This window comes from Sorex fumeus, unplaced genomic scaffold (genome assembly GCF_029834395.1).
Source record: "Sorex fumeus unplaced genomic scaffold, SorFum_2.1 ptg000042l, whole genome shotgun sequence".
NCBI lineage: Eukaryota > Metazoa > Chordata > Mammalia > Eulipotyphla > Soricidae > Sorex > Sorex fumeus.
In genome coordinates this window covers 4,134,027-4,252,899 of record NW_026606099.1, presented here as the reverse complement: position 1 = coordinate 4,252,899, position 118,873 = coordinate 4,134,027, and the positions used below count along the sequence as shown (strand labels likewise).

At 46.5% G+C, this 118,873-nt stretch overlaps 3 protein-coding genes and 1 non-coding gene across 5 annotated transcripts; 3 read left to right on the top strand and 1 right to left on the bottom strand.

The window, feature by feature from the left end:
• Positions 1-10,541: 10,541 nt before the first annotated feature.
• Positions 10,542-40,027, top strand: CCNT1 (cyclin T1). The gene is made up of 9 exons (XM_056120126.1): positions 10,542-10,759; positions 12,483-12,564; positions 20,639-20,767; positions 25,908-25,968; positions 29,039-29,101; positions 30,267-30,312; positions 31,355-31,518; positions 31,668-31,738; positions 38,036-40,027. Exons 1-9 carry the CDS (start codon positions 10,599-10,601, stop codon positions 39,428-39,430), a joined length of 2,172 nt encoding a protein of 723 aa, XP_055976101.1. The 5' UTR covers positions 10,542-10,598; the 3' UTR covers positions 39,431-40,027.
• Positions 40,028-49,177: 9,150 nt separating this feature from the next.
• KANSL2 (KAT8 regulatory NSL complex subunit 2) lies at positions 49,178-74,215 on the top strand. 2 transcript variants are annotated; one of them, XM_056120129.1, is made up of 10 exons: positions 49,178-49,232; positions 49,693-49,951; positions 50,984-51,162; positions 51,551-51,665; positions 60,377-60,544; positions 60,847-61,009; positions 62,014-62,110; positions 66,365-66,618; positions 72,450-72,569; positions 73,500-74,215. In XM_056120129.1, exons 2-10 carry the CDS (start codon positions 49,701-49,703, stop codon positions 73,620-73,622), a joined length of 1,470 nt encoding a protein of 489 aa, XP_055976104.1. In that variant the 5' UTR covers positions 49,178-49,232; positions 49,693-49,700; the 3' UTR covers positions 73,623-74,215. The 2 variants fall into 2 exon arrangements, with proteins under 2 accessions (XP_055976104.1, XP_055976103.1); XM_056120128.1 differs by lacking the exon at positions 49,178-49,232 and adding an exon at positions 49,310-49,447.
• On the top strand, positions 73,179-73,314 carry LOC130029388 (small nucleolar RNA SNORA2/SNORA34 family). Its single transcript, XR_008793339.1, has one exon. It is a non-coding gene; the product is annotated as a small nucleolar RNA SNORA2/SNORA34 family (small nucleolar RNA).
• A 15,452-nt stretch (positions 74,216-89,667) lies between the features above and the next one.
• On the bottom strand, positions 89,668-114,896 carry DDX11 (DEAD/H-box helicase 11). Its single transcript, XM_056119985.1, is given in 26 exon segments — positions 89,668-89,736; positions 89,738-89,949; positions 90,085-90,163; positions 90,329-90,413; positions 90,664-90,764; positions 90,839-90,907; positions 91,186-91,335; positions 91,982-92,085; positions 92,580-92,652; positions 96,901-97,013; positions 97,554-97,682; positions 97,762-97,873; positions 98,059-98,097; positions 98,516-98,583; positions 98,706-98,750; positions 99,939-100,018; positions 100,307-100,353; positions 101,117-101,269; positions 103,572-103,780; positions 104,103-104,190; positions 104,416-104,523; positions 104,749-104,794; positions 107,638-107,804; positions 107,986-108,072; positions 108,628-108,870; positions 114,753-114,896. Coding segments are annotated over 26 exon segments (2,820 nt in total).
• Positions 114,897-118,873: the final 3,977 nt, after the last annotated feature.

Below are 118,873 nucleotides of genomic sequence, written 5' to 3'. Positions count from 1 at the left end.
AAGGCCAAGAGGAAACAGAGTCTTTTCTTCCTTCTACAGTGATTAAGAGCCTGTTAAATTTAACTTGTTTTGGGGCCACTCCTATTGGAACTCAAGGCATTAAGTGATGCATACAAGATATCTTCCCAACCCAGTTAATTTTTTGGGGGGTGGGGTCGATGTCCACGGGAGTTGGGCCACACTCAGCTGTGTTTAGGGACTATTATTGGTTTTGTGCTCAGGAGTCACTTTGGGCAGTGCTCAGGGACTCTATGCTATGCCAGGGATTGAATCTGGTCAGCTACATGCAAGGCACTTTTACTCCAGTCTGTTAAGTATTTTGTCTCCCTTTAGGTTTGGCGTGACAGTATGGCAGGAAGGGTGCTTGCCTTGCACGTGGCAGTTCCAGGTTTGATCCCCAGCACTGCCAAGGAGTGCAGAACCACAATTCCTAAGTGCAGAACCACATGTGCCTCTCTCCCCCGCCCCACCCAACCCCCCCCCCCAAAAAAGCAAGAAAAATATTTTATTTTACTTGAGAACAGCCCTGGTTAAGAACCGATTGCTGTGTATATTTCAAATGACTACCTTCCCATCTCCCCTGCATTAAGCAGAGAGGATTTTTCTCCAATAAGATTTGTTGGGCTCGGGGCTGGAGCAATAGCACAGCTGGTAGGGCGTTTGCCTTGCACACGGCTGACCCAGGTTTGATTCCTAGCATCCCATGTGGTCACCCAAGCACTGCCAGGAGTGAGTGATTCCTGAGTGCATGAACCAGGAGTAACTTCTGTGCATCACCGGGTGTTACCCCCCCCCAAAATCTGATGGGCTTACAAGGCAAAAATTCATTGAGATCTGGGTGTGTGGGTGGGCCTTAGGGAAGGGAAAGGGGGCGCTTTAAGACTAGGTTTTGAGGTTTATTTTTCAATCTCTCCATCTAATTCCATTTTAGTCAAGTGTCCTTTCACTGGCTATTCTAGTTCTGTTTTGAGAAGCCATTATTCTCTGTTCTGCTTGTCTTTCCCATTTTATGACGATGTTCTGATGGATCTGAAGAGTTTTCAGTTTTTCAACTTTTTGCTATTGTGAGGACAGTAGAACTCCCGAGGTCTTTACAAATTGGACCAGGGTGCTTGGGAAGACAGCTCTAATGGCAGGTATGCATGGAAGCTGGGTTTCATCTCCAACAATGCATGGTTGTGCCTTCAGTGTTGCCAGTTGACCCTCAAGCATGGAGCTGGAATAGCTTCTGGGCACTTGCAGGTGTGGCCCCAAAACCAAACCAAACACAAGTCAGAGTGAACGTTAAATCCCTATTTTTACATATTTAGAGGAAATACTATGTGATGGTGTGTTTATTTCTTCTTATTTATACAATTAGTGTTATACCAGTCACCTGAAACTAGCACAGTAGAATTCACACTATAGAAATTGGCAAATATTAAAAAAAACTTGATTTTTTTGTTTGTTTTTTATCACCTAGACTTAAGTGATAGAGAATATGTAGATGAAGTTTAAAAGTTTATCTTTTTTCTTGGTATTGGGGGATAGGACCTTAAACATGTACTACAAATGTTCCATCACTGAACTGTATCCTTATCTCCCCAAAATGTATAATCTTGTAGCTTCTTTCAACAGCATAAAAAAATTGAAATATTCTTCCAGTATAAAAATTACCCAACTTGGGGTGGATAGTACAGAGGTTCACTTGGGAAGACTGATTTGATTCTGGACAACACTTACAGCCTTTCTGAGCACTACCTGAAGCAATCGTTGAGCACAGAGCTAGGATTACCTTCTGAGCATAGCCAGGTGTGGCCCCCAAACAGATATCAAGACAAAATAAAAAATAAAAAAATAAAAGACAATCTGCAAGTGCTGAGAAAACGGTTCCAAGGACCTTAAAGTTGCTGCCCCCTCCCCCAACAAAAGTATCCAACTTAGCAAAGATGTTGCTCAAGCTATTAATAACACATCTCCATATTTCTATTTACTTTTCATGAACATAAAGCAACCAATATTTAAACATTTATATTCGTGGCTGGAGAGATAGCACAGCGTGCAGGACGTTTGCCTTGCACACGGCCAACCCGGCGTCGATTCCCGCATCCCATATGGTCCCCCGAGTACTGCCAAGAGTGATTCCTGAGTGCAAAGCCAGGAGTAACCCCTGAGCATCGCCAGGTGTGACCCAAAAAGCAAAATAAATAAAATAAAAAAACATTTATATTCATTTGTCAAACAAAAGGTTTTATTTTGTTTTGGCAGGGCCTCTTAAATGCAAAACATTCACTCAGCCACTGAGCTACATTCCCAGCTCATGTTCCTTTTTTATTCAGTGGAGGAAGGAAGAATTTGGGACACACCTGAAGAGCTGGTGTCCTCTCAGTGGTGGCAATGCTTGGGGACCATGTGCTGCCAGGGACAGAACCGGAGTCAGCTGCATGCAAGAAAAGTACCTTATTCCCTGTACACTCTGAGGGCAACTCTCTGGCCCTCAAGAGTTTGAGAAAACTCAAGAAATGACTCTGGGATGTAAAAATATACACGCGCACGGATGATGTGTGTGTTCGCGGGCTCTCTGGGCAGCTCTCTCTTGTCGCCTGCGTTCGGTGCTCTTGAGCTGCTGTGTATGGACTGGATCGGGATGGCTGTTGGCAATGAGTAGGCGAAGGAAGGAACAAGGACCAGGCTGGTCGGTATCAATTGCAGTTGATCCCAGTCTCCTCTCCATTCTCCTGATTCCCCTTCTGCTTCTCTCTCTGGAGCCCCCTCGCCTGCTTCTTGCTCTGAGGACTCCCTGACTCTTTTTCTGTCTCTCTTTCACTCTTACAGTCTTAGTTTATATAGCAGTCACATAGGGTGGGTGACACAAAGGTGGGTTGAACATTAACAAATCAACGAAGAGAGGTAAGACCACTCTTCCAGGAGATTAACTCAAGGACAAAATCTCATCTAAAGAGATTACTCTGGATTACTAGGAGATGCGTTTAAGAGCGGGATCCCATCCAGGGTGTGTTGCTTTCTTCTTTCCTCACTTTGTAATCCACTGAAATAGTTGTAGTAAATCTACTTCTAATATTTCTAGCAATGTCATTCTGTATGAACACAGTAAGAGATGTATCAAGCTTAAAGTTTGGTTCTTCCTGAGGACATCTCACTATATATTCCAGATCACAGTTCTCAGGCCAGGTTAGTCTTCCTAACCTCAGGAGGGTCCTAATCTCGTCATTACTTTTGGATCATGACAGCATTGGTCCATGACCCTGCTCGCAATTTATAGTTGAGTATTGTGGCGCTTTGGCCTGGCCCATTTCGATGCCAGGGTAGCTCACAGCTTGCACTGGGTCCCTTCAGTCCCTCGTCGGGACCCTGCTTTTGGGGTGCTAGGAACTAAGGGCAACTGAGTCAAGAAAGCAGATGCCCAGGAGCAAATATACTCGGAGTCAGTCAACTCCCAAGTTACAAGCACATAATATTGTCTTTCTGTGTCCATACAGAAAGGACGTTGCTTTAAGGTAAACTAAGTTCCCTGCGGCAAGGCTGAAAGGACAAACCCAATGTTATCCTACACTGGGAGACTCATGTGGCTACAGGAACTTACAATGTACTTTACATATGTGCATATATATATATGTATATATAAAAATTGTATGCTACAAATCCTTTATAGAGCAGTAATACCTAACACACATACATATATGTGTATATATATACAGTTATTTATTAACTTACCAGTACACACATATACCCAGTCAATTACAAGCCGTCAGCAGTGAAGTTAAGGAAAATAATGAATAGCACACTATTTTAATTTGGAGACTATTAATATTGGGAGGGAACTGTTTTAACAATATTCACGCGAGGCAATATTTGATATGACTGAATTATACCTATATGTACAATGTAAAATAAGATCACGATCAAGATCACGATCATCCTGTTGTTTGTCGACTGCCTTGAGCAGTCACCAGTAACATCTCCTTCTTCCTAGCCCTGAGATTTTAAAAGAGCCATTTCAATGCTCTTTCAGGGTTAGGAGAATGAGTCCCATCATTGTTACTGGTATCTGGCATATTGAGTATGACACAGGAAGTTTGCCAGACTCTGCCGTGCGGGCAGGATACTTTCGGTAGCCTACCAGGTTCTCCAAAGAAAAAATGAAATAATAAGATGTCACGTGGCCACATTTGCAGAGCTGGGATCAAATAAGATCAACCATAAAATATAACAATAATATACCCCAAACAAAACTAGTCTAGTGAATATGAAAACTAGTCTGACAGGTGTATTTTACAGAAATAGAGACCTAAGAAAATTTTTAGGGTTAAGGTATATTAAGATGTTAAAGCTATCTGAAGGCTAACGTTATTTTGACAACAAGCATGGATTGAATACTGATGTCCCAGGTGTTCTGGGAGGATGCAGAGATGTCATTTAAGATCACACAGCCAGTTGAAAGAATCAATACACTGGCTCGGCTCTTCACTCGCTACCTGTCTGAATGCAAGGTTCCATCTCAATGGAAAACCAGCAGGACCGTACTACTGTTCAAGAAGGGAGACATCCATGACATTGGCAACTATCGCCCGATCTGCCTATTGTCTGTCATCTACAAGTTGTTCACTCGAGTCATCCTGAATAGGATTGGCAGAACACTAGATGAAGGACAACCATGTGAGCAAGCAGGGTTCCGCAAAGGATTCAGCACCATCGACCATATCCACACGATAACCAAACTCATTGAGGTTTCTCGGGAGTTCAAGATGCCGCTCTGCTTAACGTTCATTGATTTAAAGAAGGCCTTTGATTCTGTTGAGACGGAAGCGGTCATTGAAGCCCTAGCCAATCAGGGCATACAAGCCCAATACATCAGGATCCTCCGTGAGCTGTATTGCGGATTCACTACCAGGATCTCACCATTCTACAAAGAAGTGATCGTTGATGTCAAGAGAGGGGTGCGGCAGGGTGATACCATTTCACCAAAACTCTTCAGTGCCACCCTCGAGAACATCATGCGACGACTGGAATGGGAAGGAATGGGAGTGAAGATAGATGGTCGGCAACTACACCACCTCCGCTTTGCTGATGACATTGTTTTAATAACACCAAACATCAGCCAAGCGGCACAAATGCTGGCCGACTTTGACCGTGAGTGTGGAAAGGTAGGACTACAGCTGAATCTTACGAAGACAATGTTTATGAGAAATAGCCTTGTTCCTGACTCCCCATTCGCTCTCAATGGAACGACCATCTCCGAATGCAACAGCTATGTGTACCTAGGTCGAGAGGTCAACATGACAAATGACCTGGCACCCGAGCTGCGCAGGAGGAAGAGAGCGGCTTGGAACGCCTTCAAGAACGTCGAAGAAATAGCTAAGAGGACGAAGAACCTCCGGCTCCGGGCACATCTCTTTGATTCCACTGTTCTTCCTGCATTAACATATGCCTCAGAGACCTGGGCCCTACGCAAACAAGATGAGAACGCCATTCAGGTCTCCCAAAGAAGAATAGAAAGAGCTATGCTTGGAATATCACGTTTCACTCAAATGAGAGAACGAATCCGGAGTTCTGACATCCGTCGACGATCAAGGATCAGGGACGCTGTCTCGTTTGCCAAGGTGTCGAAGGTCGGATGGGCTGGTCACGTAATGAGATTTAAAGACGACCGTTGGACTAGAGCTGTTACTGATTGGATTCCACGGGATGTCAAGAGACCGCGTGGCCGCCCACCTACCAGATGGTCAGACTTCTTTGTCAAGGTCATGAACGATCGGTTTGAGGCCCTCCATGTTCCTGGAGCGAAGAGATGCCATTGGGCTACACTAGCACGCGACAGGGACAAATGGAGACGTTACTGGCGCCCGCTCGAGCAAATCGACGACTAACGGGAAGTTAAGTGATTAAGTGATACCAAGTGAACCTGCTAGTTCCAGAATAAGAAATACTGTATGAGTTTACTTACATGAGGTACCTCAAACTCACAGAAACAGAAAATTAGAATTGTTGGAGGGGGGCCAGTGAGACAGTATAGCAGATTAAGTCACTTGTCTTGTAATCTGATAGTATAGCAGGTTAAGACACCTGGCTGACCAGGATTTGATCCCTGGCACCTACCTCATATAGTTTCCCGAGCCCACCAGAAATGACTCCTGAGCGCAGCACTGTCCTCCCATTGTTCATGGATTTACTCGAGTGGGCCCAGTAACGTCTCTATTGTGAGAATTGTTGTACTGTGTTTGGCATATCGAATACGTCACGGGTAGCTTGCCAGGCTTTGCTGTGGGGGGCAAGATACTCTCGGTAGCTTGACAGGATCTCCAAGAGGGGCGGAGGAATCGAACCTGGGTCGGTCAGGTTGGCCGCGAGCAAGGCAAACACTCTACCCGTTGTGCTATCGCTCCAGCCCTGAGCACAGAGCCGGGAATAAACCCTGAGCACTGCCAGGTGTGCTCCCCACCAAAAAACAAACAAACAAAAAACAACAAAAAAAGAATTATCAGGGTTGGGAAGGTAAAAATAGGGTAACTGGACAATTGCTTAATGGGTATATATTTTCAGTTGTGCAAAATTAAAAATTCTACAGTACTATTGCATAACATTGTGAATATAATTGACACTAGCAAGTTATACACTGAAAAATCGTTAAAGGGGTCAGAGCGATATTAAAGCATGGGACTTGCATGTAGCCAATCTGGGTTCGATCCCCGACATCCCATCCTGAGCACTGCAGGAGTAGTAACTCCTGAGTGCAGAGCCAGGAGTAACTCATGAGCATCACCAGGTATAGGTCAAAAAGCGCCCCCCTCCCCCCGCCAAAAAAAAAAGGTTGACAGATTAGCTCAAAGAGTTGAGCACATTGGGGGCTAGAGCAATAGCACAGCGGGTAGGGCGTTTGCCTTGCACAAAGCTGACCTGGGTTCGATTTCCAGCATCCCACATGGTCCCTAGAGCACCGCCAGGAGTAATTCCTGAGTGCAGAGCCAGGAGTAACCCCTGAGCATCGCCGGGCATGACCCAAAAAGAAAAAAAAAAAAAAAGTAGAGCATGTTTTGCAAATAGGAGGCCCAGGTTAGATTCCAGGGCAAGGAGCTATCTCTAAGCCCAGAGCCTAAGTAGTTCCCAAGCAATGTCAGATATGGCCCCCAAACCCAACGTCCCTTCGCAAAGTCAAGAGGTTAAAGTAAAGTAAAAGTAAAGTAAAGGCCCTCCCGTTGATCATCGATTTGCTCGAGCGGGCCCAGTAACGTCTCCATTGGAGACTTTGTTGTTACTGTGTCTGGCATATCGAATACTCTCGGTAAAAGCTGGAAGTGGGGCCGGAGTGATAGCACAGCGGGTAGGGCATTTGCCTTGCACGCGGCCGACCCGGGTTTGATCCCCGGCCTCCCATATGGTCCCCCAAGCACCGCCGGGAGTAATTCCTGAGTGCAGAGCCAGGAGTAACCCCTAAGCATTGCTGGGCGTGACCCCCCCCTCCAAAAAAGGGAAAATAAATAAGTAAATTGGCTTCTTTAAAAAAAAAAAAGTTAAAAAAAAATAAAAAAGCTGAAAGTAAGTGGGGATGAGTTGAGGGTGTGGTGGGCTGGGTATGTGGCTCAGTGGTAGAGCACTCATCTAGTCTGTGTGAGGCCCTGGGATTGATTCCCAGCACTGAAAAAAGAAGTCTAAACTGCATCTAGGACTGATTAAAAAAAAACATTTAGCAATTACATTACTGTTGCCTACTTTCAAATAATTTCATGTTCAGTTAAAAATAAAATTCTTTTCTTAGATTTTATCAGGTTCTCTTCTTCTTTATGGCAGGGCAGCAAGTTAATGGTTAGCAGCTGCACTTCCTGAAGCCCCAAAATACCAGAAACTTTTCTTGCACTCAGCCAAGATGTTAAATTCAAAATGGAGTAATCAGGGGCCATTATAGTACAGTGGGCAGGACTCAGTCCTTGACAACTGTATGATCCCAAGCACTGCCAGGAGTGATTCCTGAGTGCTGGCTGAGCCAGGAGGGAGTAACCCCTGAGAACTGTTTGGGTGTGGCCCCAAAACCAAGCCACCCTCTCCCTACCCCACCCCACAGAAAAACCAGAGTAACCAATCCAAGAGATTAAATGGAGGGGTCAGAGAGGTAGTAAAGTGGGTAGAGAGATTGCCTCATACACATGCTGACCCAGGTTCAATCTCTGGGACTTCCCCTATGGTCCCCCGAACCTCCCCCTGAGGAGTGATCCCCGAGCATAAGACCAGGAATAAGCGCTGTGCATCTGAGTTGGGCCCTAAATCCAACCTCCCTCCCCCAAAAAGATTAAATGGAAAGTCAGAACAGTCAGCAACAGGAAAGTCTGGGAGAAATACTTTTGACTGAAAAAGTGCTGTTATATTAAAGACAAAGTGTGATGAAAGTTTTGTTTTGTTTTTGGACAACACCCTGTGGTATGCAGAGCTTACTCCTGGATCTGCACTCAGGAATTATTCCTGGTGGCACTCAGAGGCACGCACATAACTCTAGGACTAAATCTGGGTCAGCCTCATGCAACACTGTAGCTGTTGTTCTATTGCTCTGGCTCGTGGAAGCTTAAAAAAAGTTTTTTAAAATGTTAAAATGAGGTTAATTTATTTCTGAACCTCAATTTTCCTGGGTAAAATGGACCTAGTGCTAACTGTAGGCAGTATAAAGCAGAGAAGAGCTTGAAATGGAGGGAAACTCTGAAATATGAAATAGAACCAATACATAGAACAAACAACTCAAAATGTTACACAAGACAGATAATTTTACTTCAAAGAATTTTAATATCTTCATCCTGTGAAACAGTGCTCCAGAGAAGCAGTAGTACGTGTGAATAGTAGACAAATGGAATTATGATTACTTTTATATCTGCACATGGAAGTGATACAATGTAGGGCAATCTACACCCCACAAGTGTCTCATTTTGTTTGAAACTCACCTGGCCAGAGGTGTCTAGGCTCAAACTCAGAGCCAGCCCCTCAGTTTATCAAAGGCTGCTGCTAGCCTTTATTAAGGTCAGATTTGTACTAGGTTAAGAAAGGGGTACAAAGCAAGGATTTCTCTCTCTTTTTTTTTTTTTGCTTTGTTTTTCAATACAGTGTAATAAATACGAGGATAATCTTGACTAGTTAGGAAAATACGTGCCAGCTATGTTATGAAAGTTTAATGAAATCTCCACTTAATTCTTCTCACAACCACTTATGACTGACTTGCAGAAGAGGAACCCAAAGGTTCCAAATAGCTTGCTGGAGCCGTCTAGCCCTAGGGCTCGACAGGGAGGATGAGGTGCGAATTAGCAGGTGGTAGTTAAGGACACGTAAGGGCCAGTTTTATTTCGGAGGACCGTTGATGACAGAACAAGGCTAAAATTGTGGTACAGTGCCGATCAATGGAACGGGAACGTAGTATCTAAGTGGAACTGTTTCTGCAACATGGTAACCACTACACTGATACTAAGTGTAGTATGTGAGTGTGGGGACGTTCTGAAGCGGCTAGTTCACACTCCTGCCTACAAGAGGAAAGTCTGGCTTTAGGTTAAAATGGAAAACTCTTTTGCAGACCACAACACCCAAAAGGAGAGAGAGAACACAAGGGATCGCCCTGCCATAGAGCCAGGGTGGGATGGGAGGGATGGGGGTGGGAGGGATACTGGGATCCACGGTGGTGGAAAATGGGCACTGGTGGAGGGATGGGTATTTGATCATTATATAATCGAAACCCAAGCACAAAAAATTGTAAATCTACAACTGTACCTCATGGCGTTTCACTAATAATAATAAAAAAATTTATATGGAGAGGTCAATAAAAGGGGTTAGTCACAGCTTGGGAGAAAATTGAGAATAAATGACATTAAATATAGTTAGATGAATTAAAAAAAATGGAAAACTCTTCGAGTCCTTTTCCAGTGGGTTTTCGTTTTGCTTTGATCTGTGCCACACTTGGCGGTGCTCGGTCAGGGCTTACTCCCGCCTGCACTCCGGGCTCGCTGCTGGGGGTGCTCGGGGACCGAGTGGGGCGCGAGGACGAAGCCGGGTCGGCTGCGTGCGAGGAAAACGCCCAGCCCCGCTCGCCCGTTGCTCCGGCGCCCCTTTGTCCGTCGTGGAGCCTCGCCTCGCCTCGCCTAGGTGGCCTGCCAAGTCCTCCGTCGACCTCCCTGGACGAGCTCGCACCGCGGCCACCAGGGTTCTCCGACGCGACGGAAGCGCCGCGTCAGGCCGGCCGGCGCGGACGCGTTCCGCCATGAGCGCCCTCTCGCTTCCACGCCCAGCGCGCGAGGGCGGAACGCAGTCCTCGCGGGAAGATGCGTGGATTTGAACGGGGCCGGCCAGCCCCGCCCGCCTCCCCCTCCGGAGGGTCACGTGGCCGGCGCCGGCGCCTCGCCCGGAAGCTCGCTCTGGCCGCCGATTGGTGCAGAGCGCGACCCCGGCTGGCGCGAGGGCCGTTCCGGAAGTGCGTCTCTGCGCTGCCGCGGCGGAAGCGTGTCACCGCCTCGCCGGGCGCTCGGAGCGGAAGTGCGTCACGTCGCCCGGGCCCCCGCACAGCGGATGTGTGTCGCCGCTTCGGTGACGCTGGGAAGTGCTTGCACCCTTCGCCGCTGCCTTCTGCTTGAAGCAGTATGGAGGGAGAGAGGAAGAACAACAACAAGCGATGGTATTTCACTCGAGAGCAGCTGGAAAATAGCCCGTCCCGTCGATTCGCCCTGGACCCCGATAAAGAGCTCAATTATCGCCAGCAGGCGGCCAATCTGCTCCAGGACATGGGACAACGACTTTACGTGTATCCTTGCGGCCTAGGCCTTCGGCCTGGGGATCAGCCCCATCTTGCGCGGGTGTCGAGCCCTTGGGCTGCGCTCGGGACCGAGTGGGGAAGGCGGCGGGCGGTCGAGAGTGGGGGTGGGAGGCCCCGCGGGGGAGCGGGCCGGGATTCGGGGATCGCTGGAGGGGCGCGGGAGGCTTCGTTTCCCGCCCGCCCGCCCGCGCCCCCGGCCCGGCCGGGAACTCGGCTCCTTCCCGGCTTTGTTTCGGCCCGTGGTTCCTTCGTGGTTCCCGTTCGAGAGGTTTGTGGCCACGTCCCGCGTCGAGCTTGAGACCTCCGCGTCTCGGCGGTGCCCCGGAGGTCGGGTGGGAGCTTTTAGGGCCGGCGGCTGTCTCGTGGACGTGGCGTGTGTCGGGAGTGGGGGGCTTCCGTCTCCCCGAGTCCTAAGCAGACCCCGGCTCGGTTGGAAAATCTCTGTGTCCCCGCGACTGGCTCTGTGGTTTGTCGGACCCTTGAGTTTTTCGGGTTTGACACGTTCTCAGCCCTTGGCCAGGGTCGGGGGCTCAGAGAGGAATTTCTTCCGTTTCTGCGCTTTCGAGTTCTGCTGAGTTCGAGAGACGGTGTCAGTTTGGCTTGGTAGGGAGGTAGCGCTAGAGCTGTTTGTTTTTGAAAATAAACGTTCACCGGGAGGGACCGGTGAATGTGACCAGGGCCGGAGCATTTGCCGTGGACGTCTGAGACCCGAAGTTCCGTCCTTCCGCGACACAGAATAAATAAAAACGTTTACAAACTATTGAGAATTTGAAGTTACTTTGGGGGCTGATGTATATATTCCTTTCCTGGTGTTCCAGAGATGAGGTAGTTCAGTGATTTTTTTTTTCCCCCCTCCAAGTATTTTTTTTTTTGAAATAGACTTGTTTTGTAGCAGAGAAAATAATTTTAAAGTTTTTTCCCATTCTAGGTGTGGAAAATTATTCCTGGTTGAAACTGTGTTGCTGTCCCTAATGTTTGTGTTTTGATGTGCCTTCCTCAGGAGGGGTGTTCTTTTAGTAGCCAGGATTCTCTCTCGTTTCCTTGGTATATGGTGGGCGCTGAATTCAAGCCTTTTTGTTCGAAATTCTCTTTTGTGATATCCGGGCTCTTCCCTTTTTATGTAACGGCCCGTTATTGAAGCCGCTGATCTCTCGAACATGCTCCCCCCCCCCCCATTGTCTTCTGAGTCTTTAGAAGTTACACGTTTCAAAGTTTTCTTTGCAGTAAACAAAACCGTTTCATAGTATTCATTGCTGTTCAACGTGTGAGAAAACTTGGTTGCCAAGAGGAATGGAACAGAGAAGTTAATGCTGAAGTTAAATGTGAGACAAATCTGGGAATCCAAACAAGGAGGGCATTGTAAACGGTGTCGATTTCCCAGCCTGACCTAATGAATCACGAGTCCGATAGGCAAGTGATAGCAAGGTTTACATCTTGTATTGCTTTGTTTTCTGTTTATATTTCATGTTGGTACATAAGCAGGAAAGTGAAGCAAGTAGGTGCCGACTATGTCATGGACTGAGCTATCAGTAGGCTTAGTGGTTTGGTGGAAGAAAATAGACCTCTTTAATTCAAAGAGAGATAAAAAGTATGATTTTCATTGAGGATCTTCTACGCTACGGTTTTTTTTGGGGGGGGAATATAAAAATGGCATTTTGGGAAATAATGATATGTGTTTGCTTGTTTTGAGGCCTTAACTTGAGCATTTTAGCTCACAATTGACTATCAATACTGCTATAGTTTATATGCATCGCTTCTACATGATTCAGTCCTTTACACAGTTTAATTGGATTGTAAGTATAACTTTTATATGTTGTAATCTTTTGTAATTCTTTTGTAATTGACTTGAATTCATTTCTTTTTCTTGGGGCCGGGGGTTAAGGGTGATTGCAGTCACACCTGACAGTGCTCAGGGTTTTCTGCTGGCTCCCGGCTCAGGGGGATCAGATGTGGTGTTAGAGATTGAACCAGGATCAGCCTTGTTCAAGCAAACACTTTATCTGCTGTTGTATCTCTCTGGCCCCTCAGTCCCTCAGAGTTTCATTGTATTACACTACTTTTTGAAATCTTGCCCTCCAGTTTTTCCTGTGAAGTATCTAGCCAGTTTGGTAAGTTTAACACATGGTTCAAGTAGATGGTTTACCTAATAAATAGTGTTGAACTCTATTTAACGTTTTTGTATTCAGCACATTGAACGATATTTGACATTTCTGGGTGGGAGAGTCGTGTGAATGGAAAAACTGCTTCATTTGAGTGTAATTTTTGAACTGATAAATATGATTACAGAATAACAAGTACATATGAGTTATTTAAAGGTTTTTTCCCATAAATTTGGTAAAATTAAAATCACTGGCCTGCTGGAGTGAGAAGGTATATTATTGTCTGGTGGATTACTTTAAGGTAGAGAAAAGAAAATAATAGTACTAGAAAGGGTTTATTTTTTTCTGGACAGGATTGTAAATAGTGCTTTTTTCTTCGCAAAAGTAAGGTAGATAACTTTCTAAGGTCCCAATAAAGCTTGATATACACTCTAATTAAATTTGTGTGTCAAATATTATATTTTGGGGTTTTGTTTTGTTGTGTCACACCCAGCAGTGCTTAGGGCTTACCCCTGACTTTCTGCTCAGGGGTCACTCTTGGTGGCTTGGGGGGACCACATGGGATTAAAATCGGGTCAGCTGCGTGCAAGACAAGTGCACTCTGCTTGCTAGACTATTGCTTGGCCCAATATTTTATTTTTTATTATTTTTTGGCAAGCTCCCTGTGACGTATTCGATATGCCAAACACAGTAACAACAAAGTCTCCAATGGAGACGTTACTGGGCCCGCTCGAGCAAATCGATGATCAACGGGAGGGCCTTTACCTTTACCTTATTTTTTTTAATGTAGGAGTATTGCTATTTATTCAGCCATTAATTAGGCTCGTTGAATTGAGGGCCCAATGTTTTAAAAGTTATGCTTTTGAGGGTAAGTGTTCAGGCTTTTCTAGGGTGACAGCGTTTTTATTTGTTCTTGGGTCACACCCACATTACTTTGGGGTCACTCCTGCCTCAGGATCCAGGATCACTTCCTGGGTCCCAGCACCTTGAGTAGTGCTGGGATCAAGATGCTATGCACGGCAGCACCTCACTGTACTGTTTCTCCAGTTCCTGGGATACTTTTTATATTGGGGCTGCACCCAGTGGTGCTCAGGCCTTACTCCTGATTCTGTCCTCAGGGATCTCCTGGTGGTGCTTGGGAGGCCGTGTGTGGTTTGGGAGATTGCCTTGCCCCCTGTACTATTTCTCTAGCCCTAAGGATCATAGAGTTTGAGGTTATGTCATTTTAATGCTATGGAGAATTAGTCTGTGAAGCTAGAGAAAGCGCTTGTGAAGTCTTCACAGACTTTAATATTGAAAATAATTGTCCAAGAAACCCTTTAGATTTGTGGGTGAAATCTTCCCCATTTTGCTGGTAATTTTCAGTTTGGTTTATCTTTATGTAGCCCTATTTATGCTGTAATGAGTACATTCTTAAGAAGAGATAAGTACCTAATGAAGCTTTCAGACATTCTAGACTAGCAGGTCAAGAACCAGCTAGGGCTGGGGAGATGGTTAAGAGTGGAGTTTTGCGCTTTGCGTGAGGGAGCCCCTGGTTCTGTTTTTGGGTGTGCATTTTCCCCGAGAACAAGCAGGGAGTAACGCTTGAGCATCACTGGGTGTGATCAAATAAAAGACAGTGAAATTTGAAGAGGAAGTCTAGCAGTCATACCAATTGTGGAAGTTTTCTCTATTTTTTTATTTTTTTTTTTATTGTGAAGATTTGAATCCAGACTCATGCTGTCAATTTTTTTCATGTACATATGTATTCTCTTAACTTTTAAGATTTTTATGTTTTTCCTTATTTTCTATGTATTAAGTTTGTCAAGAACAGAGACGTTCTGTTTATCTTGCGAAGCACCTTCAATGTAATCTAGTGATGTGTTAACTAGCCCATGTAGAGATAATCTGAATGTCTTGACGTGTTTCCAAAGTTCAGTGGCTCTTAATTTGTGTTGATTTACTTTTAAGAATCGATTTTAGAAGGCTGGAGAGAGAGTACAGTGGATAGGGCCTTTGCCTTGCTCACAGGTGGCCCGGGTTCGATTCCCAGCATCCTATATGGTCCCCTGAGCACCGCCAGGAGTAATTTCTGAAAGAAGAACCAGGAGTAACCCCTGTGCATCACCAGGTGTGACCTAAAAAGCCCCCTAAAAAAAAAATTTGATTTTAGGCACATTTACTATTGCTCATTGGACATCTTTTCATGTTACTTTTTTTTTTAATGCTCATGTATTTTCTTGTATATTACTATAGCTTCTCTTATCAATACTCTTGATACTTGGTTTGTTTTTATTTTATTACAAATTTTATTACACAAGGTGCTGGGGAAATAGCCCAGAGAGCTGGAGTTAGGGGGGTACCCTAAATTGATATATTTGTTTGCTTGGTTTTGGGCCACACCCGGCTATGCTCAAGGGATACTTCTGGCTCTCTGCTCAGAGGTCACTCCTGGGGGGTTCAGGGAAACCATGCTGAATATCGGGGATTGTACCCGGCTCGGCTATATGCCAAGCAAGCACTCTACTCACTGCACTATCACTCTGGCCCCCCAAAATTGATTTTTGATTTCTTGGTTTTGTTGTTCTGTTTACTCTTATGAATTCTTCAATATATATGTCTATATGCATTTAGACATATATATAAAACTTCTGAGTATTTTGCCATTTTTATTTTGCCTCGGGTTTCACACATGGAAAGCTTGCGCTCTGCCGCACTGCCACTGCCACATCCTCAGGTTGGGTTTTTTCCTGGTGTGGAGCTTGGACGTACTTCTGCTCTTTGCTCGGGATCACTTTTGGCGGTGCTCAGGATGAACCTGGTTGGCTGTGTGCAAGGCAAGCGCCCTACCCACCATACTATCTCTCTGGCCCCTCCTAAGCTGGCTTGTAACAATTTTTGTAACTTCTTTTTTGTTGATTGTTGGTTGGTTGGTTTTGGAATTTCAGCATTGCTTGGGAACCACTTGGTGTTGGGGATGAGACCTGTGCCTCTCGCATGCAAAGCATGCCCTCCAGCCCTTTGAGCTATCGCTTCACTCATTTAAGTATTATGTATGTGTAAGAAAACTAAGTTCTAAGATCAAGTGATAAATGTATTTAGTATATTTCTCAACACCCTGGAAGGAAAAGAGCTTGCCAAGTATGTGTATTGGGGGAACGTTTTGGGTTTTTTGAGAAAACTGGGGGGGGGGGGGGTGGAGGACGCACATACAAGCTCTGTAGACCATGTATTCTGGGGGAATTGAACCCATGTCTCCCACATGCTATGCATGTTCTCAGCCCATTGAGTTATCGCTCTGGCTGGGTAAATTTTATTTTTTTAGTGGTCATGTTTAAATAATTCCCTCATGTGCTATGCTCTGGGCTAACACCTGGCTCTAGGTCACTCCTTTAGGGCTGAGGGACTGTATAGCGATGCTGGAGATCAAACCCCTGTTGGCCGTGTGCAAGGCAAGCACTCTATCCACTGTACTATCATTCCAGCCTGTTTTTACGTTTTAAATGCTTGCATTTACTGTCTTTTAAAAAAGAAAGCTAAGCGGGTAGGGCATTTGCCTTGCACGTGGCCAAGCCGGGTTTGATTCCCGGAATCCCATATGGTCCCCTGAGCACCGCCAGGAGTAATCCCTGAGCACCACCAGGTGTGATCAAAAAAGCCGTTTCGTTTGGGTGCTATATCCAGCACTGCCCAAGACTTACTCCAGGCTCTGTACTCAGGGATCACTCCTGGCAGGCTGGGAGGACCAGGGATGCTGTGGATTGAACCTGGGTCAGTCAGATGCAAGGCAAACACCCAACCCATGGTTTGTGTGCCATACTTTGAGATAGATTTTTTTTTTTGCCTCTTACAGTTACAGTCTTTCTCAATAAAGTAGTTGAAGTGTCTTTTTTTCTTAACCCCTTTGTCCAAACAGTGACAGATTCCTGATGATTTTATAGTGCTACTTTTTCTCTCTAGCAATGTATATTGTGATAAAAGAGGGCAGAAAATAAGATTTCTTTATAGCTTTTCAAAGCCAGTGTTATTATATTATTAGTATTTTGGAGTATGTCCCAGTGGATATTTTTATTTGCATGCAAATATATAAATAGAAAAGCCCTATTTTTCAAAGTTATGTCTGTGGATCCCCCCTCCTTTATTATTACTGCTAGTGTCTATTCTAAACTTTATTTCTAATGCTTGGCTTACTAACATTTTCTCTTTGTAAATAATTTTCTGAGTCTTGGACCCCACCCAATAGTGTTCTGGCTATGGCAGGATCGGTAGTGTTCAGGGATCGATCCTAGTGATGCTTGGCAGAACTATGCAAAGTGTTAAGAATTAAATCTGCTCCTCTCATGTAGAGTGTGTGCTCCGATCCTTTGAGCTATCTCTCTGGTCCATAAAATGAACTTTTTGGGGGTGGGGGTGAGGGGCACACCTGGCTGTGCTCACGGCTTACTTTGGGCTCTGTGCTTAGGGGTCACTCCTGATGATGCTCAAGGGCCATATGCCATGCCGGGATTAAGCTGAGGTCAGCTGTGTGCAGGCCAAGCACTTTAACCCCTATACTATGTCTCTGGACCCTAAAATGCACTTTTTAATGTATCCTACTCTTTCTTTAGTTTGTTTTCGGGTCACACCCGGTGGTGCTCAGGCCTTACTCCTGGCTCTGCATTCAGGGATCACTCCTGGTGGTACTCAGGGGACCATATGAGATGCTGGGGATCTAACCCCGTTCAGCTGCGTGCAAAGCAAACACCTTACCCACTGTACTATCTCTCCATGCCCTGGTGTCCTACTCTTTTCCTTTTGCCGCATCTCGGTTTATTTTTCTAAATATTGTTCTAATTTTTAAAAATTGGGTTGTGGAGGTATTGATCCATTTCCAGTAGTACACAGACGCTATTCTTGTCTCTGTGCTCAGGAGTAACTCCTGGCTATGCTTAGGAAACCATGTGTGCTGTTGTGGCTGGGAGCCAGAGTCATGGCTATTACAGTCACATGCAAGATAAGTGCCCTTCTGTACTACCTTTTCGGACCTAAATACTTATTAAACTCTGCTTTTTTTCTCTCTAAAATCTGTAGTTGCACTGATTTTTCTCAAATATGTATCTTACATCTTATTTGTAAAATTAGCTTCTTTAGTGTCCAGGATATGCTTATTCCACTCTATCTTTGTCTCTTTTTTTCCTCTGTCTCTTCTTGCCTTATCCTAAAATCTGGGGATGTGTGTATAGCAAGCTCCATATGTAATAATGGCAGCAATTAGAAAGGAAGAGAGTTGTTATTATGAAATAGATTGTGGAGAAAAACTTTCAGCCTGGTACGTTAAACGGATAATTGTAAGAATATAAGTTATATTAGAATGCTGCTTAGTTCCTGTAGATATTTTAATTCTGCTTCACATAAAGGTACTTTTGGGCCACACCCAGAAGTGCTCAGACTCTATTCCTGGCTCTGGCTCGAATTACTCCTAGCGGTACTTGGGAGACCGTATGGGATGCCAGGGATTGAACCCTGCCCACTGTACTGTCACTCTGGCCCCAGCAGTAATGTATTTTTTAAATTTTTATTTTATTTTTATAAAGTAGTTTACAATGGGCTGGAGCGATAGCACAGCGGGCAGGGCATTTGCCTTACACGCAGCCGACCCGGCTTCTATCCCTCCTGCATGGCAAAGCCTGGCAAGCTACCCGTAACATACTCAACATGCCAAAAACAGTAACAAGTCTCACAATGGAGATGTTACTGGTGCCTGCTTGAGCAAATGGATGAACAACGGGAGGACAGTACTGCAGTGCTACAGTTTATAATATTTGATGACATTTAATATTCGAACACCAATCCCACCACCATTACACCTTCCCACCACCATATTTTGGATGTTTCCATCCTGAACCCCAACCCCTGCCCCAAAGCAGAACCGAAATTATTTTGTATTGTTCTTTATGAGTAAACCGCTGAAAATGCTCCAAAACACTTTCCTTAGGGGAGAGTGTGTGAAGACTGTTGTATTTCACTCAGGGGCCAGTAAGCCCTTCTGTAAGAGATTACTAGTATGTTGTTAAAGGTTGAGCCTCATGTGCTTGGTGCATGCGTGCGTGCGTGTCTGTGTGTGTGTATGTACATTTATATATACACACATATACATCTTTAAAAATATATTTCCCTCTTTAAAAATATATTATTTTCCTCTAAGAATGGTTGCCTCCTATTTTAAACCCCATCAAATGTGGTGCGCTACTCTTGGAGTATGAGTGGTGTGAGGTATAAGGTGTCCAGGGATGGGTTTATTCATGGGTGAGGCTCGGCTCGAATATGTGGAGAGTGGCGTGAGCATGGCGGCGGTTGAGTTCAGTAATCCATTTTTTGAAATATCTGTATGGATTTGCCTTTTCTCCATGTTTTAGTTTAATCCTTAAAGAAAAGGGCCAGAGGGGGCTGGAGCAATAGCATAGTGGGTAGGGTGTTTGCCTACCCGGGTTCGATTCCCAGCCCCTGAGCACCGCCAGGAGTAATTCCTGAGTGCATGAGCCAGGAGTTACTCCTGTACATCGCCGGATGTGACCTAAAAAGCCAAAAAAAAAAAAAAAAGAAGAAGAAGAAGAAGAAGAAAGAAAAGAAAAGGGCCAGACAGATAGTTGAATGGACTGGAGTGCATGTTTTGCATGCAGGCAGCATGGTTAGATCCCTAACATCTCCTGGTCCTTCTAAGTACCACCAGGAGCAACCTGAGCTGGAGTTTATCTTTCTTGGTTTTTGGGCCACATCCCGCCCCAGTGCTCCTGGTCAGGGGTCACTCCTAGTGATGTTTAGTGGTACTGAAGGAAGGATGCTGTGTTAAGGATCGAATCTGGGCCTTTTGGATGCCAAGCATGTTTCTCTGGGGCAGTGCTGAGCGGGGTTCAGGGACCACTTGTGTAATTCTTGGCTGTCCAGGCTAGTGGTTCATTGTGAGAGTCTGCAGTGTCAGGGCTTACCTGAGTCATTCCAGAGGTACCCCAGAAATTCAGCTAAGGTCTGCTATGTGCAGTTATGTGCCAACCCCTGTACTATCTCTCTGGGACCTGCTTAGCCTTTTTGTGTTTGTTTTTTGGGCCACATTGGCTGTGCTCAGGGCTTATTCCTAGTGCTAAGCTTAGGGATCACTCCTGGTGGGGCTCTGGGGACCATCTGTGGTGCAGGGGATTGGACCTGGGTTGACCACATGAAAGCAACTATCCACTGTAGTTCCAGCTCTGATACCTGGCTATGTACAGGGCTTACTTCTGGTCTGTGCTCTGGAATCACTCCTGGAGGACTGGCAGGGGGAGTGCAGGGGAAGGGTGTTGGGGATCAAAGCATGGTTGGACATGTGCAAGGGAAACACCCTAACCACTGTACACTCTGGCCCCCTGCTTAGCTTTTAATGAGTACTGAAGGATTGATTTTTGGAAGTGGACTAGATTAATAGCTGGGAAACGTTATTTAAAATAGGATGAAAAATCATGAGAGGGGGCCGGAGTAATGGTACAGTGGGTGAGGCGTTTGCCTTGTGCACAGCTGATCCGGGTTCGATCCCTAGCGTCCTGTATGGTCCTCCGAGCACTGCCAGTAGTAATTCCTAAGCAGAGCCAGGAGTAACCCCCTGAGCACAGCTGAGTGTGACGTAAAAAGCACAAATAAATAAAAGACCTTTTTTTAAAAAAGAGAAAAATCATAAGAGGTAAGTTGAAGCAAGAGAGGGACTTGGTTTGAGACTTAATTCTTTTTTAGATTTTAAAATAGACCTGCGATTTATGCCATTTGTTTTTTCTCCATGCAGTCGGTGGCTCCAGCAGCTTTATTTCTAGCAGCTAAAGTAGAGGAGCAGCCAAAAAAACTGGAACATGTCATCAAGGTAGCTCACGCGTGTCTCCATCCTCAGGAGACACTTCCTGATATCAGGAGTGAGGTAGGTTTCTAATAATACTTATTGGTCTTTCTTGGCTTAAATCATTACTGATTTTATTAACTGTTTCTGAGGAAGAGTCATTAAAGAACCTTTTTGGTTTTGTTTCTTCTTTACAATTACATCATATAAATTTTGTGTCAAAAATTAATTGTATTGATTGTAATAAAAGGAAAATATAGAAAAATAGATGCAACTTACACTATATAAATAAACCATTGTTATATGTGACTTTTCTGTGTGTATACATGTGTATATTGGGTTTGTGACTTCCAGGTTTGTTTTTTTTTTTTTTAACTTTATCCCAAATATTTTTTTCTTTTTAATATTATCCTCTTAAATGATGAGGGTAGTATTTTATTGTAGGTGTGTAACTATTTTCTATTAGGATAATTTACAGCTTCTTACTCCAGTATTATGAAGCTTATTCTTTTTAGAAGTTTTAAAATTTTTTTTTGCTGCAGATTTAACCTAGTCTTCACACATGCAAGACAAGTGCTCTACCTCTGAACTATGTCCCTGGCCCTCTGAAAATAATTACTATCAATAAATTCTTGTTATAGATCCTCTGAAAAAGTTTTTCTTTTTCTCTTTCCACTGTTTAAGAAAGTACAAAAGTTATATTTCTTTATTTTTAAAAGAATACAAAAACTGAGTCTGAGCCAGTTAGCATAGAGTGCATGAGCCCAGAGTAACCCCTGAGCATCACTGGGTGTGACCCAAGAAGCAAAAAGAAGTAAATAAATAAATACAGAAGCTTAAAATTGCTTGAGGGAGCTGGGATATAGCTTGATTAGAGCACTAGCCTTGCATGTGTAAGACCCTGGGTTTTATTTCCTACATCGTAGTTCAAAAGGAAGACATTTCAAGTAGATGTTAAAGCTCTCTCTGTGTTAGATCTCATCTCCTCTTCCTCATCATATGGAAAGTATTGCTGACTGCAGTTCCAGAACATTATTCTAGACCATTGTGTTATGCTTATTATGCATGTACTCATGACTTTTTTATTATTACTATTATCAGTTTGAATTACATTAAGAAGCGAAACGGGGGCACTGGAGTGATAGTATAGCGGGTGGGGCATTTGCCTTGCACGTGGCCAACCCGTGTTCAATTCCCAGCATCCCATATGGTCCCCTGAGCGTGGCCAGGAGTAATTTCTGAGTGCAGAGCCAGGAGTAACCCCTGTGCATCGCCGAGTGTGACGCAAAAAAAAAAAAGGAAATGGGGGCTGACCCACATGCTTTTGTGTAGGAGCCTCGGGTTTGATTCCCAGCACATCACACACCACATTTCCCCCAGTACCACTGGGAGTAGCTCTTGAGCAACAAGCCACTAGGAAGCACCATCCCACAACACCTTCTTTTGTGACACAGACATAATCACACCTTCTACCATCTCCCTCAACTCCCCGCATAAAAGGGGGAACTCTCCTGACTTGAAACCTCAATGATGAGGGTGAGATTACTTGTGAGTGCTTCGTAAGTGTTGGGGAAAATATGTATTTCTGTTACAATGGAGGTGTGAATTTTCTTTCACCAAAAAGATAAGTGTATGTTCTGATAAAATTGGAGCAAGTGTGGTTGTGGTTTTTGTTTTTGTTCTTGTTTTTATTATTTCTTAATTTTAGACAACTGGGGGGAACGGAGTAATAGTACAATGGATAGGGCATTTTCCTTTCACATGGCTGACCTGGGTTCGATCCCTGGCATCCCATATGATCCCCTGAGCCAGGAGTGATTCCTGAGTGCAGAGCCAGGAGTGACCCCTAAGCTCCGCCTGGTATGACCCTGAAAAGTGAAGAGAAAAAAAAAAGTTTAGACAGGATTAAGTGTAACAGAATTTTAGGAATTGTTCCAGCTCCAAACCCACCAACCAGTGTCTGTATCCTCCACTGAAAGTTTTTTCCTTTGTGAGTATGGAGGGAATGTTTTTATTTTTGTTCTGCTATTTGTCAGAATTATGTAAGTCAGGTATTTTGCATAGCAGTGTTTAGACTTTGTTTTTCCTTGAGCTACACTAGTAGTTTGCATTGAAAAGTATTGTGAACATTTTGGTGTGAGATTAGGAAATGCCATTGATCTATAGAATTGACCAAATAGGCTGGAGAGCAGGTAATGCAAGTAAAACACTTGCCTTGCATGTGTCCAACCCAGTTGGTCCTTGGTATCCCGTATGGTCTCCTGAGCACCACTAGGAGTAGTTCCCGAGTGCAGAACCAGGAGTAACCCTTGAACACTGCCAGTGGGCTCCCCAAAAATAATTTTTTTAAAAAGTGAACCAAATAAAACAATTTAAAAAATAAATTTTTTTTTGGCTCTGTGTTTCTCAACTCTATGTCTTTTAAACTTCACAGTATTCCAAGGGGCCACAGGCAAAAATAACAAATGGGGAGCCAACTGGTAGGATAGATGAGCCACAGAAGGAAACCAAGTTGGAAAGGGACTAGAGTCAGTAGCAGGTTGAGAAAGGCTGGTAGAATATCACTTAAGAAGGTCACCTGTGTAATTAAAATTTAATCTTTCCTTGAACTTAATATATTTATCTTAAAATAGAAATTATTGGAAGGCCAGAGAGATAGTACAGTGGATAGGACATTTGCCTCATGTGTGACCTGCCTGGGTGTCATCCTTGGCACCCCATGAGTATGGTTCCCCCAAGCTTGCCAGGTGTGATCCCTGAACTCAGAGCAAGGAGTAAGCTCTTAGCATTGCTGGGTGTGGCCCAAAAAGCAACAAAAAAAATTACTGGGGGCTAGAGAGAGAGTACAGCAGGTGGAGCGCTGACCTTGTATGCAGCTAATCTGGGCTTGATCCCTGGCTCCCCACATGGTCCCCAGAGTACTGCCAGAAGTGATTCCTGAGTGCAAAGCCAGGATAATCTGTAACTAAGCATTGCTGAGTAGCTGAGCATTTCTGAGTGTGGCCCCCAAAACAAAAACAAAAAGATAAAATTTTTGTGGGTGGGGAGTAGGGTTGGGCCACACCTGGTGATGCTCAGGCCTTACTCCTACCTTTACATGCAGGAGTCACTCCTGGCGTTCAAGGGACCGTAGGATGCTGAGGATCAAACCCGTGTCAGCCATATGTACCCTACTTCCTGTGCTCTCTCTCCAACCCCTAGAACTGACTTTTAATAATAGGGCTCATTTAATTCTTAAAATGATTAAATATTGGGACTGGAGAGATAGTATAGCGGGTAACACCTGTAAGACACTTTCCTTGCAAGCTTCTGCCGACCGGGGTTTGATCCCCAGCACCCTATAAGATCCACCGAGCACCACCAGTAGTAATTCCTGAGCACAAAGCCAAGAGTAACCCCTGAATACCCAAGTGTGACTCCAAAAACAAAAAATAAATAATTTTTAAACGATTAAATATTAATTAGGACTTTCACATTAGTTCACATTTTTTAATTACTTTTAAATGCACTGTAGCACTGTCCTCCCATTGTTCTTTGATTTGCTCCAAGCGGGCAGCAGTAACATCTCCATTGTGAGATTTGTTACTGTTTTTGGCATATCGAATATGCCACGGGGAGCTTGCCAGGCTCTGCTGTGTGGGCTGGATACTCTCGGTAGCTTGCCAGGCTCTCCAATAGGAATGGAGGAATCAAACCTGGGTCGGCCGCGTGCATTGCCAATACCCTACCCGCTGTGCTATCGCTCCAGCCTATTTTTAAATAAAGACTTTAAAATCTAGTGTGCATTTGCGTTTATAGCACATTTCAGTTTGGACAAGGTGTATTCCAGTTGTTCGTAGCCATATTTGGATTGTGGCTATGGCAGTATTTCCTGGAGTAGGCAATACTAACACCTCTGACCCCTGAGAAATGCTTGGGATAGGGGGAGATCGTAGCTTTGTGAAGGTTGTTTTTTGGGGGGTGTAGCGGTGGTCACTGTTTGGTATAATAAGGTAGATTGTGGAGAAAGGCTGAGTGATTTTCTAACTTTCCCTCCCTCCTAATGGGGCAGTAGACCAAATTAATGTGGGACCCTCTGAGTTACAGTACTGACTAATCCAAATCTGAGAGACTTTCTGTTTTTGTTTCCTTTGAACTCTCCTATTGAAAAAAATTAGTTTAATATATTTAAATGCTTGAAATTACCTATTTGAATACTTAGTACAGACTTGCAGATGTCTTAATGTTGTTTTTGTAAAAATATATTTTTGGGCTGGAGCGATAATACAGCAGGTAGAGTGTTTGCCTTGCACATGGTTTACCTGGGTTCAATTCCCAGCATCCCATATGGTCCCCCGAGCACCTCCAGGAGTGATTCCTGAGTGCAAAGCCAGGAGTAACCTGTGCATTGCACTGGGTATGACCCAAAAAGAAAAAAAAGGTGTTTTGGACCTGGAGCTATAGTACAGCAGGTAGGACATTTGCCTTGCACGTGGCCAACCCAGGTTTGATTCCCAGCATCCCATATGGTCCCCTGAGTGCAAAGCCAGGAGTAAGTCCTGTGCATCTCTGGGTGTGACCCGAAAAAGCAAATAAATAAATAAAATATGTTTTTAGAAGTCCAGAAAGATAGTATTGGCTAGGGCACTTGCCTTGTATGCAGTGGGCCTCCTACCTGGTTTCAATCCCTGGCACCCCATTTGGTTCCCTAAGCCCAGCAGGAGAAATCCCTGAGCACAGAGCCAGGAGTAAAAAAAATCTTTTTAAAAAGCGTACTTTTTTAGGGGCTGGAGTGATAGTGCAATGGGTAGGGCACTTGCTTGTACATGGACAACCTGGGGTCCACCCCCGGCATCCCATATGATCTCTAAGCACCACCAGAAGTAATTCCTGAGTGCAGAGCCAGGAGTAACCACTGAGCATTGCCAAATGTGACCCCAAAAAATGTGACCCAAAAAAGCTGCCTCCTCAAAAAAAATTAAAAGGTATTTTAGTTTGTATGCATCATATGAACTGTAAAGTCTCAGTCTGATACTTTTCTATAGCCATTTATGAATAAACTTACCTTTTCATTTACCAGTTTGATTTTTATACTTTGAAGAGAATCTGTATTGAATAGAAATAAGGGCTGGCGCATTTGATATTATACCCTACTTTTTGCCTTTGGTTTCCTTGGGAAGGATTGTTTAGACTTTCTGTAGTACCTTTTGGAGGATGAACGGATTTGTTTTCTTTTCTACAGGCTTACCTGCAGCAAGTTCAAGATCTGGTGATACTAGAAAGCATAATTTTACAGACTTTAGGTATGTTAACATTTTTTAATGCGTGTAATGGAGTGATCTGGTTTTAACTTTTATTTTTCTCTTTTTTCCTTTGTTATTATTGTGATGACTGGGGTCACACACACTTTGTTGTGGTATGCCTGAGATCACACACTTTGTTGTGACACTGGACATCATAAACGGCAATGGCAGTGCCTCTGGGATTGCCTTCGTAGACCCATAATTACAAAGCACTCTACAACTGTGTTATCCCTGCGCCCTGATGTAATGTTAAACGTGTGTTAAATAGGAAAAGGAAAGAAAATCTCTTGGGAAAGTTTTAGCAGGAGGTTGTAGTAGTACTCAGAGCTTGATCTGAGTACTGTATTATAGAGAGAATTGAGTACTGTGTTAGAGAATTCAGGCATAGCTAACCATTGAAATAACAGCAAGGGTTTGGATTTTGTTTCTCCTTCTTCTGTTTCAGGGTTTTGAATTTGCTTTTTAGTTTGACAGTTTAAAACTTTTTGATAGGGGTGTAAACTATCTAAAAAGCTCGTAATGATTTTGGTTTTGTTTTCTTTTTCATTGTTGTCTTTGGCCAAGACCCAGTGGTGCTGGAGGGACCTGGGTCTCCTGGTAGTGCTCCTGATAGTGCTGGGGGACCATGTGATCTCAGGGACAGAACCCAGGGCTCGTGCATACAGAGCATAGCGTGTGCTTAGCCCTTTAAGCTATGACTCCAACCCACCATGTATTTTTATAGTTTTATTATAGTTAAATTACAGCATTTGTTTTAAAAATTGGTAATTAGGGTCTGGAGGGATATTACATACAGCTGGTACACATTTGCCTGGAGTGTGGTAGACCCGAGTTCAATCCCCAGCACACTATATATGGTTACCCCAACCCTGGCAGGAGTGTCCCTGAGCACAGAGCCAGGAGTAAGTCCTAAGCATTGCTGGGTGAGATGCCAAAATAGAAACTAACAAAAAACCTGGTAGTGTTTAAAGCAGCTGTGTGGAGGTGGAAAAATTTATGCTATGGCTATTGATGAGTAACCCTAGTGATCTCTTATTATTCTGATCAGAGAGACTGTCTTTAGAAGTTTAACAAATATGGAAAATAAGTTTTTCCCTGGACTGGAATGATAGTACGGTCCCAAGTTTGATCCCTGGCATCCTGAATAGTCCCCCAAACACTGCTAAGAGTAATTCCTGAATGCAGGTCCAGGAGTAACCCCTGAGCACCACTGGTGTGGCCCAAAAAAATAAAGAATAATAATAATACTTTTGTCCCTAATTATTTGGCTTTCATTTCTTCTCTAGGTTGGGGAGGATTTCACTAGTTTTGTTGGAAAGTTATTGGTACAGGTACATTTTATTGCATACATATATGCCCTAGTTCCTAAAATTATTTCTGAAGTTAATTCTGCTAATTAACCTTTACTTAAATTTGAGGTAGCCGTATTTAGTGGCCAGTGATACTCTTCTGGCAGAATATACTTTCACTATTTAATGTGAAAACCAATTAGATATAATTTTCAGGAATCTAGAGAATGCAAGTTTGTATATATACGCATATATCGAATGTTCATAGACACTGATACTCGGTGAAGAATATTTGGAGTTGGATAAGATGATCAGTAATGCAATTAAAGATAAACTGGGGTAAGAGGGAGGATACACTTTGAAACGTTCCTTTAAGATGAAGCTTTAGAAATTAATAATCATTTGGGCTAGAGAGAGAGCCCGAAGGCCTAGAGTGTTTGCTTTGAATTCTGGAGTTGTTTTGCTACAGTTTGAATGCCGAATTCAACCCTAGCACCACATGGTACTCAGGGAAGCACTGGTGGGGGCAGCCGGCATTGAGCCAAGTATAGCTCCTGAGTAGCGGCACCCTTGTGGGCCCCTCAGAAGAAAATAGTACTTATTGGAGGGATTGCTAGCTCAAGCTTCTATTACTCTTTTTTGTTTGTTTTTATTTTGGGGGCCACACCCATCAGACTTGGGTGGGATTTGCTCCCGGTAGTGGTAGGGAATTGAAACTGGGCATCTCACATATAAAGGATGAGCTCAGGGCCGGAGCATTAGTACAGCAGGGAGGGCGTTTGCCTTGCACGTGGCCGACCCAGGTTCAATCCCCAGCATCCCATGGTCCCCCGGCACCGCCATGAGTAATTCCTGAGTGAAAAGCCAGGAGTGACCTCTGAGCATCATTGTGTGTGACCCAAAAAGCAATCAATCAATCAGTCAGTAAATGAACGAATAAAGGATGAACTCATCCCGTTGAACCATTTCTTTGGCCCCTCTGTTCTTAAAAATACGTTGTGGGACAGACTGAGCTTTGCATGCAAGAGGCTCAGATTTAGTTCCCAGCATCACAGAGTACCCGAAGCACTGAACCAGGACCTCTGAGGACTTGCTGTGGCCCAAAATGATTTTTTTTTTCATTTTTTAAGTTAAAACAATGGGCTAGAGAGAAGAGTACCACAGGTAGGGAATTGGCCAGGAGAGATAGTACAGCACGGAGAGCTCTTGCCTTGCATGCAACTGACCTGGTTGAATCCTCAGTGCTGCACATGGTCTTTGGAGCACCACCAGGAGTGATCCCTGGAACACACCCAGGTTTGGAGTCCCAAGCCCCTGCCCCCCCCCCCCCCAAATTAAAACACTCTTTTAGAGGTTATTGATTTCTGAGGGTTCTTGAAACAGTATTGTATGTATTAGCAGTATCTTGTACCTCGACGTGTAAACAGCTTTGGACTTAATGTTAGAGGAGAGTATTTTTTTGTTTTGTTTTGGCGCCATACCTGGTGATGCTCGGGTTGATCCTGGCTCTGCACCCAGGAATTACACCTGGCACTGCTCGGGGGATCATAGGGGATGCTGGGGATTGAACCCAGCTTAGTTGTGTGCAAGGCAAGTACCCTATCTATTGTACTATAAATGCAGCCCCAAAATTCTGTATATTTTAACTCAGTCCCTGAACAGCAGTCTTAGGGAAAAAAATGAGGGAGACCTGAAAGTGACTTGGATAAAAAGAAATACAAAATGCCTTTAGAATATCTTTTTAACCATATGCTTTTTTTGTTTTTTTTTTTTTTTTTAAGGCTTTGAACTCACAATTGATCACCCACATACACATGTGGTAAAGTGTACTCAGCTAGTTCGAGGTAAGTAATTCCAGTTGGAGTCTGTGGTCTTAAAATCTTAAAACATTTCTTTGTTTGCATATTTGGACCATACCTTATAGAGTTCAGGGCTTACTCCTGGCTCAGTGCTGAGGGGATTGATTGTATGTGGTGTGGGGGAACAAACCTGGTTTAGCCAATGCAAAGCAAATGCCTTAACCCGCAGTAAGATCTCTCTGGCCCGGTTGGTGTAAGATTTAAGGCTATGATTTGTTGTGAACAAATAAAAATAGTACAACTTTGAAATAAAGTGAGCGATTCTGATTTGAGGCAAGTTGGTGTCTTTCTTTTAGGGAGCTGAAGCACGATAGCTTTTATCAAATTTTCTTTTGGTTTTGTTTTTGGGGCCATATCTGACAGTGCTCAGGACTGCCGACTCTGAACTCAGAAGTCACCCCTTGGCAGTTCTCGGGGGTACATAGGGGATGCCGGGGGTCACATGCAGGGCAAGCGCCCTGCCCATTTTGCTATTGCTCTAGCCCCTGGTTTTATTGACATTTATCTAGGAAGATGTGAGGGGAGAGAAAGATAAAGGGGAAATGTGGGTAAAAGATAACAGGCAGCATAAAAGCAGTGACAAGCAAATAAGATACCAACATGTTACATTTTCCCCTCATGGTTTGGGCTTTTTCTCAGGATGCTGGTTCTTATTCAAAAAAACTTGAGTGCGCAGTTTTGTTTTGTTTTTTTTTTTTTTTTAATTTTGGTCCTTAATAATTTATGGATTGAATGGTAACTAATCAGAAAACTTAGAAATGTTACCTGAGCAGATGGGTTAATAGGCATATGGTGTTGAATACTGAGTCAGAGCATAGAAAATCAGAATCTCAGGTTGTTTATAAAAAAAATGTTTGCGTCACCTTCTCCAAATTCATTGTGTCAGTCTCTGAGGAAGATGCTCGAGAATTTAATTTTAAAGTTATCCCTGGTAAGTACTTAATGTACAGAACTAGCTTTGGAAATCACATAAATACTGTTCTAATTAAAACTTGCTAGTCTTTTTCCTTTGGTAGAATGTGAACAGTAGATGGTGAGGGTCCATGGAGTTTTTAAATACTTAGAAATATTTGTTGTGAATTCACAGAATTAATGACTTTCCCCCTCTTCCCTTTCCCCATTCTCTCTCCTCTCTTTTTTTTTTTTATAGCAAGTAAGGACTTAGCACAGACTTCATACTTCATGGCAACCAACAGGTTTATATTTTAATACTTTTCTTGGTTTGGGATAAAATTTCACTTTGGTTGGGATTATTTTTTGAGGGGGTTCTTTGGGAGGTTGGCACTTCGTAAACTAGAACTGAAAGACACCCATGTGGATCTCTGATAGTAAATGTTACATTTCTTTGATGAATATTGATTTTTCTGGGGTTTTTTTTTGTTTGTTTTGCCTTAAATTTATGGTACCTTTTAATTTACTGGGATGTCATTATTGATAATTTACTTGAATTTGCATGTGATTATTTTAAAACATCCAAGAGTATAGTTCTCGTTGTTGACAGTAACTTAAAATCTAATTTGGAGGATTCTGCAGTTTATAATTTTAAAACTCCTTTTTCTTCCCCTGCTCTCAGATAAGTGAATATTTACATATGTAAAGAGTTGGGGTTTTTTCTTCCCTTTAAGAAAAATATCAATACACAAGTTGTATTACCAAATAGCTTGTTGATTTTCATTTTCAGTCTATTGATTGATTGTGGAAACCCAAGATACTCCTAATGATTCTCAAGGCTAAGTGGCTTGTTTTTATGGCCAGATGGCAGACATCTGTTTTAATGGATCATTCATTTAGCATATTCACATTTGACAGAATAATTAATCATTATTTTAATAAGCTTACAGGAGACTAGGTAAATTTTAGAGTATTTCCTTTAATATTTAGGGATTACAGATACTAAAATGTTATATTTTCCCCTTATGTTTTGGGCTTCTTCTCAGGACAATAGGTTCTTATCCTAAAAACATGAGTACTCAGTTTTTGTTTTTGTTTTTCAAATTTTGGTCCTTAGTAATTTATGGATTGAATGGTGACTAATCAGAAAACTTAGAAATGTTACCTGAGCAGATGAATTATTGCATGTATGGTGCTGAATACTGGGTCAGAGCATAGAAAACTTCTTGTTTTCCAGTGTTTTTTAAGTTTTTTGGTTTTTGTTTTTTTAAATAATAGAGAGTTTTAACTTTGGGTTCAGAATTGAGAGCTCATGACACTCTCTTGTTTCCTCCCCTCTGATGCCAGCCTGCATTTGACCACATTTAGCCTGCAGTACACACCTCCTGTAGTGGCCTGTGTCTGCATTCATCTGGCTTGCAAGTGGTCCAACTGGGAGATCCCAGTCTCAACTGACGGGAAGCACTGGTGGGAGTATGTTGACGCCACTGTCACCCTGGAACTTTTAGATGGTAAGTTTTAGAGGAAGGGACCCTTCAAAGCACTTGCCTGTCCAGCCAGAGGTTCCTGATGATTCAGATGAAAAGTTACTTGAGGTTGTTTTTTCTTTCATCAGTTCTGCCTGATTTGATTTTTTTTTAATGTCCTTTTTCATTTGTAGAACTGACACATGAATTTCTACAGATTCTTGAGAAAACTCCCAACAGGCTCAAAAGAATTCGCAATTGGAGGGTAAGAATTGTTACTAGGAGCTTGGGAGACAAAACCATTTTCTTTGTTTCAGAAAAAATGTATTTGTCTTAGAAACTTCTCTATCCTTGACTCCTTTCCCTGTTGTTATTGCATTGTTGAGGATCATTATGGTACTGGGATTGCACACTTGAATTCTGGGATGGTGACAGGAATTGCATCATAGCCAGATATGGAACAGTGCGAGAACCAAATTCGTAGCTTCACAGGCACTCTGCCACATACATCCACAGCCCCATCCCTGGATCTCACCATATGTTTTTGAATTGGATTTGTGCTTTATGTTTGAAATTTCCCTTTTTCCTGTGTTGTAATAATCACAGTTTCTAATTCATAGCTTGGCTACTGGTCAGTGGTCTTAAATGCTAGCAGGATTTGTTTTATACTTATTGCTACTTTTGTGACAATAATTGGTCATCTCATAATAAGTGAAATTTGTAGTATATGCAAGTTCTCAACACTGAGCCATATGCTTGGCCCGGTATTTATCTTTCAATGTCTCATTTGTTTCACTTAGTAGTGCCCCCCAGGTTCACTAACTAGTGAAAATGGCAGGATGTGGCCATACCTAGCAGCTCAGTGCTTTAGGAAATTATTCCAGATGATCTCCTGAAGTGTTCGTCTAGAGTTTTCAGACCGAATCTTGCCATGCTGCATGCAAACCATGTATTTTATCTTTTTGAGCTGAAGATTTATTTATAGTTTTTGTTTTGTATTTTTGGGCCTTCCCCAATGGTGCAGAGGACTTCTTCCTGGTTCTGTGTTCAGGGGTCACTCCTGTTACAGCTTGGGAGAACCATATATGGCGCTGGGGCTCAGACCCAGGTCAGCCACATGCAGGACAAATGCCCTACCATCTGTACTATTACTCTGGCCTTGAGCTGAATGATTTTCTAGTGTAGAGTTAAGTTACAATAGTAAATTCATATTGTGGTCATCATTACTATTCATCCTCCTTTCATCTTAAAAGTGTATGTATATCCACTGAATAATGTTTGGATCTCTTGCCCCCAGCTCACTATTATATTCTATGTCTTAAAGATACTGACTCTTCTAGGAACCTCAAACTGACGGGATTACTTTGTCTCTTTGTGACTGAGCACAGTGAAATCATTATTTCACTTAGCACAATGTTCTCAAGGTTTGCCCATATTGTGGTCCCAGGGATCAGACTGGGGTCAGCTATGTGCAAGACAAGTGCCTTAACCATGGTATTATCTCCCTGACCTTAGAATTTTGTACTTTTCAACGGCTGAATTTTATTATTTGTATATTTTACATTTGACTTCTATTCATCCATCAAGGTAAGTTTAGTTTGTTTTTACATTTTCACTGGTGTGAATAATACTGTCATGAACATTGGTTCATAAATATCTCTTTGAGATCCTGCTATTGATTCTTTGGGGTATATGCCCAGAAGGAGATGATGGATCAAGTTTCAGTTTCATTTTTAATTTGTTGAAGAACTTCCATAGTGTATTCCACAGTGGTTGTACAATTCTACATTCTTACCAGTAATGCACAAGAATTATGTTTTCTTTGTGTTTCCACCAACACTTTAAAAATAAAATAGCCAAACTCATGTGTATGAGGTAGTATCTCATTGTAGTTTTAATTTATATTGCCCTAACCATTATTCAGAAAGGTATCTTTTGTGCGTATTGCCATTCCTATCTAGAAATGTCCATTCAAGTTCTTTTGCCTTTAGTCGTTGTGTTTTGGAACACACCTGGTGCTCAGAGCGTACTCCTGACTCTGTGCCTAGGAATCTTCCTTGCGGGGCTCCAAGTACTACAGTGAGATACTGGGGATTAAACACAGCTTGCTGCAACTAAGACATGTACCCTACGCATTCTACTGTATCTCTAGCCCCCTTTGTCTGTTTAAATTTTTGTTTGAGAGCTATACTTGGTGGTGGTTCTGTGACTATTCCTCAGTGCTTGGGATTCACTATTGGCATTGCTTCAGGAATCATGCAGTATCGAGGAGTCAGTACAGGGCTTCCGCGTGTACAGTATGTATTCCTACCCCTTAACTATCTCCATGACCCTCCTTTGTCTATTTAATTATTTTTATATTGCTTTGTAACTTTAGAAAATCTGATTCTGGTTATTAATTCCTCATCAGATGGGTTTTTTTTTCTTTCCCCCCACTTACTTTTGTTGAGACTGGGACAGACACAGACACACATGCACTGTCTTACACACACATACACTCCTCTTAGACATTTCAGTTGTGCTTGCCTGGGGTTGTACTCCTTTAGTTGTAGTGCTTGCAGACATCCTCACTGGTAGTAATATTCTTTAGTTGTGGTACTCATGCACATTTTGGGTATAGTGCTTGCTGAGGATTGGTTTGGCACGTTTCAGTCCAACAGTTCAGTTCCTAGTGTTTCAGTTTTAAAACACAGGAATTAACGCTCCTCCTCTTCCTCCTCTTCTCCTCCCCACTGGAGATTTGACTTAGTGTGGTGTGCTTTGTATATTTGAGATCCTGGGATAGAACTAATGAGTAAAACAAATTAAATAATAAAGCTACGTTGCTGAATTTATTTTGGTTTGAAATCTTCAGAGTTTTCTACATAGACGATCCTATTTGAAATAGAGATAGTTTTGTTTACTCTTTTTTGGTTTGTATGTTCTTTTTCTTGTCTGAATTACCCTGAGTAGAACTTTAGGACTGTTTTGAATAGAAGTTGTGAAAGGAAGCATCCTTACTTTGTTCAAGGCTTAGAGGAAAATTTTTTTTATCACTGCTGACTGTTAGCTTTCTGTTGGAATAATTTTATCATGTTTTAATTTGTTAAATGCTTTTATCATGAATGTGCTTCAAGTTTTGTCAGATTTTTTTTTCTCGTGTGGCAATTATACATGATAGAATTCTTGCATTTCAGTAATAATACTCACTTGATTATAGTGCTTAGTTTTTCGTTTTTCTTTTTGGGTCACACCTGGCTATGCTCAGGGGTTACTCCTGGCTCTGTGCTCAGGAATTATTCCTGGCGGCTCAGGGGACCATATGGGATGTTAGGAATCGAAACAGGGTCAGCCTGTCTGCAAGTCAAACGCCCAACACACTGTACTATCACTCCAGCCCCATAGTGGTTAGTTTTTCAAACACGCTGCTAAATTATATTATCTAGCATTTTGAAATTTTTATTTTGTTTTGGGGCCACACCCAGCGGTGCTCAGGGCTTGCTCAGAGATCATTCCTGGCATGCTCAGGGGACCCTATGGGGTGCTGGGGTCAAACATGGCTTGGCCATGTGCAAAGCAAACTACCTGCCTAGTGTATTATCTTTCTAGTCCCATATGACTTATTTTTTAAATTTTTTTTATAGTTGCAGAGCATATGAATTCCTCCATCAGAGAATCCATATTGCTCCACCATGTTTAATGGTCGCTTCTCTCTCCCATTATCTTTTTATTTTGAAGTAAAATTGTTTTGTTTAGGAAATAATGAGGTGGGGCCAGAAAGATAGTATAGCAGGCTGAGGCGCTTATCTTACATATGTGTGGACAACTTGGGTTTGATTCCCACGAGGAATGATCCCTTAACACGGAGCCAGGAGTAAGCTCTGAGCACTGCAGGGTATGGCAAACATGGGGGAAAGGGGGAAGGAGAAAAGAAATCTCCGTTCAAGAGAGGATGCATTTTCCAAAGGGGGGAGAGCTAGAGAATACCCAATAAAATAAAAGATTGGAGTTCTACAACCCAGGTTGAGCTGTGGATTATCCTAGAATGGATGTTCATCTGGTGTTCCTTAAATCTGGAGGCAAAGGGAGACTCCCCAGCAATGCTTAATGGGTCTGGGACCATGTCCATTAATTCTCAGCCAGCTAAACTGGACATTTGAATTCTAGGGCTTGAGATTGCATTACTGCCCAGACCCTGCAGTTCTAGGGACCACCTGGACCACTTGACTGCCTTGGTGCACTTCAGGGCCACACCTGGGGATGTTGGGGTGGGGGTGGGGATCATATAGAAACTTAACCCCATCTATACTTTGCATATATGATTTTATATTTATAGTATATGCTTTATTCAATTTGAGCATACTTAATGTTTTTTTGAAATTTTTAAAACACATTTAAAATACTTTTTTCTAGTTTATGTCATCTGCAAGAGTGTGCAGGTCTTAGAACATACAATCTGTAACACTAATTTTTTTAAAAATATATTTTTTTTTATTGAATCACCGTGAGATACAGTTACAAAGCTTTCATGTTTGAGTTTCAGTCATATAATGTCCAAACACCCATCCCTCCATCAGTGCACATTTTCCACCACCAATGTCCCCAGTATCCTTCCCCCCCATCCCAACCCTCCCTCTGCTCTATGGCAGACAATTTCCCCCACGTTCTCTCTCTACTTTTGGACATTATGGTTTGCAATACAGATACTAGGAGGCAATCACATTTGGTCCTTTATCTACTTTCAGCACACATCCCCCCATCCCGAACAATCCCTCCAACATCATTGGCTTAGTGATCCCTTCTCTGTTCCAGCTGCCTTGGTTTCCAACCATGGAGCAGTATTCCTGGCCCTTGTGTCTACTGTCCTTAGGTGTCAGTCTCATTGTTTTATATTCCACAAATGAGTGCGGTCCTTCTATGTCAGTCCCTCTCTTTCTGACTCATTTCACTTTTAACATGACACTCTCCATGACATCCACTCAATAAGCAAATTTCACGACTTCATCTTTCCAGCAGGTGCATAGTTTTCCATTGTGTAGATGTACCAAAGTTTCTTTAACCCAGTCACCTGTTCTCTGGCACTTGGGGTTGTTTCCGATTTGGCCTGTTGTGAACAGTGCTGCAACAGAGCTTTTCCTGGACTTCCTAATTTTTGTGATTTCTCCTGTAAATCAGATGGGGAATATCTAGTCTGTGGGCTTATATGTAAGGCCTTCAAAATCATGGGCCTGGTCCTAGTAAGTGACAGGACTTGGCCAGGACAGACACGTTATGTTCCAAGTCAGCTGCTTATGGCCTGTGAATGATGGTTATAAGTAATCCAGATGGCTCTTGACAGAAAAAGGTTCCCCACCCCTACTTTTTTACTATAAAGTGCTTTCCCCATCACCTCATGAAAGGGATGCATCACGAGTTCTGTCAGCTGTGGCCCATAAAACCCCAAAAAGGAATGTCTTACACTGTAATGTGTGACTTCTTACTCTGTAATGTCTGACTACTGCAATGGAATAAAGCATCATCTAAAGGAAAGAAAGAATAATAGCTCTTGAATTTTCCTGAAAGTCACTCAGCCAGAGGGGATCACCTTGCAACAAGGAAGGTAGTTGAGTAGACTATCCATCTGCCTCTTGTAGTACCTCTATGATTAGAGACAGCTGTCAGCATAGATAGTTGACATTTGGAGGAGAGAGTTCTTTTTTTTGCTCATTCTGGCTCCCAGTAAGCTGTGGACAGACTACTATAGATATCATTGCAAAGCTGCCTGCTTTGTGATTGGGATTGGGGGTCAGTGGGCAGGTGCTACAGTGCTCAGAGCCGAAATTAACCCTAATTTACTGTTCAAGTTTTACCCCGGAAGCTGTACACTTTGATTAGAATGCAGTTGTGTTAGATGCAGTGCATTTCTTGTGGAGGTATTAGAAACAGATTAATAGTACTTCCTACTGTTTCATCTTCTCAGAATCATCCTCTTCCTTTTCGAAGGCTAGAGTATGTTTTGCTTTTGTGTTATATTCATACAAATTATATTTGTTCAGGGGTCACACCTACATTGCTCAGGGCCTACCTTTGGTTCTGTGCTCAGGAGTCTTTCCTGGCAGTGCTTCGGGGACCATACAATGCCCAGGATTGAATCTAGGTCTCCCACATGCAAAGCATACACTCAGTCTGTTAAGCTTTCTCTCTAGCTCTCATAAACTTTTTAATTCATCTGTTGTTGGACTCTTAGATTGCTTCCTTTTCTTAGGTGTTGCAGATGATGCCGCAGTAAACATGGGAATGTAGGTCTTTCTTTAAAATCAAGTTTGTGTGACTTGATTGAGGTTTTTATAGTCTTTGAATATTGAAGCTGGAGCTAGCTCGAAGGGCTGAGTGCATGCTTTGCATGCTGGAGACCTGGATTCTGCTCCCTGAGCACTACCGGGTGTAACAGGAAAAAAAATTTAAGAAATAGATATTTTTTGAAAGGCCAGTGTTAATTATTAGCCTTATAGTATGTCCAAAATTGATATAATTTCAGTATTTTTTTTACATTCCATTTTGTAAATTATCTGAAGTTTAGAGATAATTGTTTGCTTCATTCTAGGCATGCCAAGCTGCCAGGAAAACAAAACCAGATGACCGAAGGACAGATGAAAACACCTCGGAACAGACAATTCTCAGTATGATTTCCCAGAGCTCTTCGGACACAACTATTGCAGGTTTAATGAGCATGTCAACTTCTACCACAAGTGCAGTGCCTTCTCTTCCAACCACCGAAGAGTCATCTGGCAATGTAGAGATGTTGCAGAGTGAGCGTTGGCTGTCCTCCCAACCTCCATTTAAACTAGAATCTGCTCAAGGTCATCGGACTAGTGAGAATTTAGCACTTGTAGGAACTGTTGACCATTCCTTGCAGCAGGATGGCTCAAATGCGTTTGTTTCCCAAAAGCAAAATAGTAAAAGTGTGCCATCAGCGAAAGTGTCATTAAAAGAATACCGCGCGAAGCATGCAGAGGAGTTGGCTGCCCAGAAGAGGCAACTGGAGAACATGGAGGCCAACGTGAAATCACAATACGCATACGCTGCCCAGAGTCTCCTGTCTCACCATGATAGTCATTCTTCTGTCATTCTGAAAATGCCCATAGAAGGCTCAGAAAACCCTGAGCGATCTTTTCTGGAAAAAGCTGATAAAACAGCTCTCAAAATGAGAATCCCAGTGACGAGTGGAGAAAAAACTGTCTCTTCCAAACCAGAGGAGATAAAAATGCGTATTAAAGTCCACACTGCAGCTGACAAGCACAATTCTGTAGATGACAGTGTCACGAAGAGCCGAGAACACAAAGAAAAGCACAAGACTCATCTATCTAACCACCATCATCATCATAATCACCACTCACACAAGCACTCTCACTCACAGCTTCCAGCTGGTACTGGGAACAAACGTCCAGGTGATCCAAAACATAGTAGTCAGACAAGTACCTTAGCACACAAAACCTATAGCTTGTCCAGTTCTTTCACATCTTCCAGTTCTACTCGTAAAAGGGGTCCTCCTGAAGAGACTGGAGGGGCAGCATTTGATCATCCAGCCAAGATTGCCAAGAGTACTAAATCCTCCTCTATAAATTTCTCCTTTCCCCTTCCTACAATGGCCCAGTTGCCTGGGCATAGCTCAGATACAAGTGGCCTTCCGTTTTCACAGCCCAGCTGTAAAACTCGAGTTCCTCATATGAAACTGGATAAAGGCCCTGCTGGGGCCAATGGTCACAACACAACCCAAACAATAGACTATCAAGATACTGTGAATATGCTTCACTCCCTTCTCAGTGCCCAGGGTGTTCAGCCCACTCAGCCCCCTTCATTTGAATTTGTTCATTCTTACGGTGAATATCTGAATCCACGGGCTGCTGGAATGTCTTCCAGATCTGGCAATACAGATAAACCCCGGCTACCACCTTTGCCATCAGAACCTCCTCCACCACTCCCACCACTTCCTAAGTAAGAAAGAAAAAGAAGAGAAAAAAAAACTTCTTTAAAAAACGTAGGGTTTAAAAAAAATTAAAAGCCAAAAAAAAAAAAACCCAACCCACAAACAAAACCCCACAAAAACAAAAAAACTACTGAGTGAACTAAGAAAGTTACTTCCCTTTTGAAATATGTCGGTGTCACCCTCTTGGACTAGGGAATGAGTTGATATGGAGAAGTAGGTGGGAGGATGGTAGAAGGCCTTGGTTATTGTATCTGCTGCCTCAGAAATTTAACTATTTTGTTATAGTTTTTACTGGTATTAGAGGGCTGAGTGTGTTGAAGCTGTGAAGGATTAACAATACTTTCTCTATTGGCCTCTCCACCTCCTTTATAAGTTCATTAGAGTTGATAGCTTCCCTCTTCTTGCCAGGACTGAAATATGAGGGCTTGTTTTATCAAAAACAGTTGTGGATCCTTTTGGTGTTTAATATAGAAGAGAGGAAGTATTTAAACGTCAAAATCTTTTAAGAGACTTAAATAATTTAAAGAAAGTAAGTTATCTGTTGAGTTTTTTTATATATAATTGGGGAGGGGATAGGGATTTCGCTGTGTGTGTGAGATACATAGCAGTGACTCCGGGGGGAGGGGGGACTGGAGGGAGGGCGTATTGGGGGGATGGGAGGGTAGGCTTTTGGTCATGAGTTAGGCTCCGGCCACTTGAAGTGTTGAGACCTTTAAGTGTGTATGTGTGGGTATGTGTATTTTTAAGTGTATATGTTTAAAAATCATGTTTTATCTTTTCCTTCCTGTCCCTCACCACTTTCACTTCCCAACAGTTCGCTAGAGAGAGTGTAGTATGATTTTTAGAACATAAAGGCAGGAAGAGGCATATATTTGACCTAGTATTTCCCCCTTTGTGTTGTAATCAAATGGTAGCCCTCAATTCTAGTTTGGACAGATGTAGCTGATGTCCTGACTCTGGACTCCATTGTCAGTCTTCCCTTTTACCTACTTTTTTCTTTGGATGCAGACAAAGGTGGGGGGTAAGGAAGAGGGATCGAGATGAGGCCAGCTTCAGCCCTACAGAATCAGGTCTGTTCGATTGGGCTTTGGGAAAGTGTTCAAGTGAGAGCAGTCTCAGGGACTCCATATGTGAAAGCCGAGACCATATGAGAATAGTTCTGGGAGAAGCCGTGGAGCTAAAGGAAACTGAAAACAATGAAATTGTGATTTGGAATTTTTAAGATGTATTTTAAATTACATTAACATTATGAATGTAAGATTTGCTTTATCTGTGCATCTGAAAGGAAACAGCTTATATCCTCAGATTTACAGCATATGAGTTCAGAGATTGGAGCTTGTGATTTAATAGTACTGATGCCATGAGGGTGAGCAAGCCAGCCCATAGATCTATTACTATCTTAAGTTTTCCCTCATTTGATGGTTTCAGCATCTAGGCAGAACTTCCTTGGGAAATTTTTTAGGATTTTTAAAAACATGAGTTGGAATCCTTTTCGTGTGGGGCCTGATCATCTCACACCCCACATTTTAGGAGTGAAATTTTCTATTGAAAAACCTTTGAAGGAAGGAGCTAGAAATAATTATAGGCCATGTTGATTGAAAATTGCAATGTGCCACAGATAATTTGGTATTTTAATCTTTGGTTTGTGACTTTTTGCTATAAGAGAAAACCTATGGAAAAGCAATTTGAATTTGTCTTTGTAATGCAGCCTTCTTCACGAAATATTTTTAATGAAATTGGGGTTTTTTTTCCCAGTAGAAGTAATTGGGAAACCAGAGTTATACATTCGTTGCTGCTTCCCAGGAACAGGTTGGAGAGAAAGCTGAGTGTTGGAACTGATGTTGCACTAGCTTAATATAGAAAGGAATTTGTAGATTAAACCTCAACGAAGGTGAAGTGTCCTTCTCTGCAATATGTTTCTGTTTAGAGTGCCTGCCGTTGCTGTGTAAAATGAGCTCTCTGCTGACCAGTAATACTTTTGACTTGCAATGTCACTCTACTTTTATAAGTGACATTTTTTTCTTTGTCTTTGATATTCTCTATATTGTGCTAAGTAATTGATAGGTGTGTGGTATGCTTATTGTAAATTTGAACTTTGTATTTGTGTAGATTTAATTTCGTGAAATCTGCTTTCCTGACCTTCCAAAAAAGGTTATTTGGTTGTATCTTATCTTTGTGGAATTGACAATCACTGATTATAATAATGTCTTTTCCAACTTTCAGTTTTTCTTACCAAATGTCATATTTTCTAATCAATATGTACTTTCTTACCACAGTGACATACATACCTGCTTGATTCATACCTGCTCTCCATGGCAGTCAGTCTATAATTTGTTCTTGAGTACTTTGTCTGGAGTGAGCTAGAAAAGGCTTTTATGTTGCGTAATCTGACCATTGGCATTAGATTGTTACTGATAACAAGTGAGTTAGCTGTTTTTCTATGTTAATGTGTCCCGATAACTAAGATGACTACACTATATGCTTTTAGATCTATGCATATCCCTTGAACCTCTCATGGGCTCTGTGTGAAGCTGCTGCAGTGTCTTTGGATTAACATGTGCCTGTCCACCTAGCATGCATGTTTGTCTAGATTCCATAAACTTAGGTTTCAGGGGGTTGTTTCTTCTACCGTCACACCTTCAAAGTATAAGAAAAGGGATTTATCTACGTTCCTTTAGTGACTATTAGGACTTTGACCCCTCCCCCCTTGCCTTTTAACCTTTTGCCCACCCCCCTGCCCAGCTTCCTTTCTAACCTAGACTATCAAGGATATCCGTGGTAAGCAGGCCTGGAGCCTCCAGTTTTAAAAATCTCATTCCTAAAGGTTGCTTGAATCCCATGGCGGCTAAAGTAAATACCTGTGGATTGTTCGTGGGATTTTATATTAGATATTGTATTGCTGTTAGCTGATCTCTAGTGAAAGCATTAACGTAAAGCTAAATTGGTCTTCGGAAGTATCAGTTACCCTTCTGGGGTTTAAAAAATACGTAGAAATTAGTCTTTCCACTCATGAATCAGTGTTTCCATATCTGAGACACTCAGTTGCCTTAGTATTTTTTTTATTTTAATGACTTTTAGTGTTTTAATATATCCTTTTTCATACTTCTGTATTACTGACTTCAGTGTTGATAGAAAAAAAAATTTTAACTCCAGTAGCAAACAGCAGTGGATTAGGATATAGAAATAAAATCATGGAAACAGCTGGATTTCTTTAAACTCTACTACTTAATTCCCCTTATTGAAAATGTGTATCCTCATACATTGCTCCGAACAAAGGCAATTTGGAGGGTCTTTTCTCAGAATAGTTGGATATTAAATATATCTGTTTCCGATCTTTTGGAAACTGATTTTTAAACTACATTTGTTGAGCTCTTTTGATACAGTGCTAGGAAAGAGGAGATTCTAGAGGATCTTGAAGTTGGAATAAAAAATGTTGCCTTGGGTTTTGGAGAATTTAACAGCCTATGCAACCCATCACAGTGAGCTATAAGCCCTCTGCTGTTCCACAAAGCTTTCACTGACTTGATACCTCCCAGATTCTTGTGTGCTGCTTGTTAATACCCAGTTTTTAACTGATGATGTAAGAAATATTCGTCTTGTACCACTGTCAAGTTTTATTTTTGTATGTGTCCCTCTGTGGATTTTGAGTTTGAAACAAACACGGTACTGTAATCCTACCTGGAAAAGTATGGTCTGGATCAGAATTATTTTTTAGTGGAGAATCCTCTCCATTTTAATGTTTCTAAAGTTTTTTTTAATATAAACTTGTCATTACAAAAGGAAGGGAAAGAAAAAGAATGTGTGCTTAAAGCAGTGTCTACCCTTCCCCTTTATGAGTGTGTATTGAATGGTTGAGTGAAAAATGAGAAGAAAGACTTTTGGGTTTTCTGTTGCCATATTAAGCATGGAGAGGGATGCTTGACAGCATACTAATTGAAGCCAGAACAAGTATATCTCCATCAAATTATCAGGAACTCTTCAGTGGAAAGCTAGTGGTTTGATCACATTGGAATTGGTTCCAAAATGTAAGTACTGGCTGGGTTAAGTACCCAAAGAAAAGAAAGCAGCAGCCTAACTTAGTGTTCACCTAGGTTTCTAGATTTGAAACTGACGTTTTTTCCCCCACCCTAATTTATACATGCTAAACTGTCCGTTTTCTTATCAGACCAAAGAGCAAAGAAAGAAAAAAAAAGTAGTAAAACACTTTTTCAATTTATGTCACTCAGGTACAATTTTGTGGTGATATTTTTGTCTGTTTTCTTTGTATTGCTCTTAAGAGTCCTTTCTCAGCAGATTCTGCTGTTGCCTCTGTCTGCCTTGGGGCACCTCAGTTCTGGATGCTAGCTAGCCCTGGGATCTCTACTGCTGTTATGTGAATGATAGGATGTAAGTGACCATTACAGTAAGGGCTCTTTGTTTAAAAAAAATTAAAAATTAAAAAAAATTTTTTAAGGATGTTGTATACATTTTATAGTCTGGCTATCAGTTTGATATCTTGCTGTCAAGTATGTTTCTCAACCTGTATTTATCCATCCCATCAATAAATATTAATGATAAAACACTCATTGTTATGAATGCTGAGTCTTTTAACTGTCATTTAATTGATATTACAGTTTTAGTGTTACACTATGTGCCTTATTACTGCACAAGCTATTTTGGGAATTGAATCTGTATGGTCATACCAGTGCACCTAACTGGATAAAATCATGTCATCAGAGAATGAGGATACCTTATTTTGTATATGTATGACTACCTAGAAGGAAAAAATAACAATTCTAATGGTATATAATAACATACGCCACTTATCTCACAAGCACTACTAACATGATTCATATTCTACATGTGATTCTGTGAAAAATCAAAAATGTTGATAGAGCTATTGCATTCTTTTGGGAAGATGCAATGAAGAATTCTTGGTGATACCTAGGAAAGTAAGTGATTATTTAACCCTTTTTCTGGTCATAACAAAAGTAGACATTGGCTAAAAAGGTAGCTCAATGGAATGGACGCATACTTAGTTTGCAGGAAGTCCAAGTTCAATCCCTGGCACTTGAATGGTCCCCTCAGCGACCTTGAGCACTGTTCCAGGAGTTCCCCCTGAATATTGCTGGCTGATCACCTCCATTTTCCCCAATTCAGGGGGGAGAGGTGTAAAACAGGCGAATCTTGGAAGGATTTTGTTCAGGGGCCACAATCCAAAAGTGCTCGGATGCTGCTTTTATGTCTGTGCTTGGGAGTTCCTTCTGGTGGTTCTTCGGGGAGCTTATGTGCTGGGAATCCAACTTGGGCCTCCTGAGTGCAAACCGTGTGTTCTGTCTATTGAGCTATCTTTAAAGCTGAGGAACCAATTTTTAGGGTAAAATACTAAATTAACTAGTTCAAGTGCTCTAGAAGGACTGCTGGTTGGGGACCGGAGCGATAGCACAGAAGGTAGGGCGTGGCCGACCTGGATTTGATCCCCGGCATCTCATATGGTCCCACCAAGCACCACCAGGAGTAATTCTTGAGTGCAGAGCCAGGTTCTGAGATGATACTAAGCTTACATGTTTGAGACATAGCAAGAAAGCCAATATAGGTAGTATGGAAATACTGAGGAAAGTGGAACATGATGCTAAGAGACAATAATAGGGTAGTGAAGAAAGTTAAAATGGGCACCTTTGTAAAGTTGAGCAGAGGGACCACTGAGATTGTATTAGGGGGTAAGGCCTTGCTTTGCACACAGCCAACCCTAGTTTGATTCTTAGCATGTGATTCCCCCAGGCACTGTCAGGAGGGATCCCAGAGCACTTCCAGGTGTCGCCCAAAAATCAAAATGAAAAAAAAAAGTTCATTTGAGAGTTCGAGAATACAGCAGGTAGGGTGCTTGTCTTGCCTGCACCCAACCGGGTTTGATTCCCCAGCACCTCGTCAGGAATGATCCCTTAGAGTCAGGAATAAACCCTGAGCATAACCAGGTGTGGCCTCAAAATAAAATTTTTCATTTGGGCTGCTCTGTTGAGAATGGATTTTAGGAGTCCAGCAATAGAGACAGTAAGAAATGAGAGTGGCTTGGACTACATTCGAAGTGTTGAAAGTAAATTATATTATCTTAAAGTTGAAATCATAGGATCTGTTACAAGGTGGAAGAAAAATTCAAGGATGACTCCCTGTTTTGGGCCTTAACTGAATGAGTTGTCAGGTCAGTAGTCAACAAAGTGCTCAGTTTGCCTTGCACGCGGCCTGACCCCTTTTTGGGTCACACCCGGTGGGTTAAAAATAGCTATCTAGGCCAGGGGCATAGGTCAAAGGAATAGAGCATATGACTTGCATGCTAGAGACCTAAGTTCAGTCCATAGTACCACATGGTTCCCTTAGCTCTGCTGGTATCACCAATGCCGCACAGCCATTAGACTCACAACTAGGCTAAGTATTACCCTGGACCTATTGAGTACTCCCACCCCTCCTTAAAGAACAACAAAACTTAGCTATCTACTTGTTTTTTTTCTTCAATTTTGTAATTGAATCATTGAGATAAACCCTTAGAAATCTGTTCATGATTAGGCTTCAGTCATACAGTGTTCCAACACCCATCCTTCCACCAGTGTGCATTTCCCAGTACCACTGTTCCCCAATTTCCCTCCATCTCCACCCCTCCAGCCTTGCCATCCCCCCACCTCCCTCTCTCTCTCTCTCTCTCTCTCTCTCTCTCTCTCTCTCTCTCTCTAGCATACTTTGTTAAACAGCATAAAGAACTTGCCAATGTTTTGATATTATAATAGCTACTTTCCAAACTAGTTCTAAAGTTATTATTTTTGTGTCAAACACTTTGTATTACTATTTTTGTATTAGGGTGATTTTATTTCTCAACCAAGATATATGTGTGTGTGTGTGTGTGTGTGTGTGTGTGTGTTTGCTTGTATGCTTTTTGGGTTATACCCAGCGATGCACAGGGGTCACTCCTGGTTCATGCACTCAGGAATTACTCCTGGCCATGCTTGGGTGACCATATGGGATGCCCATATGGGATGCCGGGAATTGAATCCGGGTCAGGCCGCATGCAGGGCAAATGCCCTACCCGCTGTGCTATCACTCCAGCCCCCTCTTCTAAGTTCTTAAATTCTTTAAGCAGATTCCTACCTAGCCCCTATTGCATTTCTTTATGTTGCTCACTGTAGTAATTTTAAAATTTTGTTAATCATCACATCCGATTGCAGATTCTGATTCCCAATAATATGAATGCCTGCTTGTAGCTTTGAGTTTACTCTTTTATTGGGGGATGGGGGGGTTATGGCTAGGAGGAATAGGGTGAAGGACCACACCCAGCTTACTGCTGGCTCTGCACTCAGTATCTCCTGATTTGTTTATTTTGTTTTTTTCTTTTTGGGTCACACCCAGCAATGCACAGGGGTTACTCCTGACTCATGCACTCAGGAATTACTCCTGGTGGTGCTCCGGGGACCAACCATATGGGATGCTGGGAATAGAACCCTGGGTTGGCCACGTGCAAGGCAAACGCCCTACCTGCTGTGCTATTGTTCCAGCCCATTCACTCAGGATCTCTTGAGAGGTCATATGCTGTGCCAAGGATTGAACCCAGGTCAGCCACATACAAGGCAACCACCTTACCTTGCTATACTCTCTAACCCTTAGTGTTTATTATTATTTTATTTGGGCCATACTTGACAGTGCTCAGGGCTCACTCCTGGCTCTGCTCAGAGATCTCTCATGGTGGGCTCAGAGGTCCATATGGGTGCCAGGGTTGGAACCTTGTTCCGCAGAGTGCAAGGCACGCGCCCTACATGCTGTATTCTCTCTAGCCCCTGAATTTTAGTGTTTAGTGTTTTAGTTTCAGTGTGTATTTGAGCCACATCAGTGATGCTCAGGGGTTACTCCTGATTGTACTCAGAAATTAGTCCTGGAGTTGCTTGGGGATGCTAAGAATCAAATTCAGGACATCAAGGCAAGTACCCTACTCACCATACTATTACTACTGTCCTTAAAAAATTTTTTTGAGGGGAAGTCACCCCTGGCAATGCTCAGGGGTTACCCCTGGCTCTGGGCTCAGGATTACTCCTGGCGGGGCTTGGAGAGCATAAGGGCGACAGGGATTGAACCTGGGTCAGCTGCATGCAAGGCAGGAGCTGTACCTGCTGAACTATTGCTCTGACCCTCAAGTTTTAGTGTTTTTTAAAATCTGTCTTTCTACCCTGTCTGAATTGGAGTGTTTGCTTTCTATATTGTTGATACTGATACTGTGTCAGTGTCAAACTGCTCTAGAATGGTAAAGTGAGCAGGGTTGGGATAGAGGATCTAGGGGCACCATCATTACATTTTCAGGGACAGAGTTCTCACCCCATGGCTCTGATGGCTGCAGCACAGATATGCTTGATCATGGAATCATCTGTCCTGGTGGGTATGGCATGTGGGTCACTGAGGGCTGCTTAAAAAACCCCACCCCCAAATAAAAAACACATCATTACCTTGTTCTCTCTGTCTATCCAGTGCCTGATACTGCTAAATAAATAATTGTTGGGGGCTGGAGCAATAGCACAGCGGGTAGGGCATTCGCCTTGCACGCAGCCGACCCAGGTTCAATCCCCAGCATCCCATATGGTCCCCCAAGCACCGCCAGGAGTAATTCCTGAGTTCAGAGCCAGGAGTGATCCTTGAGCATAGCTGGGTATGACCCAAAAAGGCAAAAATAAATACTTGCTGAATGAATGAGTTTCAGAAAAGGACCTTCTGTAGTTACCCAAAACTCCCGACGTGCTACCTTCCTCTGTCTGCCCATTCCCCTTGTGCGGGGGATGAACCCAGCGTCTTGCAAATGCCCCACCACTGAACTCCATCCCAGGCAGCCCCTTAGTTTAATTTCAACTTTCATCATAATTTTTTTTTCATCTTAATTCTATTTGGATTTGGGACCACACGAGGCGGTGCTTAGGGTTCACTCCTGGCTCTGCACTCAGAGAGGCACCAGGCGAGGATGGAGACCACCTTGAGGGTCGGGGATTGAACCTCGGTGGGCCGAGAGCAATCGCCCCGACCCCCCCCCCCCCCCCCATATTCTCGATGAAGCTGTAAGACACAAGAGAATGAGCTGGGTTCAAATTCACCCCTCTCCCCACTAACTAAATCTGAACCCTTTTTTTTTTTCTGAATCTGAACCATTCTGTCCTCTCATTAACGTCGCTCCTGTTTTTCGGGGCTTGGGGGCCACGCCTGCCGACGCGACGCCGGGTGCGTCGCCTCCCGGGGATGGAATCGGGGGCTCCCTGCACGCAAAGCACGTGCTCCAACCCCGACAGCCACCTCCCCGGGGCTGTCCTCCGGAGGATTTCCCTAAAAAAACGAAACATTTCCACAAACTCAGCGATCACTCCAGAAACGTTTACGTACACGTTTCGCTCACGACAGGAAACGAAGCCTTTTTCCTGGCTGAACAGTAAACAGCCAACGGGACCGTGAATCCCGGACTTATCCCTAAGGACCCGCTGCGTAGGGGTGCGGAGGTAGCGGCGGCCAGAAAATGAGTCACTCTGAGAGACGGACACGCCGCCTCAGCCGCCTCAGCGCCTCAGCGCCTCACCCGCGAGCGCGCGGAGCCGCCGCCAGCCGGGCTCCCTCCCGCGCCCCGCCCCGAGCTCCCAGTCGCCCCGCCCGCACTTTCGCAGGGCCCCGCCCCCCTCCGGTCCGGATTGGTTGCCGGCCGCCCCACGGCCAATGGCGAGCTAGCGTCGTGGGCGCCGCATCCAATCAGCGGTCGCGGCCTCAGCAAGCTGCGGGGTTGAGTCCGGAGCAGCCAGAGGGCAAGCGACGCGGCTTAGCGGCGGAGGTAAGATGGCTGCGGCGCTCGCTCTTCGCCTTTGCAGTTGGGCTGCTGCTCCGCCCTTCCTGCCTCCCTGTGGAAACCGCCGCGCGGCCTCCGCTGGCGTCGGGGGCGCTCTCGTCCGATATGTTCCTTAGGTGGCAGCTTTTCCGGTCCTCGGAGACTCAGGACAAAATGGCGCTTGCACGGGCCGCCGAGGACTGGCGGGGCCCGGCTGTGAGGTCTGAGGCGGGCCGGGACAAAGGCGGCGTGCAGGGAGGCGGGCTGCGGCGTGGCGGGCGCTGGCGTCCCCCGCCGGCGCCGCGGCCCTGCGAGCCCGGGAGACACTCGGGACGTGGCGGGGGCGGGGGGGCGATTCGAACCGCGGGGAGAGTCGCGGACGCGGCCGAGGAGCGCCCGGACGTGCTGGGGCGGGCGTTTCCGAGCGGGGTAAGGAGCGCGTTCCGTCTCTGTGCGACCCTCGTAGGTTTTGGTATGAACAGGATCCGGATCCACGTCTTGCCGACCAATCGGGGCAGGATCACCCCAGTGCCCAGGTCCCAGGAGCCGCTGTCCTGCTCGTTCGCCCATCGCCCATGCTCGCAGCCTCGCCTGGAGGGGCAGGAGTTTTGCCTTAAGCACATCCTCGAAGACCGGAATGCGCCCTTCAAGCAGTGCAGTTACATATCGACGAAGAACGGGAAAAGATGCCCCAGTGCCGCCCCGAAGCCCGAGAAGAAAGATGGGTATGGGCGCGTATGTGTGCACGCATGTGGGTCTGGGTGTCGTCGGCGAGGGTCCGGGGCGAGAATGGTCTTGGCGGGGCTCTTGGCGGCGTCCCGTGAAACGGGGCTGGGGGCGCGGGCTTGGGCTCATCTTTGCAAAGTTAACGGAAAGAACACCTGGGAGGCTTCCGTCTTGGGCCGCGGGGGTTCCTCCTGGCTCTGCACTCGGGCCTTACTCCTGGCAGTGCTCAGGGGAGCACATGGGATGCTGGGAATCGAACCCGGGTCGGCCTCCTGCGAGGCAAACGCCCTATCCGCTGTGCGCTCTCTCCAGCCCCCTTGGGCCGCGTTTTTTTTTTTTTTTTTTCGTTTCTTTGGATCTCATACCTGTTAAAAGAATATTCTAATTATGCTTAGCCCTGTGATCTGGGGCTCTTCATTTTTTTGCCATTCCGCAGCTTGTTTAATACACAGAATTATATATGTGTATATGTTGGGGGGGGCAAGGCTTTGTAATTTTCTATGTAAAACAGCATGGCTAGTTCTGCGTAACATTCTCTCTTGCATGTATTGCCTAAAGTGTGTTGATAATAAAGTCAGATGTAGCTGCTTCCTAGAACCAGTTTTGAGGAATGCAAGAGAATTGCTGTGATTTGTTGTGAGATGATGATGTCAGCATTTTAATTGGAGTGGTTCGGTGGGTGCCGCGTATGCCTGCATTTCCTTTTAGCAGCACTAAATTGACTTTGGCCCAGTTGAATTACTCTGCCTCAGTAGCCTTTCTTATTTGCAAGATGAAAAGTCCGTTTTTGTTCGTTTTCTGTCTGTCTGTTTCTGGCTTACTCCTGGCTGCTCTGCATTCAAGGATCACACCTGGTGGGACTCAGAGAATTATACTGAGTGTCAGGGATTGGCTTCGGGTCCAGGTGCCTTATCTGTTGTACTCTCCACAGCTCATTTTAATTTCTTTAAAATGATCTAGAGATTAGTAACTTAAAACTCTTGGATTCTTGGAGCTGTCTGAATAAAAGATGTTAACATTTGTCTCCTTAGGGTGTCCTTCTGCGCTGAACATGCTCGCAGGAATGCCTTGGCACTTCATGCTCAGATGAAGAAGACTAATCCCGGGCCCATGGGTGAAACACTCTTGTGCCAGCTGAGTTCATATGCGAAGACAGAGCTGGGGTCTCAGACTCCAGAAAGTAGTCGTAGTGAAGCAAGCCGAATTTTGGGTAAGGGTCTTCTGCTTTAGAATGAAAGGAGGAGGAAGAAAGTTAAAAGAAAAAATTATTTAAACATTAAAGATGAATGCATTTGATAATACAGTACTTTTTGACAGTTTGGTGAGATCTCCAGGAGTTACAGGTCTCCAGGTTCAGAGTGAAAGTATATAACTATTGGGCTTATTTTTTAATTGTTTTATATTTATATTGTTAAGGTAAGCAGTTATTTTGAGGTAGCTTTTCTTTTGAGGATATAATTTTTGAGTAATCAACTGTGTTAACATTTTCCTAATTTAAATTTTAAGATTTGGGTTGACATAGTAAGTAACTGAGCTTTGAGTGTTGGTGGGGTTACAGAGGTGGAAAGTCTTACTGGCGTTCTTCTCCCTTGCCTCAGATGAAGATAGCTGGAGTGATGGGGAGCAGGAACCCATTACTGTGGATCAGACGTGGAGAGGTGATCCTGACAGTGAAGCTGATAGCATAGACAGTGATCAAGAAGATCCCCTAAAGTAAGTTGTAACTCCGTTTAAGACCTTTAAGTATTTTTGTAATTACTCTGTGGCAACAGAGTGCTACATACTGCTAGCTATTAACCTCGAAGTGTTGAAAATAGCATGTCACTGTGACCCATAACAAGCTTTTTATTTATTTAGCCATACCGATTATGCTCAGGGACATCTTAGAGATCTGTGCTCAAGCACTCCAGGGACCATGCAGTACCGGACATTGAATTTGAGGCTCCTTCATGCTAACCATGCATTCTAATCCTTTGAGCCATCTTACTGACAGTCTTTGATGTATTAAAGTGTTATCATGGTTTATTACATCTTGCTTCAAGGCAGGAGTTGATGTTTTTTATGGGTTGCAGGGGGATTTTTTGCTGTTTGTTCTATTTTTCCCATTTGAAGTGTTACTTAAACACGAATTTACAAAGTTGTTCATAATACATCGTTTCAGGTATTCAGCATTCCAACCCCAATCCCACCACCAATGTGATGTTTCCTCCACCAGTGTTTCAATTTACCTACCTACCCCCCAGCCTGCCCCATTAACAGGCACAAAATAATTTTCTTTATATTGCTTATTTCAGCTTTTATCTCAATGGTGTTAGGATTTGCCGAGTGTTAGTTAAGTCTTCCATGCTATTGTTTTCACAAATTGATCATACTGGTCTTCTATACAACTATCCCATCTAATTTTCTGTGTTCCTGCTGGACAGTCCACACTGTGAACTTTAGAGATATCATTCCAGCAGCTTGTCGCTAGGAAGATTCAGCACCTTGATGCCCCAGGCCTACCTGGTTCTGCGCAGCTGGTCTTGGGGTCTGGAACTGGACAGTTTAAATGCCAGCTAAAGTGGGTATAGGTAGGTAGAGTGCTAGACCCTCCAAGAGGGCAGAAACTCAACTTGCCTCATTCTGAAAAGGTTCCAGTAATTTGACCCTAAAGATAGGGCCTACCAGGTTTGGCCTGCAGCAGCTTCTCCCTTACAAAAATTAATCTTGGACATTCTATACATGAGAAGTACAGGGAAGAAAGTAGGAAGTTTCCTGGACATAGGGCTGGGAGGGCTTTGGGAAATCTTAGAATAGAGAAGAGAAAATGGATGAGTATGTTCTTGGGTTTAATTCTGGAAAAATAATTGTATTTAAGTAAAACTTTTTTTTTTTGTTCTTTTGGGTCACACCCAGTGATGCTCAGGGTTAACTCCTGGCTCTGCATTCAGGAATTACTCCTGACGGTGCTTGGGGGACCATATGGGATGCCAGGGATCGAACCCGGGTCAGCTGCAAGCAAGGCCAACGCCCTACCCGCTGTATTATCACTCTAAGTAAAACTTTTTTGCAAAGTTAATGTTTTATGGACTTTCAAAAGAAAAATCAAAAGGTATGCAACCATTTCCTTTGGTTTCATGCCTAAGAAAGAGAAAAATTTAGAAACCCAGAAGTGAGTAATTGGCCTAATTTTATCTTACTAAGTAAGGTTCTGTTCTTCACTTAACCTGTGATTGATTACCTTGGGAGTTCTAGAACATTGCTACCACACAGACTCATGCTTCTTTATCTCGTGGTTTGGGTTTACATTACGTTTTGGTGGGGTAGTGGGGAGGCAGAGAGAGTATAGTGGATAGGCCACTTGCGCTGGCTGAGAGAGTTTGATCCCCTGTATCCCATATGGTCACCCAAGCCCTCCAGGAGTGATCCCTGAGTGCAGAGCCAGGAAGGAGTAAGCCCAAAGCATTGCCTCTGATCCTCTTGGTCCTTGACAAACTCTCTCAGAGCATTGCTAATCTTCTGGACAACAAAATCTGCCCGAATGCTCTGGAGTGACACCAGGCAGTGGAGGTGGCTTGGATCTGACTTGCTTGGGAAGCCCGGAGTGTGTGGATAAGAAGTTATACCCGGGGCTGGAGTGATAGCACAGTGGGTAGGGCATTTGCCTTGCACACGGCCGACCCGGGTTCGATTCCCAGCATCCCATATGGTCCCCCCGAGCACCGCCAGGAGTAACTCCTGAGTGCAGAGCCAGGAGTAACCCCTGAGCACCGCCAGGTGTGACCCAAAAAGCAAAAAAAAAAAAAAAAGAAGTTATACCCAGCGATTTCTTTGAGTTGTTTGGTTTAGTTTATTGGGGGGGGCACCCCCAGGGGTGCTCAGGACTTACTCCAGGCTCTGTGCTCAGGGATCACTCCTGGAGGTGCTCTGGGAACCATCTGAGGTGCCGGGGATGGAACTCGGGTCAGCTGCGAGTTGTACTGCGCCAACCGGCTGGCGCCATATCGTGGTACCAACTCTCCATCCCTTGGTGACTTCTCTGAAACTCACCTTGCATCTGGGGCGCACACTCTTCAGGGACCCAGGAGATGCCCCCCCCCCCCCTTCCAGGGGACTGTGCTTGTGTTGAAACCAGGCAGAAAGGGCATTCGAGGGTGCCTGGATTTAAGACTGTTTTCAAATGATTCAAATAATCCTCTTACTGCAGGCTTAGAGTCAAACGCTGAAGGGTTTTGGCCAACCCCAGAGACAGAGCCGGGCAGGGAGGGGGGATGCACCCCAGCTGCTCGGGGGTATGTGTCTGGTTTGCAGCCTGGTCTGTCACAGACTCCCTGGACGCCACCAGCATGTGACCTAGAGGTCCAGGTCTATAGCCAGAGGGCCAGTTCATGGGGGACTTGGAGGCAGGGCCAGAAGGACGGCTTGGAAGCTGGCAGTTGCTTCCAACTCAAGAAGAGGCTTTTTATAGGACAGGAGAGCTGGGACAGGTGGGGGACAGATGGCTGGGCCCAGAGTGGCCAAATAGTCCCCTCCTGGGGAGCTAGCTGCTGGACAGTTTCTGGTGAAGGTTCTTTGCCTTCAGGCAAAACAGGGCACAGCCTGGGCAGTGTCTACCATCCTGCCCATTTTCTGGTTTCACAATAGCACAGCGTGTAGGGCGTTTGCCTTGCATGCGGCCAACCTTGCCAACTCAGCCGACCTGAGTTCAATTCTTCCTGCCCTCTCGAAGAGCCCGGCTAGCTACTGAGAGTATCTTGCCCTCACAGCAAAGCCTGGCAAGCTACCTGTGACATATTTGATATGCCAAACACAGTAACAACAAGTCTTACAATGTTACTGGGCCCGCTGAGCAAATTGATGAACAACAGGAGGACAGTGCAGTGCTACAGTGCCAGACTTGGCAGTTCTGACGCCAGATGTGCTGCCTTAAAGAAGGCAGATGTTCTGTAGGGTGACTTTGGTACAGTAAGTATTTAGCTTAAGTCCAGAAACTTGTTTAGGAAACACTTTTTTTTTTCTCCTTTTTGAGTCACACCTGGCGATGCTCAGAGGTATTCCTGGCTTTGCACTTAGGAATCACTCCTGGCGGTGCTCAGGGGACCATATGGGATGCTGGGAAACGAACCCTGGTCGGCTGTGTGCAAGGCAAACGTCCTACCCACTGTGCTATCACTCCAGCCCCAACACATGTTATTTTTACGGTAATATTTGACTGCACAAATCAAAATACCAGTTTTTTTGTGTGTGTTTGAGTTACATTAATCAGTCCTCTAACCTCAAGCTCAGGGGACCACACAGTGCCAGGTCCCAGTATATTGAGCTCTTTCTAGCACACTGAGAATTTGGTTTTTTTTGTTTGTTTGTTTGTTTTGGGGTCACACTCAGTGATTCTCAGGGGTTGTTACTCCTGTCTCTGCACTCAGGAATTACTCCTGGTGGTGCTTGGGGGACCAAACATGATGCTGCAGATTGAAATTGGCTTGACTTAGGCTTGAATGGTGATGGAAAAATCTGAGCAAAATATAATGCCCAACCGAAATGGGAGGGGGAACGGTCCCCCTTTCTGGTGGCGGCATGGTGGCCTGCATCTTTTAGAGCCTAATGAACGGCCAGGTATGTGACTGCATTGACGAGGCACGTGGGGCTTTATGGGATGTGGGGTGTGATCGGCCCTGCTCCCTGCCATGACAATGCTCCGGGTTGCCACCCTCAAATGCCTCCTCTGGCTTCTGACCGACCATGAACCCAGAGGCACACATACCAATCTCGGAACCCAGGGGCTTCCGGCAGTAATCCCTCTAGGTTTATTACTAAAATATCAGAAATCCAAATTCGGGTGGCCGCTATTGTGGCCACACGACATCATATGCTCTTAATAATCAGCAATAGAAGACAAATTATCTAATGATGTTTTTGTGGCAGGTCTGAATGTTGGGGAAAATTTCAAATAACAATGTTGGGTTTTTTGTCGTAATATTGAATGTGATCAGCGTAGAGAGAGAGAGAGTAAAGTGGAAATCTGCCACACAGGCAGGGGGTGGGTGGGTGGGGGGCATACTGGGGTTCTTGGTGGAAAATGTGCACTGGTGAAGGAATGGGTGTTTGATCATTGTATGACCAACTGAGACTTGAAGTGAAAGGCTTTGTGACTGTTCTCATGGTGATTCAATAAATTAAAAAAAAGAAAAGAAAAGCACATTATTCACTGTGGGAAAAAAAAAAAAGAAATTGGGTTGACTTATATCCCATCCACTGTATTATTGCTGCGCCCCTAATTAAGAATTTTTATTTTGGACTTCCATGTTTTTGTCATCCCTAAATTTTTTAAATTATCTAACAATTTATCTAACAATTTAGCGTTTATAAATTTTTATTTTAGAATGGACTCTGTGTGACTTTATATCATTAGAGATTATATCATAAGAATTAAGTAAAAGTAAAAGGCCCTCCCGTTGATCGTCGATTTGCTCGAGCGGGCCCAGTAACGTCTCCATTGGAGACTTTGTTGTTACTGTGTCTGGCATATCAAATACTCTCGGTAGCTTGCCGGGCTCTCCGAGAGGGGCGGAGGAATCGAACTCGGGTCGGCCATGTTGGCCGCTTGTAAGGCGAACGCCCTACCTGCTGTGCTATCGCTCCAGCCCAATATAGTTGCTTCAAAGTAGCTATTTATTTTGTAAAAAGTAATGTCCAGCTTTGATCCCTGAAAATCCCAGTGGTCCTCTGAGTTTACCAGGAGTGATCCCTGAGCATCTCCAGGTATGGCCCCAAACCCTCCACCTCCCCCCCCAAAAAAAGAAGTTGGGGGGCTGGAGAGATAGCACAGCAATTAGGGCCTTTGCCTTGCACGCAGCCGACCCAGGTTCGATTTCCAGCATCCCATATGGTCCCCTGAGCACCGCCAGGAGTGATTCCTGAGTGCAGAGCCAGGAGTAACCCCTGTGAATCGCCGGGTGTGACCCAAAAAGCAAAAAAAAAAAAAAGGTTGGCCAAAATTTTTTAAAATTTGAGTATTTTGTATGTATCTTAATGAATCTCCACTCAGCCCGGCCAGCTACCGAGAGTATGTCTCCCATGCAGCAGAGCCTGGTAAGCTCCCCGTATCCTACTTGATATGCCAAAAACAGTGACAGTGATGTCCTCATTCCCCTGACCATGAAAGAGCCCCTAATACGCCATCAGGCTACACTAGCATGTGACAGGGATGATGGAGACATTATTGGCACCCGCTCGAGCAAATTGTTGAACAATGGGATGACAGTGATACAATGAATGTTTAATAGCTTGCTTGCAGCAATATTTAACACTTGTCAAGTTTTAGTTAGAGTTTATATTTAAAGAATTAGAGAGATAGATCAAAGGACTGGAATGTATGCTTTGCTTGCAGGACTCCTAGATTTGATTGAATCCTAGCACTGTTGAGTGTGGCTCAGAAACCAACAAAAATTGGGGCTGGAGTTTTTATGGAGTCACACCAGGACTTTTTACTCTGTGGCCCAATTTAAAAAAAACCAAAAAATTGAAAATTAAAAACAAACTATCTCTGACAGAATAAATTGAAATTTATTTTTTAGTTGATATTTATATATCAGAATATAAATATATATTTATATAATGTATAAATATATATATTTAGTTGATATAGTAGGGTTACGGTTATGGTCATAGCCAATTTTCCTGAGGAAGAAACATTATCTTGTTAGACATTAGATCATTTTAAAACATTTCATGTTTCTTCTAGTTTGAGATTTTGTCACACCTGTAATTTTATAGTTTTTTATTTGTTTGGGGGCCACACCCAGTATTGCTTAGGGGCTCTTGCTGGCAAAGTACTTTGGGGAGAGCATGCAGCAATCAGGGATCAAATCTGGGCCTCCTGCATGCAAATCATTGGGTTATCCTTTGGGCCCCCCACCTTTTTATTTCTCAGTGGTGCTAGTATAGGACTGATGGGCTCGTGCACATACACGTACCACATGTGCTCTGCCACCTGGGTACAAGTAGCACAAGTTTGGCACATATGGGCTCCAGCAGCATATGCGCCATATTTGGGTTCTTGATTTCTTATTTTTACTTAAGAAAATTTTGTAGCTGTTTATTTTTTACATATAGTTACAGCTTTTTTTTTTCCCCGCCCCTCTCGGAGAACCTGGCAAGCTACCGAGAGTATCTCACCTGCATGGCAAAGCCTGGCAAGCTACCATGACATATTTAATATGCCAAACACAGTAACAACAAGTCTAACAATGGAGACATTACTGGGCCTGCTCAAGCAAATAGATGAATAATCTATTTAAAAAAAAAATAGGAGGACAGTGCATTTTGGGTCACACCCGGCAATGCTCAGGGGTTACTCCTGACTTTACACTTAGGAATTACTCCTGGCGGTGCTCACGGGACCATATGAGATGCTGGGAATTGAACCTGGGTCAGCTGCGTGCAGGGCAAACGTCCTACCTGCTGTACTATCGCTCCAGCCCCTAGTTATAGCTTCTTTTTGGATCACACATGCCCAGTGATTGAGAAATCATTCCTTGTAGGGATCAAATCCATGCCTCTGGCATACAAAGCATGTACTTACTTAGCCTGGAAGTGCTCAGTGATCCTTGGTGATATTTATATGACTGTGTATGATGATCAAACCCCAGTGACGCTGCTTAACAAGCAAATGCTTTATTCGTATACTGTGGTCTCCCGGCCTCTGAAGAACATTTTTTGACAGATTACTTTGTTTCAATCCTAAAGCAAATTATTGTGTGTATTTCATTTACTTTTTGTTGGAGATGGACTGGCAGGGCGAGGTGAGGGCGGAGGTCCCCCTGGTGGGGGACCATGTGGGATTCTGAGGATTGAATTTAGGTCAGCTGTGTGCAAGGCAAATGCTCTACTCACTGAACTGTCGCTCTGTCCCAAGAATTGGTGATAAGTATTAATACAGCCAATATAAATCTATATCTTCGGCAATTTAAGACATAATCTGAGCCTTGATATTTTGAGAATATTGTCAAGAAAAGGAGTTGTGGGCAGTGACTAACATGTTGTGGCCAGAGTTTGAGTGCCCATAGCATTTTCAATATAGGGTAGATATTTGTTGTATTTAGTTTTGGTGGGTGTATTCTCAGTGGTGCTCAGGTGGCTTGCTATAGATGTGGTGCCAGGAGGCTCACTATAGGCCTCCTGCATGCTAGGCAAGTTCCATTTGTTTTTTGGGGGGGAGGCGGTGGGTAGTAGTCATACCCGGCAGTGCTCTGGTTGGTTACTCCTGGTTCTGCATTCAGAAATTACTGCTGGCCATGCTTGGGAGACGATATGGAATGCCAGGGATGAAATTCATGTTGGCCGAGTCCAAGCCAAGGATCCTATCTGCTATACTATCTGTGTAATTCTATTGTACTTATTTTTATTAAAATATTTTTGGTGCAGTGTTTGGATCCAGAGTTCCATCTTATTAGGTACATGTTCTGCTATTGAGTTAGATCTCCAGCAAGGATAATGTTTTGTTTGGGGACCCCACCTGGTGTTTGGTGGGGACCAGACATGAGTTGCTAGCAATTGCCTCCAATATACAACTTGCAATTCTTGCCTTTTGTGCTGTTTTCCTGACCCTGGATGTTAGCCTTACAATATGGTTGACCCGGTTTAATCCTTGGCACCCCATATGGTCCCCTGAGTACCACCAGAAGGAACCCCTAAGCACTGCCAGTGTGGCCCAAAGGCTAAAAAGAAAAAAGTTTTGTGATTATTGTTTTAATTAAAACATTAAGATACATTCTGCTTTATTATCTTGGTGTTTGAACTGCTCTGATGGATAAGTGATTGGGGGGGATGAGGGGGTGCATTAAATGGATTGAGACTAGAACTCAGTAAAAGATTTCACTGTAACTCTTCAAGCAGTACAAAAAACTGGGGGAATTAATAAAATTTTCTCCCTTTCATATTATGTGATTTATACATATATTAGTGTTCATTTTAAAGATTTTTTTCTTGGGTATTTAGGCCATATCCTGCAGTGCTGAGAGGACCATATAAAGTCCTGGGAATTGAGCTTGGGTTAACTGCATAGAAGACTATCTGCCGGCCCCATCATTTTGTTTTTTTAATGACTTAAATGGTTATAATTGTGAAAACATTGTTTAATGAGTTGATAGTATCTGTACTGACTGTTTTCAAATAGAAAAAGAGTGACTTCTATCCTTTTTTCCTTTAGGCTTGGGTCTATTAGTGTGCACTTTTTTGGTTTTGGTTTAGTCTTGAGCCACACCCACCTGTGTTCAGGCTTATTCCTGACTCTGTGCTCGGATAACTCCTGGTAAGACATGAGGGACCATATGTAGTAGTAGGAATCCAGCCAGGATTGGTCGCATGCAAGGCAAGCACATGCCCGCTATATTGTTTTTCGTCCCTAATGTGCTTTGTTTATGCTTCACTGAGCTGTTTTGTTGTAGACATGCAGGTGTCTACACAGCAGAAGAAGTGGCCCTGATTATGCGGGAGAAGCTTATTCGTTTGCAGTCCTTATACATTGACCAGTTTAAACGACTTCAGCATCTGCTCAAGGAGAAGAAGCGACGTTACCTACATAATCGCAAAGTAGAACATGAAGCTCTAGGCAAGTTTAATGCTAGTACCAACAAGATTTGAATTCAGTATGTAGATTTGGAAGAAATTAGATTTATTTCTGTGTTAATTCTTGGGATGATAAATATCAAACATTTCTGTTTGTTACTTGGGAGAATTATCCTTGAAGGTAACTTTCCTTTATTTTTTTTGTTTTGAGGCTACGTCTGGTATGATGCTGGGGAATGGTGCAAAGATACTGAACTCAGCCTCCTTTGTGCAAAACATGGGTCTAGTACTTTAAATTATCTCCCTTGTGCCAGCAAGTAACATCTTGACTATTGCACTCTCCAGGTAGTAGTCTTCTGACTGGCCCAGAAGGACTTTTGGCCAAAGAACGAGAGAACCTGAAGCAACTCAAGTGTCTTCGACGTTATCGTCAGCGCTATGGAGCAGAAGCTTTATTACATAGGCAACTGAAGGAACGCAGAATGCTGGCCACAGATGGTGCTTCCCAGCAGGTAATTTCTATGTATACTCCTGAAGTACGTATATATGCTATATATGCTTGTTTTAAATTTACAAAAAGATAAACTTCTAAAATATCTTGTTGGTTTTGAATCTAATTTACTGGTCATGGGATATATTGAAAATAATTTATTTTAGGGCCTGAGAAATAGATGATACTGGCATTAAGTACTTGTCTTGCTTGCAGCTGACCCTGAGTCAGATCTGGTATATCTATGGTTCTCCTGAGTGATCCTGAGCAGAAAGCTGGGTATGACCCAGAAACAAAACCAGAAAGATATTAGAATATTTATCTGGAAATTTTGAGACATGAATGCTAGGCTTCTTTACCTTATCAGTTTTTGTTTTGTTTTGCTTTGGGGCCACACCCAGTTATGCTCAGGGCTTACTCCTGGCTCTGCATTCAGGGATCACTCCTGTTGGTTCTGGGCATAGAACCATGATTAGCTGTGTGCAAGGCAAGCACCCTATTCAATTGTAAAATCTTCTGGCCCCCTTCTAACAGTTTTGATAACTGACAGTTTAACCTCATTGATGACTTCCCTGTGCCTCTATTCTCATGTGCACAGTAAGGAGAGTCTATTGATTTCTGATTGGTTTAGTTCAGAAATTCTTTACCTCAAGACTTAGATGCTTAGAGAAATGTTTTAGAAGGTGGGGAGATTGACAGAACTATGGGATCGATGAATATCAGGATGTAGGATTTACAGGAAACAGTTAAATAATCTTCACTTTGTTTCTCAAGTTCTTCATCCCTGATTCAATAAGAGAAATTCTGTTTTTATCTTTTGTTTGTTGAGGCTCCACATACATGATTATAATTCTCAAAGTCAAATAGTACAAAACTGTTTAAGAATTAACTTTATGTTTGAACATCTGTTTTCCCTTTGCATAGCCTTAAGAAAGTCTTAAATGTCACACCTAAGTGTTCTCATAACTGCGTTTTGTTACATTCTTTTGTTGATTTGCTTTCACTTACCTAATTTTTCCTTTTTAGGCCCATACCACTCGTTCCAGTCAGAGGTGCTTGGCCTTTGTGGATGATGTTCGTTGTTCCAATCAGTCTCTTCCAATGACCAGACACTGCCTTACCCGTATCTTTTTACTTTGTTTAATTTGGTTTTACAGTAACAGACTCAAGGAGTCTGGTAGTTTGCTAATTAAAGGTCTTTGTTTTCCTTTGTTCCTAAATCGTCTGCTAAAGCTGTTGGTTTCAAGCAGGAACCTAAAGCATTGTTTCTCTTGGGCCAGGAGAGATAGTACACTTGCCTTGCATATAGGCAACTTAAGTTCAATCCCCAGTATCCCATGTGGTCCCCCAACCTACCAGGATTAAGCCCTAAACATTGCTGGGTGTGCCCGCTTCCCTCCAAGAATAAAGAATTATCTTATTGCCTGTTTCAGAATTTTGGAAATACAATGATCAGCTTGTTAGAAAGAAATACCTGAGTGATTAGAGATAGGTGTGGATTTTGTAGTAAGTAGTGAAATTTCAAAACAGAAACCCTGATTTATCTTGTTCATTAGAATTATAATGCTTATTAAATATCATCATTACAAAAATTACTCTACGGGGTTTCCATCCCGAAAGAATAGGATGATTCTGAATTATTGTCTTTCTTTGAATCACACTGTCCTCCTGTTGTTCATCGATTTGTTTGAGCGGACCCAGTAACGTCTCCATCGTGAGACTTGTTGTGACTGTGTTTGGCATATTGAATACATCACGGGTAGCTTGCCAGGCTTTGCCATGCGGGCAAGATACTCTCGGTAGCTTGCCGGGTCTCCGAGAGGGGCGGAGGAATCGAACTCGGGTCGGCCGAGTGGGCCGCGTGTAAGGCAAATGCCCTACCTGCCTTTTTAATGTAATCAAAATACAAATTTAATTGTATATTTTAAACTTCATTAAAATTGGTAAGTATGGCATGATTCCCCACACCATCAATGAATTGACTTTTGAATTATAGCATCTTTTGACTGTGGGATTACGTTTATTAATTAGGCCATAAAACTTGTTTACTGGATCATGAGAGGATATCTTTATTTCTTTAATAGGGACATTGATAGTTACTTGTGTAGCAAAAGTACTTAAATGTGATATCTTTATTATCTTTATAATAAAAGACTAAATTTCGTTTGCCTTTTCAAGAGGTACAGCTCCTTGCTTTTTTTGTCTGTTTGGGCCACACCTGATGTTGCTCATGGCTTATTCCTAGCTTTGCATTTGGGATAACTCCTGGTGGAGTTTGGGGGACCATCTGGATTGCCAGGGATTGAACTCTGGACGGCTACGTGCAAGGCAAATGCCCTGTCTGCTGTACTACCTGTGTTTGCCTGAGATAAAGCTACTGAAAATAAAATGCTGCTTTTTTATTTATTTATTTTTTTAAATGTTTTGAGTTATTTATTTATTTTTAGCCACACATCCAGTGTTTCTCTGAACCTGCCGTTGGCTCAGTGCTTGCAAGTTGCTCCTGGAACTGCTGGTGAGGATCATGAGGTGCTAGGGATTGAATTTGGCTCTCCCATTTAAAGCAGGTGCTCCAGCCTACTGAGCCATCTTCCTGGCTAAAATCAGTTCATTTAATAGAGGAGAATCATTTATTAGTATTTTGAATGGAAAGATGATTTTTTAATTTAATTTGGTCATAGTATGCAGTAGGTTGAGTACATTTTTGAAAGTGGGAAGCCCGGATTTGATTCCCAGTCTCCTCAAGCACTGCCAAGAGAACCTCTTAAGTACTGTTGGGCGCATAGCTTAAAACCCACCCCTGAAGTGGGATTTTGTTTGCCAGTAAACATCTAATAAGGTATTTGATCATTGTACAATTGAAACCCAAGCACAAAAATTTGTAAATCTACAACTGTACCTCATGGTGTTTCACTAATAAAAATTTTAAAAATAAATAAATAATGGAAATTTAGAGATGGGAAGTAGAGACGAAAATTACACAACATAATTTGGGAAATCTTCAGACATTATACACTTAAAAAGATTAAAACAAATTTAGTTCTAAAATGACATGGGAAAATGAAAAATAAAAATCATAAGATTGCATGAAACTCTAAATACTGGGAAGTATTGTAGCAGATGTGACTGACTGATTTTAGGTGTTGGGGGTGTGAATGTCTTTTTCCTCTGATTTTTTTTTTTTTTTAGGTTTTCAATAAAATATTTGTATTTATAAGGCAAACCTCAATATAGATATTATGGACTTAGTATATCAAAAAAAACTCATTAGAATATTAATACATTTAAAAAGCAAAGTTGAAGTATTTATATTAGAAAAAAAAATTTTTTTCTTTAATGCTCTTTTCTGTTCCCCTCCATAGTTGCCAAAGTCACTTACCCTTCCTTAAGTCCTTATCCCAGAGAAGGATGCCATTCATGACCTGTTAACTCTTTGGTCTAATGGAGACAGCACTGCACTGAAAGTGAAGGACCCAGGCTCTAGTTGTAGGTCAGCTACTCCCTTCTGTTTGTCTTTGTTGTCCCCATCTGAAAGGAAAGGGCGTGGAAGGTAATGGGAGTAGAGGTTCACTCCCCCTCCCTGTCCCTCCAGGATATTGTTATATTAAATAACAGATTTGTGGACGACTTGGGATTCCATGAAAAAAGTTTTTTAAAAAGCCATTTAATTTAATAAATTAATTGCCTTTGTTTGGGGGCCACACCCAACTTTGGAGTCATTTCTGTGGTGCTCAGGAGACCATGCAGTTCAAGGGATCAAATCTGGCTTCCTATCTGCAAAGCACGCTCTTCAATCTGGATTATTATTTAAAATATTAATAATTTAATTGAGATTTGACTTTATGTGGCACATTAGAGACTGATGACTTTCTTGCACATAGAGGCTGCATATCTGATTGTTTTCTTTAGATTTATGCTTGTTTGACCATTTGTTTTCATTTGATAAATAGTTCTTTGATTTGAACTATTGCTCCTTTAGAGCGTATGCCCGAAGTTGGGGCAGTGTGGAAGACATTTGCTTACTTACATCTCAATGCAGACGGTGCTGGTGTTAATAAAGCCAAGATTGTGAAATCCTGTAGAGTGCAGCAGTTTCTAAGAAAGGATAGAAAAGCTGCCTTTGCGCATGGCCTACCCAAGTTTAATTCTGGGCATCCCATATGGACCCATATCACCACCATGAGCCAATTCCTGAGTAACTCCTAAGCATCTCCAGGTGTGACCCAAAGAGCAAAAAAAAAAAAAAATTTACTCATAATTCTTTGTTTCTGGATTTAATTTATAGGAAAGTATGCTTTCTGACTTAAAAATGAGTTCAAATTTGATATATATATATATATATATTCCCATCAGGAAAATAACCATGTAGTTATAATTTCAAGAAATGATAACACTTAATTGTATTTTGCACGGTAATTTAAATTGGAATTCTTTTTTTATCCATGATTAATTTGGTTTATTCTGTGGTAGACTTTCTTTGCCTATTCCAAAATACAGCGTTTTTCTGCTTCTACCCTTAACAGGGGACAGAGCGATAGCACAGTGGGTAGGGTATTTGCCTTGAACGAGGCCGACCCGGGTTCGATTCCTCCGCCCCTCTCAGAGAGCCCGGCAAGCTACCTAGAGTATCCCACCCGCACAGCAAAGCCTGACAAGCTACCCATGACTTACTCGTTCTGTCAAAAACAGTAACAAGTCTCAATGGAGACGTTACCGCTCAAGCAAAATAATGAACAACGGGAGGACAGTACTACAGTGCCACTCATAACAGAAGTTGTTAAAAGTTTCTGTAGCCGTCCTGGAGTACTTTCTTTCCTTGAGAAAGTACTCTTCATCTGTGCTGTCTGTCTGTTCTTTCTCTTTGGGACCATGACAGTACACCTGCATTACCTCATAAATTTCACAGGTTTTTGTAAGCTTTCTGCCTCCTTAGCAGAGGAGAAATAACACTGACTCTGGACGGGATTGGAAAATATGCCTCTCCATCAGCTATTTATTTCCATCATGACTTGTTTCCTAAGAATAGGTGTCAGTTCCTAGGATGATTTTTTTTTGCAGTTTGCTTAGCATGTTTGTCATGTTTTGTGCGTGATCCTCATAAGGAGAACAAGATGGGTATCTTCTGGTATAAATGACTAGAATTATGAAGAGATTGGGAACTGGTTTTAAATTACTGGTAGGACTAGAGTTATGCTAGTAAGTAGCATCTAATAGTTAGGAATAACTTTAGAATTAATAACAACATTTGGTTTTCTATCAATTGTAGCCACTTCTTGAGTCCAGAACTTGAGTAGAACTTGAGTTTCACATGGCAGATAACTTGTCCTACGTTACACCTTTTATAGATACTTTATTTTCCTTAACCATATTTCTACAGATATTTGTCAGGATACGAATCAGGTTCTCTTCAAATGCTGCCAGGGATCTGAAGAGGTTCCCTGCAACAAACCAGTTCCTGTGAGCCTCTCTGAGGATCCTTGCTGTCCACTGCATTTCCAGTTGCCCCCTCAGATGTATAAGCCCGAGCAGGTACTGTCCGTGCCAGACGATCTGGACGCCGGCCCCATGGACCTGTACTTGAGTGCTGCTGAGCTTCAGCCCACTGAGAGTTTACCTCTGGAGTTCAGCGATGTAAGTTAGAGAAGCTCTGCCGTAGCAAGGCCTTTCGTGGTATCGGTGAGAATAGGTTGATCTTCCTGTGGCTCTGAGGGTTAATGATGTTTTTGATATTATAACGTATGTATGACTGTATTTATGTATTGACATGTTCATTTAGGGTCAGTATAAATTTTCATGTGTGTATTTGTGTGTGTCCAACCGTCTGTTCCCCCAGGTGGGGTGGGTTTGGGGCCATACACGGCAATGTTGAGGGGCTACTCCTGACTGCTCAGCAGTGACCCTGGCAATGTTTGGGAAGTGTATGTAGTGCTTGGAATTCAACTGTGGTTGGCCACATGATGCAGGATAAGTACCTTAATCCCTATACTATCTCCCCAGAAGTTTTATTTGGAGCCACACCTGGCAGTGTTTGGCGGCTGTTCATAACTCTGCTGTCACATGGCTGTAGCAGTGGCCACACGATTTTGAAATTCTGAAATTTTAACAATTAAATCTGGAGGGATTTCTGCCAAAGCCTGCTGGGTTCCGAGATTTGTTCCTGAGTCTCTGAGATCATGGCCATTAAGCAGCTTGATCAGGGCCAGAGAGGCCATTCATGGCTGGCGACTCGGGGTCTCATTGGGGTGGGGAGGAAAGGGCCAGCTCCACCCCCATCCCATGAGGCCCCACATGTCTCATCACTGCGGGCCCAAACCTGACTGTCCAATGGCCTCTGGAGGAGTGGCCGCCACAGGGGAGCAGGCGGAGGGACAGCACCCTTCCCCCCCCAACCCCCCCCCCCCCCAGGTGGCCCGGTGACAGTAACCTACTGCAGGGTCTGGACGCATTTTTGTCAAAAGCTGCTGGGTTTCGAGATTTGTCTCTGAGTCTCTGGGATCATGGCTGTTAAGCAGCTTGATTAGGAGCCAGAGAGGCCATTCGTGGGTGGTGACTCAGGGTCTCATTGGGACATGGAGGAAAGGGCCGGCTCCACCTCCATCACTGGGGGCCCAAACCTGACAATCCAGTGGCCTCTGAAGGATGGCGGCCACCAGGCCACCAGGGGGAGCAGGCCAAGGCACAAAACCTATTCCCACCTGGGGTGGCCCTGCACCAGTAACCTACTGTGGGGACTGGACGCATTTCTGCCAAAAGCCTCTGGGTTCCAAGATTTGTTTCTGAGTCTCTGGGATCATGGCCATTAAGCAGTTTGATCAGGAACCAGAGAGGTCTTGCCTCCGATTATATAGCTGAACCGGAGGTGGTTTGTGGGTGTGTCTCCCACATACCTAACTTTTGGCCGTTTACTTTCTTGGTAAACTTTGCCCCAAATTGTTGGGGTTTGGCCAGAGGCACAGCAGCAATTTGGGGGTATCTGAAAGTCTGAAGGCGCCATCAGGCTGCTGATGCACTCGCCTCACAGGTACAGATTGACCTGCTGGCGGCACCATACCCCCAGAAGGTACAAACTCTTAATTAAACCACCTCACTGGTCTAGTCATAACATTTTTGTGGGATTGGGGGCTTTGCTCCTAATGATATCTAGCCTGCTGCTTAAGCCCTTGGTGCTTGAGCCTGCTCATGTGATATTCTTGAGCTCTGCACTGCTGAGATTTTAGTGCCACATTTACTGATACTGGAACCCTCTAAGGTTATACCCAGCAATGCAGGCCATGCAATGCTAGGGATTGAACCAGGGGTTAATGCATGCAGAGTATGTGTCTCCGACCACGTGCTAGCTTCTAGACCCCCCAGTATTACCATTTTTTGAGGGGAGGGTGGGACTACACTCAGCAGTGCTCCAGGTGCTCCTGGGTCCAGTGCTCAGGAGGCCATAGGTGATGCCAAGGGATTTAACAAGATTGATTGTATGCCAGGCAAGTGCCTTAACCTCCATACTGCCTCTCTAGCCTTTCAACCATAACAGTTTTTGACTAACAGATTCAAATAGAAAATTAACTGATAAAACATTTTTAATAGGGGACTGGAGCAATAGCACAGCGAGGAGGGCATTTGCCTTGCATGCAGCCAACCTGGGTTCAATTCCCAGTATCCCATATGGTCCCTCAGCACTGCCAGGAATAATTCCTGAGTTCAGAGCCAAGAGTAACCCCTGTGCATCGCTGGGTGTGATCCAAAAAGAAAAAATAGGGGCACAGAAGGTCAGGCATATAGTACACAGGTTATGTTCTTGCCTTGCATCCTGCTGGCCCAGGTTCAAATCCTTGATACCACATGACTCCTCAAACATCTTTGGGTACAGCCATGGATATCCTGAAGAAACCTTATTGAGATGGCCTAGATAATTTCTGTTATCCTGCTTTCTAGGGGTGATGCGCTCTGTTGTAGTGCTAAGAACCTGGGACTTTACTCTGCAGTGCTTACGGGTTACCAGGCAGTACTCCTACAAGTTGGTGGCAGGTGAAGGGGAGCATAGAGTGCCAGTGATTGAACTGACTGTCCTGTGAATTCCACACCCTGCCACTTGAATTATATTCCAGACCATAATTGCTTAATTGCTTTGTTTTGTTTTGAACCACTGCTGGCAAGCATCCTGCCCACGGTACTAACACTGGCCCCTATAATTGCTTTTTAGTTTCTTTCACAAAAATTCCTACAGTGAGAACCATAAAAGGACCTTGGTGGTTATGTACTTTCCAGTCTTAAACCTTTCCAATCATAGTGTAGTATGAAAGTATGTTAACGGATAGCACTCTCTTTTTTTTTTTTTTTCTTTTTGGGTCACACCCGGCGATGCTCAGGGGTTACTCCTGGCTCATGCACTCAGGAATTACTCCTGGCGGTGCTCAGGGGACCATATGGGATGCTGGGAATCGAACCTGGATCGGCCATATTGGCTGCGTGTAAGGCAAACACCCTACCCGCTATGCTATTGCTCCAGCCCCGGATAGCACTCTCTTTAGGGCAGAATTTTATCCAGATTCCTTCACTTTAAATATTCCCCCATAGTCCACTCCACCTCCTCCCCCACAAAAATTAATTCATTACCCTTACCCTGGACTCTGCACCAGGCTGCTTTCACTCAGGGCCCCGGGGGGTGGGGGGGGTGAGAGCCCTCCCCACCCCAAGGGACCCAGCCCCGGCAGCCGACCTCCACTACCCAACTGCTGCCACAGTCCAGGCCGCTTTCCACACACTCCTGCCGAGCCTCACATATGAGTGAACATACTCCTGGACCACACGGCTGCTTTAGACACTCCCTATCCATTTTCCATAATTACCACACCATATTTGGTGGAGTTCTGACTGTAGGCAACAAATAATAGAGGGAAATATATATATTTACACACACACACACACACCTCGGAGAGCCTGGCAAGCTACCAAGAGTATCCCACCCACATGGCAGAGCCTAGCAAGCTACCTGTGGCATATCTAATATGCCAAAAACAGTAATAATAACGGGTCTCATTATCATGACACTGACAGAGCCTCCTACTAGTATGGCAGTGTTGGGGAAGACGAGTAAGGAGAGGCTGTTAAAATCTCAGGGCTGGGACAATGGAGACATTACCGGCACCCACTCAATTAATCAATGAACAAGAAGATGACAGTGATGTAGTGAAAACATGTATTTCAATATATTTTTTTAAAATGTATGAAAAGAAACCTTATATTTTAATCTAATGAGTTTTCACAATGTTTTTTGTTATTAGGGATATAAAACTAATCAGCTTTTTATACTTTTTAAATTTTATATATAATCTTTTTTTTTTTTTTTTTTTTTGCTTTTTGGGTCACACCCGGTGATGCACAGGGGTTACTCCTGGCTCTGCACCAGGAATTACTCCTGGCGGTGCTCAGGGGACCACATGGGATGCTGGGAATCGAACCCGGGTCGGCCGCATGCAAGGCAAACGCCCTACCTGCTGTTCTATCACTCCAGCCACTGTTTATATATAATCTTTTATGTTTTGTTATTAACAATTGCTTTTGGTAGTTTACTTATGGAAAGCTTGGTATTAAAATCGGCTTTTATTCTGGATATCATAATGATTATTATGTGCCCCAGGTGAACAAGCCTGAAACAGGCACAGAAGGATGAATTAAAGAGAAAGAAATAAGAGAGGAAAAGCATGCTTTCAGGGAACTGGCATGATCCTATGGACTGAGAGTCCTACTGCCCTCAGCTTGCTGTATTTATTGCTTAGAGTCAATAAACATTAGGAGAACTACAAACATTCTTTAGTTGGCTTAGTCTTCTTCATATCCAAGGGTGTTGGTCAAATATAAATATGAACAGGTTTAGTTATATATAAACTTTATGCTTTAATTGAACATAAATATAAACAGATGTAAAACACTTATTTCAAGGTAGGGCAGCACTCCATCTTGGGGCTCCAGCATTCTGGATTCTGGTCCCCAACAATTATCATTCTGGATAAGTATTAACTTACCTGTTTTTGCTTTGATGCAAAGATAGTTGTGTCTTGATATTCAAAAGTCGAATCATTCCTGGTATGGTAGGTATTTCTGCTGATCCTTTATTTTGATGTCAGGGGTTGAAAGCAGGCAAATGTTTCTTCTACTAATGAGTTACATTTTGGGCTCCAAAATAGTTGTGGTTTTTTTGTTTGTTTGTTTGTTTGTTTGTTTTTTGCTTTTTGGGTCACACCCGGCAATGCACAGGGGTTACTCCTGGCTCTGCACTCTGGCAGTAACTGCAGTAATCGCCACTACTTATATCCAGAACTTTCCCATTAGCCAGAGACACAGAGATAGTGTGGGGTTTAAGATGCTTGCTTTGCATGTGGCCAATCGTGATTCAGTTCCTGACACATACAAGTACTGAGTACTGCCAGGTATGACCCAAAAACCTAAACAGAAACTGACTTGACTTCTCCCTCTGTTCAGGCCTCTGGTAACCACTATTGTCCTTTTGCCTCTATTTTTCTACTTAAAAGTATGCTTTTTAGTAGAAACATAGGAGACTCTCAATACCCAAAGACAATGGGAATGAAGACCAGGAGAATTGGTCCTTATTAGAAAGCTTGCTACAATGTGGGGAGGGTGGTTAAATCCGAGAAGAAACCACTATGATGATGATTGTGAAAAGTGATCACTCCAGACAAGAACTGAGTACTGAAAAGCGATATGGTGCTATTCTTGATATCCATTCAGTAACAGTATTGCAGACCACAGTACCCAAAAGGAAAAAAGTGTCTGCCATAAAGTGATGGAAACTAGAGACATTAGTAGAGAGGAGTAAAGTGGTGAAGGGAGGGGTACTCAAACATTATACATCTCTGGGGCCGGAGCAATAGCACAGCTGGTAGGGTGTTTGCCTTGCACGCAGCCAACCTGGGTTTGATCCTTGGCATCCCATATGGCCCCCCGAGCACCGCCAGGAGTAATTTCTGAGTGCAGAGCCAGGAATAATCCTTGATTATCACTGGGTGTGACCCAAAAAGAAAAAAAAAAACCTTTGTAATTTTGTATTCCCATGGTGATTAAATTTTTTTTTTTTAATGAATATGCTTTTTGGGACTGGAGTGATAGCACAGCGGGTAGGGCATTTGCCTTGCACGTGGCCAACCCGGGTTCGATTCCCAGCATCCCATATGGTACCCTGAGCACTGCCAGGAGTAATTCCTGAGCGCAAAGCCAGAGTAACCCCTGAGCATCACCAGGTGTGACCCAAAAAGCAAAAAAAAAAAAAAAAAAGAATATGCTTTTTAAAGCCATTATAGTACTCTGCTTGATAGCAAGAAAAAAATCCCTTGTTTCAGAATGGGACATCCTCTGTCTTTTAATTGTGAAAGGTAAAGGAAAGAGTCATGCTTTGAAGTTTCCTGAAACTTCAGCTTCCTGTTGCTGATAGATTTCTTTTTTTCTTTTTCCAGGACTTGGATGTTGTAGGTGATGGCATGCAGTGTCCTCCTTCACCCTTGCTATTTGATCCTTCACTAAACCTTGATGATCATTCAGTCAAAGAAATTGCTGAAGCCCCAATGGATATTTTGGCAAGTGAAGAAACAAAACAATCCTAGCCAGGCTTCCCTCATATAATGATCAGCCAGGCAGAGGCTTCCCCACTGCCTAGCATATACTCCCAGGGAGTTGGGGGTATCATCACAAATAGACTAAAGGTGTCCCAGAAGGCTTTGGCTCAGTGACTATAAGGAAGGTACTTCTAAGAAATTTCTTTTTTCACACCATTGCCTTAATTCTCAGATAGTTCCATTAACAGAAACATCTGTATGTCAGAAAGCGGAACATAGAGCTGGAGCAACAGCACAGTGTGTCAGGCGTTAGCCTTGCAGGTGACCAATCCACTTTTGATCCCCCACATCCCATATGGTCCCCCAAATACCACCAGAAGTAATTCCTGAGTGCAGAACCAGAAGTAACCCCTGAACCCTGAGCATCACCGGGTATGATCCAAAGTGCAAAAAAAAAAAAAAGGACATATATTTATTTAATCAGGAATTACTAATACAAAGAAATATAGCTAAAGCTTTCCCTTTTTAAAAAAGAATAGGTCAGCCCTGGAAGCCCTGGAATTGTTTCATAGTAGAATAAAGACAAGGACTGAAGATTTTTAACTATGAGGTTGGCTGGATAGGTTATCAATGGCCCTGACTGAAGATCAATAGTTACACTCTAGCTGTTGATTTCAAACAAGGGCCCAAAGAACTGTCTTCCTGTGATCTGTTAGCTGTTCTGGAACCTCACCAAGAATGGCTATTTCATTTGGAAGAAACAACCCATACCTTCTCCCATTGGGAAAACCTCATGAATGACATTAAAATTTTTTTAAGCACATCATCTAGCCAGAGTTGATTTGTTTCTGCTGTCTTATTGTTCTGTAAGTGGGCATTGATAAGTCAGATTCATGCTTCAGACCACAAACAATGACTTTGTAACCATAGTACCTCTGTTTCTTTTACCAGGACCCAGTGCACATGACTGGAGACGGCTGTAGATCTCGGAGTTCTGAGGAAGGCTCTGTGCCATTGCCTCAAAGTGGAGTGGTCACCACAAATGGAAAACCAGAATCCACTTCTGTCAGCTGATAATTTGTTTTGGGAGGCCATTTGGCTTTGAAGGAAATTAATGCCCCATTCTTTAAACAAGGGTTTCTGATCCCTTGACTAGACAACAGCTCAGACCATGTGTTTCTTCTGAGCTACTGAACACTTTAGCAAACATAAAATCAAATCTTGGGGAAGAGGACCAAAAGTGTCTAAAGGTTTGGGTGTCTTCTTACTCTGGGCATGACAAAGATAACTCTACAGAGAAGTTTTTGTTACAAGACTTGGAAAATTGAAGGAGGACTCCATGAAGGTGTTTAGTTGGGAACTGTGTATCCTTGGATGTTGAATGAATGGCCATCTCTTTCTAATGGACTACATATTACCCTTTTCTTATTTCTCACATAATTGGGTAATTGGGACTCCCTTCCTCAAATTAACTCTGACTTATAAAACCTCTGAGAAAATAGCCCATAGGACTGGGCCATCTACTTAGCCATCCAACTTGTTTCTGATCTCTGAACATATCCATAGTGGCTATCTTATGTAAGATATAATTAAAAGAAAAAGTTACTGTATATAGTTTATATTAAATGTTATGAAAATGTAAATTATTTGCATGTTTGTATTTAAGAATATTTGGTCCTTAGACAGCTGTCTCTGGAATGGGAAAATAGGCTAGATACATTTCTTTCCCAAGAAGGATATACATTTGCAATAACATTGCTTTTTTTGTTTTCTTTGGTGCTGGGGATTGGACACAGGGCTTCACAAATTCAAGGCAAGTGCTTTAATACTGGTTTACAGCCTGGCCTTTTCAGAAATTTATTTTGGTTTTGATTTTGGTTTGGAAGATAAGAACCTGTAGAAGTTGGGGCCAGAGCAATAGTATAGCAGGTAGGGTGCTTGTTTTGCACACAGCTGACCTGGGTTCAATCTCCAGCATCCAGTATGGTCTCCCCCAGTACTGCCAGGAGTATCCCCTGAGGTGTAACCCCAAAACAAAATCCTGTAGAGGTACATGGAAAGGGACTGCATTAAAGCCTGTTCCAAATTTCATTTTCTCCATCCCCTAATCTCACTTTGAGACCTCACTATCTAACCCACCCCATGACCTCACAATGTCACAATGTCTGATTATCATCTTCAGATTCTCTAGGGCTAGGAATACACATATTCAAGTAATGGTAGAGATAAATTATCATAAAATTCATTTTGATTATGAATCTAAGGTGGCATTAATTGAAGTTCATGGGGCCAGAGTGATTGTATAGTGAGTAGGGCACTTGCTTGGCGTGCAGCTGTCCTGGGTTCAATTCTCAGCATATGACCCCCTAAGCCTTCTAGGAGTGATTCTTGAACACAGAGCCAGGAATCAACCCTGAGCATCACTGGGTATGGCCCCACAAAAAAGATGATAAAGATAAATTTGAAATTAAAATTAAGACACATGCTGCAAGATGGGGCGATAGTCTAGAGGTTGAGGCATTCTCTTTGCATGTGGCTTACCCAGTCAGTGTTTTTGTTTTTTCTTTTTGGGTCACATCCAGCAATGCTCAGGGGTTACTCCTGGCTCATGCACTCAGAAATTATTCCTGGTGGTGCTCAGGGGACCATATGGGATGCTGGGAATTGAACCCGGGGCGACCGCATGTAAAGCAAGCACCTTACCCGTTGTGCTATTGCTCCAGCACCCCCCCCCCCCCATTCAGTGTGTATGGTCTCCTGAGTACTGCTGGGTGTAGAATAATTATCTCCCAAGATGTTCACGTCCTCCTGGTCTTGTGGCTAAAGAGATTAGAGTTGTGGTTAAGAACTTAGACATTGAAAGAATATTTTGGGTCATCCAAATGAGCTCGATCTAATGTGAATGAATTTTTTGTTGTTTTCTGGCCACACCTTGGCAATGATTTGGAGTTGCTCTACATGGTGTTGGGAGACCAAGTGATTCAGTCTGGATCAGAGCTCCAGCCCTTTGACCCAGTTCACTGAGTATCTCAAAGCAGAAAATCTTCAAACTGTCTCCAGAGAGAAATAATATGAGAATTCAGTGTTCTGAGATGTCTCTGTTAAAGATGGTCCTAGCTGGGGGCTGGAGCAATAGGACAGTTGGGTAGGGAGTTTGCCTTACACGTGGCTGATGCAGGTTCGATTCCCAGCATTCCATATGGTCCACTGAGCACCGCCAGGGGTAATTCCTGAGTGCAGAGCTAGGAGTAACCCCTGTGCATCACGGGTGTGACCCAAAAAGCAAAAAGAAAAAAATAGTCCTAGCTGACTGAATCTTAGCAGAACCTGAATGAAAAGGAAGCATATTCTGAATGTGCTTTGATTTGAACCTAGGTCTATATTGATCTCTTGACATAAAACACAGATGATACATTTATGTTATTTGAAGTGACTCTGAGGTAATTGATTATGCATTAACAGAAAACTATAGCTTCCAAGTTGATGACCTGGATTTTCCTTCTGTTGCCCTACTACCTGTTCATCAGTTATGTTGCCAAAAAAAAAAAAAAATCAGCTAGTTTCTGGAATTTTAATGTGCCCCGTGGCAGCCTTTGCCTTTGATTCAGCTGGATTCTTGCGGGGCTGGAGTGATGGCACAGCAGGTAGAGCATTTGCCTTGCATGCAGCCAACCCAGGTTTGATTCCCAGCATTCCATATGGTCCCCTGAGCACCAACAGGAGTGATACCTGAGTGCAGAGCCAGGAGTCACCCCTGTGCATCGCCAAGTGTGATCAAAAAAAAAAAAAACTGGATTCTTGCTATATCCCCTAACAAAAGACCATCTGCAGTGCCTAGGCTCAAACCCACACCTCATGCAAATCATGTGCTCAGTCCTTGAACTCTGTCTTTCACCCTGCACCCATTTTTTTTTCTTTTTGTGTCACAGACGGTGATGCTCAGGGGTTACTCCTGGCTTTGCACCCAGGAATTACACCCGGCGGTGCTCAGGGGACCATATGGGATGCTGGGAATCAAACCTGGGTTGGCCGCGTGCAAGGCAAACACCCTATCCGCTGTGTTATCGCTCCAGCCCCGCCATTTTTTTTTAATTGTTGTTTTGGGGCCACACCCTATGGTGATTGGGGGTTGCTCCCTGGCTCTGTGCTCAGGAATCACTCCAGGAGGGCTTGGGGGACAATATGGACTGCCGAGGATCAAATCCAAGTAGACTGCTTGCAAAAGTATAGTAATCATATAGGTCATATCAAAAAATTACTAAAATTCCTGCCCTGCACCCACTTTTATTATTTTTTTTAATTGTATTGAATCACCATGAGATAGTTACAAGCTTTCATGTTTAGGTTACAATCACACAATGATGGAACACAGTGCACATTCCCTACCACCAGTATCCCGGGTATTACCCCCTCCCCAACCCTCTCCCTGCCTCCATTGTAGACAATATTCTCCATACTCTACGCATTATGGTTTGGAATACAGACACTGTAGAGGTTATCATGTTTGGTCCTTTACTTTCTGCACACATCTCCCATCCTGACCGGTTCCTCAAGCCATCATTTTCTTAGTGATCGATCCCTTCTCTATTCCAGCTGCCTTCTCCCCTTTGCTTATGAGGCAGGCTTCCAGCTATGGAGCAGTCTGTTTGTCCCGTGTATCTACTATCCTTAGGTGTCAGCTTCATGTTATGTTGTTTTATACCTGCACCCACTTTTAATACCAGAACTTTTAACTGCAGAACATAGTTACGGAGTGGAAATACTCCAGTAAGCCTTTGGATTATTCTGCAACCATCTCTTGATTCTGAATACTTATTTTTCCCGATGGGACAGCAACACAGAAGAAAAGCAGTTGAGGAGGGAGGGAAGTAAGATGAGAAAAAGAAGAAGCAGGGGACAGGCGTCAAGGCCTCAGGTACACGGGTAATGTGGGGGAGGAATATAGCTTTGTATCCGAACCACAGGCTCAACAACACTGAAAACATGAGTTCCAGACGACAATCACCAAACTTCAGTGTGTCAGTTTGCAGGCTAGTGGGGTGAGTGGGGGACAGCTGGGGGGAACATGGAAAACTGATGAAGGGAAGTTGACACTGATGGTGGGGCTGGTGCTAGAACATTACATATCTAACACTCAACTATCAATAACTTTGTAATTTTTTTTTTGCTTTTTTGGGGGGTCTCACCCAGTGATGCTCAGGGGTTACTCCTGGGTCTTCACTCAGGAATTACTCCTGGCAGTGCTGGGGGACCGTGTGGGATGCCGGGGATTGAACCTGGGTCGGCCGTGTGCAAGGCAAACGCCCTACCCGTTGTGCTATCGCTCTGGCCCTCTGTAAGTTAACATTCTTTAAAAAAAAAAAATTTCTGGGAAGATCTCAGCCACTGTATGATGTTTATGTCCCACCAGCCCCATGAGGCGGCCTTCAGGCTCTGCCTGGAGTCCACTTGTTCTGCCCGGCATTGGAATGATCCCTGCCACCCAACATCCCCAGGATCCACGGACTCAGGCTGACTGAGCAATTGCTCTTCGCAGGAAAGTCAGTCCTAAGTCTCACCAGGGCTTTTCAGGTCCATCTCATTTCCCTAACAGACAAATTTCAGGAAGAGGCAAATAATTAAGTCAAATAAGATTAACTGAGAAGTGAAGAGAGAGAGGTAAAGATTTGTTCTCTGAAGTAGCATCTTGGAAAAGGTTAAGTGTGGATATTTTCTATATCTGCCTTAATCCAGAATTCTTTACGCAAGTAGGAGTCCTAAGGAAAAGCACTGAACTTCTGTCCATTCTCAGTTCCTATTGCAGCCTTTGTCCTCGCATTCCTGAGCGCGTCTCCTCTCAGAGACCTGGAATTAGACCCGAATTTCTGCATCTCAGTGGCTTTCTGGGATGAAATGGGTCTTCTGTGTCCAAGACCTTCATGCCTTCAGGCTGGTTTTCGTTTCAGACACTGTCCTCCCAGTATATTTCACTAGCACCACCGCCACCCCCATCTTACTGCCTAAACTACTTTCAGTGATGCCGTTTTCATTAAAGGCATTGCAAGATCCTCAAACAGTTCAAACCTTAAAAATACAGAAAGGGGGCCGGAGAGATAGCACAGCAGGTAGGGCGTTTGCCTTGGCACGCGGCCGACCCGGGTTCGATTCCCAGCATCCCATATGGTCCCCTGAGCGCCGCCAGGTGTAACCCCTGTGCATCGCCAGGTGTGACCCAAAAAGAAAAAAAAAGTGCCTGCCATAGAGGCAGGCTGGGGAGAAGGGGGCAGCAGGGAAACTGGGGACACTGTTGGCAGGATATGTACACTGGTGAAGGGACTGGTGTTGGAAAATTATATGACTGAAACCCAGTCATGAACAACTTTGTAACTGTGATGTAGGCAGTTAGACAGAAAGGGCCCCTGGCAATGGAATTCCTTGGATGTAATAAAACCAATAGCTCATCGCTGCAAAGAGCCCACCTTGTGAGCTCAGGCCTGATAAAACTTTCACCTGGAGCCAGTAACAGATGCAGAGCAGGCTGGACCCCACCTTTGAGAGAAACTCCAGCAGGAGTAAAAGACCAGGAAAGGAATTCCAAAGAAGTGACCACTATAAACTAGAAGCCCCATGTGGGAGTAGGTTGGAGAACCTTGAACAAAGAAAGTGCACACTGAGCCCATGTGCTGCTTAGCCCATGTGGCCGAGCACTTGTGGTGCCCCAGCACATGTGTGGCCCACATCTCCCCTCTTGAGATGTGAACTTCCATGCTTTGGTATCTAATTCTGGGATGCGCGTGTAGGGGCTCTCTCCGCCCTTGGAGATGCTGCATTCTCTCAAGCACGTTACTCTCTCACTTTCTCTCCCTCCTTCCCCTTCCTAAAAACCTCCAATAAAATCTGTTTTTACTTCATTGCTCATCTACCCCTGAAGGTTTTTGTTTGTTTTTTTGTTTGTTTGTTTTTTGCTTTTTGGGTCGCACCTGGTGATGCACAGGGGTTACTCCTAGCTTTGCACTTAGGAATTACTCCTGGTGGTGCTCGGGGGACCATATAGGATACTGGGAACTGAACCCGGGTTGGCCGCGTGCAAGGCAAACGCCCTACCTCCTGTGCTATTGCAGCCCCAGACCCCTAAAATTCTTTTCTGCGAGGTGAGACAAGAACTCCAAACCTGGGAAAGACCTAGGACTGACTTTCCTCTCCTGCAAAGAGCAACTCCTCTCTCTAACCTGAGTTTGTGGCTCCCTGAGAAATTGGCTGGCTGGGATCAACTCCTGTGCAGAGAAAACCAAGCCAGCTGTGACTTGACTGCCACCTGGTGAGGTGGGACTCTGGCCCGTGCTCATCGCAGACTTTATCAGTCCTAGTCTTCCCAGCCAGTCCTGGGGTGGCCAAGGTGGATTGGGAGAAAGTAGGCCCTGAGGGGCTGCATATAACTTTAGGAGATTATCTGTCAAGACTTGCATAATATGTGCCAGCCACCAAATGTGTGAATACATGTCATGGGACAAGCTTCAGGAAACTCCCAGGGCCAAATAGAAACCGTAGCTTGGACTTCCTATCACTGGGCCTTACTTAACATTTCTTATTAGCACTGGGAGGCCAGAAGTTTCTCAAACGCTCCAGAGTGGTTCCTTTGCATTAAGTAATTACTGGTGAGCACACTCTGGATATGGACAATGAAAGGCAGTTGTCTGGGAGGGAAATCCCGGCCCCTCAGCAACCTTGTGCTGCTTATGGCAGGAGAGGGACGGGGTGATGGTCTCAGCCCCTCCACCCTGGGCACCTGCTGCACTGGATCTCCATGTACAAACCTCAGTCCTCTCAGAAGGAAATCCCCAGGTTCCCACATCCCCATGCTGCTCAGCAGCCAAGGGGACAGCACGGAGGGAGGTGCTGATGGTAATGGGGGGTTCTGTTCTGCCATCCTCAGTCTAATCCATCCCCATCTGCTAGACGTGAGCTGCCTTCACTGACCTCTTGATCATGAGCCCAGACTGGAGTGTACATTCTGCACCCACACCTGTCGGCATCCTCCAACTGGCTCTGAACACTCTGCTTCTTCTTGGGTACCTTTTTTTTTAAACTTCATAGCGCCCTGTAGGTCCCTCTTTGTGAACAAAGTCCTGGGCCTCTTCTTTTTTAATTCTTCGACGCAGGATTAAAGACAAGCTGGTGAAATCTATGGGAAGTGAAGGGGGGAGGGGTCGGCGATTCGGAGCAGGCTCCATCTCTGAAGGAGCCTTCCCTGAACTGTCATGAGGAGATGTCCTCGCGTTCATACCTTCTCTATTTCATCCCGCAGACGGTCGCACAGTGCTTGTTTTCATCCCTTCTCTTGTACCACCGTTGGCCCCTGAGCCAGTCTGCTGCTTGCTATGTCAATTTCTGTCTTGGACCCTCTCTCTACCTGAGGGAGGGTTTGAAACGTCCTGTCGGGGGTAGATGTCCTCCTACCAATACTCTCTGATTTATTTTGTTTGCAGTAAAGCTTTACACTTCTTGTTTATTCCTTATAGTCAGGCTAAGTTTGTCTTATTGTGGACGGGGGTGGTGAGGTCTTGGTAACACTTTTTCCTATTTCCTTGAAATAGGAAGTCCCCTATTTCCTTGAACAAGTCACTTAGTTTACAGAACACCTTTGCATCCGTGATCCCGATGGAGCCTTCCTGTGAGGGAGCTGGTCAGATTTCACTTCGACTTAAACCTCGTGTCCTATCTCCACGTCACATTTTCGCCCTGACCTTGCATGAGAGCAAAATTCTCTTCCTGCATGGATCGCTGATTGTGCCAGGGCGCTGGGGTGGCTCTGTCCAAATCTCTCTCCCAGGGGTTTAAGCGGACTGAAGCCAGAACGCTGCTGTGAGTGCCAGGTGACGGGCCCAGCTTGAAGATGCTCTTTACCAGAGTTCCCCTGGCACACAGCACACAGCCCCACCACCCACCTCCAGCTAGTCTGATGATCAGCTGCAGCCTTCTTTGGTTCCTGGGTGTTGTTCATTGATTGCCTCGAGCAGGCCCCAGTAACTTCTCCTTCGTCCTAGCCCTGAGATTTTAAAAAGTGCCATATTCAAGGCTCTTTCAGGGTTAGGAGAATGAGACCCATCATTGTTACTGGTATTTGACATATTGGGTACGCCACAGGGAGTTTGCCAGACTCTGCCGTGTGGGCAGGTTACATTCGGTAGCCTGCCAGTTTATCCAAAGTAGGAATGAGATAATAAGATGTCGCGTGGCCGTGAATGCGGCCGCGTGTTTCCAGGAGCTGGGTTTTATAGTCTCTGGGTCTTGACCGTTGATGGGATTACACGGCGCCAGGGGGCCAGTTGGTGGGTGTGACCCCTGCCTACTGGAAGATGGAGGATCTGGGTGGAGGATGCTCAGCCCCCATCCAAGCAGGCTTGGAGATCTCAGCCCCGGGACCAGCATGCCTTTGTTCCTCTGCCGGTACCCTCAGGCGTGTGGAGAGTGGTCTCAGCATGGTGGTGGCTGGTTCTGGAGGTCTTCGGCTGCCGGAGCCCTGCTCAGGGAGGGGAGGGAAACTCAACCCGCTCCCCTCCAAGGGGCCTCGGCGAGGACAGCCAGGCACAGGGGCAGGAGACTCTGCGTTCCTGGGTGTGCAAAAGAAAAATGCATCTGTTGGGGGTGTAGCTATCCAAGTAGCCTGAGAACTTTAACATCACAAAGAGCCTTGAGGACTACTACAATATTTCACAGGTCAGGCTCTGCCCCTGGCCATCCTCTTTCTCCTCGTCAGCAGGGCACCTGCATAGCTATATGCTAAAGGTTAAACCGAAAGCGTGAAGCAGGTCAGCGCCTTTCCTCGCTCAGACCTGCCCAGTGTTCTGTAACCAGACCTCAAACACTTTGCTGAAACGCCTGTGAGAAGAGGCAGCAGCGTGTGTCTTTGCCTCAATTCTGTGTGGGCTCTCCTGGGGAGGACCCCGCACAACTCAAAGGGAGTGTCAGGGCTAGGACAGTGGTTAAGGTGCAAACATTGCACAGGGCTGAGCCTGACCCCAGGCATAGCACATTCCTCCAGGCAATTCCAGGTCCAGCTTGGAGGTTTCCAGCAGAGCTGGTGTGGCCCTGGACACAAGGTCCCAGCACGTCTTGGATCCTTGCATTGAATTTCTTGCTTGACTGGTTGGCCAAGAATCACCAAGAGCATCCCTGTGCCCATTCAGTAAGCTCCCTAGGAGTGACACCCACTCTCCACCAGAGAATAAAGCAAAAAATTAATTTTTCATTTTGCAGTGAAGTAAAAACAGCTTTTAGTTGGAGGTTTTGAGGAAGGGAAGCAGGGAGAGAAGGGCAGAAGGAGTTACATGCTCATGAGAGAACATGGGTTTCTCCAAAGGCAGCGAGAGCCCCAGCACACATCTCAAAAGGGAAGATAGACTTGGCACATGTGCTTGGCCACGACATGTGCTCAGCCATGTGGGCACAAGCAGCACATGGGCTCAGGCAGCCAGAACCCCAAAGGTGTTTGGCAAAGAACTTTGGTATCAACAATAGTACCATAAATTCATGATAAAAAAAACCTAAAATCTTTCTCTAGCCACCATATACACAAAGCAATTTTTATTTTATTTTTATTTTTTTTATAAATTTATCTATTGAATCACCGTGAGAGTGGTTACAAAGCTTTTGGGTTTACGTCTCAGTCATACAATGATGAAATACCTGTCTCTTCACCAGTGCCCATTTTCCACCACCAAAAGTCCCAGTATACCCCCCATCCCACTACCTGTGGGGTAGATGATTTCCACATTACTCTCTCTTTGATTTCATTCAATATTTCAATCCCAGACCCACCATTATTATTTGAGATTTTACCCCAACACTCAGATCTGCTGAAAAGCCAACGTAGACAGTTCGTTTTCTATTGCTGATTATGAATAACATGATGTCACGTGGCCACAATAGTGGCCACGTGATTTTGGAATTCCGAAATTTTTTTTTTTCTTTTTGGGTCACACCGGCAGCACACAGGGGCTACTCCTGGATAATGCACTCAGAAATTACTCCTGGCAGAGCTTGGGGAACCATATGGGATGCTGGGAATTGAACCCAGGTTGGCCGTGTGTAAGGCAAAAGCCCTACCAGCTGTACTATCACTCCAGCCCCTGAAATTCCGAAATTTTAACAATTAAATCTGGAGGGATTTCTGCCAAAACCTGCTGGATTCCAAGATTTGTCCCCGAGTCTCTGGGACCATGGCCGTTAAGCAGCTTGATCAGGAGCCAGAGAGGCAGTTCATGGGCGGCGACTTGGGGTCTCATTGGGACGGAGAGGAAAGGGCCAGCTCCATCCCCCATCCCGTGAGGCCCCACATGACTCTTCACTGCGAGCCTAAACCTGACTGTCCAATGGCCTCTGGAGGATGGCGGCCACTGAGCTGCCAGGGGAAACAGGCCAAGGCACAAAACCTGTTCCCACCTGGGGTGGCCTGGTGCCGGTAACCTACTGCGGGGACCAGACACATTTCTGCCAAAAGTCGCTGGGTTCCGAGATTTGTTTCTGAGTCTTTGGGATCATGGCCGTTAAGTAGTTTGATCAGGAACCAGAGAGGTCTTGCCTCCAATTATATAGCTGAGCCCGAGGTGGTTTGTGGGTGTGTCTCCCACGTACCTAACTTTTGGCCGTTTGCTTTCTTGGTAAACTTGGCCCCAAGTTGTTGGGGTCTGGCAAAAGGCATAGCAGCAATTTTGGGGTATCTGGAAGTCTGAAGGCGCCATCAAGCTGCCAATACACTCGCCTCATAGGTACAGACTGACCTGCTGGCGGCACCATACCCCCTGACGAAGCACTTTTTAAAAGTTTGTATTTAATAAATTGCTCTCTTCAGGGAGCAAGATCTCTGGATCTTGGCTGTTGATGGGGTGTAACTGTCTAGCTACTGGAAGAAGGGGGATCTGGGTGGAGGAGGCCCAGTCCCAAATTGAGCAGGCCCAGTCCCAAATTGAGATCTCACCAGGGCTCCTTGGAGGGGGGCAGGTTGAGTTTCCCTCTCCGCAGCTGAAGACTTCTGGGACCCAGCCACAGTGTGACATGGAGGAATGGAGACGTTACTGGTGCCCACTTGAGCAAATCAATGAACAAGGGGATGATAGTGATTTAATAAAACTTTTTTGGTTTGGGGGCCACATTCCATGGTGCTCAGGGCTTCCTGCTGGTTCTGTGCTCACAGATGGCTCCTGGGGTGGCTTTGGGGACCATATAGGGTGCTGGGGACTGAACCCCAGGAGGCCTCATGCAAGGCAAGAGCCCTGCCTGCTGTACTATCGCTCCAGCTGCTGGAAGTTTTTGTTTTGCTCATCAAGCCTGTGTGCTCCCTTGCTTGCTTGTCCATTTCTTAGCTCCTGTGTTCTCTTGGGGACACATTTCCCCTTTCTTCTCTCCTCTCACATCTAAGTTTCAATAAAAAAAAATCTTGCTTCACACAAAAAAACTTAAAGCAACATGATTTAGAAAGTTACTCATGGGTGCTGGAGCAATAGTGCAGAGGGCAGGGTGCTTGCCTTGCATGAAGCCCATCTGGGTTTGATCTTGGGACCCTTACAGTCCCCTGAATCCGGCCAGAAAATGCTGAGCATGGCCAGGTGTGGCCCCCAAACAAAACACACACAAAAGTTTATTCTCAATTGAGTTTTAGACAGTCTTCTGGACCCAAGCACACTACCAGTGTCCATTTCCCATCAGTTCCCTCCCACCCCACCCCACACTGTCCCCTACACAAAGCACTTTTTTTTTTTTTTGCTTTTTGAGTCACACCCTGCGAGGCTCAGGGGTTACTCCTGGCTCATGCACTCAGGAATTACTCCTGGCGGTGCTCGGGGGACCATATGGGATGCTGGGAATCGAACCAGGGTCGGCCATGTTGGCTGCGTGCAAGGCAAGCGCCCTACCCGCTGTGCTATCGCTCTAGCCCCCACAAAGCACTTTTTATTTATTTTTTCTTTTTGGGTCACACCTGGCGATGCACAGGGGTTACTCCTGGCTCTGCACTCAGAAATCACTCCTGGCGGGGCTCACGGGACCATATGGGATGCTGGGAACCGAACCTGGGTCAGCTGCATGCAAGGCAAAAGCCCTACCCGCTGTGCTAGCTCTCCAGCCCCACAAAGCACTTTTTAAACTTAATTTTATTTTTGCTTTTTGGGTCACCCCTGGCGATGCTGAGGGGTTACTCCTGGCTCTGCACTCAGGAATTACTCCTGGCGGTGCTCTGGGGACCAAATGGGATGCTGGGAATCGAACCCAGGTCGGCCACGTGCAAGGCAAACGCCCTACCCGCTGTGCTATCACTCCAGCAAGAACTTTTAACAAGTTCAAAGTTCAATGCCTGATTTTATTCCTTAGAGTAGCCCAAGGGTTCTTTTTTTCTTTGCTTTTTGGGTTACATCTGGTGATGCACAGGGGTTACTACTGGCTCATGCACTCAGGAATCACTCCTGGCGGTGCTCAGGGAACCATATGGGATGCTGGGAATCAAACCTGTCTGGGTTTTTGCTAGATCCAATGGTGCTTAAGGACTATCCCAGCAGGGCTGATGCACAGGTAGGGCATTTGCTTTGCATGCGACCGACCTGGGTTCGATTCCCAGCATCCCATATGGTCCCCCAAGCACCGTTAGGAGTAATTCCTGAGTGCAGAGCTAGGAGTAACCCCAGTGCATCGCCGGGTGTAACCCAAAAAGAAAAAAAGAAAAGGACTATCTCAGCTTAATACCGGGTAAGTCTGGTGGTGCTCAGGTGGAGTCTATGTAGTACTAGGGATCAAATCCAGGTTTCCTGTATGTATACATGTCGTATAAATTCAGACAGAATACAAATTCTCAAACAGAAAGTCAAAGTCTAGTGGGTAAGGTGCTTGCCTTGACCATGGCTAACCTGTTCAAATCCGCCACACCCTATAGTCCTGTGAATCTGCTTGGAGTGATCTTTGAGTTACAGAGCCAGTAGGAAGGAGTAAGCTTGGATTCAGCCAGGTGGGTCCACCCCCAATCCCCTCCCTGCCCCAGGACACGAGAATGGGGTTCCCCAAAAGTCCTGAAATTTTTTTTTTTGCTTTTTGGGTCACACCCGGAAATGCACAGGGGTTACTCCTGGCTCTGCGCTCAGGAATTACTCCTGGCGGTGCTCAGGGGACCATATGGGATGCTGGGAATCGAACCCGGGTTGGCCGCGTGCAAGGCAAACGCCCTACCCGCTGTGCTATTGCTCCAGCCCCCAAAAGTCCAGAAATTTTGAGGACTTTTTTTTTTAATGTAGGAGTACTGCTATTTATTCAGTCACTGATTAAGCTGATTGAATTGGGAATGAATTCATCAATACTTTTTAAAAAAAAATTTTAATTGAGTATCCATGAGATAGACCATTACAAAACTGTTCATAATTGGGTTTCAGTCATACAATTATCCAGTACCCATACCTCCACCAGTGTACATTTCCCACCACCAATGTCCCAACCTCCCCCCGCCCCCAGCCTCCCTCTATGGGAGGCACTTTCCTTCTTGCTCTCTCTCTCTCTCTCTCTCTCTCCTTTTCCTTTCATGCATTATGGTTTGCAATACAGGTGCTAAGAGGTCATGGTGTTTATTCAGGGAATTCAGTATTTTTATTGAGATGGTAAGGCTGGAGTAGCTTTAAGTTGAGAACTTTTTTTGTTGTTGTTTTTTGGGGACATACCCGGCGATGCACAGGGTTTACTCCTGGCTCATGCACTTAGGAATTACTCCTGGTGGTGCTCAGAGGGCCTTATGGGATACTGCGAATCAAACCCGGGTCGGCCTTGTGCAAGGCAAACGCCCTCCCACTGTGCTATCGCTCCAGCGCCTCTGAGAACTTTTAACTCTGCCCTGTTTTCAGGAATAATATTGAAGGACATTAATCTGCATCAGATACAAGAGGATAATATACAACTGATACAAAATGATGTTTCCACCTAACACCTGGTTTCTGATCTCAGGGCAAGAGAGAGGTAGGATGGGGGAACCCTTCAGGACATTCCTGTTACCGTAAGACGATTCTTACCATTGCATTACAGGTAAACGAAGTTTCGAACAGGTGAGTCAAAGCACACCTTGATTGTCATGTTACTATTTTAGTTTTTTTGGCCACACCAGCAATGCTCAGGGGTAACTCCTGGCTCTGTACTTCAGGAACTACGCCTGGGGTGCTGGGGTTGAACCTGAACTGGTTCACATGCAAGCCAAGTACCCTACCTGCTATACTGTTGCTCTGGTCCCTACCATGGTCTTTTGTTTGGGGGGGGGGTCACACCTGGCAATGCACAGGGGTTACTTCTGGCTCTGCACTCAGGAATTACTCTTGGCAGTGCTCAGGGGACCAAATGGGATGCTGGGAATCGAACCCGGGTTGGCCGCTTGCAAGGCAAATGCCCTACCGCTGTGCTATCGCTCCAGCCCCTATCATGGTCTTTAGAGCTATGTAAATGGGCCAATTACAGACTTTAGTCCGGGTTTAGGAGTAGTGACATTACAGCTAAGTTCAAGGCACGGTCCCTGCTGAAATCAACTTACAGGTTTGTGCTGCAACAGTATATTTTATTATTATTATTATTTTGCCGTGTGAGGTAGTGCTGAGGGCTAACTCCTAGCTCTCCACTTGGTGATCACTCCAAGTGGGATCATGGGACCTCCTGGGGTGCTGGAGATCAAACCAGGTTAGCTGCACGCAGAGCAAGCACGAGGACTGGCCCAGTGGCCAAACCCTCTGGGGCGAGTTGTGCACCCAGAGTAACTCCTATCTTTGGCACATGCTGTGGCCACGACAGTACCAACTGGTCACCTTTCAGACAGACCGGCTGAAGCTCCGAGAGCTGGGGACTGCAGGGGCCTGTGACCAGCGAAAGGGGGACGGCACCTACGGGAAGCTGAGCGGCATGGTTAAGGTGTCTTGTACATGGTGCTACCCCCCCACCCCCACGCCCCGCTCGCTTTTCAGCATCCCCGCTGCAGTGAGAGCCACCAGCCACGGTGGGGACCTGGTGTTGGATCTCTTCAACAAGCTGGTCACGAGGTGCACAGGTTGGAGGGAGGCAGCTGGAGGTGTGTGGGGCCCACCCTGCCCCTTGCTTCCTGTTTTTAAGTCTCAAGGGGCTGGGGGAACTGATTCCCCAGACCAGCCACCCTCACCCCTCCATCTTTTCTCTCCCAGGTATTTCCAGGAAGAGGCCAGCGAGGGGCCAGGAGCTTTGGGTCAAACGCCAGACCCCATTCCACCTCTGCCACCCCCAGAGCAACCCGGAAGAGAAAAGGCTGGCGAGGGTGACTGGGAATCCCAGGGGCTCAGACCCTCCTGGGGCCCCCCAAATCCAGATTCAGGCTACTGCCTTTACACCTCACAAAGAAACCCCAGCAGAAACAGTTCCAGCCTCCCGGCCTCTGCTGTCCTGGGAGGGGCGTGCAGCCCTGCCTGTGTACTGCCCGAAGATACAACACTGATCAATACTGCAAGGACTGAGAAACCCTGGGGGCAAGGCGAGGAGGGGAGAGGGGTCAGCAGGGACAGCTGCTGCTGATGGGGAGGAGGGGTGGGGAAGAGTTTTCACACAGAAAAACTGTCTAGGTGACAGACACGGGGTTTGTAAAAATGGTCCCATAGCATGCTTAACGGCCCTTGGCGTAACCACTGGTGCCCAGGGGGGTGTCTGGAGGCTACTTGGGTGTCTGGGGGAGGCGGGAGTCAGCAGGAGAGGAACCCAGGGAGAGCTGCCGATGGGCCCTGGGTGGCTGCCAGAGGGAGACGAGGCCTCGCCACAGCTCCCAGGGCTTGAGCAGCTTGAGGGGAAAAGTCCCCATACAGGACACAGTGGCTGGACGTGGGGAACGTCCCTGGTTTCCAGGAGAGGGTGCAAAGTCTCGAGAAACTGGTTTTAGTGAGAAGGGGAGAGGCAGGTCGGGTGAGGAGGTGAGTGCAGATAAGGCGCTGGGCACTGCCACGAGGGCAGGGGACCCCATTCCCTGGGAAAATGCTGGGGACACTGTAGTCTTGCGAGCTTTTTCGTCTCAGCTGGGGTCCCGGCTGCCCCCAATTCCAGAAGCGGACCAGGCTGGAGACCGGAGACTTTCCTGGGGCTTCACCTCGTAGAAGAGCCCCAAGACAAACAGCAGTCAGGCGGTGGTGCGCCGCGGGGCGGGGGGACCGGCCTTGTCACGGTGGAACTGGGGAGACAAGAGGACTGTGAGGCCCCAGCGCTTGGGAGCGGAGGCTCGCGCGGGAGGCAGAGGCCGCACTGACCTTCCGCAGGCTGGCCAGGGCACGGCCAAAGCTGGCCATGACCTCCACGCGCTCCCGGATCCAGGCGGGCAGCTTGGCCAGCACCGCCGGGCGGCTGTAGCGCTGGTCCAGGAGCACGATGCTGGCGAAATCCTTCTGGTGCCGGATGGCTCTGCCTACGCGGGGTCGAGCAGACGGGGCGGAGTGAAACGGGCCTCGCACCCCGTTTTTAGTGCTACCAGAGGCGGTGGGGAAGCACTCCCACCCATCCCCCGACATGACTCCCGCGCCCGCTCCCCAGCCGGGCTTACCTATAGACTGGTTGACAGCCTTCATGCAGAGACTCTCCACCAAAGCCTTCCCAGGAGGGGGCTTCCCGGGGGCTCTGGGCTGAAAGGCAAAGGAGACAGGCCTCAGCTGCCGCTTCCCTCCCGCCTCTGTTCTGACAACGGGACACTGCTGGGCTCTACGGGCACCATGCTGGGACCGTGGGAGAAAGGCAGACTGTCACGGGGACCTTCCCCGCCCACACTCAGGAACCTCTCGAGTGCTCACAAGCGCCTGATCCAGGTAAGCCATCTTCTCTTGCAACTCAGGAGACTTGATGTTGGGGTAGGGCATGCCCACCATGACCACACACCTAGAGGAAGCACATGGGCACCAGCAGCAGGTGGGCAGCTGGGCCTTCCTGCAGCCCCTTCTCCCCGCTCCCTCTCCCCAGAGAAGGTCTGTCCCCTGAGACCACTGTGGGCAACAGTCCTGACCGACCGGGCATGGTCTGTGCAGTTCCCAGCCCATCTCAGGCCCCAACACAGAGTCGTCCATGCCCTTGCCCCCACGGTGGCGAGCCCGGGCAGCAGCGGGCATTCAGGTGGCTGCCTGCCACTTACCGGCCCAGGTCATCAGAGAAGTTGATGCCTTCGCTCATCTTGCCCCCGACCACGGCGAGCAGCAGTGCCCCGGTCACCTGGCCGCCTTCCTGTCTGCAGCTCTGCGAGAGACTGCCTGCTGTGAGGTTTGTGGGGACAGGGTGGACCCCGCCGGCTCTGAGGCCCACCAGCTCACCTGGATGCACTGGGAGTACTCTGCCAGCACACGCTCCACCTGGCTCGCACTCTTGGGCTCCTGAAATACCTGAAGACAAACCCAGTGTGGGCACTCGGGTGGGCTCCAGGCAGCCTGAGCCCTCCCCCCCCCCCCCCCCCCCCGGTCCTCAAGCCAGGGGCTCTGGGGAAACCCTGAGCAGTGGACAGGGATTAGAAATTGATGGTGGTGAGGGGTGCAGGGCAGGGTGCAGCCAGGGGGCTGGGAGAAGCCCCCACACACGAGGCCCAACACGCTGATCTGTTTTGCACCGGGAGCTGCCGGGTGCTGTGTGCACAGGTGTGTGATGTGGTTCCGTGGCCGCTTACCTTCTTCCTGGCAGCCAGGCGATCCAACAGCCCGTTCTCCTGCCAGTGGGCGTGGACCTGGCGCTGGTACTCATAGGAGGGGAAGAAACAGACCAGCCCTCCGGGGACCACGGTGCACAGATTGCAGAGAATGCGGCCTGTCTCGAGCATCTGAGGGAAACGAGGGGCGCCATGAGACTCCCTCACCTGCCCACAGGTGATGGACTCAGGGAGGCAGATGGAGGCCGGGCGGTGACTACGGGGCGAAACTACCACTGAAATGCGCTGCAGAGTTCACCCAGTGATGCAGATGCTCCACCGGCTGGAAGCGTCTGTGACAGACGCCAGAGCCTACAGCCCCCTGGTATGCCACCCACTTTTCTGATGCAGTGTCCAGGTGGACTGAAAGCAGCTGTAACCAACTGGGCACTGAAAACCCAGGCAAGACCAACACTGTTCAGAGCTGGGCTGCCATGACCCAATGGCAGGAGACTGAATCTGTGTGTGTGTATGTGTGTGTGTGTGGGGGGGGGGGGGATAGGCAGAATTTAAGGGGACAGGGATTAAAGTGCTTTATTTGCATGCATTTAACCAGGGATCAACCCTGGTTAGATCCCTGGCACTGCATATGGTCCCCTGAGTACCATACAGAGTGATCCCTGAGTGCAGAGCCAGGAATAGCTCCTGAGCACTGCTGGAGCCCCCCAAAAAGGAATGTGAGGAGGTGGAAACACAGTTTGTCCTGAGAAACATGCACAGACCATTCCCCTGACCCCCCAACCCCTCCCTGCAGGAAGGCAAGCCAGATGCTCCTAACCATCTGAGGCAGCTCTCTCCTCTGGTATGTGAACTCTAGCTGCTGGCTGGTGGGTCCAGTGCAGAGGATGAGGGGCAGGATGTTGTCCGGAGGGATCACGTGACCTGGTTTGAGACCCAGTAGGAGGCTGAAACTGGAGGAGCAGGCTGTTCCCAAAGGCAGAGCCAAAAAAGAACACTCCCAACCCTCGTCTCCAAAATAGAGAGAACAGGGGCCAGAACGATAGCACAGCAGATAGGGTGTTTGCCTTGCACACGGACAACCTGGGTTCGATCCCTGGCATCCCATATGGTCCCTCGAGCACCGCCAGGAGTCATTCCTGAGTGCAGAGCCAGGAGTAACCCCTGAGCACTGCTGAGTATGACCCAAAAGCAAAAACAAAACAAAATAGAGAGAACACCCCTTCCAGACCAGGACTACCAGAGTAATTCTCACCCACCCCTACCATTTCCACCCCGTCCCTGCTGTAACGCTTGGACAGGAGAGCAGAGTGCTCAGCCCACAAAGGCTCAGTCTCACACACCGGGCCAGGGGCCTGTGGGGGGGCATGAGGTTCAACTGTACCAAGGGGCCATGACGGGCACCCCTGGAGGCTCACCACAGGAGAACTCCACCACGCGCTCTGGTCCCACCCCTGCACACGCCAGCAGCTGCTCCCGGAAGTCAGACACCTGGAAACCAAAAGGTCGAGCATCACCGGGCCTTGTCTCCCGCAGATGCCTGGCAAGGGCAACCTTCTCCCACAGGGCCAGGAACCTGAGGTCCGAGCTGGTGGGGGAGGGGGGCCGTGGCAAGGGGGAACCAGGGAACAGCTGAGCGGGACAGAGGTCTGGGCTGGGAGGCAGCAAGTGCATGAGGAAAGAGAGGTTCGAGGAAAGGCTGAGGGTTTTAAACAACAAGTTTTGTTTTTGTTTTGTTGTGGGACCAAACCCAGAGTCTGGGATGACTCCGGGCTCTGCACTCAGTAATTACACCTGGCAGTGCTTGGGGGACCATACGGGATGCTAGGGATTGAACCTGGGTTGGCTGTATGCAGGGCAAGCACTGTACTACTGCTATACCTGCTGTACTATTGCTCTGGCCCCAGGATAACAAGGTTTCAAATAAAAAACTGAGTGCTAGGACCAGAGACTCTGTGGTGGATAAGGAACTTGCCTTGCATGCAGGCGGCCTGGGTTCAATCCCTGGCCTGGACAAGGAGTGATCCTTGAGCACTGCTGGGTGTGTCTCAAAAAACAAACAACAAGAAGAACCCCCCCCCAAACCCTCCAACACACCCAATTAAGATTTACCTTTTTTTTTTTAATTGTTTAAATTTTTGCTTTTTGGGTCACACCCACAATGCACAGGGGTTATTCCTGGCTCTGCACTCAGAAATTACTCCTGGCAGTGCTCAGGGGACCATATGGGATGCTGGGAACCAAACTCAGGTTGGCCACGTGCAAGGCAAACGTCCTACCCGCTGTGCTATCGCTCCAGCCCCAAGATTTACCTTTATTTTTAACTTTTGACTACCCCCCGCCCCCCCCCCATCTCCTTTACTCTTTAATTTAACCCCGTGTCACATTCCAATGCTGAGGACTGCTCTGTTGGAGGTGTCTGGGGCAAGAAGGTATGTGGCCACCAGCTGGGGGAGCAGCCCCTCTGGCAGGGTGTGACCCCCACCCCATCGGAAACCCTCCAGGCAACTTTTGTATAAGTGAAAAAGGAAGAAGAGGGAAGTTCAGACATTTGCTTCTTTTTTGTCAACAAATATAAAGAAATATCCGGAGGGCAGATTAGTGAGAGAAAGATCAGCTCCCATTGGGCGCAGGAGGAAGAGGGGCCTGAGTCAAACCTTTCTGACTCTATCTCAGGTCACTTTTAAAAAATTTATAAGTCTATAACTGTACCTCATGGTGTTTCACTAATTAAAAAAAAATGAAAAAAAAATATTAGTGAAAAAGCAAGAAAACTCTAACATGCAAATAAACGGAAACAAAGAAGTCTCTCAGCCATCTTGGAGATTTACAATCCTGGCCCAGGAGAAGCCTGACGTGAGTGAGTCTACACCTTTGTGCCACACTCCTGACTGGGATAAACTCTCAGAGCAAACACTGGAAGCTTCCATCACTAATTCTTTTTTTTAATTAAATGTTTGGACTTCACCAGGCTGCGTTCAGAGCTTAGTCCTGGCTCTGTGCCCAGGAATTACTCCTGTGACAGAGGGACCTTATGGGGTGTCAGGGATCAAATCTGGTTCGACTATGTTCAAGGCAAATGCCTCAAGCACTGTACTACCTCTTCGGCCCCTCCATCAGGAGATTTATCATCAGAAATGATGTGACGTATTTTGTGACTGAGCAATTCATGCAATAAAATGAGACAAACTCCCCAAAGTTTGCGAGGTCATATAAACGAACCAACTCTTGGTGCAATGTGCACTCCTGAATTCTGAAGACATGATCTAGGTCTGCTACAAGTGGTCTAGAAATGGCATCACCTGGCACCAGGTGTGAGTCCTAAATATCAGCCTTGCCCCCCACACCGCAAAACAAAAACAAAAACACACAGTATACGAGGGCCTCTTGGACAAATGACTTATTTCGTATCTGGAGCTGACACTGTCTCAGGTGAGCCAGGGGTATATCGCTATGCATCCCAGATCAGTGTAGCATGTTAAAAAAACAGAGAAACATGAGGGGTCCCATCAGGTAAACATGTCTTGATATGAACCTGAAAAATAAGCCAGGGCCAGGAAGATAGCCCAGTGGTCAGTGCTGCACCTCCTGTCAAGGGCAAGGTGGCATTCAGGGCACACCATGCCTGAGCCCCATCCCCTGTGCCACTGGTCCAGCCCCAGGAGCCCCAGCAGTGCCACGTGGCAGGGCCTGAGCACCCAACTGTTTGGTGTAGTTGGCTGACCATGATTCATATATATATATATATGTATATATATATCGCATATAGTATGTAATGTTATATACAATTGTATATATATAAAATTTTAATGGGTTAATAAAATTTACAAGTCCACACACAACAATGGGAAATGGAAAGGCAAGAAAAGCTGCAGGAGCACTCTTTACAATAGCCAGAATCTGGAAGAAACCTGAGTGCCTGAGAACAGATGACTGGTTAAAGAAACTTTGGTACATCTACACAAAGGAGTACTATGTAGCTGTTAGAAAACATGAAGTCGTGAAATTTACATACAAGTGGTACTACATGGAAAGTATCATGCTAAGCGAAATGAGTCAGAAAGAGAGGGATAGACATAGAAAGATTGCATTCATCTGGGGAACATAAAGTAACAAAATAGGAGACCAACACCCAAGAATGGCCGAGATTAGTACCAGGAATTCTGCTCCATGGCTTGGAGGCCAACCACACATGCTAGGGGGAAAGGGAGCTCAGATAGAGAAGGGAGCACCAAATAAAGGGTGTTGGGAGGATCCTCCCAGGATGGGAGATGCATGCTGAAAGTAGACTATGGACTGAACATGATTGCCACTCAGTGCCTCTTTTGCAGACCACAACACCCAAAAGGAGAGAGAGAACAAAAGGGAATGCCCTGCCACAGAGGCGGGGTGGGATGGGGGAGATGGGGAGTGGGAGGGATACTGGGACCTGTGGTGGTGGAAAATGGGCACTGGTGGAAGGATGGGTATTTGATCATTTTATAACTAAAATCTAAGCACAAAAATTTGTAAGTCTACAACTGGACCTCATGGTGTTTCACTAATAAAAAATTAAAAAAAAAAAAAGAAAGCTGCAGGTTGAGCCGGAGCAATACTACAGCGGGCAGGGCATTTGCCTTGCATGCAGCCGACCCGGGTTTAATCCCTGGCATCCCATATGGTCCCCGAAGCACTGCCAGGAGTGGCAACACCCACCCTGTGCAGCACTCTCTCCAGCCCAACATACTAATATTTAAAACAGACAAAAACCCCTGGAAGTCTCCTAAATATTCAAAAAAGAGAGGCTCTAGAATACAACATAAGCAGGTAACAACACAGCCAAGAAACAGGTATCTGGTAACAAGGAAAACTGCTTATGGCTTCTTGTGGCCGAGTGAAAAAAAAGTGAGTTATAAGACACAAAGAGACACTCTCTGCTTTGCTACTCAAGTACGTAAAATTTTTTACAAAAATCGTATTTATAAAAATCATTGCTGAAAGACAAGAGCATATGAAAAAAGAAATCTTTTTCTGGTAGAAGTGTAACCTATTTTTTAATGCTTTTTGTTTGTCTCTGCTTTCTACGATATTTTCCTAAATCTGTACATACTAAAATTGAAAGAAGGCCGAAAAGGGGGCCAGGGAGACAGTCCAGCAGGTAGAGCATTGCATTGCATGTGGCCGACCTGGGTTCAACCCCCGATATCCCATATGGGTCCCGAATCTACCCGGAATGATTCCTGAGCGCACAGCCAGGAGGAACCAAGTGTGACTCCCCGCTCCTCAAAAACAAGAGTGCTGAAGAGAAAGCACATGTGGCCAACCTCAACTAGATCCCCAGCACCACGACTGGCTGGAACACCATGGGGTGGCCTGGGTAACCCCAGACGCCACAGGGCCTGAGCTTCCTGGGGTTTCTGCAAGAATCACTGGGAGTGGCCCTAAGTCCCCTGAGCACTGAGTGGGAGGTCCCTGCAAAAAGGAAAACGAATGGATAAAAGAAAGTTCTCTCTAGGGGAGTACAGGGGGATGGGCGCCGAGACCCCCACCTGGAGCCTGACCTCCGGAAGGGCTTCTCAGCAGCGTGTTCCAGGGACAGTGAGTGGCTGCCGGGTGGCTGGGCTCACTGCAGCACAGAGGACGAGGTGCCCCCTGGCGGCCTGTGCAGTCTGCTCACGCCCACCCACAGGGTGGCCAAGAGCCCTCAGCCCATCCCATGTCAACCACCAGAAACTCCAGAGGCTGCATCTGGGGCCTTACCGGTTGCATGGTGCCCCCTGCGATGACCACGGCCCGGCATTCCTTCACCACCTGGGCAAAGTGTATGGCTGGGTTCAGGAGCAAGAATTTGAGGGTGCTCTGACCAAGGCTGCCTGAGAGAGACAGAAAGGGGGTGCTACGTGGGGAGTAAACTGACCCTTCTCCTTGAAGCTTTCTTTTTTGGGGGGTCACTCCTGGCTCTGCACTCAGGAATTACCCCTGGCGGTGCTCAGGGGACCCTATGGGATGCTGGGAATCGAACCCAGGTCGGCCACGTGCAAGGCCAATGCCCTCCCCGCCATGTGATTGCTCCAGCCCCTGACCCTTCTCTTGATGTGAAGCTGGGGCTGCCCAGTGGCACCTGAGCGGGAGGACAGTCACCTAAATGAGAATCCCTCTCCTCTCGGAATGACACTCTGAGGCAGTGTGCTCTCACTCCTCTAGACCCATGAAGGAGCTGGGTCCGAGAGAGACATGAGTCCAAGGAACGGCTCCTAGGTGCTGGAGTCAGCGCTCAAGCCCTACCCTCCCTCCGGTTCCCTCGCCCAAGACCACCCAACACCCCAGCACCCTGCAGCCCGCCCCCCTCCGCCCCCTCCATCTCGCCCAGTAACACACCAGCCAGCCCAGGCTCTCTCCCGCTCCCTGGGTACCTTGGCGACTGAGGATGATCCTGCCGTCCTGGTTGGCGCTGGTGAGAGCGTCCAGGAAGCCTTCGATGTGCATCAGGGGGGAAGCAGGCCGGGGCGGTGCCGCCTCCTCCTCCGGGCAGGTGGTGGGCGCTGCAGACAGAAGGTAGGCAGAGCACAGCAGCCAGGGTCGGGGCCGCCCCGCCCCGCCTCACCCCGCCTCCCAACGCACCTGCAGTCGTCCCCTGCTGCAGGCTCTGCAGGAAATGCTGAAAGCCTGCAAGCCTGGGTGGCTCCCTGGAAGGGGTGAGGACCGCGCCGAACCTCTCTGTGAAGCCGAAGAGCTGAGACAGGGAAGACAGCAAGGTGGGGGGGAGGGGACAGCCGTGAGTGGGAGAGAGGCTGGGCCAGGCCGTCGGGCACTCCCTCCCCCACACAGCGCAAAGTGTCCCACAGGAGACAGGGAGGGGGACAGAGGGCAGACAGGAAGGCCCGGCTCGCCCCTCCTGGCCCTGCGTGGAGTCAGCACCTTTCTGCTGATCTTGCTCTTCTCACAGTAGCGCCGCACCTGCAAAAGCAAAGCCCGCTGTGGGCACGTGTCGGCGTTCTCACCGGCCTTCTAGAACCCCAGGACGCCACTCACCACTCAGCCCAAGGTGGCCACAGGGTCAACTGCCTTTCTGAGGCCCCGCCTCTGCCCCCATCCCTCGCAGACCCAGTGACCCACGTGGTGTCTGCATGGCTCCGAGCCTTGCAGCTGACAGGCATGTCCACTTTCCTTAAGGGACAACATCTGCTGGGCCTTGAGACGGTTAAAGGGAAAAACCTGGGTGCAAAGGCAGGACGGAGGTGCAGCCGCGCGTGCACGAGACCCAAGTGCAAGTCCCACAGGGTCCCTGAGTACTGCCAGGTGTGACACAAAGACCCCAGCGCCAAAAAGAGGGAAAAAGGAAAAAAAAAATAACAAGGTGAAACTGAAACCCTACCTTAAAGAGGTTGATGTTGTCTACCTGGCTCTGAAAGAGGAAGTCGTTGATGGTCTTCAACTCAGTGCCTGCGGGAGCACAAGAGGGCCTGGGCTGTTGGTTCAGAACATGGGGCTCCCAGTTTCTGGGGCAACTCAGGCAGGATGTGTCCCCCCGCCCCCCAGCCTCGGGCCAAGGGCCAGTGTCCTACCTGGCTGTGCAAGGCTCTGCGTGTTGGGATTCTGGTTAACATTCCCTAAAACCAAGAATTCATACAGGTTAGGGGCTGGAGAGACGGTACAGCGGGCAGGGGCTTCCTTGCATGCAGCTGACCTGGGTTCGATCCCCAGCATCCCAGACAGTCCCCCAAGCCCCACCAGATTGATTCCTGAGTGTAGACCCAGGAGTAACCCTGAGAACTGCTGGGAGTGGCCCCCCAAACAGGATGACAACAAAAATTTATGCAGGTCAGGAGGGTGGAAGTCTGGCCCGTCTCCTACCACACTACATGGTGCCTGTCAGGTGAGAGCAATCTTGAGGCAATGGGGTTCCCAGCTCACCTCACAGAACCTAGGGGGCAGGAGTCCTGGGAGCCCAGTCTGACCCCCTCCTCCCAGGGGCAAGGACGGGGGGGATTCTCACCCCACTTTACGCAGATCTGGTGGCCAGTGGCAAAGTCACCGGAAATGGAAGCCAAAGCACTAACACAAGAGACAAATGCCCCAGAACCGCCGGGCATCTGGGACCTGGGTCCAGAACTCTGGACTCTGCACAGGCCAGGCCGTCTCTCACCCAGCCTCAGGGTGCCTGGCCCCGGCACTTCCCTCACAGGCACTCTAAGGCCGGACTTCAGTCAGAGAACACTTCCCACTTACATCTACAGTGGTACCAAATGGTGCCTGGCCAGTGAAGGCGTGCACCTGACTCTCGACTCTCACGCCAGGCATCAGTGGGAATCACCACTACCACCACTCCCTGCGTGTTGGGATTCTGGTTAACATTCCCTAAAACTTCCTGTGTGGGGCAGGAGTCTTGCAAAGGACCAAGGATGCAGAAAGAGGAAAGGAACTTGATTCTAAAGATCTCTAACGCTTCAACTACGCCATGAGAAAGAACCAAGAGGCTAGAGTGACAGTACAGAGGGTAGGGCGCTTGCCTCGCATGCGGTTGACCTGGGTTCGATCCCTGGCACCACATATGCTCCCCCGAGTCCCACCAGGAATGATCCCTGAGTGTAGAGCTAGGAATAACCCGAGTGTGGCCAGATGTGGCCCAACACTGCCGCCCCCCCGCCCCACACACACAAAAAGAAGAAACTTTTTAAAATGAATGGCCCAAACAAATCTTGAGACCACAGAGACTCCTGGGGTCCTGACGGGGCTCCAGGGAACACAGTCCAGTGAGACCCGCAGAACCAAGGTGTGGACAGGCACGGGCTCCTCACCACCCAGGACAGCCACAAACTTCTCCAACAAGAACAGGATCTGCTTGATGTACATCAGGTTCTTGGCCTTCAAACGCTTCCTGAGGGGAAAACACAATGCACAGCGGTGGTGACGCTCCCAGCCCGCTCCCAGACCTTCTGTCTGCTACCCTTCAGCCTGGGTCACAAGCTACATGCTCACCCGAGCGTCTTGGGCAGCCGTGTGCCCTGAGAATCCAGCCAATAAGGGGTGAGAGCTGGGAGGTGACCAGCATGTGGGCGCACGTTTGGCCAGGCCGAGATCAGAGACAGAACCCCAGTGCTTCCTCCCAGAGGCAAATCCAGCTGCTGAGGGAGGAGGGTTCTCCCCGCCCCGGGCAGAGTCTCACCGGTATCGGTCCAGATACTGCAGCAACTGCGAATGGGCCTGGCAGAGCTGCGGAGAGAGCAGATGAAGGTGTGAAGGCAGAGTCAGCTCAGGGGTGCCCATGACATCCAGATCACGCCAATGAAACACCAGGAAGCCAGAGGTGAGCTCAGGGCTTAGAACAGGGTTAGAGCAGGTGTTTCCATGCCCCTTGGGGGGAGTGACAGTCCGGGGCAGTGTCCACGGGAGGGCAGGCTAAAAGCAACAGATGGACTCTCAGGTGTCAATCTTCTGGCTAGTTCATGCCGGGCGCGATCTCCCAGAGTGGCTGTCACCTCGGGGGCCCCGGTCACTCGGGCACTGATCACCGGACGTAGTGAGGAAGCAGGAGCTGAGAGACAGGCAAGGGTCAGCAGCACCAGCCATCAAATGCTGCAGAGCTGCCCTGACCCTCTGCGCCCCGGCGTGAAGGACTCACACCCCACGAACAAGCAGCGGGAAGGTTGAGAAGCCGCATCCTAGTCTAGCACCTCTCAGAAATGCTGACCATTCCCCAGTGAAAGTCCTTCAAAGCACCAACAGTAGCAACATCCAAAGGATGCCAGCCCCCGAGCCCACATCCCAGGCGCCCGGGGCTGAGAGACTATGGACAGGCCAGTGAGAGCATTGCAGGAGCACAAGCGGCTTCCTGGGCTGGGTCCCCCACCGGGCCGACGGTCTGCCAGGAAGTGTCAGCATGAGCCGTCTCCAGAGGGATCCAGTGCCAGGCCCCAGAGAAACCACCGGGTCCCTGTGTGCCATCCTGCCGCCCACCCAGCCTTTGCTGACCCACCTGGCAACCGCTGACCTCGACGCTGTAGATGCTGCTGATGGTGTCGATGAGGTTGTGAGCCTCGTCGATGATCACCACCTGGCCCTGCAGCCGGATGCCTGCAGCCTGACGGGTGTGTGCGTGCAGCAGCATCTGGTAGGGCAGCACCACCAGCTGCAGGCAGAGGGCAGCACTGAGGGACGAGCCCCCTCCTCGGGCAGCCCGGCCCGGCCCACCCAGAATGACCACCCGGAGTCCCTGGAGAGACACTGTGGAGGGAGACAGCTGCAGCACAGGTTGGGCTGGAGACAGGACAAGGCCTTTGCCTTGCTCACGGCTGACCCAGCTTTGATCCCCGGCACTTTGATATGGCCCCTGAGCACCACCAGGAGTGATTCCCGAGCACCGAGCCAGGAGTAAGCCCTGAGCCCTCGTGGGTGTGACCAACACCAAAAGCCAAAATCAAACAACGTAAGCAAAAACAAAAACAGGACTAAAAGACGGCTCAAGTTTTGCATGCAGCTGACCCCAGTTCAATCTCCAGCAATGGACCCAGGAACACATCCGGCCCCCCTAGCCAGGAGGGATCACCAAGCACAGAGCTAGGATGAAGCCCTGACGACTACTACGCTGTGACTCAAAAACAAAATGAAGATCCTGCAAATTTGAGGAGCTCAAATTTGCTCTGGACCTGCACACAAGTGTCCAAGCCCAGCCTTGTGCTGTGGCAGCGGCCAGGAAGGGGCCCAGACAACCGAGGCTGCGAGGGAAGGTTTCTGATTTCTCGGGACGCACTGCCTCGCGAGCTCCACTCCAGATGGGCTTCTAACCGCCACAGGGAATCGCTATCAGGCGCCTGCGCCTTTGACAACTGACCCAGAGCTTGTCTTCTGGCCAGGCTCTCCCCACGGCAGTAAGGAAGCTGCATGAGGGGGCTGAAGAGACAGCACAGCAGGGAGGGCGTTGGCCTTGCAGTCAACCTGGGTCCGCTCCCCAGCCTCTCACCTGGTCCCCCAACCCTTCCAGGAGTGATTCCTGAGTGCAGAACCAGGAGTTATCCCCCAAGCACCACCAGGTATGGCCCAAAAAGGGGGAAAAAAAAAAAGCGGGTGAGGAGGGTGCTGCATGAGAATAGCTAGATCAGTTTTTTTTTTAATTAAAATTTTTTTTATTGGGGCTGGAGAGATAGCACAGCGGGTAGGGCGTTTGCCTTGCACGCGGCCAACCCAGGTTCGATTCCCGGCATCCCATATGGTCCCCTGTGCACCGCCAGGAGTAACTCCTGAGTGCAGAGCCAGGAGTAATCCCTGTGCATTGCCGGGTGTGACCCAAAAAGCAAAAAAATAAAACAATTTTTTTATTATTGAATCACTGTGAGATACAGTTACAAGCTTTCATGTTTGAGTTTCAATCATACAATGTTCAAACACCCATCCCTCCACCAGTGCACATTCCCCACCACCAATCTCCCCAGTATCCCCCCCTTTCCCTCCCTCCCCCTGCCTCCATGGCAGGCAATTTCCCCCATACTCTCTCTCTACTTTTGGGAATTATGGTTTGCAATATAGATACTGAGAGGTCATCACGTTTTGTCCTTTATCTACTTTGGCACACATCTCCCATCCCGAACGAATCCTCCAACCAACATTTTCTTAGTGATCCCTTCTCTACTCCAGCTGCCTTCTCCCCCAGCTCATGAGGCAGGCTTCCAACTATGGAGCAATCTTCCTGGCCCTTGTGCCTACTGTCCTTGGGTGTCCATCTCCACATTATGTCATTTTACACTCCACAAGTGAGTGCAGTCCTGCTATGTCTGTCTCTCTCTTTCTGACACATTTCACTGAGCATGATACTCTCCATGTCTGCCAGATCAGTTCTGACCCCCTAACCACACCACTGTGACTGATCCCAGCAGCAGTTTTCTTTCAAGACCAGCTTCAAGTCCAGACACAAGTGGCAGTTTCTGAAAAGCTTCTGGAAACTACCATGTTCCTGAGCCCCACCATCCACTGCCCCAAGCTTCTGCTCTGGCCACAGTCATGGAGCTGCACTAAAAAGACACTCCTGGGGCTGGAGCAACAGCAAAGCGGGTAGGGCATTTGCATTGCACGCAGCCAACCCGGGTTCAAATCCCAGCATCCCATATGGTCCCCTGAGCACCGCCAGGAGTAATTCCTAAGAAGCCAGGAGTAACCCCTGAACATCGCCGGGTGTGACCCAAAAAGCAAAATAAAATAAAATAAAAAAGACACTCCTTCCTGCCTCTTAACTACTGTTTCCCGATAACGCCAACTTCCTGCGGCCCACAGCACCAAGAGCCAGGGTCACTCTGACCCTCTGTACTAGGGGAGAGGAGGACATGTCACCAGTGGACAGGACATCAACCAGTCTGGCCCTGCCTGTGACATCCTGCCCACCCCAAATCCCAACGAGGCGCTCCACCGGCCAGAGCTCCTGCCCAGCACCCTGGGCTCACCTGGGCTGCGGGAATGGCAAACCGGCTCCCGTAATAGGGACAGGCGTGGGCCTCCTTCCCCAGAGTCACCAGCTGCTCGATGTCCCTCACCGCCACCAGGACCTCGTCCCGGAGAAGCTGCAGCTGCTCGTGGCCGTAGAAGGGGCACGAGGCCCGCTGCTCCCGCCGTCGCCGCTTTGGCTTCTCCTCCTCCGCTTGGCTCAGCTTCTCTGAGGGGGCGCAGGGGACAGGCTGAGAAGAGAAACTGTCTGCGGGGACGGGAGTTGGTTCTGCAATGGCCAGACCCTGGGTCAGGGGCCAGGTCTGGCCTGGGGTCCTAAAGGGCCGCCAGCTCTCTCAGGGTCTCTAGAGCGAGTCCCTCAATGGCCCCCCCGGCCCCCTGCCCCAGTCAGGGCTTCTGACCTAGACAGAAAAGCGCTTTTTCCCAACGAGAGCAGAGGAATGACTGGGATGACCTCAGCGCTGTCCTTTCCTCCGGTCCCTCAACCCCTCTCCGTGCCCTCTCCTCCCGACGGCCCTGCAAGGTGGTACCTTGTGGGCGTCTCTGCATCTCCAGGCAGCGGTCATTGATGAGCAGCACAGAGCCCAAGGTTCTCACGTCTTCATTGACACAAAGGTTCTGGCCCGGCAGAAGCAGCAGAGGTGGTGCTGGCTGAATGATCTATGGGATTTTCACTGGGGCTCCCTGCCCAGCCTCCCTGTCCCCACAAGGTCCAAAAAGGCTGACTCTCCCAGTGCCTGGCCTTCCAGGCACCCCTCACTTTCCTGTTCCCAGAAGAGGAATAGGGGGACCAGGGAGGAAGAGTGGAGAGGCCCTGTGCTGAGACAATCTGCCTCAGTTTACCTGCCGGGAGCCAAGGGAGACCACACGGGTGTCCTTGCCAAAGGGGCTCTTCTGAACCTCCTGCACAAACTGGGCCAGCTGCGAGTGGGTCCGACTGCAGTAATAAATCTGCTTGGAGGAGAAGGCACGGGCTCAGAGAGAGGAGACATCGGCCATAACTGCAAGAAGACCGGCCAGAAAGTGGAAAAGGGAAAACGGAAACCCAATGCCCCTCACCCCCCCGCCCTGGTCTCGGTGCCCTCCCGTACTCCCACACAGCCGCCCAGAGCCCGCGGACCAGGGATGGGAGGCCCATTCTGCAACCACACCCACCCACGTGACCCCAACTCTCACCTTCGTGACATGCTCTTCCTCCAGGAGATCCTCTTCCTCCTCGACTCTGAGGATGGAAAGAGCACAGTCCCTCGGCTACTCAGCTCACCACCCCCACCTAATGCTGTGACTAGTTTGGGCATGAGGAGGTGGTTTCCTCCTCAGAGGCCAACCACAGAGGTTTGAGTGTGGAGCCCCCAACGGAGACAGAAGACTCATCCCAGCAAGCAGGTTCCACCAACGCTGCGACCACTCCCCCCTTTGCTAAGAAAGGGGGTTCCAAAGCTTCAGTGGGTGTGACCCAGCTGCTCACTGGAAAACCACCCCCTTCACCAGTCACCTCCTGCCACACCACGGCTCTCAGATCCCCCAGAGAATGGAGTTCCTCCTTATCCCAGAGTCTTGGACACTCGCCTGTCCTTGCTTGAAAGGCTCTCCCTCCTCCCTCACCTCCCTCCAACTGACCTTGAGGCCTCACCACGAAATTCCCAACTGAACGTGTCATCCATATCCTTACTAGAGGCCCACAGAACCCCTTCATAGGTAGGTCCTACACATAGGAGCATCCCATGCCTTTTCCTTGATTTCCTTAAAATAATAATTCATTATTTTATTATAATTTATTGTGTCTGTGTGTGCATGTGTGCATGTGCGTGCGTGCGTGCGTGTGTGTGTGTGTGTGTGTGTGTGTATGTGTTTAGGCCATACTTGGGGGTTGGTGGTGCTCAGGGCTTACTCCTGGCTCTGTGCTCAGAAATCACTCCTGATTCCTGAGGGCTCAGGGAACCATACATGGTGCTGAGGACAGAACCCAGGTCAACTGTTGTAAGGCAAGTGACCAACTTGCTGTACTTCTCCAGCCCCTGAACAATTATTTTGGCAGGAGTAGTATAAGGGTGGTCACAGATCTGCCAATACAATGAAAATCATAGATCTCTTCTATCATTTAAAGTATCTGTTTATTGGGGTATGGTGTCGCCAGCAGGCCAATCTGTACCTGTGACGCGAGTGCATCAGCAGCCTGATGGCGCCTTCAGACTTCCAGATACCCCAAAATTGCTGCTGTGCCTTTGGCCAGATCCCAACAACTTGGGGCCAAGATTACCAAGAAAGTAAACGGCCAAAAGTCAGGTATGTGGGAGACACACCCACAAACCACCTCCGGCTCAGCTATATAATTGGAGGCATGGCCTCTCTGGTTCCTGATCGAACTGCTTGACCACCATGATCCCAGAGATTCAGAAACAAATCTCAGAACCCAGTGGCTTTTGGCAGAAATGCGTCCAGCCCCTGCAGTAGATTACCCAGGCGGGGAAAGGGTGCTTTCCTTCCCTTGCTCCCCCATCCTCTAGAGGCCACTGAACAGTCAGGTTTGGGCCCGCAGTGATGAGACACATGGAGCCTCATGGGATGGGGGTGGAGCCGGCCCTTTCCTCCCTGCCCCAACGAGACCCCCAAGTCGCTGCCCACAAAAGGCCTCTCTGGCTTGTGATCAAGCTGCTTAACAGCCATGATCCCAGAGACTCAGGAACAACTCTTGGAACCCAGCGGCTTTTGGCAGAAATCCCTCCAGATTTAATTGTTAAAATTTCGAAATTCCAGCATCATATATTATTTATAACAAGCAATAGAAAACAAATTGTCTACTGTTGCCTTTTCGGCAGATCTGAGTGTTGTGGTAAAATCCCAAATAATAATGGTGGGTCTGGTGTCAAAATATTGAATGTAATCAAAGTAGAGAGAGTAATGTGGAAATCATCTGCACTGCAGGAAGCGAAGGACTTTGTTTAGGGGCTACTCACAGCTCTCCAAGCATGAGGCACAGTAGGTATGATCCTCCAAACTGGAAAAATACTATGGTACTGCCATAGAAAGAGACTAAGCAGGAAACAGGTTACTAAGTACGCCCAGGCCTATCGGGCATTTAACTGAAGGAGCCAGTGATACCGACAGGGAAGGCTGATTGATCCCTTCAGTAAATGGGCCAGGCAAACTATTCAGCCACGTGCAAAAGAACGAAACTGACGATTCTTGTACCATAGCCCCCCGCCCCCATAAACTCTCAAGGGATTAGAGGTTAATCTTGCTCACTCACATTCTGCATTTACACTGACGTGAACTCTCTGAGGAAAATGTCCCATCTCTCATTTGGCTCTACAGCCCTGGTGTGAGGACAGTGCTGCCTGGAGCAGACACGCCAAGGGGACTTAGGAAACGAAAGCACAAGGACAGAGGACCTTGACATCCGAGTTCAGTCCTCAGTAGCTTCTAGTCCAACCAGGAGGTTAAGAAGTCATCAGTTGTGGCTGTGGTGATGGAATGTTCTATGAATGAAACCCTGCTATTATCAATATTGTAAATCACGGTGCCTCAAATAAAAATGTTTAAAAACTTAAAAAGAAACTGATACATCCAGTTCAACAGATGCCTTACGGTGAGAGAAAAATGTAGGCGAAGGGGCTGCCTGATGGCTGGTGCCCTGAACCAACCACGGTGGACCCAGAGTATCCGTAGCTGAGAGCAGCACTTCTCACTGGGGGACATATCCAAGGGATTCACCACAGATGGCGGCACAAAACGAGGGGGAACCAGCAGGCCAGCGAGGGGTTATAGAAAAGAAACCACACCAGAAGGGGCCACAGGAAGAAAAGATGGGAGCCCAAAGGTGGAGGACGAAGGCCGGCCCCAACTCTTCCAACATCTTGCCTTGTACCCTTGACCTGACAAAGCACTTCCCTGGGCCTCAATTTCCACACGGGAAGGGACACACGGACGCTGTTGCGAGGGGTACCAGAGGAAACATAGGAACACAGCCTGGTCGAGGGGAGGGCTGGCCAGAGGAGGGCAGGGGGAGCAGAGAAGCTGCCTGACTCTGGCCTGAGTGCGGAGGCCGGCAGGAGCAGTGCTTACCCCCCGAGAGCTCTTCCTCTTGTTCCTCTCTCCTCATCACTCTCGTACTCAGCAAGGACCAGCTCCTCCTCCCCAGCAGCCAGCTGCTCCTGCTCGGCCCCTGCACCCGCGGCCAGCAGCTCCCTGCTGAGTTGGAGGAGACGCTCCGTTTCTTCCTCTTCTTGCCTCTGCGCAGGGCGGTGGTGGGAGAGAGAAAGGAGTCTTGGTCCCGGTGCCCGCTCCTGGGCCGTTCGTCCCATGGGGCGGTTACCAGAGCAGCTGCACACACACAGCAGCCTCGGCCTCCCGGGGTCTCCCCATACGGGCCCCTGCGTGGGCAGCCCCCGGCCGCCCCTCTGAGGCCCTCACCGCACGCCTGGCTGCATGCTGGAACTGAGCACTGTGACGGAGCAGCTGCAGGCGCTCTTCTCGCTTCTTCCTCCGGACCTGCTCCTCCTGTGGGGGAAGCCGTCAGAGGAAGGCCCTGCTGGAACCGCCCAACTGAGCCTCCCTGCTAACCCAGTGCCTGCCCATGTGGGAGCCATCGCACTCATCCCCAGAGACGGTCCCCAACAGGCCACCCAGCAAGTCTGCCTCCACTAGCCTCGTGCGCCCTGAAGGGCCTGGAGCAACAGCACCAAGCTGGCACCCACCACTCCTGCCTCGAATGCATCAGCACAGCTAATAAGCCAACAATAACAACTGAATGCGGTGGGAAGCCCGCTCTCGCAGTGAGAGTGCACTGCCGAGTCGTGCTGCACTGACCACCCACTGGATGCCCTCCCAGGCAGAGGAAAAGGAAATGGCCAACCAAATGGACCAATGCAGAATGTCTGCTGACATCGGCTTACAAGGCAGCAAGAGGCACAGCACCCAGCACTCAGAGAGCTGCCAGGAGAGTCCAGGGCTCCAGAGAGCAAAGCAACGCAAGAGCTGCCTCGGGTCAGCCCCAGGGCCCAGCCCGGTCCCCTTCCTACTCACCCCTCCACTGCGCGCTACCCAGGCCCTCACCTTGAGCCGGTCTACCAGATCCCTTTCCTCTTTCTTCTGCACAAACTGAGTGACCCAGTCGGGCTCTCCAGCTGGCCTTGGCAGGCTGGGGCTGTCTTGGCAGGAGACAGGTGGGGGCGGGTCCTTCCCGCCACGAAGGAGGTCGGTTCCCATCTGAAGGACACGGGACTCCTCCAGACTCTTCTTCTGCTCAAAGTCTCGGAGCCATGAGAGGGCCCCACAGATAAGACTTAAAGATTTTCCCTATGGGAGGAAACACTGTTAGAATTATAGAACAAAACAACCTTCCCACGTGTTCCAGTGAGGAAGCCAGTCAATGGAGCCTTAAGAAACCTGGGCATAAGGGATCCCATGCCGGGCTGTTTCACTTGGGGCGCTCCAGAGGGGGGCGGATGAGAGCCCTCCCTGCCCCAAGGGACCCAGACCCAGCAGCCAAAAAACTCCATTACCCAACCGCCGCCAAGCTCAAGGTTGCTCCCCACACGCTCGGGCCAAGCCTCACGCATGAGTGAACCTATTCCTGGACCCGTGTGGCTGCATTTTGTAGGACACATCATAAGACACTCCCTACCCATTCTCCAAGCGTACCACACATCTGATGGTGTTCAATAGTAGGCAACCAATCATAGAGGGAAATATATATATGTATATATATATATATACGAAAGTTCACATCACTCAACCTTTAACAACATGTTTGTGATATCCTAAAGAAGGTCTTAATGGCCCCTGCCAAAATAGAACAATCGTCACACTATTCCCTCTATGGATACTTTTTTGTAGCATTTTCAGTAGTTTTTCATAACAGACAATACAAAGTATATTATTTTGGTTGTGTTTTGGGACAGAGCTTGGGGCTTAGGATGGAAACATCCCAAAGATGGTGGTGGGAAAGTATAATGGTGGTGGGATTGGTGTCTGAATATTAAATGTAATCAAATATTGTGAACTCTTATAAAATAAATTAAAAAAAAAAAGAAAGAAAGACATCTGGGCATGGGGAGAGAGCGCAACACAGGAATCTGCATGAGGGAGACACCCAGGTCGGTCACCGACACACAGACTGCTCCTGGCACGGTCAGGGGTGACCCCCAGGCCCGATCTCTGATCTCTGAGTCCCTGTTAGCACTGACAGTTCAGCCAAAAACAAAAAAAAAAAAAAAAAGAGAAAACTCCAATTACCTACATACACTAAGACTACTCTGGGAAAAGAAGGAAACTAATAAGAGAACAGTCATGAGAAAACAGGAAAGAGAAATACAATATTCCCACACCTCCCCACAATGTCCACCCCAGCCTCCCCCTACAGCTGACATTTCCCTCTCTCCCCTCCTCCCTCTCCCTCTCTTTTTGGGGCATGAGGGTTTGCAGTACAGGTACTGGAAGGCGATCATGTCTATCCCTTTACCTTCTTTCAGCACTCAGTTCTTGTCCCAAGTGATCATTTCTAACTCACACTGTCACAGAGGTCCTTTCTCTGTCCTAAGTGCACTCTCCCCACCCCTACAATTTGTGGCAAGCTTTGACTGAAATCCATTCATGGATTTGTAACTGTGTATTTCACAGTGGTTCAATTAAAAAAAAGAAGAAACAACAGGACAAAGAGTGGCAAAGCCAGCCCAGCATCAGTGGGACAGTCTAGAAAGCATAAAAACACAGTCCTGATGCAAGCTGTCATGACTTAAGAGATAGGACCCTCATGGGGAAGGCCAAGCTGAAATGGCTGAGGATCTAGTCTGGGATTTACGGTAAAGTGTTGTTGACCCTCTCGACCTCTGTAAATGATCAATCCCACCTCTATGCAGTCCTATACCTCGAGTCCCCTCAGACGTTCTATATGTATGCTAACAGCTCTGCATTGAACAGGCCATTCTGACCATCAGTCTGTGGTCCCATCTCTGTTCCTGGGGAGGCCAGGAAAGGAAAGGACAGCACATCGAAGTTTAGGATCTTTTACTTTTTTTGTTTTTCTGTTTTGGGGCCACACTTGCCTGTGCTCTCAGTCACTGCTGGAGGACTGGGGAAACTAAATGGGATGCTGGAGAGAGAACCTGGGTTGGCTGTGCGCCGAGATAAGTGCCCTACCCACTGTTCTATCACTCCGGCCACCCAGTTTAGGGTGTTTTAGATGTGCACGACAACAGGGGCAAAAATAGGACAAGAAATTGTCATGATTTTTTCCCATACTTTAGGGCTGCCTGTTGATCGGCTGTGTGAAATATCCCGGCCTCAACTCTTAATGTACCTGTGAAATTCCGAAATGCTTCCTAACTGTCCTTAATGTCCCTGTCAATGGCTCAGGTGCTGGGAACCAGGCTGGGGCAGCGATGATGTACTGAATAAGTGGCTGGCCTGTGTGCTCACTCAAGGCTGCCCAGGGGACCCTAAAACTCGGAAGTTTCGTGTGTTTGTCTGTCTCGTTCTCTAAGGCCCACCCGTGTCGGACAGAGTGCTGGGGGCCAAAATGTCAGTGCAGCCTGACCTGCAATTTAGGAACTAATCTCTTCTTGGAAAAATGTTAAAATACATTGTGTAAGTTTCTGAACTATACCCGGGGTAAGTGCCATGAGCCCACTGTTAGGGATCACACTATGATTTATTGAAAATCTGCATGTTTTGTTAATTCCCCATTTTGCCCACTTCCTCATGTAATCAATTATAAAAAGCTAACTTGGGAGAAATAAATTTGGAGCTGGATCAGAGTCTTATTTTGCTCCCATTCTTCTGTCTCTCTTTTTTCCCACTCACACACCCTCTCCCTGTTATGCATGTTGACTAGTCCCACAGGTCAGGGCAACAGAGGTCAAAGTTGCCAAATCGATTTGCTTTATTATGCTAAATTCCACTGTGCCTGCAGAGACGTCTCTCAGAAATGCCCAGCAACAGTTTAATTTCAAGATGTTATGCAGGTTTCCTTCAACAGTTCTTTTTTTTTTTTTTTTTGCTTTTTGGGTCACACTCAGTGATGCACAGGGTTTACTCCTGGTTCTGCACTCAGGAATTACCCTTAGCAGTGCTTAGGGGACCATATGGGATGCTGGGAATCGATCTCAGGTCGGCCACGTGCAAGGCAAACGCCCTACCCGCTGTGCTATTGCTCCAGCCTCCCTCCTTCAACAGTTCTAAGAATTAAAAGTACCTGTTCAGGGGCCAGAGAGAGCGTAGAAGGGTGGAAGCACTTGCTGTGCATGGAGGCCTACGGTACTCAGTCCCCAGCACCAGTTGGTTCCCCAACACCATCAAAAACAACCCCGTACTCTGAGCCAAGAGTAGACCCTGAGCACCACCGGGTACATCCCCAAAACAAAAACAAAACACAATAGAAGATGACTTGGCAATAAGAAAAGATGAATTTCTGCGGGCTGGTGCGACAGCACAGCGGGTAGGGCATTTGCCTTGCATGCGACCGATCCGGGTTCAATTCCTCCGTCCCTCTCGGAGAGCCCGGCAAGCTACTGAGAATATCCCGCCCTCTTGGCAGAGCCTGGCAAGCTCCCCGTGGCCCATGGCGTATTCAATATGGCAAAAACAGTAACAACAAGTGTCACAGTGGAGACGTTACTGTGCCCGCTTGAGCAAATCGATGAACAACAGGAGGACAGTGCTATCGTGCTACAGTGCTGCTCCCTCTCTGCAACTGGAGGGCGTCATGCTCAGTGGAGTAAGGCGATGGGCGGACAAACACCAAGTGAGCGTTCTCATACATGGAGTATAAGGAAAGAGAGGGAAGGGAAGAGACAAAGGCCCAGAAGAGACCCTGCGAGTCGGCCTGGAGAGCCGAGTCTGCTTCGTGGGGGCAGGGGCGCTGAGAAGGGACGCAACCCTGCACTCCTGAAACATGAACATTAGCAGCACTGTAATGATTTAATTACAGTACCTATGTAAATCATTTAAATAAAATGAAAAATATAATGATGCATGGTGACAAATGGTAATCAGAGTTAATGTAATCCTTTTGCAGTATATGCAAATATATCATTACACTATGATGAAACTAATATTGTTAAGCTTCAATTTTAGCTCAATCAAAATAACAAAAGGACCAAAAATAGAGATAGGGGGTTTAGGGAATATTCAAAGGGCTGGACCAACCCAGAACACTGAGTAGCCCCCGAATACCACCAGGTCTGACTGAAACAAAACCAAAGAAGCCCACTCAAGAAATCAAATCAGATAAACCTATCTTTAAAATGAACTTCATTATTCTTGGATTATGTTTTTTTGGTTTGTTTGTTTTACTGGGGGGGGGGGTGCAAGGGGGTACTGACATCTGGCTGTGCTCGGGGCTTACTCTTGGCTCTACACTGAGGGATCACTATTGGCGATGCTCAGGGGACCATATGGTGTGCTGGGGATCGAACCCAGGTTGGCCACATGCTAGGCAAGTGCCCTCCTCTCTCTGGCCCCAGGATTATTATTTATTTTTATTTTTTATTTATTTTTTTGCTTTTTGGGTCACACCCGGCGATGCAAAGAGGTTACTCCTGGCTCTGCGCTCAGGATTTACCCCTGGCAGTGCTCAGGGGACCATATGGGATGCTGGGAATTGAACACGGGTTGGCCATGTGCAAGGCAAAAGCCCTACCCGCTGTGCTATTGCTCCAGCCCCTATTTTTTAAATGTTATTTAAAAACATTTAATAAATGTCTTTATTAAATGAGGAAGCCTTAGTTTTCCCCTTGCCAGGGAGAGACAAAGCCACAGTTTCTTCTCTCCAGATGTTCCATCTCTCCCCCATCGACCTGACACACGTTCCACCCCCAAGGCTCTATCTCAGCGTTCCCAGGCCTTCCCACGAACATCCAACTCTGCCCCGGAGTCTAGGCTGACGGGGAAACTGAGATAATTGCCAACGAAGCCTGGAAGATGTGTTTCCCTTCACCAGTGAAGAAGGAAGCCACCTTCCTCAACGCAGCTTTCCCTTGCCACCTGTCCCCCTGACACACACACTCAAAGGCCTGCCCGGCTGTCAGAGAGATTTTCAGGACCATAAAACTTATCCTGGAGCCTAGGCCGACAGGGAGACTAAGATACGGGGCAAAAATGCCCAGAAAGATTTAGAACAGGTCGACACCACTGTAATTTTTTCTGGCACCTTTTGCAAACACTTGCCAACCAATCAGGGATGCCAGGAGCCCTTAAAAGAGCCTTCACAAAACTCCTTCCTTTAACTTAGTCCTATACTAAGTTCCTCCCCACTTGGGGAGCTGCTTTTCCTTTTTACTTTCCAATAAACTTTTCTACTTTCCAACTGAGTCTGAGATCTCTTCTTCATTCAAAGTTAGGTACAAAAAAAATGGGACTGGGATCCCTGACTGGACCCCTCAATCACTCAGTCACCTAGTCTCTGGGAAAGACAAAGGAATGTCTGTGTTTTCAATATCAAAGCCATGTGTGTGCCCAGAGAAATCTGCTGTTTCTGTGCTATGGACCATGGTTTTCTGGTTCATGCAAATTCCCATTTCTCAGACTCTGGGGTAGAGGTGAGCAATAAAATAGAGGACTCACAGAGTTAAAAGTGATGGAACTACTGGGCCAAGCTTCTAAACCATGAAAAATACTTCTCTGCACAGGGACACAGACACAAACACACACAAGCACACAGACAGACAGACAGACAGACAGACACACACACACACACACAGCTGACTCTGAACCGTCCTTACCAGGGGCTCTAGGACCCTGAGGCCCACCTATTCACATTTACAGTGCTTGTAGGACTTTCAAAGATTGCAATCTTGCCCCCCCCCCCCCCCCCCACACACACACAGAGCTAACTCTGAACCGTCCTCACCAGGGGCTCTAGGACCCTGAGGCCCGCCTATTCACACTTACAGTGCTAGTAGGACTCTCAAAGATTCCAACACACACACACACACACATACACACATGCGCGCGCACACACACATACACACACACACAGCTGACTCTGAACCATCCTTACCAGGGGCTCTAGGACCCTGAGGGCCACCTACTCACACTTACAGTGCTAGTAGGACTCTCAAAGATTCCAACACACACACACACACACACACATGCACGCACGCACACACACACACACAGCTGACTCTGAACCGTCCTCACCAGGGGCTCTAGGACCCTGAGGCCCACCTCCTCACACTTACAGTGCCAGTAGGACTCTCAAAGATTCCAATCTTGCCCGCCTCCAGCACGTGGTACAGCTCTGTCATGAAGTCTCTCTGGATGGAATAGGGAGTGAAGGGGAATGGGAAATGGATGCCACCAGCGTCCTTGTCTTCACTGGCCATGGCCCTGAGGGAAAAAAACAAATGAACTGTCCTCAAGTGAGCCCGGAACTTCTGACCTGAACTATTTCCCAAGTGCAAGTTCAAAACCAGTGATGCTTTGTGGGGCTGGAGCAATAGGATAATGTGTAAAGCATCTGCCTTGCTCACGGCCAACCCGGGTTTGATCCCCTGCAAGCAAATCCCTCTAAAAGAGCAGCCATTCTCCGCAGGCCAGGCCAATCCAGTAGTTAGGAGGCCTTACCTTTTAGTTTGAACATCCCATATCGCAGAAAATTTAGTTCTAGATCTAAATCCCAGGAGAATAATCTGGTCAATCTCTTCTCATATAACACTGAATGGCTACAAGGCCGGGGCGATACACAGTGGGTCAGGCACTTGCTCTGCATGTGGCCAACCTGGACTGATCACATATGTGATCCGAGTGCAGAGCCAGGAGTAAGCCCTGAGCACTGTTGTGTCATGCCCCCAAATAAAAATCACAGAAGACTGAATGACTACAGACAGTGGGGGAGGCCCTCACCTGCTCACCTTGGACCTTGCTTCCTCCTCCTCCAGCCCAATCCTGAGCCCCAACGTTCGTGAGTCCTGGAGATTCCCAACCAGGTCGCCTCAGATATGCCTCTGCCTGCACAGCCACCTGTCATGTCAGAGATAGCCCTACCCGCACACACAGAGACCAACACGATCCTGCAACAAGTCACTCTTTTTTTTGGGGGGGGGGGGCTTTTTGAGTCACACCCGGCGATGCTCAGGGGTTACTCCTGGCTCATGCACTCAGGAATTACTCCTGGTGGTGCTCGGGGGACCATATGGGATACTGGGAATCGAACCTGGGTTGGCCATGTTGGCTGCGTGCAAGGCAAACGCCCTACCCGCTGTGCTATCGCTCCAGCCCCCAACAAGTCACTCTTTTGACCATTAACCTCGTATTTCCTTTCGGCATACTCTTAGTAGTGATTCTTGTATTTACTCTTCTTCCCTAAGAGAATATAAACTTCATTAAAAAAGCAGAATTCTAGTCTATCTTACTCTCCGCCTCTAGCACACAAAATCAATACCTTTGCGGTTTTCCAATCAAAGTTTGAAATGGATGTCAGAGAAATGAATTTGATGTGGGACTGTGGATGAGCTTTTGGTTCTGCGGAGTTGTGGGCAAAAGAGGTCCCACGGTCATATAAAAACATCATAATATGAGACTAAGACCCAAGGGCAGTAGAGACAGGGCCAGGAAGATTGCTCCATGGTTGGAAATCTGCCTCACGAGATAAAAGGACCAAACATGACATCCTCTCATTATCTGTATTGCAAATCATACAACCCATAAGTAGAGAGAGAGAGTAAGAGGGAAAGTGATTCCCATAGAGGCAGGGGGAGGGGTGGGATGGGGGAAGGGAAGGATACTGGATACTGGGGACACTGACGGTGGAAAATATACACTGGTGGAGGGATGGGTGCTCGATCATTATATGACTGAAACTCAAACATGAAAGTTTTGTAACTATAGCTCACAATAATTAAAAAAATAAATTAAAAAAAAGAGGTCCCACAGTATCAGTATGTGAACAAATGGCCACTTCATTAACAGTTTCGAAGTATGCTCCTCTGATTCTCAATGACCCTGTCACTGTCCCTGTCCTCCCATTGTTCAACGATTTGCTCGAGTGGGCCCAGTAACATCTCCATTGTGAGACTTGTTACTGTGTTTGGCATATCGAATACATCACGGGTAGTTTGCCAGGCTTTGCCGTGTGGGTCAGATACTCTCTGGGAGGGGCGAAGGAATTGAACTCGGGTCAGCCATGTCGGCCACGTGCAAGAAAAACGCCCTACCCGCTGTGCTATCGCTCCAGCCCCCTCAATGACTGTATTTAGTCAGTATTTTTTGTTTTTGATCCACACCTGACAGTGCTTAGGACTTACTCCTGGCGGATCACTCCTGGTGAGCGCTGGGGGACCCTATGTGGTGCTGGGACTGAACCCAGGTCAGCCCTATCTGCTGGACTGATAATCGCTCTGGCCCCAGCCAGTATTTTTATTCATTTTTTTTGCAGATGAAGAAATTGAGAAGCAGCAAGGTTAAGAGACTTGCCTGTGACCATTCACTTGGCAAACCCAAGATTTGTACACACATCGGTCAGATCTCAAAGTCCGTAGCGTTGTCCATAAACTTTAATTTTCATCATTGATTCCCATCACGTTAAATAGGATGGAAAAATGGACTTGGTCCCCAAACTTCAGAATGACAACACAAACTATATGGAACAAGAGCAGTCACTACTTCCCTTCCCTGGGAATAACAAATGTTGATCTCATTATTTTAGTAGCTTATGAGTTAAATCCTAAATTAAGGAGTTTTTGATAAATGCAGGAATGATTCACCAAACACCAGTAAAGAATTCTGGTGGGACTTTTCCTAAGACCAACATGTTAGTTCCTCAATGACTACCATGAGTTCCCACACAAGTTCCCCTTGAATTCTCTACCAGCACTGAGGGTTAACCAGCAAAGCCAATCTTAATGCTCATTCACTGAGGTGTGCCTCTGTCACTGTCACTGTCCTCACTGTCCTCCCATTATTCAACGATTTTCTCGAGCGGGCACCAGTAACATCGCCATTGTGAGACTTGTTACTTTTTTTTTTTTTTGTCCTATCGAATATGACACAGGGAGCTTGTCAGGCTTTGCAGTGTGGCCGAGATACTCTTGGTAGCTTGCTGGGCTCTCCGAGAGGGGCGGAGAAATCGAACCCAGGTCAGCCACATGCAAGATGAACGCCTAACCTGCTATGCTATCGCTCTGGCCCGAGGTGTGCCTCTAATGGAGATATTAGTTCTGAAGTGTTCACTTTTAAAAAAAAATTTTTTATTAGTGAATCACCGTGGTGTACAGTTACAGAGTTACAAACTTTCTTGCTTGCGTTTCAGTCATGCAATGATCGAGTACCCATCCCTCCACCAGTACCCATTTTCCACCACCAATGGTTCCAGCATCCCTCCCACCACCCCCGCCCCGTCCCCTCCACCCCACCCCTCCTCTGCGGCTGGGCATTCCCTTATGTTCTCTCTCTCCTTTTGGGCATTGTGGTTTGCAGTAAAGGGATTAAGTGGCCATCATGTTCGGTCTATAGTCTACTTTCAGTCTGCATCTCCTATCCCGAACGGGCCCTCCTAGCACCCTTTACTTGGTGGTCCCTTCTCTATCTGAGCTGCCTTTTCCCCCAGCACGTGAGGCCAGCTTCTAAGCTGTGGAGTACTTATCTCTGCTGTTCTTGGGTGTTAGTCTCCCATTCTGTTAAGAAGTGTTCACTTTCTTCAGTCCCCAGTGATCACACAGATATAAACTCTTCAGCTTGCCCCCAACTACAAATCCATTTTCTAATTCTCAGTGTTGAGTCTCTTCAGGGACAGATCTCTTAGGAGGTGATGAAGGTTAAGTGGAGATTCCAGGAGTGAAGTTCAAATCGTCTAAGAACTGGTGGCCTGTTCTGAGGAGGGAGAAAGAGGGGGCCTTTTCCCCAAGCAAATGGGACATAGAGGAGTTTGCAAGTCACAAAGTGGGCCCCCTCAAGTAATCAGGCAGGCTGGCACTTTGATTGTACCCTTCCCAGTCTCTACAACAGTAAGAAAATTCAGGTGTGTTCATTCAGTCACCCAGGCTATGCCGTACTGTTGGGCAACTCAGGGAGGTGCACAGCATCGCATCCTCCTGTCATGCTCCTAAAATGCTCTCGCCTACAAACCAGAGAGGCCACGCAGCCCAAGAGGAGAACAATGTTTCTGAAACTCCTGGGAATCCAGAGATACAGACTTGTTGCCAGACCTGAGGTGACACCTGAGGCTGAGCCCTCCCGAGTTTTCACCTTCTCTGGCTTGTTTCCCTCCCAGCTCCATCCTCAGAACTCTCCGGCTGTAGGAAAAGGTGCTACTTATTAGCTTTGACTTCCCCCAACAACCTGATCACTTCCAAAGGTCCCAGTC

Bases quoted from the DNA above. Each gene is read 5' to 3' on its own strand.
- KANSL2 (XM_056120129.1), top strand. From the start codon at position 49,701: ATGAACAGGATCCGGATCCACGTCTTGCCGACCAATCGGGGCAGGATC. The intron at 60,545-60,846 runs GTTTAATGCTAG...CTCTCCAGGTAG, and splicing joins GAACATGAAGCTCTAGGCAA to TAGTCTTCTGACTGGCCCAG. The intron at 66,619-72,449 runs GTAAGTTAGAGA...TTCTTTTTCCAG, and splicing joins TACCTCTGGAGTTCAGCGAT to GACTTGGATGTTGTAGGTGA.
- CCNT1 (XM_056120126.1), top strand. From the start codon at position 10,599: ATGGAGGGAGAGAGGAAGAACAACAACAAGCGATGGTATTTCACTCGA. The intron at 12,565-20,638 runs GTAAGTATAACT...TTCTCCATGCAG, and splicing joins TTACACAGTTTAATTGGATT to TCGGTGGCTCCAGCAGCTTT. The intron at 20,768-25,907 runs GTAGGTTTCTAA...TCTTTTCTACAG, and splicing joins TTCCTGATATCAGGAGTGAG to GCTTACCTGCAGCAAGTTCA.